Below are 128,934 nucleotides of genomic sequence, written 5' to 3'. Positions count from 1 at the left end.
CTTAGCTACGCCGGCCCTCCGTAATATTCCGTAATAACAAACCAAAAATAACATTTAATAAAAACAATTCAACAATTTTATGACACCTTTTTAGGCATTTTTGTTTTTTTTTTTAAATGGGAATGGTACATTTTTACATTGAAAGCTGACCCGGCGAAATTCATACCGTTTTAGAAATGTGAAATGTGTTCAATAACTAAATATAACCGACAGCAAAAAAATACTCAAAAACATTCTGTACGAAAAAAATTTAATAAATTTAATGCTTTCTGATAAACAATATTTTATATGTGTTTTATGTGTTTAAATATACAACGATGACGATTATCCAATTCGCGAAAATGCGACGTATAAATGTCGCATGTCGCAATGTTTTTTATTATCATTGCAAAAGCCAAACGTACAAGAAATTGTAGATCCTTAAAATCAAATGGTAAGTTCGTTGGAATCATTGGTATAAGCGGGATCAAGACATCCTCTCCTTTGTATTTTCGCTTCATGATCGTTATCACAATGACGACAATATTCATTAACATTTTCACAGTCAATCTCGTTCCGTAGCATACTCGGAGTTGATTAATGTTACGAGCATATGGATAAATCATGCTACTTTTAATTGTAACTTCTGAGGTGGATTTTCACGCAATTTCAATGAATTCAAAAATGCTGTGAAATAGTTTACATTGTGTTGTGCTCGCTGTTGTGTTCGATGTGCGCGAACTTGTTTAATTATAAGTGTATCCAATGATGCCACCGTTTGGAAACAAAAATAAGCCGCACGGAGAATTAGAGAATACGAATGGGCCGTGGATGAGGAGCAGTTCATAGCCCAATTCGACCAATTTGGCTCTTGAGACGGTTACCTGTTAGCCGGTACGTTGTCAATTTTTTTCTTCGACAAACGGAGCCGTCTTTCTGTAATTCGGTTCAATAATTCGGCATAGTAGAGTTCTGTGATCGTTTTGCGGTATCGATGTGGACAACTGCTTAGTCCGTTCTTTAACGGTAAAATATTGCAAAATCTCTAAATTTTAAAGAACCGCTTGGATTGACATGAAATTTGGCATACACATAGCTAACAAGTCAAAGAAAAAAAGTGATATTGATAAAAAGTGACACCCTCTTGGGGGTGAAAAAGTATTCGTCCAAAGAAAGTCAGGAAATGGATAAACTGGCTAATTTGAAATAACTTTTGTTCTATCGAGTTTTTTTCACTAAGTCAATACTTTTCGAGTTATTTGGCAGTGAATATGTTCATTTTAGCAACAAAATAACCACGCTTTTAGACGGCTTTTCGCAAATAACTCAAATAGTAAGTATTTTGTCGAACAAACATTCTTAGCAAAAATATAGCCTGTAAAATTTTAAAAAAATGGTGTATATATCACGTCTCTACACCTAGTAGAAGCAGAGTTATAGCTAATAAAATTAGGTTCATATTCGTCAAATTCCAAATGGAATACTTTAACGTGAAATAACCAAAAATGAAGCACATTTCGGGGAAAACTCATTACAACTTATTTAAAGTGTTTAAAAAAGCTTTATTTTTGTTTTATAAAAAAAATTTCTAGCATCAAAATTAAACAAGTTACGCTCAAAAAAAAGTTAGTCCCTTTTGGTTTTGGTAAAAAAATCGAGAAAATCACCCCCTAATTAGTATCTTAAATGATCTTAATCGTTACGACTTCACAAGTTTCTTGGCTCGTGTATATATTGTTTATATGATCTGTAAGTTTCATCGGTACAAAGTCCTTATTATTAAAACGGCTGTAGTTAAAATGGGTTGAACGAGTCACTGATCACGAATGTATGCAAATTTAGAAACACCAAATCTTAATCAATTTTTGTCCAACAGAAAAACAAAAAAATACATGATATTCAGAAAAGCAAATCTGACTTTTTTTTGTTTTTCGACATTTTTGGTATCTCTAACAATTTTTAAGTTATTTTGAAAAAAAGCATATTTTTCAAAATTTAAATTTTTAAAAATTTTACTTTGAAACCAAATTTTTCCAAAAATAAGCACTTTGAATCGATGAAACTTACAGGTCATATAAACACAACATAAGTAAAATAATTTTTGGAGCGGTAACGAATAATTTCATTTAAGTTGCTAATTAGAGGTTAGTCTTCCCGATTTTTTTTTAAAACAAAAGGGACCAACTTTATTTTGAGCGTAACTTGCTTAACTTTACTGATAGAAACTTTTTGTAATAACAAAAATAAAGATTTTTTTAAACACTATAAAAAAGTTATAATGGGTTTTCCCCAAAAAGTGCTTAATTTTTTTGGATATTTCACGTCGAAATATTCTATTTGAAATTTGGTAAATATGAATCTATTTTTCATTGGCTATAACTCCGGTTCTACGAGATCCAGAGACCTAACGCGTACACCATTTTTTTTTACTTTTTTATAAGCTATATTTTTGCTAAGAACGTTTTTTTCGACAAAATACTTACTTTTTGAGTTATTTGCGAAAAAGCGTCTAAAAATATGGTTATTTTGATGAAAAATGAACATATTCACTCGCAAATAACTCGAAAAGTGTTGACTTGGCGAAAAAGCTCTATAGAACAAAAGTTACTTAAAATTAGTCAGTTTACCCATTTCCGGACTTATTTTGGACATATATTTTTTCACCCCCAATAGGGGGTGAAAGTCACCCCCAGGTCAACAGCACACATCGGCACAATATCACTTCTTTTCTTTGACATGTAAGCTATACGTATGCCAAATTTCATGTCAATCCCAGCGGTTCTTTAAAATTTAGAGCAAAAACCGTGAAAGAATGGACTAGCTTGCGAATCCCAGAAAACGGTTAGGTCTGGATCCCGCGTATGAAAAAAAGTTGATTAATAGCAAGCTGAAAATTTGTTAATAGCTTAAGTGTGTCTAGTCGGATAAACTTTGATATATGGGAACACTGGAACAGGGGCAGTTTTAATTGTGGAACAGGTTAAAAATTTGGAACGGTCAGACCACGAAAACGGCACATTTATTTTGTCCGACAGAACAGACTTAAACTCTCCGAACAGAGATTAAACTCTCATGCAAAAATCAGACTGCTATTTATCACCTGTCATAATTCCTGTCACATGACATATTCTACATGTTCCACTCATTAAAACGCCCATTTGGCGATAAATAGCAGTCTGATTTTTGTATGAGAGTTTAATCTCTGTTCGGAGAGTTTAAGTCTGTTCTGTCGGACAAAATACATGTGCCGTTTTCGTGGTCTGACCGTTCCAAATTTTTAACCTGTTCCACAATTAAAACTTCCCCTGTTCCAGTGTTCCCATATATCAAAGTTTGTCCGACTAGACATCCTTAAGCTATTAACTTTTCAGCTTGCTATTAATCAACTTTTTTTTCATACGCGGGATCCAGACCTAGGGGGCCGTCACCTTTCCGGCCAATAGAACAGTCTTTGCCTTCTTCAGAGCACGTTCGTAAGGTGAAGTCCACTGTTTCGACTGTTGTAGGATACGACCTAAACAGTCTTTTGAGATGCCTACTGTTTCAGCTATCTCGCGCACTTTTAATCAGCGGTCTATCAACCAGAAGTCGTTTTTGTCGCCTGTTCTGTGGCAACCGTTTTGTCACGTTATGTTCCGTGGTAGTCGTTCTACGGTTATCTGGGCGTGGCTCATCAAAAACCGACGCGCGACTACGTCAAAACTCATTAAAATAATTTTTGATGGTAGTTATCGAAGGAAAAAAGCCATCTAAGCGCTTTTTGATTACGCTGCGTGATGTTCTTTCCAAAATTAGGAAGCGAATTGCTGACCGATATTTCTCTTTTTCTTTTTTAAAATCCGCGGACACACCCGCTTCCACACGCGGTCAAAACAAAACTACAAGTCCTATTCGGTTAAAATTTTGATATTTATTAGTAGTTGTTTTCGTCATTATCTTATGTAAATGTAAATAACACGATAGTAAATTTCTCATGCCTTGGTGGCGCCATCGGGCGGCGAGGCTACGTACTTATCGGACTGCCGTCGTATTTTATATACATTGTTGGGAAAGAAAACATATAACTTTGTTTAATTTTTTTTATTAAGACTTTTTCTTACAAAAAATATTCAAACATCAAATTAGGTATAGATGTAAACGTATACAAAAATTCAAGTACCTTAGTCAGAATTTTAACGTCTATGAAATTGAGCTAATATCGGTTTAGCCTATTAAATTTAGGGCCGGTTGTTCGAATGCTAATCAAAAATGATCATTATCAAATATTTAATTACTGTCACAACTGTCAATGTCAACTTTGATTGGGTTGCTAAAAACATAATTATTGCTTACAATTATGAAATTAGTTAATCAATTATGTTAATAATTGTTATGTTAATTGATTAACTAATCTCATAATTATAATCAATTATGTTTTCAGCAACCCAACCAAAATTGACATTGACAGTTGTGACAGTAATTAAATATTTGATAGTGGTGATCATTGTTGATTAGCGTTCGAACAACCGGCCCATTCATAAATAAACATACATATGTCAACATTCATAAATAAAAATTAATTGAGGGGAAAGGCGCAAAATGTCGCCTGTCAAAATTTTCAATGTGTTTTAAATGTACCTATTCATTTTTTCGAAGCCTGAGAAAACTAATAAGTATTTTTAAAACATTTAAACGCAAAATAAAAGATTACGTTATTACCGAGGGCCAAAAGTCCCTTAGAATAGATAAAAAGTTTCTTTTGAACGAAATATTTGCAATTAAAAATCACACTAAATTTTCTCTTTTCTTTTCACCCCTGTATATTATTAAATTAAACATTATAGAAGTTTTCAGGGACTTTCGGCCCTCAGCAATAATGTAATCTTTCATTCTGCGTTTAAATTTTTCAAAAATAATTATTAGTTTTCTCAGGAATCGAAAAAAATGAATACATTTAACACACATTGAAAATTTTGACAGGCGACATTTTGTGCCTTTCCCCTTAAAAATAGGAATCTTTCTTTCCTGAAAATTTGACAGCTGAAACTATTATGCATGAAAGTTATAGACAATTAATTATGTATGTCTACAATTTTATTTAGTTTATCGTTTAGAAGGCTCCTTTACTCTATTTTTTGATTTGCTCTTAAAATCAATAGTCAAAATAATCTAACCAGGAGAAATATGTTTAATAGCCAATCATTAATTATATCTTCTCTTAACGTAATCCTTTATAAAGAATTGTAGGTTTTCACAAGCTGCTGAAAAACTTTACTGGGACCAAAACGCCAGAAATAAAATCTAAGGTCACACATCTGCAGATGCAGAGATTAGAAGAAGTGTTGACAGGGATGTGTTTTATCACCTTTGCTGTTTAATCTTTATTCCGAGTTCCTATTTAAAGAGGCACTGTGTTTATCAGACGACACTGCAATTGCTGCAAAACACATGAACCTAGATATAGCTGTAAGAAATATACAGACGGCATTGGAAACAATAGAAGAATGGAGTATCCAATGGAAAATAGCAATAAATCCAGATAAGATCCAAGCGGTTATCTTCAAAAAGAGAAGAGATAACCCAGAAGAACAGCTAACATTGCAAGACAGACCCATCGAATGGCAAAACGAAGTTAAATATTTAGGAGTCACAATGGACTAAGGTCTTACATTCACATCACATGTCAACGCAACAGTCCAGAAAACAGCAGCGGCCATATCGGCAATAAGAGGACTCACAGGAAGAAGAAGCAAATTAGCTATGAAAACAAAATTAAGACTGATAAATAGCATTATACTGCCAATAATTACATACGCATCTCTTGCATGGGGTCACATAAGTCAAAGTAACAAAAATAAGATACAAGCGGCACACAACAACTGCCTCAGAGAAGCTGCAAACGTGCCCAGATACGTCGCCGAACGGTTCTTATTTAGAGACCTAAAACAAATAAGAGTACTGGATATTATGGAGGAAAAAGCCAGAACAAAATTTGCTGAGCTAGAAGATCACCCAAACCGGATCTTGCAAGAGATATTAAGGTATGATGTGTACCATAGATGGAAACATAGGAGACCCAAACAACAAATATTAGTAAATATATAATAAAGGCTAGATAATCGTAGCTCTATCAAAAGAAGACAACTTGCTCACCTTTGGCATCTCATTATATTTATTAATGTTGATTTTTATAATTTTCAGACATCCCTCAAAAAAAATATACAAACAACTTCAAAACGGCTTCAGCCACTAAACAAATCAATAAAATATTAACAATAGGCGAAAGCCACAAAAAAATATTAGTAACAAAACCCAAAAAACGGGCATGAGGGGCCCACATCCTCGAGCGCCGAGTCGCCGAACTGGACATAGCCCAGAGCGGGGACTCGGCGCCCGAGCAAGCAAAACAGATCGAAGATAAGTCACTAGAGATAGCGGGAATAGAGCGCCTCACGCTGGCCTGCATTGATCGGGGTAGGATTTCATATGGGAGTCCGTGTACCCAAGACTCCCATATTAAGCACTTCGCTGATTGAGAGCCCCTATAGCGCATCAGAGTGCTATCGGGGGGTAAGTGGATGGTCTGGAGCATTGAAGCGGGGTGGAGTGATTCCTGCTTACGGGAGTTAATCCTCCTCGCCCCAATGAATTGTATCACCCGAATGTCATTCTCTAGGGGCGAGCAAGTCTCTCAGGCTGGGTTAAATCACTATGCTTGCTTGCTTGCTTGCACTGTGTTTATTGCGAATTCCGTCTTGTATCTATAACGACTCATAGGCAGCACCTACTTGGTCTGTGAGCAATTCGGTATGAAAATAAATATGAAGAAAACCAAAGTGATGTCAATCCTAAAAAATCAGAATATACTCCAACCTTGCACCATAGACGGACATATTTTAGAATATGTCAACAAGTTCAAGAACCTGAGATATTGGATTGATAGTAGTCTAAATCCTGATCTAGAAATAAGAGCAACAATAGAACAGGCCAGAAAATCTTTCGAAACAATCTTAAACAATCATGTGATTCTCGAATAATCTAAATCCAATCACTTTTAGCAAAATGCTACATTTGGTCGGGTCTCTTGTATGCAGTTGAAACGTGGACCCTGAAAACATTAACTGTAAATAATAAATTAGAGGTGAAAGGAAAGGAATGAGAACTTTTCAACACAGTGAAAGTTAAGAAAACATCATACTTAGGCCACATACTGAGAAATAATAACTACCATAAAGAAGGTAGAAATAGCGGATTAGGAAGGAAAATACTATCGTGACTAAGAAACATTCGATAATGAACAGGTCAAAATTTTGAACAACTAATAAGAACAGCTGAAGACAGAGAGGAGTTTGCAATTGTAGTGCCCAACCTCCATTGAGGAGAAAGCAATTTAAAAAGAAGAAGTAACATTTGGGACCATTAACCTTATTTGTAATAACTTAGTTATCTTCATTGATATAAAAACACCCAGGATAGAACCTATGAGCAAAATTCTGCCGTCCAAAGTAGCTGATAAAAAGTAGCTAATAACTTGACGTAACAATGGCCGACTGTTGGTTTCCGGAATAATTTCTTGATTTACCAACAGGAATGCATTAAATTATTGACTTAATATTTCCTTAATACATAATGTTACCTGTTTTACAATGTATTTTACTTTAAAATATGTCACCAAATAAAATATTTATTATTTATTAACCACAAAAACACCTGTCAACGCCAACTTCACGTCAGAAATTGTAAACAGTATGTGACGTCAGTTCCGTCGCAGATCAGATGCATGCAAAGTTAGACCGCTTGGTTATATTTCAAAGTTCTCTTTCAAAGATGTAGAGACGTAAATTGTGATATATATGTGTGTTTTGTTGATTACCAGAAAGCGTTCGATAGAATAAAACATGACGAACTGATGAAAATATTAAATTCAATTGGTCTAGACAGCAGAGATCGCCGTATAATAAACAATATCTATTACGAACAAACTGCAGCTGTTAGAGTAGGGGATCAGTTAACAGACGACATAAAGATAAAAAGAGGTGTGCGACAGGGATGTATATTGTCCCCATTATTGTTCAATACATATTCAGAGCACAGTATGAACCTAGCGCTAACGGACATAGACGAGGGAATACTTATACACGGAGAACCTTTTTGCAGACAGTCTTGAAGGTCTGCAGACACTTGTCTCCAGGGTGGCAGAAGTAAGTAGCAGGTTTGGGCTTGATTTTAACATAAAAAAAACCAAATATATGGTTATAAGCAAAAATAGGATACCACCTGGTCAATTACTAGTTAACCAACAACCTATAACATAAATCACCAACTTTTGTTATTTGGGCGCAAACTTAAATGAACAGTGGGACCAATCGACGGAAATTAAGATAAGGATCGAGAAGGCAAGATCAGCTTTCGTCAAAATGAAAAAAATCTTTAACAGCCACGATATAAAATTGGAAATAAAAGTTCGTTTACTAAAATGCTACGTATTCTCCGTTCTTTTATATGGCGTGGAGTCATGGACCTTAACTGAAGCATCACTAAAGAGACTCGAAGCATTTGAGATGTGGTGCTATAGACGCATGTTGAGGATTTCCTGGATAGACAGAGTTACCAACGAAGAAGTTCTACATAGAATGGGTAAAGAGCGCGAACTAGTCGTAACCATAAAACGTCGCAAACTGGAATACCTGGGCCATATAATGCGCAATGAACAACGATATGACCTACTTCGGACCATACTTCAAGGTAAAGTGCATGGGAAAAGAGATCCAGGACGAAGAAGAATATCCTGGCTGCATAACCTGCGAAAATGGTTGAACTTAACCACTACCGGACTTTTCAGGGCAGCAGTCAACAAAGTCAGAATAGCCATGTTAGTGTCCAACATCCGTAACGGATAGGCACCATAAGAAGAAGAAGTAATAACTTAATGATTTGTGAAATTTTTGTTTTTTGTTAATTTAAAATAATTTAATAGGCACAATTTAGGTAATTTCATAGATTGTTTATAATAATTCTTCATGTATATACAGAAAATATCGAGAAGTAATAGTAGGTATACAGTAACTTTTTACATTGGTAATTTAAAAATTTTGATTTTTGTCAAAATGTATTCAGTACTCTTTTTTTTTAAAAAAAAACTAATATTAAACTTAAGTACAAAAATAAATCACAGTATATTTGCGTGCATGTCATATAAGGCATTTTAAGAATTATTTTATTAACATATTTAGGGTGTCCCAAAAGTAGCGGAACGGTCGAATATTTCGCGAACTAAACATCGGATCAAAAAACTGAAAAATACTTGTTCAATCATTTTCAAATATCTATCCAATGACACTAAACACCAATCCCCACTACACCCCCTGGAGGTGGGGTAGGAGGTAACTTTAAAATCTCAAATGGAAACCCCCAGTTTTTCTTGCAAATTTGGATTCGTTACGTAAAAGTATGCAACTTTTATTCAAGACATTTTTTCGAACTGTGGATAGATGGCGCTATAATTGGGAAAAACGATTTATCCTGTTACCAAAGGTAAATTATAGAAACGGTCTAATATTTCACGAAATACACTTCCAAATGAGAAACCAAAAAACAGATTTTTAATCTTTTTGAGAACCTATCGAATAACACCAAACATTACCCTCCAACCCACCCCCAGGAGGTGGGGTGGGGGGTAACTTTAAAATCTTAAATAGCAACCCCCACTTTTTATTGCAGATTCGGATTTGCCATAAAAAAATAAGCAACATTTATTCGAAACATTTTTTAAAATTTCTGATAGATGGCGCTAATAAATCGTATTTTTCCAATTAAAGCACCATCTATTAACAATTCTGAAAAATGTTTCGAATAAATGTTGCTTCATTTTTCGTGACGGATCCGAATCTGTAATAAAAAGTGGGGGTTACTATTTAAGATTTTAAAGTTACCCCCACCCCACCCCTAGGGGGTGGGTTGGAGGGTCACGTTTAGTCTTATTCGAAAGGTTTTCGAAAAAGATTAAAAATCTGTTATTTAGTTTCTCATAGTTAAGATCAATGAAACATATTCCCATTCATTTTCAGTGCAACAAGGAGTTCCACAGGTTCACCACTCTCCCCTCTATTGTATAATCTCTATTGCAGTGACATATGCGACAATAGACTAACCAATACCAATTTGCTACAATTTGCTGATGACACTGCAGTGATATCATATGGAAAAAATTTAATAAAGACAATGGACTTATTGCAGAGGCAGGTGGATGACACAATATCTTGGATGAATAAATAGAGATTAACAATAAATCCTTCTAAAACAAAACTAATAATGTTTAACCATAGAATCCAAGATCACTCACCAACTATAAACATATGCGACAATATTATTAAACCCTCCCAAGCTGTTAAGTATTTGGGAATAGAAATAGATAACAAATTGAAGTTCAACCACCACACAGCAGTTATAAAAAGGAAAATTATAACTAGAGCAAAACACTTCAGAAGTTTAACATACAAGAATGAGGGAATTACGATTGAAACGGCAGCCAATATTTATAAAATGATTTGCAGGCCCATGCTGGAGTATGGTTCTGCAATTTTCTATAATTCTAAAGGTCCTGCAAAAAATAATATAAAAGTGGCTGAAACAACTAGCCTTCGACAAATTACTAGAATGCGTCATCCTGATAGTCCACTTCATAATCCATCCAACAGAATGCTGTACGAGAAAACTGGAATTGAACCTATTAATGAGAGACTCAATACGCTGTTTAAATATCTCTTTATTAATGACAATAACAAAAATTTGATTGAGCCCCACATTGTGAAGATACCAGAGGACAGTGCCCGTAGATATCCAGGAAGAACTCTTTTTGAAGAAATCTGCTACACATCAAGACAATAAACAACTCGTATTTAAATCATCATCTGTATATTGTAACTAATTGTCAGTGATATTGTGATTACCGCCACATAAATTTTTTTTTTTAATTATTGTATTGTATTAATATTAACAAAAAACATATACTGTATTAATGTATATTAATAGTGTAAATTGGCTGAAAGACTTCGGTCGATGGCCTTTTGGTACATTGTATCAGTAAAGTATGTCTCTCTCTCTAGTTTCTCATTTAGAAGTGTATTTCGTGAGATATTAGACCGTTTCTATAATTTACCTATGGTATCAGGATAAATCGTTTTTCCCAATTATAGTGCCATCTATCCACAGTTCGAAAAAATGTCTTGAATAAAAGTTGCTTACTTTTACGTAACGAATTAAAATCTGCAAGAGAAACTGGGGGTTTCCATTTAAGATTTTAAAGTTACCACCACCCCACCTCCAGGGGGTGTAGTGGGGGTTGGTGTTTGGTGTCACTGGATAGATTTTTGAAAATGATTGAACACGTATTTTTCAGTTTTTCGATCGGATGTTTAGTTCGCGAAATATTCGACCGTTCCACTACTTTTGGGACACCTTGTATGATTGAATCTGACTTTTTGCTTTTTTCTAATCTCTTATTAACGTGTGAGTAACTGATCTTTAATAAAAGTAAAGCTTAATATTTTCTACGTACAAGAGAAAATAGTCTCAAATAGCTTTAAATTAACCTAAGGATAATTTTAGATTTCGTCAAATCCGAAAAATGTGAAAGTTTTTCCAACATTGTGTTACTAATGATCGTTTGCTTGTAGACCTGGATTCGGCGTAGGTACCAAAAAAAAGTTGATTAATAGCAAGCTGAAAATTTGTTAATAGCTTATCGGTGTCTAGTCGGACAAACTTTGATGTATGATAACACTGGAACAGAGGAAGTTTTAATTGTGGAACAGTTTAAAAATTTGGAACGTCAGGTTACGAAAACGTTCCATGTATTTTGTCGGACAGAACATCCAATTGATTTGTTACCCTTTCATTATACTCTCATGCAAAAATCAGACTGGCTATCACTAACCAACATGATTCTTGTCATTTGATATGTTCTTCGTGTTCCACTCATTAAAATGCTCAGTTGGTGATAAACACCAGTCTGATTTTTGCACGAGAGTTTAATGAAATGGTAACAAATTAATTGGAAGTTCTGTCCGACAAAATACATGGAACGTTTTCGTAATTTGACGTTTCAAATTTTTAAACTGTTCCACAATTAAAGCTTCCCCGGTTCCAGTGTTCCTGTACATTAAAGTTTCTCCGACTAGACACCGGTAAGCTATTAACAAATTTTCAGCTTGCTATTAATCAACTTTTTTTTTGGTATGCGGGATCCAGGTCTATTGGTCATATTAGCCCGGGAGGTAGTGTCAAATTTGACCGGAGCATTTTAGCATGCCTGTTTTCTTTTTATTTAGTTAGGTGTTCCAAAGCTTATTAACAAATGATGCGTCAACTGGCCCAAAACCGGGGATTTTAGGCAGGAAAAGGTAAAATATGAAACTTAATGGAAAAACGCTACAATTTATACATATGTCAAATATTTATCTCCGTGACTTATATCTATTAATGGCGTAGAGTACTTGGCTCCTAGCTTTCACTCAGACGGCCCAGGTTCAATACCTGCCGTTGATAATTTTTTTTGTTTTTAAAATTAACATTTTATTTTGAAAAATAATTATTTTTATAATACCGCGTTTTTATTATTTATACTAGACAATATAAAAAAGTCTGTATGTCTTTTATAGAATCGTAAACTATGCATTTGATCATAGTTATTATGATTGACCTTAATAAGCAAATTTGTTGTACATGAAGCCCTGAAGGTTCCTGAGATGGTACGACCAATCTAAGTGAAAAGGGGGTACTCCCCCCCGACAAAATGTTTTTTCTTAATTTTATATGATTTAGAACCAAAAGATACATACAACCCTAATTTTTCACTTTTCTATCTCCAATCCCCATTTTTTAATAGCAATCTAAATATTTCCTTATTCTCTATAATATATAAAAATGAATGATTGTCTGGATGTATGTCACTTATAGAATCGTAAACTATGCATTTGGCAGAAAAAAGTATATATTATTAGGTAATATTTTTGAGTATTTTGGGCTTTCTGGTAATTTTTAGGTATTTTAGGTAAATTTTAAAGATTATTTAGTTCTAAGGCGGTACGATAAGTTTGCCGGGTCAGCTAGTTAATAATAAAAGAATATTCTTGGACTAGTGTGGCAAAGATTAAATATATTAATATAGTTTACGATTATATAAAAGACATACATACTTCTTATATTGTGTATAAACAATAAAAACGTGGTATTATCAAAAAATAATTATTTTTCAAAATAAAATGTTAATTTTAAAAACAAAAAAATTTTCAACGGCAGGAATTGAACCCGGGCCGCCTGAGTGAAAGCTAGGAGCCAAGTACTCTACGCCATTAATATATATAAGTCACGGAGATAAATATTTGACATATAGGCTATTGATTAAGTACTATAGAAAGGAACTACAACGTTCACGGGGTTTTATTATTTCATATGGTCAATAAATCTCTATATATGGAAAAACCGCGGAGTGCTACCATTTAAAGGGGTGCGTTTTTGAGAAATGGGTGAATTAGTCCCTGGGCACAGGTTACATTAGGGTGAGTTCTATGCACTTTTGGTACAAACACGTCTACATAAAAATTGTTTCGGGTTAAATTTGCTATCTAAATATTACTTTTTAAAGTCAAAGATACTTTTTTTTTACAAAAATATATTCAAAAGAAAAAGCACAAAGAAACCCAAAAGAAAGAAATTTTGTTTTTTGTCCCATAACTTTTGTCCACGGGGATATAGGTATAGACATTGCTTCACAGAAAAAAAACTTACATATTTTGTCTTTAAAATGATGTTTAGTAGAGGTCATTAGGATTTAAGGTTTTCGAAATATGATTTTTCAAAGTTCGCCACTCACAGCAATTTTGGGCAATTTTCCTTGTTATTTCGCAAATATTGTTCTGTAACTTTTTTCTACGCAACCTTAGGCATATGCAATGGTACATGTAAGAGAAATAGAAATTAATTACCTTTAAAATGTTCTACTGTATAATGTTGTACGACCTCTTTTAAAGAGGTTATCTATTTTAAGACTTTATACTTTTAACGAGTTTTTATATTTTTCACGATTATTTTTTAAGTTTTCCCTTATAACTTTTTGTTTCTTCATTTAGGTATATATTATATAATAAAAAAAGAAAGCTTATTCTGTTTACTTTAAAATGGTGTATTATAAAAAATTCTAGGATAATTTTTGAATAAGATATGCTTTTTCAAAATGTAATAAGTACTTGCAACGATTTTTGATTTTAGGATTATTTTTTAAATTCCTCATTATAATTTTTTTATGTGATTGTGTGTTATGATTGAATCTTATTTTTTATAGGTAATATTTTGGATCCACTTGACTCGGCCGGGCAAACTTCAAAATATGGTTTAATTCCAATATTTACTGTCAAAGCTCCTGCACCACAAGCTTTGCTTGAAAAAAATAGCATGTAAATGTACCAAAGGATGTACAAAAAACTGCGGTTGTAGGAAGATAAGAATTAGTTGTTCAATATTCTGCAAAGAGTGCATGTGCATGGGTACTAATTGTGGACACTCTAAGATAACTGAGGTGTCAGAGGAAGATATTGAAACTAATGCTAACGAAGAGATGGACTTTGATTTTGAAAATTTTTTAAATGTCAACGTTTAAATAATTTTAACTAAAGTGATGTTTTCTAAGACTAATGTTTATATAATCTTTGTAAAATCACTCGGTTTCCATTACATATTTAAATATAGATGATACACCATTTTAAAGAACAGAAAGTAAGCCCTCTTCATTGAGCAATATATAGTATAGTCATGCACAAAAAAAAGTATACATAATGAGAAATTTCAAAAATAATCATAATAAATGTAAAAAATAATATTATTTTTATATTAGGTATTATATAATATATAATATATAATATATAATATATAATATATAATATATAATATATAATATATAATATATAATATATACTATATAATATATAATATACTATTAAATATATAATATATTATATAGTAATATTATTTTATTTTTATATTATATTATAAAAAATCGTTAAAATTATAGAAACTTTAAAAAACCATAACCTCTTTAAAAAAAGTCGTACAACGTTATACAGTAGACCATTTTAAAGGTAATTGATTTCTATTCCTATTACGTGTACTATTGCATATACCTAAAGTTACGTAGAAAAAAGTTACAGAACAATATTTGCGAAATAACAAGGAAAATTGGCCAAAATTGCTGTGAGTGGCGAACTTTGAAAAATCATATTTCGAAAACTATAAATCCTAATTACCTCTACTAAACAATATTTTAAAGAAGAAATATGTAGGTTTTTTTTCTGTAAAGCAATGTCTATACCTATATCCTCGTGGACAAAAGTTATAGGACAAAAAACAAAATTTCTTTCTTTTGGGTTTCCTTTGTGCTTTTTCTTTTGAATATATTTTTGTAGAAAAAAGTATCACTGACTTTAAAAAAAGATATTTAGATAGGAAATTTAACCAGGAACAATTTTTATGTAGATATGTTTGTACCAAAAGTGCATAGAACTCACGCTAATGTAACCTGTGCCCAGGGACTAATTTACCCATTTCTCAAAAACGCACCCCTCTAAATGGTAGCACTCCGCGGTTTTTTCATATATAGATGTCCATTGACCATATGAAATAATAAAACCCCGTTAACGTTGTAGTTCCTTTTAGCTATCTTATTTTGAATATAATCAATAGCCTAATATAAGTTGTAGCGTTTTTCCATCAAGTTTCATATTTTACCTTTTCTTGCCTAAGATCCCCGGTTTTGGGCCAGCTGACACATCGTTTGTTAATAAGGATTGGAACACCTAATTAAATAAAAAAAAAACAGCCATGCTAGAATGCTCCGGTCAAATTTGACAATACCTCCCGGGCTATATTGAAACCAAAGTTATTTGGGGATATAAGTGATAGTGAAGCGTTAATTTATAGTCTCTCTTATGCAAACGTCAACCCCACCCTCTATCTTGAATGGACTTGCTCAGGGCCCCGCAAGGCTGATTGGCGCCCGCGTGCAGGACATATTTAAGCGCCCTTTAAATCTACTATAAAAACTAGTAAATATTTTTGAAAAATTGAAACCCAGAATGAAAGACTACATTATTACTGAGGCCGAAAGTCCCTGAAAACTTCTATAATGTTTATTTTAATAAGTTACAGGGGTGAAAATAAAAGAGAACATTTAGTGTGATTTTGAATTATTGCAAATATTTAATTCAAAAGAAACTTTTTATTTATTTTAAAGGACTGTCGTCCCTCAGCGATAACGTTATCTTTCATTCTGCGTTAAAATTAAAAAAAAAAATACTTATTAGTTTTCTCAGGATTAGAAAAAAAAATGAATACATTTGAAACACATTGAAAATTTTGACAGGCGACATTTTGCACCTTTCCCCTTAATTTTTTTGCAACATTTATGAAGCACCCTGCATATTAAATTAAAAATATACATTTAAGTAAATAAACAATAATATTTTGTCGTTTCAAAAGTTTTCAAACAAATTTTATACAGGGGCCCGGATTACGTACACTCGATACGCATCGTATCCGCCATGTTTTACTGTAGCGCCTTATGGGAAAACATGGCGGATACGATGCGTATCGAGTGTACGTAATCGGGGCCAGGGTGTCTACATAACTAGGAATCATATGGGAAAATGTTTTATTATTAATTTTACGAGAAAAAGTTATTCTTCATAAAAAGTTCTGCATTGTCTAGAGTCTAGAACTCAGAATGTAACCATCAAATATCAAATTTTATGAATCTTATACGAGGTATGTAAAAAAATATGAATTTCGGTCAAGAGCAAAGTACGTTTAGTTTTCAAAATAGTGAAAAGTTACTATGAAAAGTTGTTCAGCATTAAAAACTATGTTTCTATATGCAATTACATCCTTATTCTAATTGAAATATATTGTGATCTAGAAAGGCACTTTACTTTTGATCGAAACTCATATTTTTTACAATACCTATATCATATAAAATTTAAAAGATTTGGTAGGATTTGATGGTTGCATCTTAGATTTTAGACCATGCAAAGCTTTTTAGAAACAACTTTTTATCGTACATTAATTGTACTTTTCAACAACCAACGCCCTTTTCATTTATTAGAAATAATGTGATAAGTCTTTTATTATTAATAATTAGCCCTTTTCAGTTATTACAAATAATGTGATCTTTTATTATTATTAATTAATTAATCAATAACAATAAAAGAGTTATCGCATTAGTCATAATAAATGAAAAGAGCGTTGGGTATCTGTAATTTGAGAAAAAAATTCAATTAAAAGGATATAATTGCATAGTTTTTAATTAATTCCAAACAACTTTTCATAATAATAATTTTCGATATTGTGAAATATAAGGTACTCTTGATCTTAATTCATATTTTTGATACTCATAATATTGACACAATTTTATATTTGGTTGAATTTATGAAGAATAAATTTTTTCCGTAAAATTATTAATAAAAAAGTTTCTCATATGGTTCCAAGTTACGCAGACACAATGTCTTAATTATTTTCTTTTTTTTTTTCAAAATAAATTGTAAATTGTGGATTTTATTAGAGGAAACCCGATTATAACTATTTAAAATGATTTATTATTATTCTATGCAATACGATAATTACCATTTTCACAATTAATTTAATTTCCACACCACTTAAATAACAACAAATAGAAAAGATTGTCCAATATTTTTTACTCGAAAACAAAAGTAGGTAATTATTAACACCAATATAAAATAAACTTTTAAACCTTTCACTGCAGGAAACCACCCGTTCACTAGTAACAGTAAATAATGTTTGTGCCTAATAAACGCATAGACGAGAAGGGAAAATATACTCAAATCAACTACATAATCATAATTCATAGAGTATTTGTTTACTTAAGGGTAATTATCATAAATTCGAGTAAAAGATTCACTCTATATGTGTAAAACTGCTTGATCCATCAAGTTGTGTTTTTGTTGGAGTAAAACTGCTAAGATGCGTTTTATGGGTGTTAATTTATGTTTCTGCTCGTCAAGGAGTGTGATTTGATGTTTATTTGACTATTTTGAGTGTCACGTTAGTTTACAGCATAAAATCGATTGGATGGTATGCCAAGCGCAATTCAGTCTACTTCAAAGAAAAAAATTAGGAAGGAACAACAAATTGTAATATATTTTTGACCGAGTAAGTTCAACATTTCAAGACGGGAATAATTATTTTTTCAGTAATAACACAATGTTTGATTTTTGAGATTTCTGTAGCTGTTCATGAAATAATTAAAATTGTATATAAAAAATGATTATCTCATTTAAAATAAATATTCTTCGGTTTGGCGCTCCTTTGGGGTTACGCCCGCGTGCGCCGCACGCGTTGCACGCCCGGTTACGGGGGCCCTGTTGCTGTATCCCGTTCTTACAAAAGGATGACTGACTATGGGTGGGATAACCTAATACGGAAGATATCTAAATGAATGTTATTTTATAAGAACCATGGAAAGTCACGGGAACCTATAATGACGTAATATCTATTATATTCCTCCGCATATTTCATATTGCTGCTGATCTAAGACAAAATCTTGCTTATCGATCTCGCTTATTGGAATAGCCTTCGTTCCAATCAAAAGTATTCTTATAACCGGGATATTCTAATAACCGGTCATAGGTGAGTAGTGGAAAGGTTTTGGGACCTCAAATTTCTATTCCTTAAATCGGGATATTCCAATAAGCGGGTTCGACTGTATTAAAAATGTTACAGATCGGATCGGAAAAACTAGTAAAACAGGTCTATCTTCGAATCAACGAAGACTATAAAAGAAAGTCGATTCAATCGTTGCCCACTCCAGGAATTTTCCGTGTAGAAACGTCTTGAAGGAGATGGCCAATCCTTTCACCATCAGACTCAACAAAAGAGCACAAACGCTGCCAAATAAAGAGGAATGATTCAAAATCCTCCCTGACAATGATTAGCATAAACGTAAAGGCTAAATGCAAAGATAAATAAGAAATAGTGGCACACCTATGGAGAGAATTTAAATGTGATGTAATTTCCTTAAAGAAAACACATAAAACCAAGACGGAACATCGACTCCAGATCCCAGGATTATAATTTTCAGTAGAGATCCTACACTGAAACTACAAAGTGCAACGTATGCTAAACCAAACATAATCGCAAATTCAGTTTTCGAACAAAACTTGCAAATCAACCATATTTTAATAAAAAAAACACATATGTTTAATAAAACATTACAGATACTATCTACGGATATTCATTGAGCATATCAAAATTCAAAACTACCGTATTAACACTGTGGTACTAAGGCAAAACCCGATATGTCAACAATTATCGATTTTTCGTTTTTAATGCTAATATGTACATTGAGCGATGAAGAATATGATGACAAAACCCAACATGGCTAAACGCATCCATGTAACCAATAGATGATAAAATTAAATTCCGATATGTCCACTATTACAACAACACCGCGAACTTTCAAACTCATCTGCTGCAAAATCACGTTTTTTGACATATCGGGTTTAGCCTTAGCACCACAGTATGAAAAGGAAAATCATAAAGACAAGGATCTGTAACTCAACACAGATCGGCTCTTTCGAGATTGATTGGAAATTCCAATATTTGGACCTCGGAGGTAAACTACACTATGTAATTTCGAGCAACTGTGTTTAGCCTGTGTTTGCAACAAAGTTTAGAGCACTTAGGATGTTAATAAAAATCTGATATATCCCATAATTGGTTGAAAGACAATATGACCATATTTTAATGATAATATATAACCAATTTGTATAATCCAACTAATAAAATAAGTGGATTAAAGGAACTTGCTTAAAATAACACCATGTCGACTTATAGTCTGGGCTGATTATCGGAGAATAGGCCATTTTTGGGAAAAGTTATTTACCAGCAATTTTATTGCTGGAATCGAAGCTTATGCGATTATATATATTAATAATATAGGTATGTTTTCCCGTGTGGGATGCGGGCCGCTAAAAAGAATACACCCACAGTATCTCCTACTGGTCGTAAGAGGCGAACGCAGGAGCAGCTGACCGCTGTCCTTACCCAACATTCCATCTCGTCCCATACCCATTTATTTACTAAGAACCTATCTCAGCCACACCCCGAGTGTCGGATGAGTCCTCTTGACCGTGTTTGAGTGGAAGAGGTCCTTTTTGCGCGGGGGGTGTGTGGCATATACATGTCGCGCACCCTACACACAAACTGCGTAACTTGCGCCTCTCCCCATTCACACACTCCTAATTTCCTCAGGGTAGCGGGTAGAGACTCGTCTATAAACCCAATAGGTGATAGTCCTACTTCAGGTATGCGACCCTGCCCACGCGAGCCTTGGTATATCTACTAAGTCCAAACAGTAGATACCATTGTCCTTTCCTACTAACCCTGTTTAAACAAATTTCCTTATTAGCACTCCCAACCAAAGGGGAAGGCAACGGGAAACCACCCCTTTATTTCACCCACGAAAGTTCATGATATGAGCAATAGCTGCGAGGCCTCGGATGATGAGCTTCGCGATCCGGATGGCACCCGGTGCATCTTCTCGTCCGGGGAGGAATGTGTGAAATCAGTTACCGGGCATGTAGACGTGACTCATCAGGCTTTACATGCGAAATGTGCTACTGGTGAAAAACAAAAACTAAAAAACCGCAAACCATACAACATAGCTACATGGAATGTCTGTGGTCTTTTACAACCGGGCAAACAAGCTATTCTGGAGAAGGAACTGGAACGAACCAATATCTCTGTGGCCGGGCTCTCTGAACTTCACTTCCGTAACGAGGGGCACTACATAACTAATTTGGGACATTTCATGTGCTTTTACGGCAACACTAACAAAAGTATCAATGGTGTTGGCTTTTGGGTTTCAAAATCTCTTTCTCCTTATATACTGGGATATCAAGCTATCAGTGATCGTATAATTTCCTTAAAACTAAATGGATCTCCCTCTATTCTCCATTTGATTCAGGTCTATGCGCCTACTAGTATAGTATAGTTGATCCAAAAGATGGCATAACCCAGACATCCAAAGTGAAAGTTATCCTTCAACACCAAATTGTTCTATATGGTCCACACAATGTCCAGAAAAAAGTCACACCATTTTGAGCGTCGGGTTTGGGGGGAGAGGGGGGAGAAATCGGTAAATTCGTAGTTTTTTAAGTTTTTCGCCAATATTTCTAAAACTATGCGGTTTAGCATGAACACCCTTCTATACAAAATTGTTGTACATTAAATTTGAAATAAAAAAGGCCCTATGCATAATCTTTCTAAAATGAATGGTTCCAAAGTTACGGAGGTAGTATAGTATAACTGGTCCAAAAAAGGCCTAACCCAAACATCCAAAGTAAAAGTTTTCCTCCAACACCAAAATGTTCTATATGGTCCACATATTGTTCAGTAAAAAGTTACACCATTTTGAGCGTCCGGTTTGGGAGGGAGATGGAAGAGAAGCCGGTAAATTAGTGTTTTTTTTAAGTTTTTCGTCAATATTTCTAAAACTATGCTTTAGCGTAAACAATGTTATATGCAAAAATGTTCTTCATGATATTTAAAACAAAAAATGTTCCATACATAATTGTTATAAAATCAACGGTTCCAGAGTTACGGAGTGTGAAAAGTCGAGGTTTTCGATACTTTTTTTTATTTGGGCAATATTTATGATATAACTATACCAAAAACCCAGACATCCAAAGTGAAAGTTATCCTCCAACACCAAATTGTTCTATATGGTTCACATAATGTTCAGAAAAAAGTCACACCATTTTGAGTGTCGGGTTTGGGGGGAGAGGGGGGAGAAATCGGTACATATAAAAAGTATCGAATACCTTCACTTTTCACCCTCCGTAACTTTGGAACTTTTGATTTTATAACAATTATGTATAGAACCTTTTTTGTTTTAAATTTTATGTAGAACATTTTTCTATAGAACAATCCTTACGCTAAAGCATAGTTTCAGAAATATTGACGAAAAACTTAAAAAAACTACTAATCTACCGACTTCTCCCCCATCTCCCCCCCAAACCGGACGCTCAAAATGGTGTAACTTTTTAGTGAACAATATGTGGACGATATAGAACAATTTGGTGTTGAAGGAAAACTTTTACTTTGGATGTCTGGGTTAGGCCTTTTTTTGGACCAATTATACTATACTACCTCCGTAACTTTGGAACCGTTCGTTTTAGAAGGGTTATGCTTGGGCCTTTTTTATTCCAAATTTAATGTAGAACAATTTTGTGTAGAAGGTTGTTCATGCTAAACCGCTTAGTTTTAGAAATATTGACGAAAAACGTAAAAAACTACGAATTTGCAGATTTCTCCCCCCTCTCTCTCCCAAACCTGACGCTCAAAATGGTGTGACTTTTTTCTGAACATTATGTGGACCATATAGAACAATTTGGTGTTGAAGGATAACTTTCACTTTGGATGTCTGGGTTTGGGTCTAACTATACTATACTATACCTCAACTGCTGATGATGATACAACTGAATCTTTTTTCAACGAACTGGAATCATATCTGCAAAATATCCCAAATAAAGAAATCGCTATCATCATGGGTGATTTAAACTTAAAAATCGGAGTTACTATGGCTGACGAACATATCGTGGGCGTTCTGGGAAAATCCACTAACTCCATTTTAAAAGCTTGGAACAGTAAGGGCGAACTTACCATGACATTATCATAGTAAGTTCGCCCTTACTCTTCCAAGCTTTTGAAATGGAGTTAGTGGATTTTCCCAGAACGCCCACGATATACGAAATATTGTGGGTAGATATGGAATAGGTGAACGTAATTCAAGGGGAGACCGCCTTATCCAGTTCTGCGTTGACAATGACTTGACAATAATGAACTCTATGTATAAGCACCACCCCAGAAGATTGTACACTTGGATCTCACCTAACGGACGACACCGAAATCAAATCGATTACATAATGATTAAACATCGCTGGAAAACATCTATTAGCCAATGTAAAACACGACCTAGCGCTGACTGCGGCTCTGACCACCAACTTCTTTTTGCAACGCTAAAGCAAAAATTCAAGGCATGTGCTAGGATCCGAAACAAGAGGATATCAAAAATAAAAGATACACAACAATTTAAAAGCCAATGTAATGAAAGATTCGAAAATATTTTACCAACTATCGTCACTCATGATTCCGAAAAGATTTGGTTATCTTTTAAAAATACCTTGATACAGACCTTGACTGACTGCGAGGCACAGTCTAATGCCGTCTCAACCGGACCAAAAAAAGTGTGGATGTCTGCAGATACTTTTGACCTCGTTGAAGAACGTAGAAAACTTAAAATTGCTGGAATCGAGGATCCTCTCAGGAATTCCCAGTACCGACAGCTATATAGAGCTATTCAGGCTGCTTGTAGACGAGACAAAAACAAACATATAGAGAAAATCTGCAGAGAAATTCAACTACATGCAGACACAAATAACACCAAAGAACTCTTTGATAAAGTCAGACTACTCACACGTAAATTCAAGCAAAAATCTTGGTCTATCAAAGATGAAGGTAATGTACAGACGGATTTGTCAAGGTAATGATACAGACAAGGTTATTGATGTTTGGAGGGCGTATTGTAAGTCTTTATACGCCAATACGGACCAGATGCCAGCGGACACCCCGTTTGTACCTGACTGCCAGACCTCCACTTTCCATTCTCCTTCAACAGAGACACACCACACTAGTTTTGAATCTGAACCTGACATACTTTTTTCCGAGGTGGAATTCGCTTTAAAAAGACTTAAGTTAAACAAAGCAGCAGGATATGATCTCATTACTGCAGACGTCTTGAAGCATCTTCCGGAATGTGGAGTGAAAATATTACATCGATTGTGTAATGAAATATGGCACACAGGCGTCTGGCCTGAGGATTGGAGAAAGACCATAATCATACCTCTTCATAAGAAAGGTTCAACAAATAATTGTAACAACTACAGGCTATTAGCTCTAATATCACACGCCAGTAAGGTGATCCTCTACATACTGCAACGGCGTCTAGAAAACTTCATAAGTTGGCAAATAGCACCTGAGCAGGCTGGATTTGTAAAGGGCAGAGGTACTAGAGAACAAATCCTTAATGTAAGAAACATCATAGAAAAAGCCAGAGAATACCAGATCCCGATATTTATATGTTTCGTCGATTATACAAAAGCCTTTGATAATGTTAGATGGGACAAACTATGGAACATATTGACGACAATGGGTGTACCTAAACACTTGACTCACCTTATTAGCAAACTGGACCAAGATAACCTGGCATATATTCGAATGGACGGATACCTGTCTGACAAATGCACTTTGGAGAAGGGAGTACGCCAAGGATGCGTTTTATCTCCCTTATTATTTAACATCTATTCGGAGTTCATAATGCGCAGAGTCTTGGATGGTTGGGAGGGAGGAGTAAACCTAGGTGGTGTTAAGATATCTAACTTGCGTTTCGCAGACGACACTACACTTCTAGCCTCTACTCCAGAAGAAATTACTGAATTATTAAAAAAACTCGAGGTAGAAAGTGCTAAATTTGGACTCATGGTTAACTACAACAAAACCAAAATCATGGTTATTGATCGCCAACAACAGTTTCCTGAAACCCAAACTATTGCGGGCTGCGAGGTAGTCTCATCTATGATATATCTTGGAGCTCTAGTTAACAACACAGGCAGTTGTGAACCCGAAATTAGAAGACGCATTCAACTAGCAAGAGCAGCAATGAGTGAACTAAACGGGGTCTGGCGTGATCGTCACATTACTATGACAAACAAAAAGAGACTCGTTTCAACTCTGGTCTTTTCCATATTTTACTATGCATGCGAGACATGGACAGTCAAAGAATCAGATAGACGACGTATAGACGCCTTTGAAATGTGGACATGGAGACGCCTGCTTCGAATTCCATGGACGGCTCGCCGTACAAATATCTCGGTTCTGGATGAAATTAAACCGGATCAGCGTCTCTCCAGTACCGTTTACTCTAGAATTTTAAAGTTCTTTGGTCATATCCATCGAAGTGATCACAAAATGGAGCGGTTGGTGGTCCAAGGAAGGCCTCAGACTCAACGCCAACGCGGAAGATCTCCACAGCGATGGGCGGACATTACTAAAAAGCTTCTCAACAAACAGTATACTGAGGCAATACATGTAACTGATGACCGCGACCAGTGGAGAAATATTATCAATCAAACTGTCCGAGCTGCTGAAGCCCAATTATGAACTACAACACATCTACTAAGATGTTAATGACTATGATGATGATGCAAAGTCCGCAGATAGTGTGCTACTTTTTTTATAAACAAAATGACGCCCGAAAATCGTATTTTTTTCAATTATTGCTCTATAACTCCTAAGATTTGAACTTTACAACAAAAATACTCAAATAAAAATTCACCGCAATTAAATTCTGCATAGAGATATGTTTTTCCCGATCTGCTCCGACGAAAATTTTCCTAGGAAAATGCGGGTTTTCCCAACAAAATCTTTAATTTTCATAGATAAGTAATTATCTACCAATAATTAAATAATTTGTGACTTAAAAGGCTTCTTGGTTTAGATTATAGTTCCAGAAGCTGGTGAAAATTGAACGAATATTTTAGCAACAATTCAATTGTTAATTAATAATTTACGGTCGCAATAATAACCAAAATAATTATGATACACTGATCAAACTTTGAAATCTTATAAAGATGAGATGCCTAGTTAATATTTTGTCGAATATCAATTTTTTTATTTTTTGCATAATCTTAAAATGTTTAAAAAAAAATAGTTTTAACCAAATTAACGTTTCTCAGAAAATTTTTATTATATTCTAATTTTAAAAAATAGTTAAAATGCGTATTTCAAAGATCTTGAAAATGAATGCTTTAAAACTTATTTGCAAGCATTTGCAAAAAAGTTATGAAACAGCAAAGTAAACATAGGATTACTACGTTGTTTTTAATTTTTTTAAATTATTTCAATGCGTAAAAGTGAGTTTAAAGTACAAGCTAATTATTTACAAAAAATATCGATTAGTTTAATGGTTATATTTTAATTAAAGATTATAAATATATTTTTTTGTAATTTACACGCGCGAAAGTAGACTAATACAGTACTGTAGCTAAAATTTTCACTTGAAGCGACGACCGCCGCGCGACGTTCAGTTAATAAATAAAATTATATTATTATGTATGCTGCGTGTCAGTCGCTTCGAGTGAACATTTTAGCTCTGGCTCTGTATCAAGCCTACTTTCGCGCTAAAAATTACAAAAAAAATATTTTTATTCTTTGATTAAAATATAACCGTTGAACTAATATTTGATATTCTTTGTGAGTAATTAGATTGTACCACAGATTCACTTTTAAGCTTTGAAACAATTAAAACAAATTATAAACAACGGATCAATCGTATATTTACTTTGGTGTTTCATAACTTTTTTGCAAATGGTTGGAAAATTTTTTTAAAGCATTCATTTTCAAGACCTTTGAAATACGCATTTTAAGTATTTTTTAAAATTAGAATATAATAAAGAATTTCTTTGAAATATTTATTTGTTTATAACTATTTTTTTTAAACATTTAAAGATTATGCAAAAAAAGAAAAATTTATATTTTGTCGACAAAATATTAAATAGGCATCTCATCTTTATAATCTTTCTAAGTTTGATCAATATCTCATGATTATTTTGGTTGTTATTGAGACTGTAAATTGTTAATTAACAATTGAATTGTTGCTAAAATATTTGTTTAATTTTCATCGGCTTCTGCAATTATAATCTATACCAAGGAAGCTTTTATTTCACCAAGTTATTTAATTATTGATAAATAATTACTTGCCCAAAAAATTATTTTGAAAATTCGAGAAAATTTCCTTGTACTTTGCTAATTAGACCAGAGTATTGTAACTATTTTTTTTCAAAATTTATAGATTATGCAAAAAAACGAAAAATTTATATTTTGTCAATAAAATATTAAATAAGCATCTCATCTTTATAATCGTTATAAGTTTGATCAATGTATCATGATTATTTTGGTTATTATTGCGATCTTAAATTGTTAATTAACAATTGAATTGTTGCTAAAATATTCGTTTAATTTTCACCGGCTTCTGGAATTACAATCTATACCAAGAAAGCTTTTATGTCACTAAGTTATTTAATTGTTGATAAATAATTACTTACCTAAAACTTTATTTGAAAATTAGAGATTTTGTTGGGAAAACCCGCATTTTCCGAGGAAAATTTTCGTCAGAGCAAATCCGGAAAACATACCTCTATGCAGAATTTAATTGCGGTGAATTTTTATTTGGGTGTTTTTGTTATAAAGTTAAAATCTTCGGAGTTATAGAGCAATCATTGAAAAAAACACGATTTGTCGGCCCCTTTTTGTTTATAAAAAAAGTAGCACACTATCTGCGGACTTTGCATATCTATATTATTAATATATAGGATCTTATAATTCGATTTCAGTAATAAAATTGCTGGTAAATAACTTTTCCATGCATTTGGCTAATTAGCCCAGAGTAATAGTGTAGTTTACCTCCGAGGTCCAGATATAGATTCGGACCAATCGAGCGATCCCGCAGACTTGGCAGCTACAAATAATGCAAATACTCGAGGAAGATCATCAGTTAATAGTGTTGGAAACTAAAAGTAAGGTTGTTAGGTCGCACAAACGCCCCTACCACGACTTTAAGATTACTTACGTAGCCGAGACCGACGGCTTTACGTGCCCTTCAAAACAAGGTGGCGGCTCAGTTAAATTAGAAATTGAAAGATTGGTTAGTGCCGGGATTCGAACCCAAGTTCTTCAGCTTGTTGAGCCAGTAACATAGCCACCGCGTTACGGCCACTTCGTGATGGGAACTATGTATTATATAGGTAGGTACACTTAACGAACACAATTGACTTTATATAATAGAAATATAATTATTATACATACAATAGAAATACAATTACAAACACGTTATATCAACATCACCCACGGAGATTATACACATGGCGCAGCCCAGATGGGCGAACAAGAAATCAAATAGACTACATCCTAATAAGATCAAGATGGAAGTCGTCGGCCATCAACTGTAAAACATATCCTGGCGCAGATTGTGAAAGCGATCATCAACTCCTGGTATTGAACGTTCGCCTTCGTTTTAAAGTCCCCAAAAGAAGACCCCAGAGAAAAGTCATGTCTCTAAATCCATCAAAAATCAGTGACTTCCAACAAAACCTCGAAGAAGCTCTTTCTTTAGACCAAGTAGATAGTGACTCTGAGAACACTTGGATCTATCTCAAAGATAAGGTACTCGAGGCTGCAAAAGACTGTGAGGCAGCGGTTTCCACTGGCCGTAAGCCATGGATGTCCGATAATACGTGGACTGTGATTCAACGCAGAAAAGAACATAAAACTAGATACGCAACAAACGGTGAATACAGAGCGTTATCGAAAGAAATCAGAAAACAGTGCCGCAAAGACAAAGCTGATTACATATCTCAAATATGCAGAGAGATAGAGGAACATGGCTGTCGAAATGAACCGAGGGATTTATTCCAGAAGATCAAACTCCTTACCAGAGAATTTAAACCTCAAACGTGGTCTGTAATAGATAAGGAAGGTAATCTAAAGACCGATACTGACGAAATGACCGATACTGTTTGGGGCGAAATGTGGCGAGCTATATAAAAATAATGAGGTATCAGCAGGAAATCAGTGGCCCTCTGACTACCCTAGAGAACCTACGGTCTTACTCGCTGAAGTCAAAGATGCAATTAAATCACTAAAGAGAAATAAATCCGCAGCATTGATTCAATACCATGTGAAATACTACAGTTACTAGGTGACAAAGGATTACATATCATCCATTCTATCTGTGTCGCTGTTTGGAATTCAGGAAAATGGCTATCTGATTGGTGTACCTCAATTTATATCCCGCTACACAAAAAAGGAACTACTACCAGATGTGAAAACTACCGCACACTGTCACTAATAACACATGCTAGTAAAATCTTATTACACATCATCAAAAACAGATTAAAAACCTATTTACATTACCAAATACCTCAGGAACAAGCGGGGTTTGTAAAGGGTAAAGGTACAAGGGAACAAATCCTGAACCTGAGACAACTCATTGAAAAGTCTAGAGAATTTCGTTTCCTATGATTATATGCTTCGTTGACTACCAAAAGGCATTTGATTGTGTCAGCTGGATAAATCTGTGGTCAATTTTAATAGAAATGGGCGCACCAATGCACCTGGTGACACTTATTAAAATTCTGTACCTACCAGTCTAATATAGCGACAGTACGACTAGATCATAAGTTCTCAAACCAATTCAAGACCGAGAGAGATGTTAGACAAGGATGCGTGTTGTCACCTGACTTATTTAACATTTATGGTGAACATGTTATGAGAACGGTTTTAGAAGGATGGGCCGGTGGAGTAACAGTAGCTGGTAGGAAAAACTCCAATTTAAGATTTGCTGATGACACTACACTTATAGCAGCAAACGAGCAAGAAATGTCTGATCTCCTGCGAAGAGTTGAGTACGAAAGCAATAAAGTTGGTCTAAAAATCAATAAAGCTAAGACAAAAATAATGGTGGTCGACAGATTCGACACTATTCAACTGACTAACAGGTTATAAGAATACCAGATAGTAAACACCTTTGTCTATCTCGGGTCTAGTATAACTACAGATGGTAACTGTGAAGCAGAAGTGCGGAGACGTATTGGTATAGCAAAAAATGCGATGAGTCGCCTAACTAAAGTTTGGAAAGACAGATCTATCTCTCAAAATATCAAGATGAGACTGGTGAATGCCCTTATATTCTTAATATTTCTATACGGATCAGAGAGTTGGACTCTTCGCGCATGCGAGCGCCAAAAAATTGATGCCTTTGAGATGTGGTGCTGGAAAAGAACGCTGCGCATACCTTGGACAGCTCATAGGACAAACGTTTCCATTCTAAACCAACTCAAGATAAAAAGGCTGTCCACAATATGTCTGCAACGAATACTGCAATTCTTTGGTCACGTGGTTCGCAGAGGTGACGGCAGTTTGGAGAGATTAAATGTTTCTGGAAACGTTCCGGGGAGAAGATCAAGAAGACGATCACCAACTAGATGGTCTGACCAAATAATGAATTCAGCTGGAAACTCATTCTGCGAAGCTCTCAGAGCAGCTGAAAATAGAGACCAATGGAGAAACATTGTTAGGAATATTGGAAGAAATCACGATCCTCAGTAATAGGGAAACGACAAGAGAGAGAGAGAGAGAGAGAGAGAGAGAGAAATAGAAATATAATTATTTTATAAATCAAATTTTATTAGACTTATGTGTTGTTGGGTGTATCTACTTAATCTACTATATAAAGATTTTTAATAATGCCGAACACTTTACGTTTTATACAGTAGAGCGATAAAATATTTTGAGTTAAATGGGACATCTCTGAATTGTTCAGAATATGTGAATAAACCCGTGTTATTTCTTTTTTACTACTCTCATATAAAAAAATAGAATAAAAAGTAATTTACTGCAATAACTCTTAAAAAACTAGCTCGAAAAATATTTGTTGGTGTATTCGTCCGTATCTTAAAAAATCGTAAAGTATATCTTTCTAAAAGTTCAACGTCAGCTATTTAATAAAACAGCTTTTATATTACGCTACAAAAAGACAAAAAAAGATTTAATAAAACAAAAGATTAATTATACATGTACCTAATTCAGAAAAAATTATAAGAGAGAACAATTAAAGTGGTTTTGAAAAAATAATAGATTGGTGGATTACACTAACAACTTCTATTTCTTATTCTCTTAAATTTGAGATAATATGGATTTTAAATAAATTGGTATTTACATCTTCGTTGACGGTTATCAAACATTTTCAGTTCCATCATATCATAAATTTGTTACTTTCATTTAAAATACCTTCTATGACATTAAAAATTTTTTTTAATACAAGGCAATATGCAGAATGTACTATCTTTGTATTATATACAATTTTCTTAATATTGTACACACAGAGTGATTGTTGTGAAATATCGGCAGTATTTTTAATATTTTTTGATCAGCGTTAAATTCAATTTTAGTATTTAATTAAACAAGTAACAATGGACCACTCAGAGCTAGTAGAATTGTTGAGTCAATAATAAGTTATAAGTGAGTTAAGATGGCAAGAACAAGATAACAACACAGAGAAAAAACGCTCTACTACTCTGGCATTGGATATATCAACACCCGAGAAGGGGTGATACTCATCCCCAGGGCAAAAGCAAACATCGGCACATTATCACTATTTTTATTTGACATGTTAGACACGTGTATGCCAAATTTCTTGTCAATCAAAGTGGTTCTTTAAAATCCGGAGCAAAAACTGTTAGTAAATGAACTAATTATAGATTGAATATACCTCAAATTTTAATATTAAAAAATGAAAAACTTTGTGTCTTAGCCATGTTATAAGAAACAATAAAGCAAAGCTTTTGAAATAAATTTTTTAATTTACCAGATAAAAAGAGGAGATTCCTCTTCTTGGTGTACCTATCCGTGACGAATGTTGGCGATCATCATGGCAATCTTTATCTTGTCTGCAGCAGCGTGAAAAAGCTGCACAGATGTTGTGTTGAATCAAGTTCTGAGGTTGTTTAACCAGGATATTCCTTTTCTTCCTCTACCTCGCTATAGCTGTAGCTTTCGAGATTTGATGGTGGTCAATACCTCTCGGTTCTTCTTCATTCTTCCGAGGACCTCCTTATTTGTGACTTAGTTAGTCCACTGACTGTTAAGTATTCTCTGATATAACCACATCTCAAATGGTTCCCATTTATTTCCTATACACATATCTTCTTTCAAGGTCTACGAACACTATAAAAAAGAACAGAAGAAGTAGCATTGCAGCATTATTATTTTAAAAGAGATAAGTTTTAGCTCTTGAAGAAAGATCTCATCCGGTTGAAGGTGGATCTACCTTTTCCGATGCGCGTTCTTATTTCCTGGTTGTTGGTTGGTCCATTCTCCATTTATTATTGTGCCGAGGTAGTTGTATTGCGTCATTATTTTTATTGGGGGTTTCTTGCTAATTATCGTGAGCTCTGTCTTCTTCACATTTATATTAAGTTCATATTTTTGACTGTAATACGTTTTGTTCATAAGGACTTATTATAGGCCTTCTAGGCTGTCTCATCTGTATATCTGATGTTGTTTAACCGGTACCCGTTTAGTAGAACGCTTCTTTCAATTTCGTGCAAAGCTTCGCTAAATATTCTTTCAGAGTATATCTTCTTCTGCCATCTATCTTTCCTTGCATTATGAGTCACAGGATGCCATACTTTTCGCCCCGCATCACATGTCCGAGATACTGTAGTTTTCTTTCTTTAATTGTAAGTTCAACTTCCTTAGTTCTTCTTTATTTAAACTAATTTAAAAATTTCACTTTTAAAAATAAAAAAAATTATTCATAGACATTAATGGAACAGTTAAAAGATAAGAATTTATAATTTCCCCGGTGTCTTCGACTTCAGTGGAATTGGTAACATCGTAGGATACAGAAACATTTGACTTCTTGCTGTGCTTACCACATTCATACTTCTGGCATTTTGAACAAACTATGGTTGTTTTGCCCACTTATTGGTCTTTTTTCTTTTAGATTTTGCTAATTTGCAACATGAATGGTATCGTCCCTTTCCATTTTGGGATAATGTTGAACGTATTGAAGGGGGATTATTTATAGTCCACTCTCAAGTTTTTATGAAAGTATGAGGAAATGAATTAAATTATAGACATGCTAATTTTGGCGTCTAAGAGGGAAGTAGTATGCCGACAACGTCTAATTATTTGAGATTTTTAGGAACAAAGGTATTTAAAAAATTGGATGTAATGCAATGTTGTGGATACTTTTTACCCTCCTTGGTCTTTCTAGGGTTACTCCGACCCCAAGTAAATAACGCTCGCCTAGCTGTACAGAGATTCTACAGCCGCGTAGATGTCTTCGGAACAATTCTATAATTCCAAATAAGATCTTGGAAATTTCTGGTGGAGTCGAGAAAGCAGGGCCGGAGTATTTAAATAGGGAATTCTTATTGTACGAGACAGTCAGAATAATAAAACGGATATTGTTTGTGTGGTTTTTAAGTCGGGAATATAAATTGTAATAAAGGTACTATATAAATTATGTTTTAGTGTAAATATTGTAAGTATAATTACATTACCATAAGAGTGAATAAAAACTAAATAAAATAAGTGTTAAAAGACTCTTAATAAATTCATTTGTAAAAACTTTACAATATTATTGGTCAAAGCAACAATCACTCTGTATTAGTTATTTTTCCACTTATTCGAACTATTCTTAGAAATATTGGACAAAAGTAAACTGCGTTAACACAGTCTGAATTCTAATAATGTTTGTTATCCTACAAAAGTACCCAATTAAAAGTTAGTTTCCATTTTTACAGAATAAATATTCATTTATACACTTCACTACGTTGTAAAAAATTTTATTATTTATTTACGAACTGTAAACTAAAATGACAAAATGGTTTTTAATAAATAGGTAGATTTCTTTTCGAGAAAACGATAAAGCTGTCATAATCACTGAGACTAGTGAGATTTTTTCAAGTTTTCTTTAATTTGAGAAATACGACCTATAGTCAAAAATTAATTAACTGTTTTATTTAAAACTTCTTTGAAGCCTATTATGTAATAGTATTTGGGAAAATTTTAGGGATATTTATTTCTTATACACATTACATAACATTATAACATTATGTCTGATTATCTGATTTCTTTAAAGCACAATTTTAAAGAAAATAAAATATAACTAAACCTCATTTAAACCGTTTTGTGTAATTTTGTAATATATATAATAATAATATTTGGAGGGCTATTTGTCAGTGATGCAATAAAATTCATAAACACGGTCATTCAAAGTCAATTTAGTCAATTTATTAGGTAATGGCACGCCATAGGGCTTTTCATCGATTGTCATTTGTTTCGAGCTTCTGTCATGTGTCACATAATATTAATATATCTACGTCATACGTCTTTGGTTTGTATCATTGGTATATACCAATAACGTATGACGTAGATATATTAATATTATGTGACACATGACAGAAGCTCTAAACAAATGACTGTGAATGAAAAGCCCTATTCGGCATGGTGACCAGGGCCCGGATTACGTACACTCGATACGCATCGTATCCGCCATGTTTTACTGTAGCGCCTTATGGGAAAACATGGCGGATACGATGCGTATCGAGTGCACGTAATCCGGGCCCTGACTACTACCACATACTATTGACTGTAATACATACCTACAACTCTTGACATTTCTCATTAATTTTGAGGAAGCAAAAAATTAGCGCCATCTAGCGGTATGAGTAGGATAACCAGAGCAATCTAACCTTACATTTATAAAATTGCTTTATTATTGTTTTTGTATAAGTGTTTGAACTATTTTTATTTTAATTTAATTTAGCAAAATTAGCTCGTTATTCAAAAATTTATAAAATTAAATTTGAATGTTTACGTCAAATTTTACGTTGTCAAAACGTAGTTCAACTCAAGCCGACAGTGGCGCTAGTGGCAACGTGCTTCCAGATTTCTGTGGGAGTTGGATGTATTACAGTCAATCTACTACTGAGTTGTACATTTATGTCATTTCATGGCCTATCTCAACTACCATATTTTTTGAGGACTCATATCATTAATTATCTCTTAAAAAAAGAGTAGGTACTTGACTAAAATATTTCGAAATTCTACCTACATATTTAAAAATACCTGTTGCATTTACATATTATACATCGAAAAGTATTAATAATAAAATTTTTACATGTTCATAATATATTTTTCTCCAAACTGTCATAAACATAAACCATACAAATTATTTTTTGGAAATGTATAAAAGTCTCTAAAGTATAAAAGTCGATAAAGTATTTTTATTAAAGTGTCTTCAATGTTTTACAAAGCATATATTATTAAAGTAAGTTTACATAAACAACATTTAACATAAATTAACAAACATATTATAGGTAAAACGATTCATATTATAAAGTAGTTTTATCCATTTATCTGTACCTATTTTTTAAATAGGTAGGGGAGAGTTGGACAAAACCGGGTAGGTTGATAAAACCGGGTACCCCTTAATTCTTCTAACTGTCTGCTGCTATCTATTAGACAATGTTAAAATTAGTGTCCCTTTAGCACCAAAAGTCGTGTGTATTCATTTCTACCTCATTTGAGTAATCTGTGCCGGAGCAGTAAGACCTCACCTGTTTTTTGATGCAGGAAACTCGATTTTTAAGGTAAGTTGATAGCTGTTTTCTCCTCTAATGAATAACTAATGGCCATTTCAATATTTAATACATGTAACCTAGTATATTACCTTTAATTTGGCCCAAAATTTTGAATATTATATCATAATTTAAAAATTTAAATAACATTTAATGTCTTGTTTACGAGTTTGACAAAACCGGGTAGTTCGAAAATCGACAAAACCGGGTACCCGATTTTATCAGACCTCTTGTTACTTTCAGTTCTTGCAGTGGTTTTTTGCTTTTAGTTAACTACAACGTGTGGCTTCTTCTGTTGAAGAAGCTAGTAAGAAAGCTAGTAGGAAAAATTAAAAAAATCTCCAGTCGTAAAAAAATTAAAACTAAATGAACTGAACAAAAAAAAAGGAAAAACGTGGTAAAAAGGGCTACACCAAAAACAAAATTTTAGAGAGTTTGGAGGAAAAAGATAATAATGACGATGCGTGTCTATATTACAATTAACTATTTTCAAATTATAATGCGAAGGAAGGCTGGATAAAATGTGTGTCTTGCACCAAATGGGCTTATGACGCCTGTAGTGCCTATGATCATGTAAATGAAGTTTTTATTTGTGACTTCTGTTCATATATTTTCGATTTTTGTTCACATACTTTTAATAAATATTTTATTTTCTGCCCATTAGTATTTTTTACATGGTAATTAAGTTACTACGCGGTTTTATCATATCGGTTGGACAAAACCGGGTATTTTGCAATATTTTCATAAAAATAAAAAAAATCAAAAATCTAAGAATATTCTTAAAAATTGGTATTGGCATATCAAACTTAAGTCATTTGAGAATATTTCAATCTGCAGCAAACATTTGCTACTCTCACATAGCAAAAGATACAGACGGTTTTTGGAGTGGTACCCGGTTTTGTCCAACTCTCCCCTACTTGAAACATGTTTGACTAGATAAAATTTGGTATAACGTCTAGTATAATGGAATAATTAAAACTGCACCAGTTAAAGCTGTATCATCAACTGCAAAAATCCGAATGCCACCTATCAGATCCAAAAATAGACGTTTTTTCACAAATCCGCCGTGGTCTATAAGCAAACGTACATATTATGAGGGCGGTTTGCCAGCGCAGCGGTTACGTCGCGTTTTACCTGTTTTACCTGATCACACCGACTTTACTTAGTAACAAGCCAATTACTCAGCACACACTACAATATACACAATATACCTACAAAAACTGCAGTAAGTACGACAAAAAACACCTTTTTTTATCAAGAAATCTTCTGCAAATATTTTCAAAAGAAACAGAACTGAACAATGAAATTAAGTTATGAAAAATGCAATACCTTGTCAGTGCCATGAGAGGGACAAACTACGGATATCTGCAAGTTATAATGTGGGTCAAGATTCTAGGATAACGTACGAGAGAGACAAAAATCCTAACTCAGCAATATTATGAGAGTTATCAGAAAAGTATTAGTTAACAGAAAAAAATAATGATGATCAGCAATTTTCGAAAAATCGTGTCGATATGAGACTGAGAGTCCTCCAGTAGGTCCTACTCTGCGTAGGACAGACAACTGGAAAGCTTCTTATTACAATTTTTCCCTGGAGTATGTTTCGACAAATTTGACATTTATATATTATTTATGTCCAAAATACTGAAGTAGTTGACTGTTGATGGTCAACAGTAATTCTTTTTATTTCTTCATTCTTCTGAGTACCTCTGCATTTATATTTTATCAGTCCAGGGTATTTTCAATATTCTTCTACAGCCTGTCTACTTAAGTTGGAAACATATGGGAAACCTGCATGCTCTACAACCTAGGATTCAATCATCAGATATCAAATTTTATCAATATTGTACGAGGTATGGCAAAAAAGATGAATTTCTTTTAAGGGTAAAGTACCTTTATTTCTCTGAAAATCAAAAATTCTTATTATGAAAAGTTGTTTGAAATTGAAAGATAAGATCAAATATGCAATTACATGCTTCTAATAAAAAAAATATTTTACAAATTTTTCTTAAATTTATGAATACCCAACATCGTTTTTATTTATTACAAATATGATAACTCTTTTATTATTCATTTTACGAAAAAAAAATTTATTCATAGAAAGCTCAGCATGGTCTAAATCTTAGATACAACCATGATATATCAATTTTTATTAATTTTATACGAGGTTTGTCAAAAAATATGAATTTCGCTCACGAGTAGGTATCTATAGTACCTTTATATTTCACAATATCCCAATTAGAAGAATGTAATTGCATATTGAAACATAGTTTTTAATTCTAAACAATTTTCAACAAACAAAAACAAATTCACTTTTTGTAATAACAGTTTTCAATATTGTGAAAAATAAAGGTATTTTAATCCTGAGTGAAATTCATATTTTTTGACGTACCTCGTATAAAATTAATAAAATCTGATATCTGATGGTTGCATCTTGGGTCTTAGGATATACAGATGTTTTTATAAAGAATACCTTTTTTTCGTAAAAGTAATAATAAAACAGTTGTCATATGTGTAATAAATAAAAACGGTATCCATAAATTTGAGAAAAATTTGGAAAATATTTTTTTTTTCAATTAGAAGCATGTAATTGCATATTTGATCTTAGTTTTTAATTCCAAATAGCTTTTCATAATAAGAATTTTCGATATTTAGATAAACAAAGGTACTTTACTCTTGAACGAAATTCACATTTTTTGACATACCTCGTATAATATTGATAAAATTTGATATCTGATGACTGAATCATAGGTTCTAGAGTATGCAGAACTTTTTATGAAAAATAACTTTTTTTCGTAAAATTAATAATAACAAAGTTTCCCATATGTTTCCAACTTAAGTTGGAAAATATGTAGTCCATACAGTCGCTGTAAGTCCATAGTTCGAATACCCAATACACTTCTTATTCATGGTCCACGTGTCCACACCTTATACAAATATACAAGGATATAATGAATGTAACAGTTTACTGAACGTATTTTTATTTCTAAGCAAACGTCTCTATTGGTTAGAATTATTATTTTTATTCATAAAGGCGCTTCTCGCTTTGTCAATTCTTATTGTGATTTTCTTTGTGTAATCGTTCTTCGTTATTTCCATCCACATAAAATGTTATCAGATATTTTACTACCCCGTTTTATGTTTAATTCTTCTGTTGATTTTTCTTCAATTTGCATTGTATCCCTTTGGTTATAGTAGAGGTAGGTGATTAGTCGTATGTCTTTGGAACCTATGCTCATGTCTCACTTTGCCGAATGATGTGTCTTACGATTTAATTATTCTCTTCTAACAATTACGTGGTTTCTTTGGTTTTTGTATTTCTTGTTAGTTCCTTCTCTCTCACTTATAAATTAGAATTCTTGTGGTTTTCTTGTAGTTTTTATATTTTTACGCACGTATTTGTAAACCAATTTTCTTTTGCATGTCCAATTTCATGTCTAATTTATTTTGGATTTCTTTGTATTTTTTGGTGATATTTTCATATTTTCTTCGAGTATCCATCAACACTAAGATTACCTCTGTTATCTAGTCTTTTCTCACGTTTCGTTTTAAAAGATGTTTCAATGATGGGTTCCTGCAGCTTCTTTGATAGATGTCCACGGTTGATTTTTACTTTTTACGTTACTTTCAGGTACATAATAGACTCTCTATTTTTTCATTCATTTATATTTTTCTTGTGTTTCTTTTATAGAGATTGTTGTTTATTTTCTCGTAGGTCTGATTTTTTATAATTTCTTCAATTTTCAATTTTTTATTTAATCTATTTAGTTTCACAATTTTTTCTTTAGTATTTTGAGGTGATGTCCAGGTATAAAGTTTAAAGTTCGAGAGTCAATTTGAGATGATCTAGTTATTTTCAGCATTTTATTTTTATATTACCAATCTAAAGATGTGGTTATTCCTGCCGTTGAACTATCTTTACATATTATTTTAACCCTCATGACGTGAATTTTCGACTTGCCCATTGATCTTCAAATTATCTTAGGTGAAAAAATGAATTAAAATACAGAAAAGCAAATTATAAGAACATCAGGAGTTAGCTGAACTAAAATCAATAAATCACAAAACTGCAACTTCAATTCGGAAGGATAGGTATAAAATAGAGAATTTCAAAACAAAACATACTCATTATTTAGGAATACATTTTAATATCACTCAGGATATTATTTTAATTTAACAATAACGCTTTCAGCGAAATGAGTTTGAATTGTTTATTAACCATATTTGATTCTGCTGCTTAAATTAGTCATGATATTTTAGGTAATAGCTCCCAGGTAATTGAAACTGGGTTATCATAAATAGCTGTGGCAGGATGAAATGGATAAAACTCCTTTATAGTGCAGTCAGTGAAGGTTTTCACCTCTGATTTGGTTGAACCTCTATAGATTTTCATGAAAATTGATGAGTAGTTAGAAGATATCACAAGACAGAAAAGCGACATGGTGCCAACTTGCGCTTTTACCCTGGGGGTGATTGTCACCCCTTCTCGGGGGTGAAAACTATTTTATTAAAAATAATCCAATAAATTAATAGATAGACAAATTCTAAGCAAAATTTGTTATATAAAGTTATTAAAATAAATCAATATTTTTAGAGTTAAAAATGAATAACCATTTTCAATTTCGTTGCAAAACGAAAACACAGCCGAACCATATTCTAGTCCAATCAGAGAGTGCTGCAAGCACCCCTACCGGTTTCGAAACTTATTAGTCTCTCATCAGGAGGCACATATGCTTCTCTCCCTGATCCAACCAAAACAAACCCCAGCGTGCAGTCCCGGATTGCAACGAACGAAATGGCATAGATGCCCTAGCGGCAACTGCTAGCAAAAAGACTAAGTTCTCACTCTAATGGCATATAAAACAACATAATGCTATTCTACACCCCACCAGAATGAAAACAATGGGAACCTTCTCTGGTTACACCTCCGAGGCTTCTACAATTTGCAAGCCATACGGATGCTGAGACTAAGGAAGATGAGGGAATTCTACAATTTACAATTCACGTCCCATCTGCTCAGCGCGGTAAAGTTCCAACGACAATGGTTCCCTTCATACTCCACACAGAGTAAATGTAAATCAAAAATGAATAACCATTTCGAAACCGGTAGGAGTGCTTGCGGCACTCTCTGATTGGACTAGAATATGGTTCGGCTGTGTTTTCGTTTTGCAACGAAATTGAAAATGGTTATTCATTTTTGATTTATATTTACTCTGTGTGGAGTATGAAGGGAACCATTCTCGTTGGAACTTTACCGCGCTGAGCTAATGGGACGTGAATTGTAAATTGTAGAATTCCCTCATCTTCCTTAGTCTCAGCATCCGTATGGCTTGCAAATTGGAGAAGCCTCGGAGGTGTAACCAGAGAAGGTTCCCATTGTTTTCATTCTGGTGGGGTGTAGAATAGCATTATGTTGTTTTATATGCCATTATAGTGAGAACTTAGTCTTTTTATTTTTAGAGTTATTAAAGATCAAAGATTTTAATTTTTTTGTGAAATAAGTGCATGATTTAAAGGGGTTTTTCATAAATAACTAACTCAAAAACTGTTTTACAAAAAAGTTATAATTTGGTACCAAAATTAAAATATAATAAAAAATTGAATAAATTTCTTACTTGAAAACCATTTGATATTAATTCAAAGTAGATTATAGGTAATTGAATGTGTATTTTTTTCAGTGAGTAACCAAATCTAAGTATTCAGGCTCAAATAACGGGAAAACAATGCATTTTATAAAATATACTTACTAATCACTTGTGAAAGTACTCAGGAATACCTATCAAGTGAGATCGAGAAGTAGTTGATACCACCAAAATTAAGCAAGTTATGATGAAAATAAGAAAACCCTTTCGAATTTTTTAGGAAAAAGTGAAAAATAAATAAAAACATACGCCATTTCCACAAAAATTAAAATTTATGGTAATCCCTATTAGAAGTTTTTTATTTAAGCATTTTAAAATAGTAGTAATAACCACTTTAAAATTCATATTTTTGAAAAAAAGCAGAATCTTTCAAATTTTCTTTTTATAATAAAAAAGCATAACTTTCTTTTGATAATAACTCCAAAAATTCTCGATCTACGTAAAACGTGACACATATCCTAATTTTAGTTTTTTCTTTAACAAATATTTTACTTTTGTATATTGATTTTGTATGATAAAAAATAATCGAGATATAAAATGTAGGCTTTAATAGTTTAAAGCCTACATTTTACTGCGATAACCATGTAACCGGGGCGTTTGAACTTTAAAAAATAAGGGATTTAAAAAATTAAATTTAATACGATTTTATAGCCCTTGAAATTACCTTTCAAATGGTTTTTAAGTGAACCTGATATGAAAATTAACAGAATTAATAAAAAAATACTACTATTTTTTTGTAAAAATTTTTGGAGTATAAATTTTAAAAATCGTTTGGAGCATAAATTTTGAAAATTTTTTTGAGCATACATTTTAATCCTATCAACTTCTTCGGAAGCTTATTTGATAGAGATTCCTAAGTACTCGGACAGGTTTTTAGTAAGTATACCTATGCATCGTTTTCCAATTTAAACTTGAATACTTAGATTTGAGTACTTGCCGAAAAAATTATACATTCAATTATCTATAACTCACTTTGAATTAAGGGCGTAGGGGCAAAATTTCGGTTCCAACGCTTTTTAAATGCATTCATTTTTTTCGAATCCTGAGAAAACTAATAAATATTTTTGAAACATTCAAACGCAGAATGAAAGATTACATTATTACCGAGGGCAGAAAGTCCCTTAGAATAAACCAAAAGTTTCTTTGGAATGAGTAATTTGAAATAAAATTCACACTAAATTTTCTCTTTTTTTCGCCCCTGTAACTTATTAAAATAAACATTATAAAAGTTTTCAGGGATTTTCGACCCTAGTAATAACGTAATATTTCTATACACTAAGCATCAAAATTACCGCACCACCTTAAAAATGAGACATTTTTGATGTCTTGTATTTCCTAAACCTGTTGTCCGATTTTAGTGATTTTTTTAATATGTTATAGCTTTATTCTTCAAGAATATCGATGTAATAATATTGTTGCTAAACAGATTGTCATTGTATACCGGGTGTAACAATGATAGTGTGTTTTTTCCTCAAAGTTTGGAACACACTGTGGAATACTCTGGAGTGTATAAAATATCGAAATTAAAACTCAACTGTAGCCTTAGGCTTTCTTAACATTATGCTTTTTGATTCATTCGCTTATGTTGGATAATAAAAAAGTTAGGTACTTTAACAACTAGCAACGTTCTTCATCAATACAGGGTGTTTCTAAATAAGTGCGACACACTTTAAGGAGTAATTCTGCATGAAAAAATAATGACCATTTGCTTTATAAACATATGTCCGCAAATGCTTTCTTTCCGAGATACGGGATGTTGAATTTTTTCTTACAAACTGACGATTTATTTATTGCTCTAAAACCGGTTCAGATATGCAAATGAAATTTGGTAGGTTTTAAAAGGTAGTTATTGCGCATTTTTTGGCATACAATTAAGAATTTTATATTCACCATTGGCGTGCATACGGGTAATATGACCCTAGAAAAAATTTAACATCCCGTATCTCGGAAACGAAGCATGTGCGGACAAATTATGTTAATAAAGCAAATGGTCATTATTTTTTCATGCAGAATTACCCCTAAAACTTTGTCGCACTTATTTAGAAACACCCTGTATTGATGAATAACATAATCAGTTGTTAAAGTACCTAACTTTTTTATTACACCACATAAGCGAATGAATCAAAAAGCAAAATGTTAAGAAAGCCTAAGGCTACAGTTGAGTTTTAATTTCAATATTTTATATACGCTAGAATATTCCACAGGGTGTTCCAAACTTTGAGGAAAAAACACTCTTCATCATTGACATATACAATGACACTTACCTATTTAGCAACAATATTATTACATCGATATTCTTGAAGACTAAACCTATAATATACTAAAAAAATCACTCAAATCGGACAACAGGTTTAGGAAATACGAGACATCAAAAATGTCCCATTTTTAAGGTGGTGCGTTAATTTTGATGTTTAGTGTATCTTTCAAAAATAATTATTAGTTTTATCAGGATTCGAAAAAAAATAATGCATTTAAAAAGCATTAGAGCCGAAATTTTGTGCCTATCCCCTTAATATGAAAAGGTTTTTCAATTAAGGAATTTTTTTGATTTTTTATTATCTTCAATTTTGGTAAGAATAACGTATTTGTAAAAACTTATAGTTTTTGAGTTATAAGTGAAAAACAGCTTTAAAACATGTATTTGTTTCACGAAAAATTAAAATCTTTGACATTTAATAATTCAAAAACTATTAATTTATTTGAATTACTTGATGTAACAAATTTTGCCTAGAATTTGTTTTCCTATTGATTTATGGGGTTACTTTTAACAAAATAATTTTCACTCCCGAGAAGGGGTGGCATCCACCCCAGGGTAAAAGCGCAAGTTGGCATCATGTGAATTTTGTTTCTTGAGCTATTATGATTAATTATTTATATGGGAAATAAGCCACAATTAAAATGAAAAAAATAATTTTATTAACGTTTCGACGCCCAAATCGGGTGCCGTTGTCAAAATACAAAATATTACTGTATTTATAAAAAACGGCACCCGATTTGGGCGTCGAAACGTTAATAAAATTATTTTTTTCATTTTAATTGTGGCTTATTTCCCATATAAATAATTAATCATAAAAATGCCACAAGGAAATAGCTTCAGAACAACATCTTGAGCTATTCTCTAACCACTCACTAATTTTCATAAAATTCGATTGAGGTTCAACGAAATTGGAGGTAACATCTCATATCCACCTTCAGTAACTGCACTATTAATTTTATTTTACATTTGGACAGCTTATACACAATCGAATCCAATAAAAAAATAATCCGTAAACTTTCCAATCCCACTTCACGCTCTAAGTACATTTACAATCCAAATAACCGCCATCACAATAAAATAGTTCACCGATTGTTTCCTAGTCTCATCACAACCACTCTGAACGATGAACCTACCCCTTGGAGAAGTCGACCATTGGTGAAGATCGGAGAGTTCCCCGAAGCCGTGCTGGTTCTTCGTTTGAACCAAACATTCGTAAACAGAATCGGGGAAAAGGTTCGTTAGTTGGTATCGCTGGCTTCTTTCACTGGTTGTAGGGTTGTAGTTTTGAGCTGGCTTCACAAGGAGATCGTGCCAATGACCAGGATGGTGGTAGGATGCATTGGACTATAAATAAACAAAAATATGAATTTAAAATATGCTGTTTGTTAATAACTTCTATATTAATAAGTAAAATTTAATAAAAAATGTTCGTCTTGGTAAAAGGTATATTAGTTTGAAAAGCCCCTATAGGGGTAAAAACATAGTAACAAAACGTTTTCGCTCTGTAACAAGAGCATCATCAGTGTTACAAGAACATGGTGAGCCAACCAAAAAAATACAAAGGTCAAAACCTTTCAACAACAGACTAAAAGTCTCATATAAATGCAAACATGACAAAATCCAAAGGATGGATATAATTCCTATGGATACGGCCCTAGGGCAACATATGACTCCCACACGTGGTAAGTGGGTCAATAGGTAACAATTAGGTCATTATGTTACAAGAGGCCTGTCACCTCTTAGAGGCCTTATTATAAACAAATTAGCTGTGAATTAAAAAAAACATATGGCTAACTTTGTCCCAAATGAATCCAGGCTAAATTTTTTTATTTGAAAATGTGTGTTAAAATACTATCTTTTCGAATGTATAAAAATATTGTTTCTAAGGACAACGTTTTTAAAGTTATTCTAAATGTTTATAAACTACAAAATTTCAAAAATTTGACAGTAGGATTTTTGACTATATTAATTAATTTTTTATCTTTTTTTAATTAACTTTGATATTATCACTCTTCTACTTTCATTTCGCATACTGAGAATTGCCATATCTTCATTATTTTCTGTCTTATCTTATTGCAAAATAGCAAAATAAAGGTCTCTGGGATAAAAAAATAGAATAGCTCTTAAACTAATTAATGGACCGGTCTCAAATTTTGAAGGTTCGTTAAGTACCCCAATACCCAACTTTGGGTGAAACACTAAAGTTCTAAGGTAGTTTTAGTAAAAGTTATTAACAAATAACGATTTTCACTTATTTTGCAGTTTGGGTAGCAACAAATTAACTTTTTAACTTTCAAAAATCGTCATTTTGAAGGTTTCTCAATGTTCTAAAAAACTGAATTTTGTAATTTTATGTCAACTATTTAGCTTTTGAATGGAGTGCAAAAAATCGAAAAAATCGCGATTTTTGCACTAAATTGTTAATAATTAAAAAACGGACGCGAACTCTAGGCACGAACCAGGTAGGTTTTCTTCCTATAGGTCTACAATAACTAAAAAAGTAGTCAGCTACCTGGATCTTTGAGTGTCCCGAGAAAATCCTTATTACTCTGGACTATAACGCCTGGTGGTCTTGCTGCCTACATAGAAATTATTGCTTTTATACGCTCATTTTGTAGATGCAGTTCTGTGACATGTCGTGTGTGTTGTTGGGTTTGGTTTTGGACAGGATATATCCGATTGAGCTGGTTGTTTTAAATGCTGTTCTGATGTTTGTACAGTTGAGTCCAGGGTTCTTTACCCGTGAGTCATCATTTAAAGCATACGAAATAAATCGGAAATTTACTAAACGCAACAGCAAGTGACAGAAAGTGGGTACTGCTCCGATCACGGGTTATAGTATAAAATTTGACAGTGTCAAATAAAGAGAATGTGAAATATAAGTTTTGCTTTAAAATTTTGGTGGATAATTACAGCTACATTTGAAGTAGCTTAATAAATTCTTTTAATATCATTGATTAATAAATAAATAAACAATTTATAAAAAAATTCAATATCATATTTTCTTTTTGTTATTTTATTCACTTTGGCGGAAACTTATAGACAAACATTCCTTAACTGTGTCAATGAGGTTAGCTTTGTACGTTGTAAACATTAATCGCAAAACAAAATAGACTTACCATAAAATTTCAAACTCCAATATAAAACTCGTTGTGAAAACAACTGTTTGTGTACTATAAATAACTTCAAAATGCAAAAATTCGACAAAATAACAGCAAAAAAACTCAACAGACTGACAGCCACAAAAGTAAACAAACCAGAAATGTCACAAATTAAAATGTGAAAACATCCCCAATCGTCTTTTTTTGTACCTATCTCTTTTCAATGTACTGAGTCTAGAGCGTTCATAAAAATAATATCTATTTTTACTTAATAACAGGCGGTAACTGGTTTGTCGTAAGTTTCATGCGTGGAAGAGAATGATGCTAGATAAAAAGTATGAGTTTTATCTCGCCAGGTATGACTGACGCACGGGTAAAGAATCGTGGACTCAAGTGTACTTGTTTCCTATATTTTTTAATTTTTCTGATAAGCCCTTTACATATGGTATTGTTGTCCCTTTTTGTGGGTGTTCCTGGATTACTTGTGGTGTTATATTCTTTTCTTTCTTCTATCTTATGGAAATCCTTGTTTATAAATGACAATTAATAGACATTTTTTGTTAAAACCTTTGTTAGCAGGATTTTTCTTCTTGAAATGCCTTTTAAATGGAGCAGGTGTTTTGGTCTTTATCATATGATATTGGGTTCTATCTATATAAAGAAATGTATGCACAATAGCTTAGATTAAGCTGTACAACAGAGAAGAACAAGAGGAGCTCCATACTTAGATGAAAGGAACTCGATTGTCAATAAGGCAAAACCTGACTAGAATTTATACTTGGATGAACTCGGGAGTCTCAATGGGATCACCTGAGATAGACTTGGATTTACAACGTGAGATATATTTTGTGAAGGAGTAAATGAGACATGGGCAAAAATAGAATATAATATATTACAAGCCGCAAAGGAAAGCATTGGGGCCAGAAAAATTAACCTGAATTCAACAAAAATATCAAAGCCCTGGTTCAATACTGAAATGAGAGATCAAGCGTATGAGAAGAGAAAAGCATACCTACAATACTGCACTAACAAAACACCAAACAATTACCAACAATACAGAGACACAAGAAATTACATCAATTCTAAGATAAGAAATAGAAAAAGGGAATATTGGACACGCTTTACCAAAGAAATGGAACACGATTTGTATGGGGCGCAAAGAAAAGTTTGGAAAATACTAAAAAATAGGAAAAAACCTATTAACGAATATGGATGTTTAAATAAAATAGAAGCAGAACAATGGACCGCCTATATAGAAGAACTATATAAGGAAGATACTATAATACCTGAAGAAGAGGAAGAAACAGGAAATGAAGATGAATCCAACATAGACACAGAACTAGAAATCACAAAAGAAGAAATAAGGAATAACATACGTAAATTAAAAAACAGAAAAGCACCAGGACCAGATGTGATACCAAATGAACTCCTGAAATACGGAGGAGAAACCTTAATCGAAAACATAGAGATCCTTTTTCAAGAAATAATATGTAGCCAGCGAGCGTGTACCAGACCAGTGGAGGACGAGTATAGAAATAGAAATAGAAATATTTATTCATCCTTTTAAGACATTTTTACAAATGTATAGGACAGGTCATATACAGTAATATAACTGTTACAAGCTAACATTGTTTAGCTACACAATTTTTTATAGGTACCTAACACCTAACACATATTATAAAATAACATATTTAGACTAACATTTTTAGACATTTTAGACTTTGTATACACAAAACAATTTATACATAAAAAATAAAATAGTGTAAAATAGTTTATAGGCTATCGTCAAGGAATTCTTTGACGGAATAGTAGCATTTGGCTAATAATAAATTTTTGATTTTATTTTTGTAACTGTTAAAACTAGCAATCTCCTGCATTTCATCGGGAAGTTTATTGTACAATTTCATTCCCATAAATTTAAAACTATTTTCTAATCTTGATGTTTTAAACTGGGGTATTCGGAGCTTATTACAATTTCTTGTATGGTAATCATGTCGATGAGCATTAGTTTCAAATTGATTGAAATTTTCTTTGACAAACAGAAGAGTGTGGTAAATGTACAGACTATAGAATGACATGATTTTGTATTTTATAAACGTTGGTTTACAAGTTTCCCGAAATTTTAGCCCGAATATTTTTCGAATAATTTTTTTCTGAGTTACAAAAATTTTAGGGCTGTCAATAGAATTTCCCCATAGTAGTATGTTGTAACTCATATGACTGTAAACAAGGCCGTAATAGATATTGATCAGTGCTGATATCGGCATAGTATCTTTTATTCTAGAAATAGCATAAAACGATTTATTTAATTTTGTATTTATTGTATTGACTTGTTCAGTCCATCTCAAACGGCAATCTATATTTAAACCTAAAAATTTTGTTGTTGTAACTGACGAAATAAGTATATTGTCAAATTTAAATGATAATGAACATTATCATTACAAACATTTTGGGAATGAAAATATAAAAATTGAGTTTTATCAACGTTTACTATTAATCCATTTGCTTTGGACTAATCTACAAATGACCCAAAAACACCGTTGGATAATAATATAAGTTCCTCTTTACTAGGCGCAGAGATCGCTAGTGCAGTATCATCTGCGTAAATAGTAATAACTCGAGATTTAATGTAATCAGGAAGATCATTCATAAAAAGAATAAATATAAGCGGTCCTAAAACAGATCCTTGAGGGACTCCTTTATCAATATTGAAAACTGTCGAAGCAGAATTCTGATATGAAACTAACATTTTTCTATTGCTCAAATAGTCTACTATCCAGTCCAAGAAATCTCCTCTGAAACCTAGGTTGTAAAATTTATTTTTAATAAAGTTAAAATCCAGACAATCAAAGGCACGGGACAAATCAAAAAAGAGACCTGCCACATGCCTTCCCCTGTCAAGATCTGTATATATATAATTAAAAAAATGACATGCAGCAGTCAACGTTGACTTCTTTGACCTAAACCCATGTTGATGCGGGGATATAATATCGAATTTGTCGAGAAAACAAACCATTTTATTATATACAACCTTTTCAAAAATTTTTGATAAAACGCTCAGCACTGCTACCGGTCTATAATTCGAAATCAATCCTGGATCATTTTTTTTGTGTATAGGAATAACTCTTGCGCTTTTAAGTGCGTCAGGAAATTTGCCATTAGTAACCGATAAATTAATTAAGTAGATCAAAGGAGCAGATAGAGAAAATATTCCCGATCTTACGACTTTTGTGGATATGTTGTCCAAACCAGTACTGGACTTGTTTTTAAGATTTATAATTGCGTCTTCAACGTCTTGATATGTAACGGGTGTAAAGAAAAAAGTTTTGTCCGAAATTTTAGAACAAGTACATTTTGTAGATCTAGACAAGCCAAAATATGATTCAAGATTATTTTCAGTTACAGTTGCAAAATATTCAGCAAAAACATTAGCGATATCCTCAGAAGATGTAATATCGCCACCGTCAGAGCTGAGAGTTATATTACATTTTTTTTGTTTTCTACCTGTTGCTTTATTTACCAAATTCCATGTTGTTTTAGATGTGTTATCTGATTGTATGATAAGCTGTTCATTAAATTGATTTTTTGCATTTTTAATAAGTTTATTATAATTTCTTTTGGCTTCTTTATATGCCTTTTGAGAATTATTATTTTGAAGTTTTTTAGATAACCAATATACATTTTTTATATGACGACCGGCTTTCTTTACTTCTGCGGTTACCCATTTATTTTTACGGTTTTTAGTACTACTTCTCTGTGTTTTTACAGGACAATAAACATTCATGTTAAAAGAAATTATATCTACAAACTTGTTCATGGCCAAATTAATGTCATTTTGACTATACACTTCATCAAAATTAAGTAAAGATAATGCATTTTGAAACTGAAATAAGCAATGATCTGATAAATCGCGATAACAATGTATCCTTCTTTCTGTTTTATGAAAATTTACATTATTGGATTCAATTGTAAGTGTAAAAATTTTATGATCGCTGAAATGACCCTCGTATACATTAGATTTACAAAAATCAATATTAACATTTGTTAACATGTAGTCAATTTTAGTGGATGATGTATGTCCTAATTTATTTGTGAAAATCCTCGTAGGGTCCACAGAAGTAATTTTCAAGTTATAACTAACTATAACATCATGTAAGATTTGTTTCTGCACAGAATTTGACAAATAATCAACATTTAAATCTCCGCATACGAAAAGGTCTTGATAAGAACTGCTACAAAATTCCAAAATATGTTGTAATTTAATAAAAAATTGATCAACGTTACCTCCTGCAGGCCTATAAATGCTTATCACACACACTTTGCGATTTGAACTCACAAAAGTTATGGCACAACACTCACAAATCATTTCTTCACTAAAACGAGATATATCTACCGATTGATATTTAAGACCACTTTTCACATAAATACAGCTTCCTCCATGAATATAGGTTGTCCGACAATAATATGAAGCGTTTACGTAGTCATCAAGAACCATATATTGCATATTATCTTCTGAACACCAGTGTTCGGCTATACTTAAAATATCAGGTGATTCCTTCAATACCAATAGTTCCAAATTTATCATTTTGTTTGTAAGACATTGTGCATTAAGCTGCACTATCTTTAAGAAAGTTTGATTGTTATTGGAAAGAGTCTCTCGTGGATTTAAACTTCCAAAAAAGAATTAGGTTGTCCCTGTTGCACATATGTTTTGTCAATCTGATCCCCTAGAAACCGTTTACCTAATCTAAAATTAAATCGTTCAAACGAAACGTTTTTTGGCCAAAAGGCAACGTCATATATTTGTTCTTTTAGCTCTGGTTCAACTCCTATCATGAACGATTTATTGTCTTTTCTATTACTAAGTGTGGGAAGTGATTTTATTTGCGGATCAGTGGAGTTTGCATGTTTCTGAAGAAATATCTTAACGTCTTCTGCAGTTATAGAGTCAGGAATATTGGATATGTATAACCATATTTTACGGTTTTTATTTTCTTCTTTGCCATATACATTTCGTCCCCGTCTCCAGTACCAAATTTTCTTTTGTGCTTCCTGATAACTTTGCGGAAACCATCGCTGTCCACACTGCTGTTGCCTGGAACACCGGGAATAGATCTTAAATTATTATCTTCAGAATTTGTCGGATTTTGTCCTAAATTCTGATAGAATTCAAGCACACATTTTGTCTCGGCTTCTTCCACCGCTCGCGCTAATTTTTGATGAGAAACTGTTAAGTTCTTCCCCCCTTCCCTTGATGAGTTAGATCTCTTTGCAACATTGCTGTACGTTTCAACATTGTCGAATCGTTGGTCAGGTTTGGAAACGATATTATTATCAGTTCTAATTGTTTTGGAATTCCCTGCTTTTTGTTTGTTGTTAGTAGATACACTCATTAAATTGTGATTAGCTTCTTTCGTGTTTGTGTTTTTGTTGACCAACCTATCTTTACTTGAAAAAGATTGAAATATCGGAATCCACTTTCTTCATTAATTCAATTTGTTTATTTAAAATAATAATTTTATCTCTCAGTTCATGTATTAGGCAGTATTTTTGTTTAATTATGTAGATAAAAATTTTTGGATCAATCTTACCGCCAGCAGTCTCCTCCATTGCGTCGAAGAATACAGCTTCCGGTATATCACATTGGTCACATTTAAAATCACTGACTGGATGATTTTCGTCAACGTTAGCACATTTAAAATGCATAAATGTATTACATCCAATACATTTAATACCATTCACACATTTTCTGTTACACTTATAACATTTTAGATTCGTATTCGCTGTAAGCTCACTAAATACGTTTGAACTGCTTGCCATGCTGCCGACTACTCCTATAACAATACCTATATACAAGAGAGGAAACAGCAAAGACCCTAGCAACTACCGTACCATCACTTTGCTGAGCACAACTCTTAAACTCAACACAACTTAAACAAAAATACTTGCCAATAAAATAAATGAAGAATACACAATTAGTGAGGAACAAGGTTTTCGGAAAAATAGTCCACAATAGACGCCATATTCATAGCCAGACAAATTGCTGAGAAAGCACTGGAATATAATACACCTGCATTTATGTGCTTTATAGATCTGACTAAGGCCTTCGATTGTGTAAGATTGGAAGATGTGCTAAGATTGCTAAAGGAGAAAAATCAGCCCAAAAAGATAATAAGGATAATTAAAGACATTAATACGAAGAACAAAACCAGAATAGAAGTCTAGAATGAACTAACATCGGAAGTAGAAATCAACTCGGGAATCAGACAAGGGGATAGCTTGAGCCCATTGCTTTTTAATTTAGTCATGGACAAAATCATATAAAACATTAAAAGTACTGGAAAAGGATATAAGATGGCGGAAAAACAAATAAAAATCCTCTGGTATGCTAAAGACGCAATCTTAATCTCCGATAATTAGAATAACCTACATACAGCGCATGGCACAAACTTTCAATACAGTGGCGAAGAACTACAACATGAAAATATCAACAGCCCAGACAAAATCCCTGGTAGTGTCAAGGGAACCCATAAGATGCAAATTAGTAATTAACAACAAACTAATTGAACAAGTCTCGAGATTCCAATATCTGGGAATCGAAATATATAGTTATGGAGATGTTAAAAAGAGCGTCCGAAAGCAAGCAAATAAAACCAATTACGTGTCAGGATGTCTGAGGGATATCCTCTGGAGAAACAAAGATATGAGGCTGGAAGGGAAAGTACGCATATACAAATCATGTGTAAGACCGATCATGACGTACGCGATAGAAACAAGATGTGACACTGCAGAAACCACGAGGATACTGAGAACATCAGAAATGAGAACGTTTAGGTCAATAACTGGGAAAACACTGAGAGACAGAATACCGAACGACAGAATAAGAGATCTCTGTAACATACAAGATATAGTACGGTGGGGAAGACAGAGACGACGAGAGTGGAATCAGCATGTGGCGAGAATGGACAGCGAGAGAATAGCCCGTATAGCCAGGGATTCAAAGCCAACAGGCAAGAGACCAATAGGAAGGCCCTTTAAAAGATGGCAGTCAACATCACAGCTACGAATACAAGCTCAAAATCGGCAAGGAACAGGCCAAGAGGCCTATTATAAGAAGAAGAAGAAGAATATATATATTTTGTACTGACTTAAGACAATCTGGGACTACAGGAGATTAACTTTGACCCAAATTAGATGGAGAAAATACAAATTCAAATAAGCAAAGGAACAGAAGATACAATTATAAAGAATACAAAAAGGTACCAAAAATATCTCACCCTTTAACAGGGCTCTCAAAATACACTTCTAACTTCATTTACATCTTTTATGTCATTCTCCACACACTCGCGTTTAAGTAGTATCTTCTACACATCCGTCATTCTAGTGTTATAATATAACAAGCCACGTAGAAAGGAAAGGCACGTCTTGATTGAATTTACAAAACTTTTTTTATAAAATGGAGAAATTTACATAGAACTGAATAAACAGAAGAAGAAATAAAGAGGAATAACATTTTCCAATAATTTTGACAAAGAATGTGCCAAAAGCTGTCTTCTTGTGGAACTTTTTTAATTATTATATTTTTGAGAGTTAATCCCAAATGCTATTAAAAAATTTTTATTGAACGTTTACTCAAATTACTATACAGGGTGAGGCAGATAAAGGGCCTATTAGAAATATCTCGAGAACTAGAGTAAAGAAAACTATGAAAATTGGAATATAGGGGTTTTGAGGTGTGAACTATTTAATGAAAATATTTTGGTCTCTTTGCTACTTCCGGTTATACCGGAAGTTGGTTGTAACTTCGTTTTTTTAAATGGGACACCCTGTATATTTTTACATTTTTGGATTCTCCTTGATTTCTTCTTTCTTAAAATATAAGTTTTTGTAATATTATACAGGGAAGGTTAAAAGATAATTACGTTTTTTTAATAATTTCGTAGCAAAATTCACACCCTGTAGAATTGTAGTAGTTTGACATAGGAAACTCTGTTTATGTTCAAATGATTTTTAATATAGTCTACTATGTTAAAAATTATTGGTATAGTTAAATTTTTCGTTTTTTGTATACAGGGTTGGTCGAAACTCAGAATGAGTATTTTCTGAGTTTTCTTAAATGGAACACCCTGTGTTTTAGTATTGTAATGAAATGTTATTTTAGGATACTTTTTAATTTCTTAAGCAATCCCTATACCTAACTGCTTCATTTTGTGAGTTATTGGTGATTCAAGCCAAACATTAATTGCAACACAAAATACCTGAAATTTTATTAGGTTGGCAGTAAAAATATTCAATCACAAATAATTTTTCGGAAATTAATACATACTAATCGAGACTGATACTTATAATTGCCAATAATGGTTGAGATATCAAAATATCTACGTAGCTAAGATTGTTGGTGCGATTAACAATTAAGCACAAATTAAAGCAGTTGGGTATAGGGAATGCTTAAGAAATTAAAAAGTACCATAAAATACCATTTCATTACAATACTAAAATATAGTGTGTTCCATTTAAGAAAACTCAGAAAATACACATTCCGAGTTTCGACCCACCCTGTATACTAAAATTCAAAATTTAGCTATACTAATAATTGGTAACAATAGTAGACAATATTAAAAATCATTTGAACATACAAAGAGATTTTGATGTAAAACTACTACAATTCTACAGGGTGTGAATTTTGCTACGAAATTAATAAAAAAACGTAATTATCTTTTAATCTACACTGTATAATATTACAAAACCTTATATTTTAAGAAAGAAGAAATCGAGGAGAATCCAAAGACGTAAAAATATATAGGGTGTCCCATTTAAAAAAACGAAGTTACAATCAACTTCCGGTATAACCGGAAGTAGCAAAGAGACCAAAATATTTTCATTAAATAGTTCACACCTCAAAACCCCTATATTCCAATTTTCATAATTTTCTTTACTTTAGTTCTCGAGATATTTCTAATAGGCCCTTTATCTGCCTCACCCTATATAATAAAATTTTTCCAAAAATAAACAATCTTGGCCTATGTTATGGAACTAATAGACGGAGAGGCAGCGCTGAAAAATCTCTTTGAAATTACTAACGCTAGATTTTTAACAGTTGCTTACTGTGAGTGTGTAGAGAAACATACTGCGGTCGGTCAAGCGAAACGTAGAACAGGGGTTACTGAGAGGGTATCAAAGTTGCTTTCCTACGAAGGTAATTAAATCCATTTACTAAGGCTGAAAATCAGTACACACATTCTAAATTAAATATAAATAAAAGTTATTATAGTCGGTCAGCTATTAGTCATATGTGTAGTCGCCATTTTGAATGCCCTCCATTTTTGTAAAAGGAACAAAAACGAGATGGTCTCATATCTAAATTTGAACCTTTATATGTGTAGTATATGTGGTCCAAATTATATGCTTCTACCATTAAATGCACAATAATTATTATAATATGCACGAATCTGCCGCACATAGGTACATGTAAAGATACGTTATGCATTTATTAAATGGTAATTAACATAACTAAGAAGTTCAAAATATTTCCTAAAAAATATTTTTACGCTTCAACTGTATGACGGGACAGAGCCGGCCGGTCGGCCCCAATAGTCGATTGAGGAAATGAAGCATTTTGGCTCGCAATTTTTTCGTCCGGCATGGATTTACTTGAAATTTTCACAGGAGGTAGGGAATAGTCCAAGGATCATTTTATATATCATGCCGCTATCATACGCTAAAACCTTGGGGTGGTTGCCACCCCATCTCGGGAGTGGGAATTTTTTATTACATTTTAACCATGTAATTCGATGAAAAAAGTGATTCTAAGAAAAAAAGTTTTTTACATTTTCTTCGTTAAACTAATATTTTTCGAGTTATTCGCGCTTGAAAATAACAGTTTTTCGACGAAAAAATCGACTTTTTTAGAGGGTTTTTTGAGAATACCTCGAAAATATTCTATATATTTTTGGCGATAAAAAGTTTCTTCAAAAATGATTTTGTAGGATTTTTAAAGAGCTATAAGACTGTGTAAATTAAATTCCGTAAGATACCTTAGTTTTTAATTGGGACGGGTTTAAAGGGCTCGAATAAGGGGGTGTTTGCTGGTAAATAGAGGTTTTAAACAGCTATATCTAGCTAACTATTCACTAATGAAAATCTATGCACAGGGTAATTTTAGTCATTAAAAAAGAACTAATTTTTTTCGTATCTTCAGTATTTTCGGAGATATTTTGAAGTAAAAGGTGAAAAATACCAAATTGCAAAAAATCAATTTTTCTTTAAACTCCAATTTTTACAAAAATTAGGCATTTTAAATAGGACAAACTCCTTGAGTGTATTGATAATATAAATATAAAACGAACTACAGAAAGGTGAAGACTAATTTTGAATTAGCAAGGAAGTTAGGGGGTTGTTTTCACTGATTTTTTCGTAGAGAAAAGCAGGTACCGACATTTTTTTTGATTATAAGTCGCTTAATTTTCATGCTAGAAACTTTTTATTATTATTTCTGAAAGGTCTAAAGGTATACTTAAAAAAGATTATTTAAGTTTTCCTCGAAAAATGCAAATTTTCCCATTATTTCGCTTTGAATATTTCAGATTATGCATTTGACGAAAAAAGCTAACCTTTAACATGCCGTATCTCGGTTTGTATTGGTCTTAAAGATATTATTGGAAAAGAATTTGGTTTGTGTGACTAAAAGATACAATTTTGATATCTACAGTTTTTTTGATTATTCATATGATATTCATATGATATTTTTCGAGGTATTCTCAAAAACCCTCTAAAATAGTCGATTTTTTCGTCGAAAAACTGTTATTTTCAAGCGCGAATAACTCGAAAAATATTAGTTTTACGAAGAAAATGTAAAAAACATTTTTTTCTTAGAATCACTTTTTCCATCGAATTACATGGTTAAAATGTAATAAAAAATTCCCACCCCCCGAGATGGGGTGGCAACCACCCCCCAGGTTTTAGCGTATGATAGCGGCATGATATAGAAAATGATCCTTGGACTATTCTCTACCTTCCTTGAAAATTTTAAGTAAATCTATGCTGGACGAAAAAATTGCGAGCCAAAATGCTTCATTTCCTCAATCGACTATTGGGGCCGACCGACCGGCTCTGTCCCGTCATACAGCTGACCGACTATAATAACTTTTATTTATATTTAATTTAGAATGTGTGTACTGATTTTCAGCCTTAGTAAATGGATTTAATTACCTTCGTAGGAAAGCAACTTTGATACCCTATCAGTAACCCCTGTTCTACGTTTCGCAGTATGTTTCTCTACACACTCACAGTAATCAACTGTGAAAAATCTAGCTTTAGTAAATTCAAAGAGATTTTTCAGCGCTGCCTCTTAATAATGTATATAAATATAATAATGTATTTCAAATATACTATTATAGAATATTTACACTTAGTTACACTGATCAGAGTATTACTTCCATTGTGTACCTACTGGCTCAAATTATATTTGTAGTAACTCTACTCTAATTCCAAATCGGTTCTTCTCGGCTATTTGCAGTTATATAACTAGACTTACTATTATCCTCCTATAGAGTATCCTGACCTCAATAATGGGGAAAACAGACTGCACCACCCACTTCAAATCATACTCGTGGGGATTTGAATACGGTCCGCTGATAATTTTAGCTGGTCCGGGCTTTCCAGACAATTCCATATATCTCTTGTCTCTTCCTATCGAATTAGATACCATACAACTGTAATTACCGAAGTCCGATGGTTGAATATTTCGAATGGTTAACGTATGCGTGTTTCCATTTTTTGACATTTGACGACGGTCGGTGGGCTGTAGAATGAAGGAATCTTGATACCACATCACCTAAAAGAAAAGTCATTTTTAGTAAAAGTCTAATCTCTGACTGAAAAATGAATGCTGTGAACGTAATGTAATATTAAAATCATACGAAACAGTTGTGAGAATGGAATATAAAAATGTACAAAGTTTTAAATAACATAACATCTAAATTAGACCAGGGCGCATCTGTAAAAATATTAGTACATTTGGATGTTGAGAGGTGACTCATATTTTTTTGCAGAAATTGCTTGAAAATAACTCATATAATAATATTAGAGTTATCCCCCCCACTAAAAAGATCCGGAACATTGTTTAAATAATCAAAATGCCAAAAAATGAAGGAAAAATTCGATTTTTTTCTTCGTTTTTTGATTATAACTTTAAATGTATTCACTTCAGAGAAGAGTTGCACTGACATAAAAGTTGCGTAATTAAATTTTCTACAATACATGATTAGTTAAATTTTTTAAAAATTGTCACCCTTGCTGCAAAATAGCAATTATTGTGAAAAAACCATAAAAAAACAGGTATTTGCATTTTACTTTTTTCAACCATTTATGCTACACTTAGGTCCTTCATATTTCACCCAGTAAAACTATATTATACAGGGTGTCCCGAAAAGATTGGTCATAAATTATACCACAGATTCTGGGGTCAAAAATAGGTTGATTGAACCTCACTTACCTATATACAATAGTGCACACAAAAAAAGTTACAGCCCTTTGAAGTTACAAAATGAAAATCGATTTTTTTTCATATATCGAAAACTCTCAGAGATTTTTTATTGAAAATTGACATGTGGCATTTTTACGACAGCAATATCTTAAAAAAAAAATTAAGTAAAATTTGTGCACCCCATACAAATTTTATGGGGGTTTTGTTCCCTTAAACCCCCCCAAACTTTTGTGTACGTTCCAATTAAATTATTATTGTGGCACTATTAGTTAAACACATTATTTTTAAGACTTTTTGGCCTCTTAGTACTTTTTCGATAAGCCAGTGTTTATCGAGATATTTTGAATATTTGTCGAATCCACCACATATTTGTATAATGGTTAAGTACGGTTATAGAGACTTGTTAATAATCTGAAAATTTATTTATAATTTACATTTTTAGGTATATTTTGAAAAAGAAGCTACATCTCGATAAAAGGTGACTTATGAACAAAAGACTAAGAGACAAAAGATTTAAAAACACTGTGTTTAACTAATGGTACCACAATAATAGTTTAATTAGAACGTACACAAACATTAGGGGGGTTTAAAGAACAAAACCCCCATAAAATTTTTACGTAAATATATTGAAAAAGAAGCCGCATCTCAATAAAAACAGGCTTATCGAAAAAATACTAAGAGGCAAAAAAGTTTTAAAAACGTTGTGTTTAACTAATGGTACCACAATAATGAATTAATTGGAACGTACACAAAAGTTTGGGGGGGGGGTTTAAGGGAACAAAATCCCCATAAATTTTTTATGGGGTGGACAAATTTCACTATAATTTTGTTTTAAGATGTTCCTGACATAAGAATTATACATGTCCATTTTCAATAAAAAATCTCTAATAGTTTTCGATATATTGAAAAACATCGATTTTCATTTTGTAACTTCAAAGGGCTGTAACTTTTTTTGTGAGAACATTTGTACTAAGGTAAGTTAGGTTTAATCGAACTATTTTTGACCCCAGAATGTGTGGTATAATTTATGACCATTCTTTTCGGGACACCCTGTATAGTAAAACAATATTGTAAATTTCATTAAGATCGGTTTAATAGATTTTGCAAAATAAATACTTTACCTTTCATTTGCAATTTGCAAAATTAAAATCCGTTAACTACCACAGCGTCAGGAATTTTTTTAAATTAACATTAATTTTTGGTGCTACGCGCAGGACAGCGGATACGTTTGCTCTGCTTGGGCATTCCAATGACCTTTAATAATGATTGATAAATTTTAATTTTTAGTACATTTCGATATAAATAAATAAATTTGTTTATTGCAAAATAAAAACACTTACTCTGTGCTTTAAAATTTCACTTTTTTAGCAAAAATGTTTTTACAGAAAAGTTTTTTTTAGAGAATAAAATATTTCATAAACAATAATCAAATTAGTTTGATGTTTGTGGAATTAAAATATTAAAATACAACAAAATATAGAGTAAGAAAATAATACATTACATAAAATATATTACATATTCACAACTTGTGTGAATCGAACACCGCTGTCCTGACATAATTGTACTGACATAAAAGTAGCGTAATTAAATTTTCTACAATATAGGATTAGTTAAAAATTTTAAAAATTGTCATACTTGGTGCAAAATAGCAATAATTGCGAAAAAAAAAACATAAAAAACAAGTATTCGCATTTTACGTTTTTCAACCATTGATGTTACACTTAGGACCTTCATATTTTACCCAGAAAAACGCTATGATATAATAAAACAATACTGTAAATTTCATTAAGATCGGTTTCATAAATTTTGCAAAATAAATTTTCAATCCAGCTTTCGCAAAAAAACATCATTTTTTCAAAATGTTGCAGGACTGAAAATAAAGCAGAAAACAAGTTGAATTTTCTTTTACATATAGAAGAATACTGTAAATTTCATTTGCAATTTGCAAAATTAAAATCGGTTAACTACCACGGCGTCAGGAATTTTTTTATATAAACATTAATTTCTGGTGCTACGCGCAATTCAATGTCCTTAAATGTTGTAACAATATCCTTCCGCTTAGCATTCAACAGCTCGTCAGAAGACAACCGTACGCGCTTCGGTACTAGCGCAACCCCACTATGTGCCTCCTCTCCGACGGAACCAAGCAGTGATGGCTACCGAGAGTGTACTTAAGAAGAGAAAGGAAAATGATGAAATCAGCTCCACTCGGTGTACTGAATTGGGAAGTAACTCAAACGGCAGTTATGCAATGAAGTGAGTTGGAACTCTGCCGTGGCAAAGGTACTTTCAGGGCCCCCGTAAGGCTGAGCGGCGCCCGCGTGCGGTACATATTTTAGCGCCCATTAAATCTACTATATCCAGTTATGAAATAAATCTATAATTTTTTATTTTTTACTTGTAATAAAACAACAGAAATTGCAATAACTCAAAGTTTATTTTTCTTGTAACTGATTTGCTGATGATGGCACAAACAAAACAAATAAAACATTAATATATTAGTTAAATCTGGAAATCGATACCTTAAATCTAAATTGAATTAAATGGTATAAATGGGTGTTTTTCTAGATTTTACTGTTAGGGGAGTCAATGGAGAACGAAAACATGCATTGTTTCGGAAAAATTCAAACAAACTTATATTTTTAAAACTTTTGTTTAATCCATTAGTTAAATAATTCTATTAAAATAACTCAACCATACGCTTCGCCGAACGCTAGTATACAGTGCGTCAACGTTTGTGAGAAGGGTGACTTTAGCGTTAAAAATAAAACATTATAGAAGCTATCGATTTAATTTTAGAATAATCTTTACATAAGTTTTTTGAATTTTTCAATGGTCAAGTCATTTTTTCTAAGATTTATATTTTCGTAGTTAAAAAAAAACTACTAATTGCGCAGCTCATTTGTTTAATAAAAAGTAGTGTTCTGGAGTAGTGGGTGCTTCATTAACATTTCTTAATCAAATTACAAAAAGTTCTATGTTGTTTGATTTTTCCGAAGTCAAAATCTCTATTGACTCCCCTATGTAGCAAATTCTTTTATAATATCTTCAAAGTCCATTTTATTGATTAGCTCTTGCTATAAATATAGCTAATATTTCCAAACCAGATAAATAATATTTCCTCTGCCATAGTAGACCTCAAATAATATTTAATTAATAATTTTAAATGATCTCTCACCAGAAACAACAGACACAGGTAAAGTGAGGAGGATTCTTAATGAAATAGTGATATTTGGTAGAGATGAAGTTAGATATTTTTAAATATCTATAAAAAGGTTATGAAGAGGATTTGATGAGCCAGCCAGGTAATGAATCAATATCCGCCTCCCTTTTACTTGAACAATTAGCATTTTGTTAGGCTTATTTGGTTTGTATGACTTGAATCTGTGGCACAGTCCATAATATTACTGAATAATATTTGGAACTATGCGCCATACCCAAAATATTATTTTTTACTTTAGAAGACAGTATTTATATTAAAATTTAAGGATGCTACAAAATTGGTATTTATATAATATTATCTAGGTATATTGTTTTGAAACACTATTTGATTTTTGAAATTTCTCAAGGTGTTCGTGAAAAAATTAAAATTGTAAAAAAAGTGATTATCTCATTTAAAATAAATATATCTTATTTACCAAATCTTTGGTTTGACGCCTTTTTGGGGTTGCGCCCGCGTGCGTCGCACGCGTTGCACGCTCGGTTACGGGGCCTTGGGTACTTTGGACTGAAAAGATGCTTTGCCGGAACTGTAACCGAAATGAGCGGTAGCTGTCATCTCTGACCCGGAGCTGGCGAATGGGTAGCTGTGTGTCGATGTTTGATTGTGATTACACTGGATTGAAGTGTGATGGGTTACGAGTCTGTGTGTGTAATTATGTAGATAGTGATCCCGTGATTCTAATATTGTTATTATGTTTTTGATAATAGTAATAAATACAATTTTCTTTTTCTTTTGCAGACGTCCGCCAAGGAAGCTTTATCCTTGTTATTTTTAATTTTGAACTGTATATAAATATCCTCACTACATTTATTTTGTTTTAATGTGTGATTTACTGAGTCTGTTGTCTTGAAAGAACTACCAGTCCCATTGTTTCCAAATATCAATTTCCGTGGCAATTACTGCTAACTGTTACGTTTAAATCCCGCTCCTCTCACAAACCTCCATACTTTGTTCATAACATCAGGAGACAATCTGGCGCAAATAAAAAGCCGATGGTGAACAGCGAAAAACAAAACGTAATCCAAAGTGAGTGACACCGGGAGGAGGATGCATGACTACACGATACATGATCTCAAATGGTTCCTTACGGATACCAGACGATTCCAGATACAAGACCTTCGGTTGTAAGAAGTTTTAGGTACTTGCTCAAGCGGGGATCAGAGCAAGTAGACATTTATTTTCTAGCTATTCATGGGAACACCATGGAACCAACAATAAAAATGAAAGAAAAATTGGATGTTCAAGAGGCCGGTAAAAGTACACCTGAAAAGACATGTCTAAAGTAGAAGAACGGATCTTGGATTGCCTTCAAGATATACTTGAAGAAAAAAGGAAGACACTAAGTGAAGCGGCACGAAAGCAGTCTGAAGCGGCGTCTGAAATCAGGAACATCCTATAAAAAAGCTCTAAAAGAGGTAATACAAATAAAAAAGCTCAGAAAGAGAAAGAAAAAGGAGGGAATAAACCCTCTTCTACCACAATGTAGGAAAATGGATTCCCATGGTGGAGCGGCCGTTTTTTCTAATAAAAAGTTTGATTTTAGTCCAGTTGTTAATTTAGAAACTGTTTCAGTAGATAACAAAATTGAATTTACCGTTGTAAACAATCATAATTTAAAATTAGTAATTTCTTGTATTTATAGACCCCCCTCGGGAGATTTGCAAATATTTTTTAATGTGTTGTGCGATTTGTTAAGTGAACTGTATTTAAAATACAGAAATTACAATTATATAATTTGCGACGATTTTAATATAGACTTAGATTGTAAGAATAGGAATGTTTTTGATTTTGAAAACATATTGACAATGAATAATTTAATACCAACTATTTTAGAACCTACTAGAGTAACAATAACGTCTGCTACACGAATAGATAATATTTGTGTTAATTTGAATCCTAAACTATTATTTGAGGGGTCTACATTTGAAGTAGGAGTGTCTGATCACAAAGCTCAAATTTTAACCATAAGTGTCGATAAAGCTGATGCTAATAATCAATATCATCTGGTTAGATCCTTTTGTCAAACTAATAAATTAAAATTTCTTGAGTATCTTCGTCAGTGCGACTTTAATGATGTATATGAAATATCAGATGTGGAAGTAGCTTATAATGTTTTTAATGAAAAAATTGGTTCGGGCTTCGAATACGCGTTCCCGACTAAACGTAAAAAATACATAACAAAAGAAATTTTAAAGGTTGGTTAACTCCCGGAATAAAAGTATCGTCAAAAAACAAAAGATTCTTATTACAACTAAAAAAATATACAAATAATATTACCATAAAAAACTACATTAAAACGTATTGTCGATGGTTACAACAAATAATTAAAGAGGCAAAAAATAAGTACTTCCACGGTATAATCAACTCCTCAAATAATAAATCTAAAGCGACATGGGATTTAATTTCACATTTTAACAAAAAAAAAACATAACAGCTAAGAAAGATATATTTATTAAAAAAGATGATATTGATATCACAAATCCAACTGAAGCTGCAGAAGAATTTAAATCTTATTTTCAACAAATTGCATCAAGTATTATTCCTAATATCAAAAGTAAAAAATCTAGTGATAACTATTTGCAGAGTTTACCGGCAAATAATGTAAGTTCATTGTTTTTTGGACCTTTAATAGAAACTGATGTCAGGGAGTGCATTTTGTCACAAAAACCAAAGAAATCCGCGGGGCTTGACAAAATTCCAATTACCCTTGTAAAAGAAAATATTGATACCCTTTGTAGGCCTTTAGTTTTTCTTTTTAATTTGTCTCTTGAAAACGGAATATTTCCTAAATGTTTTAAAAAATCGGTAGTTATTCCTGTACATAAAAAAGGTGATAGGTGTAATATAGAGAACTATCGCGGAGTGTCTCTATTACCGTCCCTTTCAAAACTATTAGAATGGTGCGTAAATAAACAATTACTTCTTTTTTTAAATAAACATAAAATTCTAACAACTTCTCAATATAGCTTTAGATCTGATATGAGTACTACAGATGCAGCATTTTCTCTAATCGAAAATGTGCATAAAATCTTGGAAGCAAAACACCATCCTCTTGGTATTTTCTGTGATTTATCGAAAGCATTCGATTGCGTAGACCATCAAATACTACTGGACAAGATCTACTACTACGGAATTAGAGGTACACCACATAAATGGTTTCAGACATACCTATCACACAGAAAAATGTGTGTTAGAATAAATAATTCTGATAGTAGCTGTGAAGCATCCTATTCAAATTTCGCGGAAGTTCAGTGTGGAGTTCCACAAGGGTCTGTTTTAGGACCAACACTGTTTCTTATCTATATCAATGACTTGGTAGCTAGTTTCCCTAATACCACATTTTCACTTTTTGCAGATGATACGAGTATAGTAATTAAAGGCGATAGTTCTGATACATTAACATCCTGTGCCGCTACTACAGTTGAAGAGATATCAGACTGGTTTCTCGCCAATAAATTGGTTCTGAATATTAGTAAAACACAAAGTATCCGTTTTAATTTGTATCAAAATGTGGAAGATGTTGTTATTAAAGTAGATCAAGAAAGCATTACTTCTTGTCATACAATTAAATTTTTAGGCATAAACATAGACAGCAAACTTGATTGGAGTTATCACATAACTGAACTTAATAAAACCCTCAGCAGAGCTACATATGCCATAAGAGCAATTAGACAAAATAGAAATTTTTGTGTGGCAAAAATAGTTTATTTTGCTCAATTTCAAAGTATTATGCAATATGGTGTGGAATTTTGGGGCGCGGCTAGCACAGCAGAATCCACATTTGTGGCTCAAAAACGAGCAATTCGAGCACTATTCAACTTAACAAATAGAACTTCATGTAGACCTCTCTTCAAAGATCATGGAATAATGACGCTCATTAATATTTATATTTATAAGATGTTTCTACTTATACATAGAAAACGACATGAACTGTTAAAACCTTCTGATATACACAGTCACAATACACGCAGGCAAGATATAATTCTTCCCAATTATAATTATAGACGTACTCGAAATGGTCCATTGTACTCCGGTATTAAAGTATACAACCATTTGCCCACTGGGATTAAAGCACTTTCAATATGTAAGTTTAAAAAAAAAATTAAAAAATTGTTAGGTCAATATGTTTTTTATAGTCTGGATGAACTCTTTTTAATAAATTTTAATGATCTAGACGGTTCCAACGCTTAGGCTAAAATCACATATTGTTCTTGTACAAATATTTTTGTTAAAATTATATTTATTGTAAATTTGTGATTTTTTGGAATAAAGATAACTAACTAACTAACAAGTCTTGGGAAAAGAATCAGATCAGATAAAAGTACCTTTGAGGGTGTGTAGATAATACGATTCCGAGAAGATGAATTACAAGACTGCAACTAGTGGAGTACTGCATACCTACGTACGGAAGAAAAATATAGGTACCTCAATGTTTCCTAAAAACAATTCTCAACAGACTAAGAAAGACGAATATGGACCTGAAAACGCTTTACTGGAGCTGAAGACTGGAAAGTACTTCACTGCTAGAAATCTGGTCCAGGAAATACCTGGATTTCGATCTATCTTGGAGAAATTACACTTCAGACCCTTCTTCGGATTTGGTCTGACGATAATCTGATTATAATCTAAGGATTCCAGGAAAAAGGAAATATATTCTTCTGAGCAATCAAGGCCGAAGAAAATGGAAGAAAGAGAAAAACGGCCAAACTCCTTGGAAAGCTTAAACGGACCGACCAAAGAGAAGTGGGAAATATCCTTTTTTCACAAGACCAGCAGCCGCGAAAACGAAGGCAGAGGAAAATAATAACATCTATAAAGGTGAAACCTTCTAGAGACAATGGCAAAAGTAGAACCAATAAAGATGGCTCTACCAAAGACTTTGGGAGGAAAGACCCATCAAGAAGAAACAATGACTAAGTTCATACAGGAGAATTTTCAACATGCCAAGGCTGTTTCATATATCCGCAAATCCGTTTCGTAAATGAAGCCACATTGAAGCTTGGGTTATTGGTGTAGGCCGAATTTGCGACCTATGATCCGTCCCAACTAAGGTACTGTATTGTATGGCTCAAACGGGATAAGAGCCAGAACTTGTATTGTACATTAGGAAGCGGGCAGATGGGATATAGTCGTATGCTCTTCATACTTACAAGGTGATAGAGAAGAAACAGATCTCTCCTATGACGATTCGAAAACTAATCGAACAATATAGAAGGAATGGACTACAAGTCTTTATCAGCTGTGATGCCAATTATATTTTACCTATATTCTAGGAGAAGGACTCATATTGAATAATAAAGGGAATCACCTATCTTGATAAAAAATATAATATTGTAGAATTATTTAATACATTATAATGGTAGGGGAGCCTAAGCGGGGATTTTTGCAGTTACTCGAGCGCGTCAGATTATTATATGGGAAGAAACCTGGTAAAAACCTGGAAAAAAATCTATCCATAGAAAAACTCGAAATCGTCAGATTAAGATAAGGTAAGTTAAGTACATGCAAAACAGCGTATATTTCAAAAATCGGACGATTTGAGCGGGGCGTAAGGAAATGGGGAGTCTAAAAGTTTCACAAAAAAAAGCGAATATTTCGCGAAATGAATACAGATCGAAAAACTAAAAAATACGTATTGTACCCTCGGAGATCTGTGGAAAAAATTTACACCCAAAATAACAAAATTCAGTTTGACAACACTGTGTGAATGTTGATAGTAACAAGATAAACAGAACTGTAATTTAGTCCAGACAAATTAATATATTTTTGTGCCAACAAAAATGAGATTTTTCAACCAAATAATGTTTCACATATGATGTGCAAAATAATTTTGAATTGGTTTCTGCAAATGAGCTTGCTTTTTTTATCATTAAAGTAGAGAAAACTTTAAAATTTATTCTCTATAATAATTATCGTCCAGTTCTCGTCTTATTATCTTCACTGTACTAATATCCATCGACTAATTTACAATGATGAATGCGATGTTAAAACATTTTATCGTTAGCGGCTTCTGGAGTGTCTGAGACATATCTTATTTCATTGATAAAATGCACAGTCCCACCGATTTCCACTTGAACCATACTCAATATTTTTCAAAAATCTATCGAATGATACCAAACACTACTTCCCACGGAGAGGGCTGGGGGGTAAATTTAATATTTTTAATAGGAATCCCGCGATATTTCACGAAATGAACATCAGATCGAAACACTGAAAAATACACTTATTTATTATTTTTGAAAACTCTATCGAATGGCACCAAACACTACTCCCACGGAGGTGGGGTGGGGGGTTACTTTAAAATCTTAAATGGGAGCCCCCATTTTTTATTGCAGATTTGGATTCCTTACGTAAAAATAAGTAACTTTTATTCGAGACATTTTTTCGAATTATGGATAGATGGCGCTATAATCTTAAAAAGACGATTGTTGGAAATGGAAAATTAAATTAAAAAATGGAAAGTCTCCACTAAAATGGAAAACTTTACTTAACTTTTTTTGGTTTTAGGACCTACTCTTCACAACCCAATAGGTCCCCAAAGCGCTCGAGTGACTGCACATTTAGCATGCTTTGCTCCCCTACCATAATAAAAAATACCCTGTTTATAAACAAGAAAAAAAAAATAGAAAGAAGCCGAGTTATTCCATTACAAAGAAAATAAAAAAATTGGTTGTCAATGTTAATGGAATGAAAACAAAATATGTCATTAAATGATCCCTTTGTTAAATAAATTAAACCTTTATATTTTCCAATATTTGAATATTTACCTTTTTTACTTTCGATAAAAAAATTCAACAATTGAGGACGGATTTAGAGAGCTACAGCGAAAACTCTTTAAATGAACGATGTCATAAATACCAAATAAGGCAAAAAATATTGCCGGTATTATTAAATATAATTTTTATTTGAACCATGAATTTTTTTCAAGCCAATCCTCTTAGATTCGGACGCTTCACCTGTTCCAATCAATAAACTAATCCCAACTTCAGGGGAATAATTATAATATACCCGAAATGGAATGGAAATTGCCGCTTAGCAATAAGACGTTAAGCTCCACATCTTCCTCCATTCCTTCCAACATTTCTAGGCAATTACAACTTCAATCTTCTTAGATGTTTAATCTTGCAGACTCATAATTGCATAACTCTTCCATTTTCCTTTTAGTAATATCGCTTACTGTCTATATCTCCTTTATGCTAATTGAAATACCTACCAGAAACATTTTAAAATTATATCAGAGTTAAGGCGGGTCTTGTTTTCAATCTCCAGTTTCCCTGTAGGGATTTTGGAATTTCAAGCAGGCGAATAATTTGAACTTTATGTTTTAAATTTAGACGTGAGCATATTATATGAGCTGACAGAAAATATTAACATTTTAACTTTTATTTGCAAAGTTGAAATTGACAGCAGATGATAGAGAGAGAACAAAAATTATGAATATAAAGTGTAAATATATGAGCTAAAAATTAGATAATATATTAATCAATTTGGCGAGTATATAAACAGTATTATTTTATTATCAATAATATGGTAATTAATTAACAAACGTATTCATACATCAATTCAGATTATGTAATAAGCCCAACAGAAAAAAGAAAGTCTTCTTCTTCTTCTTCTTGTTCTTCTTTTTATATAGACATTACTCTGTCTGTTTTTCAATGTGCCTCCAGTAAGTTGTCATTCCATCTTTTTCGTGGTCTTCCCACTGATCGTCTTCCTATTGGGGAACCGTCTCTCGCCGTCCTTACTACTCTATTTGTTGTCATTCGGCTTATGTGGTCCTTCCATTCTACTCTTCTGCTTTTCACCCAGTTATTAATGTTGTCCACCTTGCATCTCCTTCGTATATCTGCACTTCTAGCTCTATCCCACATCGTCTTACCATCGATTTTTCGCAATGTTTTCATCTCTGATGTTTCTAGCATTCTTTTGTCCTTTCTGTATCAGGTCGTGTTTCTGCCGATTATGTCATTATTGGTCTGATGACTGTTTTGTAAATTCTGCCTTTCACTTCTTTTCCGATGTTTTTATTTCTCCATATTGTTTCATTCAGGCAACCTGCGGCTCTGTTTGCTTTATTCACCTGATCTTCCACTTCTGTTTCGAGCTTTACGTAGCTGCATAGTGTGATGCCTAGATATTTAAACTCCATGACTTGTTCTATTATTTGACCCTCCAGCTCTAAATTATAGATACTCAGCTCAATGTCGCCATGCGTCTCATATCTGGAACGATCAAGTCTACACCTGTGGAGTGGCTTCCACTACTGAGCCACATACCTCCACCTAACCTTCGTCGTCAGCATGCTCTGCTTAGAGAATTCCAAAAGCTGCTTAACAACCCGCAGTTACCTATACACACATATGTCGCCGACGCTAACTCACATCGATTGCGCTCCAGAAAACCTCCGACTAGAGATGCAATAAACTTGAGTTCCAACAATTTCCAAATGAACTCCCAGTGGAAGAACATGCAGAGCGACAGACCGAACCTAATAATGAGAAACACTCCATGCATCACAGAAACTCCACCAGGTTTTGACCTCCCCCGAAAATCATGGTCAACTCTTAACAGGATAAGAACGGGTCATGGAGTCTGCGCAGATTCCCTTTATAAATGGAAAATGAGAACCTCTGCTGAGTGCGACTGCGGCGCCGAGAAACAAACCATCCAGCATATGATTGCCGAATGCCCTCGGAGAAAGTATGATGGAGATCCTCTGGACTTCGCCTCTGCAACACCAGCGTCGATTGAATATTTTAATACATTAGATGTTAGACTATAACATATGTGTGATAATGTTGTGTATCAAATTGCCATACGCTAAATAAATAAAATAAATAAATAAATAACTCTCCAGCTCTAATTTACACCTTATTAGATCTGCTGTTATAAACATGCATTTAGTCTTTTTTGGGGAAATTAACATGTTAAATTTTCTAGCCGTTATATTAAATTCGTGCAGCATACGTTGCAAATCATCTTCACTTTGAGAGATTAGTATTGCGTCGTCTGCATAGCAGATTATTTTAAGTTGTTTTTCTCCCATTTGGTATCCTTTTTTTGTTCTTACTTTTTTTATTATTTCGTCCATGATCAGGTTGAACAACAGAGGACTCAGGGAATCTCCCTGTCTTATCCCATTGCCAGCTTCAATTGGGTCAGTTAGTTCATCATCTACTTTTACTTTTATTGTGTTGTTCTGGTAGATATTTTCGATCGTTTTAATTATTCCTAGAGGTACCTCTCTTGCGTACAATAAATGGATAACGTCCAAAAAAGAAAGTCAATAAGTGCAATATATCATGGTTACTTCATTCATGGCAAATTCATTTATTTGGAACATAACAATAACTTGGTGTAGAAACAATGGAAACGAAAATACAGGATATAGCAAAACGGTAGGTTTAAATCACACCACATATTTTGGAGCCAAACAAAGCTCGATAAATGTGCACCGAACCATCATAACGCGCTAATCTGGGCGACAGAATACCCCAACGCATTAAATCTCTGGTATTTAAAGCACTTTTATATTCAAGTCAACTCTTTTTTTTTGAAAAATGGCTTTGGCAGAGCCAATTAGCCAGACTTGTTTGTGATTAATTGCAGATTCATAGTCATAAATTTCTTATAAACATAAGTACATTCTACAATATTATTTTTATAGATACATTGCTACATTGTGTAGCTTTTTTTTATTTTGTTTTTTTTTAATTATTTTACTGTTTTTTTAATATATATTTTAATTTGTGCGAAACAACACTTTTTTACTTCTTTTTTTTATTCTTTTTTTATTTTTGTTTCTATTTTTTTTTCTTTTTTTTTATTTATTATTTTTTTGTTATTATTTGATTATGTGTTTTTTTATATATTATTTTTTTTTTTAATTTTTTCAAACCACATTAACAAATTATGCCTATTATATTACGTTTACAACTTGTATTTACATAATTTAACATGTTTATAAATGAGATGAAGAATTTCCATATCAGTTGTAAATATTAAAGTATTAAGGTTTATTGGGAAAAAACATTTTAAATCTTTTAATTCCTTATAAAGGTCGTTTATGTTATTTATGTTTAAATGACATTCTAATATGACATGTGTTAGATCTCCGATTTTGCCACAAGTACAATTGGGAGTATCTGACAAGCCGATTCTATGCATGTAATATGGCGTAAGAGCATGATTGGCTCTCAGCCGATTAATGGTCTTTAGAAAATGTCTGTTATATTCTGTGTAAAACCATCTTTTTGAGAATATCCTAGGGTTACAATGAGCAAAATTTGAGCCAGTATTACATTCTCTGTAATGCAATTGCCAATTATTTTTAAGTTTTTGTCTGCTAAAAGTATCAATATCTGAAGGTGGAATTAAATTTTTGTTTATTTTTTCTCCGATCACATAAGCTGATTTAGCAAAATTGTCAACTATTTCATTGCCTTTTATTCCCGAATGACCCTTAATCCAAGCAATTGTTACATTTACTCCTAATTGTGTAATTTCGAACAGAGTTTTAAGTATATTCAATTCAATGTGGTTTATGTGTTTGACTGTTTGAATGTTACTTAATCTGCCCACCACGCTTTTACTGTCAGTAAATATAACATAATTGCTAGTTGGATTCAGTAGTACATACTGAACAGCAAACATTACTGCTATCATTTCTGCTGTGTATATTGAGCATTCAATAGGTAGGCTATATTGATGATGGTAATTTTTATTTTCGTGGAATACTGCACAGCCCGTTCCATTTGCGTCTTTTGACCCATCGGTAAATATGTACTGAAAATTTGACCATTTTTCTCTAATAAGTATATCAAACATATCTGGCGGTAAATGTGAGTTTAAATAACATGTTTTAACCTTGTTAGAAAATAATGTTTTTGTCATTGCACTGTAGTAAGGCGGAATTTGCCTTTTATAGATAACTTCACTGTACTTTACCGTACTTAGATAACTTTCTACCAAAGGTATAGATTTTTTAGTTCTCCAGTACCTATGAGTGAGGTCTAAAACTGATAGCTCATGTAGATCTTGAAGGTATTTACATTTTTTGGACAGAATTCGAGTTGTAAATTTATCACTAAGAAATTGGCGGCGTAAATGCAATGGAGGTTCCACTGCTTCATTTTCCATTATTTGGACTGGAGTTGATTTTAAATAACCTAGGCATAATCTTAAGCACTTATTTTTTTGAATTTCAATTTTATTTAGAAGTGTATTGGTCGCTGATCCAAATAAATGACAGCTATAGTCGAGAATGGGTCTGATCATGTTGCGGTAAAACATCAAAGCAATATTTGGGTCTGCTCCCCAATTTTTTTTACAGAAAGCTCTTAAAATATTTATTGAGTTTTCTGATTTTTTAACAATATGATGAATGTGATCTTTCCAAGACAATTTCCTGTCTAGATAGGTACCAAGATACTTAACACAGCTTTTAATTGGAAAATTAAATTTTCCAACGTTAAGATTGCCTTGTGGAACTCTACGCTTTTTTGTAAACTAACACACCTCAGTTTTTGTGTCAGAAATTGATAATCCTACTTCTTCGTAGCACTGATTTACGATTTCTAATGCGACTTTTAAATTATCCTCACATCTACTTAACAATTTTCCTTCTGTATATAAAACAACATCATCAGCATATTGAAGAATTTTTGTATTATTGGGTATACTAACTTCAAGATCTATGTTGTACAGGATGTATAAAATCGGACTTAAAATACTCCCCTGTGGCAATCCAATATTAGTTAGTCGAGGATATGAAAATTCATCATTATTAATTTTTAAATAAGTTAATCTGTTGGAATATAAAGATTTTAAAAAGAGAGCAAATGAATTAGGGATTCCAATATACAACATTTTTTTGTAAAGAATGTCTAAATTAACATTATCAAAAGCTGCTGTAGACTTATTTCTTGTAAAGTTAAGTTGAATTGACGTAACTAGAGCTGCAGTTGCATCTTGAGTAGACCTCAAAATCTAGACTTGCAAAAACCATATTGGGATCTTGGAATTTAATTATAAACCTCATTTATACTCTAGAATTCTGGGAGAATATAGTCTTGGAACCGTATGGTCGCACTGCCCAGTTAACCTGTCACTGAAGGCCTTTAGTTAGTCCTAGGTTAATGAACCTAATAGAGTTGCAGTATTAGGACACGTTCAACCAGACTCTATGTTAAGTACGAGGCAAGTAGCAGCTGTAACTAGAATCAACCGAAATAGCGTCGACAACATTTTAAAGAACAGCTTTACTCATTACTCAATATAACCGTTTATATAGGTACCTCATTATATCGTTTTTTGAGAAATAATCAGTGAGCGATCGGTCAGCAATCCCCAGTTTTTATTTAATATTTTTTTTTCTCGGTGCATATGCTACCGGCCAAACCCGATTTCAGGACAAACTAGTTTGGTCTAGGCCAAACTAGTTTGTCCTAAGTGCGTTAGGATAAACTAGTATGGCCTAGGCCAAACTAGTTTGTCCTATCGCGTGTAGGCCAAACTAGTTTTTCCTAGGCCAAACTAATTTATCCCGATATAAATACACACACTTCAGGCCAAACTAGTTTATCCTGATATAAAGACGCACACTTCAGGCCAAACTAGTTTATCCTGAAGTGTATGTTTTTATATATCAGGATAAACTAGTTTAGTCTAGTGTAAACCAATTTAATTTAGTCGAAAATAGTTGATTACAGAAGGTTGCTGATTTAAACGTAAGTTTCTTCTTCTTTGAGTGCCTCTCCTATCGGAGATTGGATATCATTAGGGCGATTCTAATTTTATTTACTGCTGTTTTGAACAATTCGTTAGTGGTACAGCCAAACCACTCTCTCAAATTTCTCATCCAGGACATTCTTCTACGGCCTGGATTTCTTCGTCCTTGGATTTTTCCTTGCATTATATTTTGTAGGAATGTGTACTTTTGTCCTCTCATCAGGTGGCCTAGGTATTCAAGTTTTCTCTTTTTTATACTCCGTAGAACTTCTGGCTCGTTATTTATTCTGCGTATTACTTCTTCATTTGTAATTTTATCCACCCAACTTATTCGTACTATACGGCGGTAGCACCACATCTCAAAGCTTTCAAGATTTTTAATATTCCTCTGTTTAAGAGTCCATGACTCAACACCGTAGAGCAAAGTACTGAATACATAGCATTTTAACATTCTAGTTCGTAGATGAATACTAATATCACGATTACAAAATACGTAAAGTAAGTAAGTTTAGAAGACACTATTAAGAGTTGTAAGACTTTTAAGTATTTAGGGTAAATGATAAACCGAGATGGCACTTGCATGAAAATATAGAAATGAAAATAGTACGGGGAAAACAAGCCACGAAAGCACTTCATGAAGTAATATGGAAGAAAACTCTAACTAAAGAAAACAAAAAAGGATTTTTCAGGGCATAGTGCTGAATATTACCCTACAAGAGCGGAAGAATGGCCAGTGACAACAATAATACGAAATACAATACGAACAGTTGAATTGGAGTTTATAAGAAGGTGTCTACAAATTACCAGGTAGGAGAGAATAAGAACAGAGGAAATATGAAACAGAATAGAAGTAGAATGCTCAATTACAAAAAAGTTGTGGTAGTAAAAGTACAGCCCTGAAATGGTACGGGCATGTACAAAGAATGCCGTAGCACAGGTGGCCGAAAAGATTACTGAGCTGGGTTCCGCGGGGAGGAAGACGGAGAGGAAGACCTGCTGTGAGATGGAAAACTCACATAGGAAATGCTATGATAGGTAGAGACCTCAGAGATGGCGACTGGGAGAATAGAGTGCTATGGAAGACGAAAACGGCAAACTCACTATGGGAAAAAGCCAAGAAGAAGAAAGTAATTCAGCAAACCATAGTACGGCTTAATATAAATAATAAATTGAATAAAATACTTTGTTCTTGGAAAAATAATCATTTTTATTAAAATTATAATTATTCGTAACAGACAAACAATAATATTGAGTTATATTCGCGGTCGGACGGACAGATAGCCTAGGTCAAATTTCTCACCTTTAGTACTAGTGTTGCCCAAATGCAAGACCAAGACGAGACTTGGACAGTCTTGGTCTTGGTCTTGCACCAGTACACCTGGTCTTGGTATCGGTCTTGGTATTGCACTCCCAGTCTTGGTCTTGGTCTTGGTCTTGCAGCAAGAGTCTTGCAAGTCTCGCAGTTACCCACTAGCATATTGCTATTTATTAATAAACGACTCACATTAGGTGGGTTTGAACCCACGATCTAAACTATCCCTGCCTAGGTCCATGCCTAGTACCATGTCCCACGGGAGTCAGTCTGTTTCTTAATAAACGTTTGCATATTTAATAACCTGACATGTGCTAAAACATGGTGAAAACACAAAAAATCAAACAAATGACATAAACTTATCTAGACTGTATTTTAAAGAACATTATCTGTCTAGAAAGGGATTGATGGACTCTCACATTAGGTATATGAAATGAAATGGAATAAAAGAGTTCGACAATTTGCCATTTATTCAAATAAAAAATAAAAAAAATACAAATTAAATTACAGCACAGTACGCAATAGCTTTGACACTATTATTAGTTGAAAATTTTTGTTTGCTATTAGTTGAAAATTTTAAGATTGACTTTTTTTTTAACAAGAATTCATACAAAGTAATACACGCAGTTTAATTATATAACATTTATACAGAGTGAGTTTTATGTATGGAACGCCTCAAATATCTCGGAAACGACTTGAACGATTTTTATAGAATTTGGTGAGTAAAGGTCTTCTAATGCGGCCGATATTATAGTGGTAATTACAGATTGTTACCAGGTCTTGCGTTTTTTTGAAAATATAATGAACTTTAGTATTTCGAATAGAACACCCTGTATATTTTTGCATTTTGAACCATAATAACTACTAATTAATTTTCATGTAATATTTCCTATACCGAAATGCCGTAATTTCTGAGTTATTTCTATATTTATTAAAAAAAAAAAAATAAACAAATTATAAAAATCAATTGTTTCAACCCTGGCAGACTTATTTTAGGTTCTTTGAATCATATGGAACAAAAAAGGTCTTTTGTAGTTTTTGTCTAAAGTTATTCGTTTCCGAGTTATAAACAATTTAAAACTGAAAAAAATCGAAAAATGACGATGTTCAAGGCTCAAAAACACAAGTAATAGCTATTTGTATAACAAGGGAGGAAAGTGCTACTTTTCCTCCCGAGAATGAAATTTACTGCCCGACGCGTAGCGGAGGGTAGTAATCATTCAAGGGAGGAAAAGGCACTTTACTCCCATGTTATACATATGATTTTTCCACCTTCCTCAAATAACAAGTAATTTTTTCATTTTTACTTAATTTATTTTATGTAACTAACCAATAAAATTTATTAGAACTAAATCTAACAAGTAGGTACAATATAACTGTCAAATATAAGTCAAATTATGAATGTAAACATTGTTAAATCAAAATAACAATTTACTGTTTTTTACCATTCTGCAAAATACAGAGTGTTTTATAAATAAATGTTAAAATGTATAGATACTTACGTAATAGAAAATAGATATTATACAGGGCGTCAATAAGTTATATTTCATGAATGACATACCATGACGTTACTTTTACTTTTCCTCCCTAGGGAGGAAAAGTACAACTTTGCTCCCTACAATCAAGTCCGGAAAAGTATACTTTCGGTAGAGGTAGATGGAAAAAAATATTATTTTTGAAATCTCGAAGTGCCTAAACTGAAGTTTAAACTTTATTTATCAGTTGTCGATAAGTAATTTGTTTATTTCATTTTAAAAAACATTGTTTTTTAGTTTTTAATGCAGCCCGATCACCCATCCTCTCATAAGTTCTTCATTAACAATAAAAAAACAATGGCAAAATCACACATCGGCCAATATCTCTTTTTATATAATAATAAATATCTCTTTTTTTGAAATTTGAAGGTTTTGTAGCATTTTACCGTGCGCGAATGGACTATACATGGTAGTCAGGCATCATCTTATCTACTGCTTTTTCAGCAAAAAATTTTGTTTGGCCGATTGATCTAATATCTAATTGCACACCCTGCAAAAAGTAGGACGTTTAGTCTTTACGATATGGATAAGTAAAAACAATTGAGTGGTTGTCCGTAACAGTGAATATGGTATTCGTATTACATTTTTATTACCTTATAGGCGACATACTTCTTTAAAAGTTTCAGTGCGATATTGTTATACACACAACACAAGAAGATTATTTTATGAAAGGTTGCTATTCTCAAAATCTAGACAATTGCTCAATTGTAATTAATTTCGGAGCGAAGGCGTCGTCTGATATTAGGAAAAAATGAAATATTTTATTTTTACATTGTATAATAATTTATTATGACCTCTGAGTACGTATCCAATAAATAAGTGTTCATATTTTTATCCCTTAATAACCCTTTGAAGTTACAAAATGAAAATCGATTTTTTCCAATATATCGAAAACTATTATAGATTTTTTATTGAAAATGGACATGTGGCATTTTTATGGCAGGAATATCTTAAAGAAAAATTATAGTGAAATTTGTGCACCCCATAAAAATGTTATGGGGGTTTTATTCCCTTAAACCCACCCAAACTTTTGTGTACGTTCCAATTAAATTATTATTGTGATACTATTAGTTAAATTCAATATTTTTAAAACTTTTTTGGTTCTTAGTATTTTTTCGACAAGGCAGTTTTTATCGAGTTGCGGCTTCTTTTCTAATATGTATGTTTACGTAGAGATTTTATGGGGGTTTTGTTCTTTTAAACCTCCCAAATGGTTGTGTACGTTCCAATTAAACTATTACTGCGATACCATTAGTTAAACAGAGTGTTTTTAAAACTTTTCTGCTTCTGTGTATTTTTTCGATAAGGCACATTTTATCGAGATGTGACTTCTTTTTTAATATGGTTTAAAATATACCTAAATATGTAAATCATAATAAATTTTCCTATTATTATCAAGTCTCCATAATCGTACTTAGCCATATCACAGATGTACATAATATTAACATATATGTGGCCATATACAAATATGTGGTGGATTTGACAAATAATATGCAAAATATTTCGACAAATACTGACTTTTCGAAAAAGTACCGAGAGGCAAAGAAATTTTTAAAGCATTGTGTTTAACTAATGGTACTACAATTATAATCAAATTGAAACGTACACAAAAGTTTGGGGGGGTTTAAAGGAACCAAAACCCCATAAAATTTTTATGGGGTGTCTAAATTTCACTATAATTTTTTCTTAAGATACTACTGTCTTAAGAATGCCACATGTTCATGTTCAATAAAAAATCTCCAATAGTTTTCGATATATTGGAAAAAATCGATTTTCATTTTGTAACTTCAAAGGGCTGTAACTTTTTTTATGTGCACATTTGTACTAAGGTAAGTTAGGTTCAATCGAACTATTTTTGATCCCAAAATATGTGATTAAATTTATGACCTGTATTTTTGTTACACCCTGTATTATTCCATAAAACGACACTCAAACTGCAAGACGCAAGAGTCTCGCAGGCTTGGTCTTGTTCTTGCTCAAGTCTTGCACGGTCAGTCTTGGTCTTGGTCTTGCTAAAATACGGCGGTCTTGGTCTTGGTCTTGGTCTTGCTAAAACGCAAGAACAAGACCAAGACTGCAAGACCAAGACCGATTTTGGGCAACACTATTTAGTACCATCCTTGGATTATAAGCTTTTATTTGACACCTCATTAGTCATTTTACCTAGTATAATGACGGACATACAGACGGAAGGACAGACGGAAGTGGACAATTCAACGTTTTCACATTTTTCAAACTTGCTAAAAACAATATTAATTCGTACTCGATTTTATTCGTAAGTGTATCTTTTCTTTTAATTTTTGGAGAAAACCTCATACTTTTATTTATTATTTTTTTTATTATTTAATTATACAAGAATATTTTGATTTATAGCATGTATCAATATCTTCATTAGATGTATCATATTATGATACAGTATATCGATGTATAATTTTTTTTGCCATCCCTGTTGGGACGTGATTTGGGAATTCCCCGCATGTAAAAGTCCCTACATGTTCGCTAAATTACTTTCGACTCGGCTAAATTGGTTCAGATTAGGCCATACTAGTTTATCCTGAAGTGTGAGTCTTTATTATATCAGGATAAACTAGTTTGGCCTGAAGTGTGTGTATTTATATCAGGATAAACCAGTTTGGCCTAGGACAAACTAGTTTGGCACACATGGCCTACGCACAATAGGACAAACTAGTTTGGCCTAGGCCATGCTAGTTTATCCTAACGCGCTTAGGACAAACTAGTATGACCTAGGCCAAACTAGTTTGTCCTGAAATCGGGTTTGGCCGGTAACACATACATAGCAACCGTAAAAATTAAAAGTTATGGGTGTTATTTTTGGTGGGACTGGTTTATCGACTCGTGGGACCATTTTTTATCTGTCAATCCTGACTTGACTGGTATTATTGAACATGATTAATAATGTGATGAAAATCATTTGACTTTTCAACATGACGGTGCTCTTCCGCATTCTGGCTTACTTGTTCGCTATATTCAGACCAAAGTTTTCCACGGCATTGGATTGGTTCAAATCGGCTACCAGATTTGTCTACCCTGGATATTTGTAGGGATACCAAAAAAGTAAAATCTGTAGAACATCATCCGTATCTTTAGAAGATCTACGTCAATAAATTGTCAACAAATGTCTACAAATAACTCCGCAAGTGCTTCGGAATATGGAAGAATGTTAGAATAAACCTTTATCATTGTATGGACATGGACGCCGAAAGTCATCAGTCTCACAATTTGTTCAACTAAGAAATTAGCTAAAAATATTAACCTTAGAATGTATTTTCTTTGTACCTACTAAATCAAATAAAGTATTGGACCGAATTTAAAAATTTAAACATTAATAGATATTGAATGGCAAGTGCTTTTAAACGCTGTCTTATTTGACCCACATTGCCAATAAAAAATGGTAAGATTATTCTTAGCCTGGCTATGGGTCAAAGGAACAAAAATTGCTCTGTCTCTGGGAATTTCGAAAATGTTGTAATTCTTGATAATGCCGGTGTTTCGTTTTCATTCGGCCATTCTCTATAAATGTATACAGGTTGTGGTAAAGTATGAAACCAGGTAAATAGTTTTGAAACAACAAAGATGATATTCAAAAAATTTGCATGCAAGAACAATGTATCAATGCATCTAATTCCCTGTTTCTTCCTACTACTATATTTCAGATATCGAAAATAGGGCTTTTCATTCACAGTCATTTGTTTCGAGCTTCTGTCATGTGTCACATAATATTAATATATCTACGTCATACGTTATTGGTAATAACAATAATAGAAACCAAAGACGTATGGCGTAGATATATTAATATTATGTGATACATGACAGAAGCTCTAAACAAATGACAATCGATGAAAAGCCCTATATCCTTAACTTATCTAATTAAAATAGGACATTTTTGAAGATTTCAAAAAACTTTTATATATTATGTTCATAATATCTATTATGAATATCTAATTCTAATAATTCATAGATATATACCAAGTTTAGTAGACAAAATTTGTTAAAACGAGAAATAAATCACTTTAGAATTGACGGATAGGTAAATTTATTAAGAATAAAGAGAATATTAAAAATCACTTCAAATATTCAAAACGCTCCTAGTTCATATCGACAATGTATAAAACTATTAATTTATTGAGTAGTCTAATGAGAATAAAACAGTATACTAGGTGCCGATTGTTTTTCGTATTTAAACAATTCAATTAAGTGTTTTTGGTGGGAATAGGCCACAATTTTACTTCAAAATTAAGTTTATTTCACGTTTCAATTTCCACTTCGAAAATCGTTAAACGAATTCCGAGGTGAAAATCTAAACAACAAATAAACTTGCAAGGGCACAAGATGGTTTGAAAATGTTAATGTCGCTTTTGTGAGGGGTTAGACGACCTTTAAGAGAGCGGCTGGTCTGACCAATATAGCAGGAGTTGCACTCTGCACAGGGTATAATATGATAAACAAACATTTGTATGTTTTAAAGTGGTTAATGGATTTTTTGAATTAGAAAACACTATGTTTTCTAACATAATAACATAACAACACGTCATTTCTACTAAACATCACATCGACTTCACAAAAGCCAAAATATTAGCCAAACAACAAAATTATCAAAAAAGATCCTTCCTTGAAATATGTTATTTTCTTATCGGCCCTAAATAAAAGAACTGTCATCGGTAAAGCCAGACTTACCACTCTCTCGTCTTACACAATAAACGAGGTCACATCATACCCCATAGTCCGAGATAAATTAACCTTCAAATAGTTCCACCTTATACATCCTCCCGTCGAACAAATTATTCAATATTCAAGTCAATATTCACACACTGTGACCCACCGTGGTCACCTCTGTGACCCTTATAACTATGGCCCACTGGTTGAAAATCATACTCTCATAGGCTCGGGTCGGAGGCAATTTTTCACCCGTGTTGAGCTGCCCCCCCCCCACTTGAAAAAATCAAAAAACAAATAGCCCTGATTTATGAGCTATTTATGAGCTTTTATATTCCGCAAACTAAAAATTTTGAGCTCGTTCCACTGAGCAGGAATTTAATACTTTAATGGGGGGGGGGGCTGAGTCAGCCCCCCCCCACTACTTAAAAATAGGAATATTGAATCGGTTTTTGCGGCAGAATTACGAGCTATTTATGAGCTCTTAAAATTATATAGTTTCGATTTTTGAGCTCATCCCCTTCACCCCCAAACAACCCTTTAATTGATTTAACTTAAGAGAAAAATGCTGAGAAAACTTAAAATATATCGTATTGCGGATATAATTCCTATAGCTTATATACTCTAAGGGCCAATTTCTCATATCGAGTTCAACTCCAGTTTAACCTGAACTTCTAGTAAACGTCAGTTTAAAGTCAAAATCGTCTTTCTCAATTCACGATCAACCGATGGCAGTTTAAACTTGAACGATGCTTGAACGGTGGAATTCGGCCGTTCAAAGATTTCAGAACTCAGTTCAGATGATTCCATGGACTACGCATGCGTTGTATTAACACGAAACGCTGTCATAATATAAATATATCCTATTTTATTATATTAAGCCCAACGATAAACGATAACATTATTTTTGTTTTTATAATATTTATTTATAATTATTAAAATGACTATTTGACTATAAATACTTAAATTTAACTTTATTCAAAAACAGCATAAAAATGGTAGTTCAAAATGGCGACAGTTTTTTACCTTTTGCCATCTATTGGCATTTCTCGAAAACTGTAGAACGAGCGCTGACATGAACGCGCAATGAGAAATGCATTTCAAACAAAACCACAGATCACGGGTGAACCTGGTTCAACTGAACCATAGATTAACGCAGGTATGAGAAATCGACCCTAAGAGTAAACTATTAAATCACGTGCATTTCGATTATTGAGCTACAACCCCTTCGCAAGAAAACCACCCTAACTTCCCGGCTTAAGAGAAAGTTATACTTAAATGCATTAAATTAATTATTTGGCGACTACATATCATTTAATAATTTATAAGCTTCCAAATTACGCGCATTTAGATCAGTAAATTGCAATTTATTTTGTATAGTGCAGTCACTGAAGGTAAAAATCAACGATTACCTTCAATTTCGGTGAACCTTCGTCGATTTTCACGAAAATTGGTCAGTGGTTAGAGGATACGTCAAGAAACAAAGGTGACATGGTACCACCTTACGCCTTTACCCTGAGGGTGGATACCGCCCCTTCTCGGGGGTGAAAATTATTTTATAAAAAATAACTGCACAAATCACTAAAAGAACAAATTAAAAGCAAAATTTATTACATGAAGTTATTAAAATAAGTCAATACTTTTTAAGTTATTAAAGATCAAAGATTTTAATTATTCGTGACAAAAAATGCATGTTTTGAAGCGGTTTTTCGTAAATCACTGAAAAACTGTAAGTTTTTACAAAAAAGTTAATAGTAGTTTAATTCGTATAGCTTATATTCTAAGAAAAACCTCTTAAATCACGCGCCTTTCGATTATAGAGCTACAACCCCTTCGCAAGAAAACCATCCCATATTCCCGGCTTAAGAGAGAGTTGTACTTAAAATAATTTAAATTAATTATTTGGCGACTACATATCGTTTAATAATTTATGAGCTCGCAAAATATACGCATTTCAATTATTGAATTGCCATTTTCTTTCTATAGTGCAGTCACTGAAGGTAAAAATCAACTATGACCTTCGATTTCGGTAAATCTCCATTCATTTTCACGAATTGACAATAACAACTTGCGGTTTTAGCCTGGGGTATATGTCACCCCTTCTCGGGGGTGAAAATTACTTTATTAAAAATAACCCCACAAATCAAGAGAGGGACAAATTGTAAGCAAAATTTGTTATATAATGTTATTAATAAATCAATACTTTTTGAGTTATTAAAGATTTTAATTTTTGTGAAAGAAAATGCATGCTTTAAAGCGATTTTTCATAAATAACTCAAAAACTGTAAGTTTTTACAAAAAAGTTTTCATCACTAAAATTGAAGCTAATAAAAAATATAATAAATTGCTTACTTGAAAAACCCTTTAATGTTAATTTAAAGTAAGTTATTGGTAATTAAATGTATATTTTTTCTGCGACTGTTCAAATCTAAGGATTCAAGCTTAAATAACGGGAAAGAGATGCATTTTATAACACTTAGGTACTAAATACTTGTCAAAGTACTTAGAAATACCTATCAAAAATGAGCTCCAGAAAAAGTTGATAGTATCAAAATCCGCTTACCAATTTTCGTGAAAATGAATGGAGATTTACCGAAATTGAAGGTCATAGTTGATTCAGTGACTGCACTATAGAAAGAAACTGGCAATTCAATAATTGAGATGCGTATATTTTGCGAGCTCATAAATTATTAAACGATATCTAGTCGCCAAATAATTAATTTAAATTATTTTAAGTACAACTCTCTCTTAAGCCGGGAATATGGGGTGGTTTTCTTGTGAAGGGGTTGTAGCTCAATAATCGAAAGGCGCGTGATTTAAGAGTTTATTCTTAGAATATAAGCTATACGAATTAAACTACTATTAACTTTTTTGTAAAAACTTACAGTTTTTCAGTGATTTACGAAAAACCGCTTCAAAACATGCATTTTTTTCACGAATAATTAAAAATTTTGGTCTTTAATAACTTAAAAAGTATTGACTTATTTTAATAACATTATATAATAAATTTTGCTTATAATTTGTTCTTTTATAGATTTGTGCAGTTATTTTTTATAAAATAATTTTCACCCCCGAGAAGGGGCGGTATCCACCCTCAGGGTAAAGGCGCAAGGTCACCTTTGTTTCTTAAGGTATCCTCTAACCACTGACCAATTTTCGTGAAAATCGATGAAGGTTCACCGAAATTGAAGGTAATCGTTGATTTTTACCTTCAGTGACTGCACTATACAAAATAAATTGCATTTTACTGATCTAAATGCGCGTAATTTGGAAGCTTATAAATTATTAAATGATATGTAGTCGCCAAATAATTAATTTAATGCATTTAAGTACAACTTTCTCTTAAGCCGGGAAGATAGGGTAGTTTTCTTGCGAAGGGGTTGCAGCTCAATAATCGAAATACACGTGATTTAATAGTTTATTCTTAGAGTATATAAGCTATAGGAATTATATCCGCAATACGATATATTTTAAGTTTTCTCAGCATTTTTCTCTTAAGTTAAATCAATTAAAGGGTTGTTTGGGGGTGAAGGGGATGAGCTCAAAAATGGAAACTATATAATTTTAAGAGCTAATCAATAGCTCGTAATTCTGCCGCAAAAACCGATTCAATATTCCTATTTTTAAGTAGTGGGGGGGGGGCTGACTCAGCCCCCCCCACTAAAGTATTAAATTCCTGCTCAGTGGAACGAGCTCAAAATTTTTAGTTTGCGGAATATGAAAGCTCATAAATAGCTCATAAATCAGGGCTATTTGGTTTTTAATTTTTGCAAGTGGGGGGGGGGGGGTCGCAGCTCAACACGGGTTAATTTTTCAGTGTCTTGTCGTCTTACTTGGTGTAGTAACATAACCAAATGAAGCCATCGGTTAAATTCAAATCACCGTATTATCCAATAAACGAACATTAGCGCACGGTGGTAGCTGTTTATTGTTTTTCGTTAAGACAGTTGTTCTATATGTTGTGTAACTGTACAGTTTTTGTAACACCTAAAAAAACTACAAATTGCTTTGTAAATATGTGTCACACCATTGTAGATGTTGTACTTATAGACTTATGCAGCCAATGTAATAGCAGTCCTGATACATTGGCTAGACCAGGTCGTCTAACCTCTCACAAAAGTTACCTTACGATTATCAAACCCTCTTGTGCCCTTGCAAAACACGCTATTTCCACTAAACATCAGATCGACTTCACTAAAGTCAAAATATATATATATCAATCGGTTTTAAAACGTCTTACGACGTTGTCCGATGCCTAATTTCCATGACACTCTATCATCCCATTGGCCCTCTCTAAGATCTCTTGCGCTCATCGCCTTCGTTACTCCCTCTCTCCAAGATTTCTTGGGTCTTCCTCTCTTTCTGCGGTTTGGTGGTACCCATTGCATAATTATTTTAGGGAGTCTTGAGTTATCCATCCTCTGGACGTGTCCGTATCATATCAGCTGTTTTCTTTCTATGTCTGTTGTTAGAGAGCCGTCAACCCCCATTCGCTGTCTTATCTCATCATTACGTATTCTCTCTCTGCGTGACACTCCTACTGATCTTCTAAAAGCGTCCATTTCTACTGCCTCCAGTTTTCTTCTGTTGTTTTCGGTTATCCGCCAAGTTTCTGCTCCGTACAATAGACTGCTTTTAATAAGAGATTCGTAGATATTGTGTTTTCTTCTTTTTCCTATTTCATGATTCCACAGTACGCTGTTTAGAAAACCTATTGTTTTTCTGGATTGTGTTATTCTTCTCTTTATTTCTTCATCATCTTTCCCCGTTGTGTCAAAAACGATTCCTAGATATGTGTAATGGTCGCAGGGCATGATGATTTCATTATTTTCTAATGTGATGTTCGATAGTTCGGTACCTATTGGCAGGTATTTTGTTTTTTCTGTATTAATTTCTAGTCCCCACTTTCTATATTCTTCTTGTAATTTCCTTGCCATGTACTCTAAATCATCTTTATCGTTTGCTATAACAACCTGGTCATCAGCAAACTGCAATGTATATAAGCAAATCTCTCCAAGGTCTACGCCCATGCCTCTGCATTTTCGTTTCCACTCTTTCAATGCTTTTGCAACATATATTTTAAATAAGGTCGGTGATACACAACACCCCTGACGTAGACCTTTATTAACCAGGAAGCTTTGCGATAATCTGTTTCCAGTTTTTATTTGTGATGTTGACCCTTCATAAAAATTTCTTAAGGCTTTTATTAAGGTGACACTAATATTCGTCTGTCGTAACACGTTCCAGAGTTTGTTTACAGGAACTGTATCGTACGCCCTCTGCAAGTCAATAAACATGAGGTGGGTTTCTTGATTTGTGCTTAACTTCTTTTCTATTAGTTGTTTGAGGCAGAAGATATTATCAGTACAGCTTCTTCCTGTTCGAAAACCGGATTGTTATTCTTCCTCTTGGTCTTTGTACTCCTTCTCAATGCGGTCTCTAATTATTCGTCCATACAAACGGCTGAATGTACTAGTCACTGATATCCCTCTATAGTTTTCACATTTAAGCTTATCTCCTTTCTTATGGATCGACGAAATATAAGCAATTTTCCACTCGTCGGGTACGGGAGAACCATTTATACATTGATTTATGCACCAAGTGACGGTTTCAAACAATTTTTGTGATCCACATTTTATTAGTTCGGCTGGGATATCCCCTGGTCCTGGAGACCTACCGTTTTTCAGTTCTTTTATAGCTTTTCTAATTTCTGTCACTTGTATTGTTATATCTTCTCCTTCAATGTTAACCTCTGTTGGTGATTGAGTTAAGTATTCGTCCCTATTTTCTGTCAGTAGTTCCCCATAGTACTTTTCCCATTTTTGTGTGGATATTAATTGAATGTTTGTGCTCTTCCTTTCGTTAGTTCTTATTTTATTGAGGAACTTCCATGTTTCTGTACATTTTCTGCCTCCCAGGTAGGTATTAATTTCCTGGCACTTCTTATCCCACATTTCTCTTTTTGCTTTTACTGTTGTTCTTCTTTTGACTAAAGTCAAAATACAGGTCAAAAAACAAAATTACCAAAAAAGATCCTTCTTTGAAACGTGCCATATTCCTAAACATACATATGCCGTAAAATTAATAATTTGAGCCAGGTTTACCACTCGATCATCTTACATAATAAATAAGATAACATCATACCCCATGTTCTGAACATTCCATAAGTATCCAATAATCATAACCCCCCCCCTAATAACATGAGCCCAACTCGGACCGTAGAAAATTTCTCAGTATCTAGGTCGTCTTACTTTATGTAGGGTCAAACCAAATGAACCCATCTGTAAAATTTAAATCACCAGATCCACAAATAAATTTGATTTTTTTTTTAAATATAGTTGAACAATAAATAGATTTGATTTATTGTTTTTAGTTATGATAATTGCTCTCTATGTTATAACTTTACAGTTTCTATAACGCCTAAATAGTGTAGGAAACAGAGGTTGAACCTTGCAAAATGGACACAAGTTCGGTTTTATTTTTTTTCTCTTATATCAAGGGGTGCTTATTATAAGACTAACTTTTTCTGAAAAAGTTTCACCCTGGAACCCCCTTTTCACCCCTTTAAAGGGGGTAATTTGTGGTTTTTGCGGAACGTAGCCCTTTCTGTACCTTTTACAAAATTTTTTTTTATAGAAATATGAAGAGGACTATATTTTCTACGATATATTTCCCGACAGCATATGTCCATCATCCACCGTTTAGCGGGGGTGGCGCCCCAAAATTTACAAGTTTTTAAAAAAGATGTTTTGAAAAAAAAATATATTTTTCCCTAACTGTAACGGAAATTAAAAAGAAATCCTGCGGCAATTATTCACAAATAAGTGACTGATTTTTTGGTATAATATGTTTCACTTAAGGATAATTGCCCTTTTTTTAATTACAGGGTGTTACATTTTAAAAAACCCCTTTTTATACCATCTGAACTGTTTATGCTAGAGTAAAAAGACTTTCAGCGATTACCCATGTACTGGTGCTATTTACAAATTTGTATAATGCACCCCAATTTTTACCCGGAACCACCCAAAAAAAAGAAGAAATAATAAATAAAGTGATTTTCTTGAAATCCTTCACACACAATGCCCTTTATTAATATGCTTCATATATCATTTTATTCACGTTATTATTACCCATGCATGGACACCAAAAGTGGTTTCCTATTGCAACCCCTGTAGCAAAAAAAAAATAAATAAAATGGGGGGTTGAAATTTTTTTTTGTTTTTTGCTTTTTGATCCATATGGGCATATGCTTCATTAATAGTGCTTTTCAAAAATATATATGGCTATTGCAACATCCCTGCGGAAACCACCCCTATCCTTGAAAATATACTGCAGAGTCTACCCCTATCCCTTGGCGAGGATGTTTTTACGATTTTCTCATTACCTATGCATTCTTTTTAAACAAAACTTGCTTAATGTTAAAGACCACTATTTAATCTAAAAATTAGGTCCTATTCATTTTTTTCGTAGAAGCAACCGTTACGGCACAGTGGCGCCGTAAACCTCATATATGCTTTGGCGGGCTCCAGCTTTTGTTTTTTTTTTCGTCATCTGTTCGTTTTATTGATAAAATACTTCTGTAAAATAAAATAACACAGTGTCACCTACAAATTATGACCTATGCACATTTTACAATCTTTGCGCCCCAAAGCCACAGTGGTGGCCCAAAATCCATTTTTGCATATTTTTGTCACCTACACGCATTTTACTGCATTAATGCTACCTTAATAGCACAATATTTACCCTTAAGTGGTCGCTAAGCAGTGGTGGATCCAGGGAGGGGTGATGGGGGTGATCACCTCCCCCCTCTCAAACCAAATGATATTATATTCAAAGATTATAAAAATATTCATTTATTTTTATGGAAATATTTATATTATATTATTATTATTTTTATAAGAATGGCGTACTTTTTATGCTTTAGCGACAGTGGAGGATCCAGCATCGTTAAGAGGGGGGTGCCAATTGGCTAAATTTCTATAAAAATAAAAGAATATTTTTATAATCTTTGAATATAATATCACTTGGTTTGAGAGGGGGGGAGGTGATCACCCCTCCCTGGATCCGCCACTGCTTAGCGACCACCTAAGGGTAAATATTGTGCTATTAAGGTAGCATTAATGCAATAAAATTGCTTGTAGGTGGCGAAAATATGCAAAAATTGATTTTGGGCCACCACTGTGGCTTTGGGGCGCAAAGATTGTAAAATGTGCATAAGTCATAATTTGTAGGTTACACTGTGTTGTTTTATTTTATATAAGTCCTTTATCAATAAAACAAACAGATGACGAAAAAAAAAACAAAAACTGGAGCCCGCCAAAGCATATATGAGGTTTACGGCGCCACTGTGTCGTAACGGTTGCTTATACGAAAAAAATGAATAGGACCTAATTTTTAGAGTAAATAGTGGTCTTTAACCTTGTGTAAGCTTTGTTTAAAAAGGCAATGAGGAAATCGTATAAACATGCTCGCCAAGGGATAGGGGTAGTTTCTGCAGTATTTTTTCAAGGATAGGGGTGGTTTCCGCAGGGATGTTGCAATAACCATATATATTTTTGAAAAGCACTATTGATGAAGCATATGCCGATATGGATCAAAAAGCAAAAACAAAAAAAATTTTCAACCCCCATTTTATTTATTTTTTTTTTGGCTACAGGGGTTGCACTAGGAAATCGTTTTTGGTGTCCATGCATGGGTAATAATAACGAGCACAAAATGATATATGAAGCATATTAATAAAGGGCATTGTGTGTGAAGGATTCCAAGAAAATCACTTTATTTATTAATTCTTTTTTTGGGTGGTTCCGGGGAAAAGTGGGGGTGCATTATACAAATTTGTAAATAGCACCAGTACATGGGTAATCGCTGAAAGTCTTTTTACTCTAGCATAAATGGTTCAGACGGTATATAAAAAGGGTTTTTTTAAAATGTAACACCCTGTAATTAAAAAAGGGCAATTTCCCTTAAGAAAAACCTATACCAAAAAATCAATAAATTATTTCTGAATAACTGCCGCAGGATTTCTTCTTAATTTCCGTTACAGTTAGGGAAAAATATATATTTTTTAAAAACATCTTTTTTAAAAACTTGTCAACTTTAAGGCGCCACCCCCGCTAAACGGTGGATGATAGACAGATTCTGTCGGGAAATAAATCGTAGAAAATATAGGCCTCTTCATATTTCTATAAAAGAAATTTTTTGTAAAAGGTACAGGAAGGGCTAGGTTCCACAAAAACCACAGATTACCCCCTTTAAAGGGGTGAAAAGGGGGTTCCGGGGCGAAGTTTTTTCAGAAAAAGTTAGTCTTATAATAAGCACCCCTTGATATACCAGAAAAAAAAAATAAAACCGGACTTGTGTCCATTTTGCAAGGTTCAACCTTTTTTTCCTACACTAAAAACAAACTACAAACATCATTGTTGATGTTATACTTAGGTATTATGGACTTTATCTATTTTTAGTAAACTGATGAAGCTTTTAAAATTTAAATGCGAAGCTTTTTCAATAAATCAATGAAGTAGCTGACTTCTTTATACGGGGTGTCCAGAAAAGATTGGTCATAAATTATACCATAGATTCTGGGGTCAAAAATAGGTTGATTGAACCCCTCTTATCTATATACAATCGTGCATACAAAAACAGTTACAGCCCTTTGAAGTTACAAAATGAAAATCGATTTTTTTTCATATATCGAACACTCTTAGATATTTTTTATTTAAAACGGACATGTGGCATTCTTATGGCAGGGACATCTTAAAAACAACAGTGAAATTTGTACACCCCATTAAAACTTTTATGGGGTTTTGTTCCCTTAAACCCCCAAACTTTTGTTTACGTTCCAATTAAATTATTATTGTGTTACCATTAGTTAACCACAATATTTTTAAAACTTTTTTGCCTCTTAGTATCTTTTGGATAAGCCAGTTCTTACTGACATGTGGCTTCCTTTTTAATATGTTTACATAACAATTTTATGGGGCTTCGTTCCTTTAAACCCCCCAAATGTTTGTGTACGTTAAAATTAAACTATTATTGCAGTACCATTAGTTAAACACAGTGTTTTTAAAAATTTTTTGCCTTATTATTTTTTCGATAAGGCACCTTTTATCGAGATGTGGCTTCTTGTTTAGTATGGTTCAAAATATACCTAAAAATGTAAATTATAAATAAATTTTCATATTATTACCAGGTATCTATTGTAGTTAACCACAAACAAATATGTGGTGGATTTCACAAATATTCAAAATATCTCGATAAAAACTGGCTTTTCGAGAAAGTACTAAGAGGCAAAAAAGTTTTAAAAACACTTTGTTTAACTAATAGTACTATAATAATAATTTAATAGGAACATACAAAAAAGTTTAGGGGGGTTTAAGGGAACCAATTTTTATGGGGTGCCCAAATTTCACTATAATTTTGTTTTAATATTTTCTTGCCATAAGAATGCCACATGCCCATTTTCAATAAATAATCTCTAATAGTTTTCGATATATTGGAAAAAATTTATTTTCATTTTGTAATTTCAAAGGGCTGTAACTTTTTTATGTGCACATTTTTACTAAGGTAATTTAGGTTCAATCAACCTATTTTTGACCCCAGAATATGTGGTATAATTTATGACCAATCTTTTCGGGACACCCTGTATATAAACACCTCGTAGGTATAAAATATTTGTACATTATGTTTTACCGTACATTACTCTTAAATTTCATGAAGTCAATTTGTCTTCTTGTAGAAAATAATTTATCACACCCCACTGTGAAATTGGATACTCTGATATATAACTCACACGAATCTTGCTTTCGGCCGAGAATTACATACCAAAAAAAAAATATAAATTACTTTTAGTCGCCTTCGGTGGTGAGAGTTTTTTCCTCAGAAAATTTTTGGGATTCTGTAGTTTACTAATTTTATTTCTAATTCGATAATTTTATTTTTTTTTCGGAAAAAATGGAAAACATTAAGTTGTGAAATAAACTGAAATGAAATGAAACTGAAATGTAGAGGTGGAACATTTAGCGATAAAAACTTATAAGTCTATATTCTATTTATTGTTTCCCACCTTTAGACATATCGGACGAGTTTGGCAACTTTCGCTGTGAGAGTGACAGTTTTAGTTGACATACTCCTCTGACACGTCTACAGATGGGAAACAATAAATAGAATGTAAATTTGTAGGTTTCCCGCTCAATCGCTAATTTTCACACCTCCACTGGTTTCAGTTCTTTTTATCTCACAACTTAACACGTTTTCCATCTTTTGCGTACTGCTTATCACGCACTGAAATCTATACTAAAAACATATAATTTATATCTAATTATTTTGTACAATTTATTTTACATTTAAAACGCGCATCCAAATTATGACTGAGTCCGTTCAACACAAGTTCTCTTATATATAGTAGTCCTATCCTGTTCCGGAAAACGGTAGAATGACTCTCGGACAACTAAACTCCTTCCGAATTCAGGTAAGAAACACCTTCTAGAAGGAACTCGACGTTTTTACATTTACAGCTACGGTGACGAACTGTTTGATGGGAGCGACCGGCGTAAAAATATGATAGTTAAATCAACAGCATTTGACCCTAAAAAAAAATACTTAAACCCAAAATCAAATCGACCATATAATAGTGGATACAAAACATGGAGATAATATTTTACACGTGCGAAACCTGCAAGAACCAGATGAAACCTGTGTCAAAGCGAGCCAGAATTTGACTAAGAACATCCAACTAAAAAATACAGAGAAATTAACAAGGTGGAACACTGAAAGATTGAAATAGCCGCAAATCACATATTTTCAAACCAAAATCCAAAATTCATTATACAGCAACTGGATAGGCACAAAAAGGGAAAGAAAGTAGAAGCTCAATGGGATATTGAAAGCCATAACGTGATGAAAGAGCTGTAGCAAAGCCAGCTGAGGAGTGACTAGGACAGAAAAAAAAAATAAGAAAAAGTTAAAATATTGGTTTGACGAAGAAAACGAAAATCTATAAAACAAATGGAATTGGTGTAAATTAAAAGAATTTAGATCGAGAACAGGAAATATAGTAAAAAGGAAAGATGATACCTTAATAACAAATGAAACGGAGATTGTATGTAGATACTTGGAGGAAATATTTTGAAAAATTACAACAGACGTACAGTGGGAAATTTTTAGAGATCTTAATAAGCATGTTTGTGGAGAGCGTAAAATATCTGCAAAATATTCAAAATTTATTATTAAACACCCTTTCTCCATTCCATATGGCCAGCATACCTATCTCTAAATAAAAAATAGAGTATGTAATATAAATAATGATTAAAAGTTTTTGTGGTAACTTTTGTCTTGACCTAATTTTATGTTACCTAACTAAATGGTCCAGTATTATTTGTCACAAATAAATATCTTGATTGACCCTGAAGAGAAAGCTAACGACCCTTTTGTCTTCCTTAGTTTTGCATTTCCGCACTCTTTTATAATTTTGTAGGAAATATTTTTATGCACACATTTCTGTTACTCTTGATTAACCTGATGTGACTGGCTGAATGTCTAGCGCCCAAACAAAAAACAAGACAAAAGAAGATAGAGTGATTCAGAGTATAGTGTAGACATTATCGTAGTAGATTTATGTTAGAAATAAATTATTCATTGTTCTACTTTGAACAGACTGTAATAATAATCTAATATGCAATAAAACATCACACAGGGCTTTACTAATATGATTTTCTGACTACTTTCTCTACTATCGATTTTTGTTAATGATCACTAGGGCGCGGATTATATGTAAGTTAAGAGCCGCTATAGGTGAAATTTCTTAATCATTTTAGGCACGATGGGACCCTATAACTTAAATAGTAGAACCTAAAAGAAAACGTTTGAACACTGTGCCGTCACTTTTCAGTGGCACATGCGTCGACAATGGCGCATCAAACTGTCCACTTATGGACGGGATAAATAAATTAAAAGTTAACAGAACTTACTAACAGAATTAATTTTTTTTATTTTTTTTTTAAGTTCTATGTGATTAACACATAGGATTCATCGTGATTTTAACCCACCACCCCCTTCCCCCTGCCCCCACCATCAAAAACTTCATTTTTCGTTTTTATTTTTTTTGGTGGGATGCAATCAATTTTAAAATTTCAAAAAATTCACACGCATAGTTGAGGTTTTTATAAAACATGCCTATTTTTTATAGACCCATAGGTAGAGTGTACATAACCTCAAAAAATTAAAAGAAATTTTTTTTTCAAAAAAAGCGTATAACTTTTTTTGAGGAATAGCTGCAGGTCTAATTTTTTCTTAATCTTGTGTGTTTTATGAAACACTATATTTTTAATTTTTTTTAGATTTTTCCTTAAGTCTCCCCACCTTCAAAAATCCGAAAAACTAGTTTTTGGGGGGTTGTGGGGGATTTTCCCTATTTTATAGACTTCATAATATATCAAATCAATTTTGTTTTTATAGGATATATGTAACTTGAAGTAACTGAGTCCTTTAGAATATTTAAAAATCAGAAAAACACGTTCAAACCCCCCAAAACCCTCTTAAAACACAGTTTTTTGGATTTTTGAAGGTGACCAAAGTTACAGAAAAATCTGAAAAAAATTAGGAATATAGTGTTTGATAAAATACACAAGACTAAGAAAAAATTAGATCTGCAGCTATCCCCAAAAAAAAGTTATATACTTTTTTTCAAAAAAAAAAATTTTAAATTTTTTTTGAGGTTATGTACACTCAAACTACATGTCTATAAAAAATAGACGTGTTTTATAAAAGACTTAACTATGCGTGTAAATTTTTTGAAATTTTAAAATTGATTGCATCCCACCAAAAAAAAAAAATAAAATCGAAAAATAAAGTTTTTGATGGTGGAGGCAGGGAGAAGGGGGTGGTGGGTTAAAATTACGATGAATCTTATGTCTTAATCACATAAAATTAAAAAAAAAATGAAAAAATTAAATTCTGGTAATTAGGGAGGATATTTTTTAATTTATGCATCCCGTCCATAAGTGGAATGTTTGATGCGCCACTGTAGACGAATGTGCCACTGAAAAGTGACGGACAGTGCGCAAACGTTTTCTTTTAGGTTCTACTATTTAAGTTATAGGGTCCTGTCGTGCCTAAAATGATTAAGAATTTTCACCTATAGCGGCTCTTAGTCTATTACATATTTTTACATATATTATATGTTTATAAATTTTATGTTTATAAATGTTTTGAAAAAAGTACTTCTTTTTGTCAGATGCCATTCCATTAAATAAATTTGTGATTTTATCGGGTGCTGCTCCATATGCAGGGTGTTTGGTAAAGAATGGGCCATAGCTTAACCTTAGATTCCTTAGCTTATAATAGGTCGATTAAAGCTAATTTACCTTAGTACGAAAGTTGATAATAACCGAAATACAGGGTGTCGAAGTTAAACTTCTATTTTATTTATTTAAGAGTATTTCCCGACAGATATGGGATAACAACACGAAATTTGGTAAGCGGGGATTTTTTGGGACGAGAAATCTAAAGTCGCCACCAAAAAATATGTGTTACCCAGAGGGCGCCACATACGTCTTTCAGAGCTGATTTAATACGTTCAATTTTTTTATCCCCCACTCTACATAATTTTTGAATAAAAACTTTATTCTCTAAACATTTTTACTTAAAAAAGGTATACCAGATTCATCTCGCTGAACTAAACTATTTTTGAGATAAACGTGTTTTAAATCTGCGAGGCAACATAATTTTTTGCACAATATTTTTGTAGTTACACCCGAAAAGTAAACTTGAAATCATAATAATTGTGCAAGTTCTCATATTTATGTTATTGCATCGCAAAAAAACATTTGAAGGAATTTGCGATACATTTTTGGATATTATTATGGTTTTAAGTTTATTTTTCGGTTGTAACTACAATGATATTATGCAAAAAATTATGTTGCATGGCAGATTTAAAATGCGTTTATCTCTAAAACAGTTGAGTTTAGCGAGATGAATGTAGTACACCTCTTTTAAGTAAAAATATTAAAAGAACAATAGTTTTGATTCAAAAAGTATGTAGAGTGGGGGATAAAAAAATTAACGTAGATATGAAATCAGCGCTGAAAGGCGTATGTGGCGCCCTCTGAGTAATACATCGTTTTTGGTAGCGAATTTAGATTTCTCGGCCAAAAAAACCCTGCCTACCAAATTTCGTGTTGTTCCCCCATGCCTGCCAGGAAATATTCAAGAATAAATAAAATAAAAGTTTAACTTTGACACCCTTTATTTCGGTTATTATCAACTTTCCTACTAAGGTAAGTTAGCTTAAATCTACTTACTTTAAGCTCAGGAATCTAAGGTTAAGCTATGGCCCATTCTTTACCAAACACCCTGTATGGTTAAGGTGGAGCAAAATTTAAAATATTTAGCGAACGAGTTAATTAGCAACGTAAAGAAGGTGTTCTTTAAGGCTCCTTTGCGAGTTCAATTAAGTATACAAAGAGGGGCTTCGCGACGCTGACGTACCGCGACCTTCCCATCCTGTATTAACTCGATAGGGAACTTGGCTAAGTGCAGCTATTTTTTACGCTGAAAATTATGATAGAATAAAGGAAGTAATAAACGACATATAAGACTCTTCGCAGGCTGTCATATCATCAAAAGCAGTTTTTGATAATAAGAAGGTGCATAAAAGTCGTTACGTTACTAGAAAAGAAGTCGCAATTTTTAGTTTATTTTGTGGAACTAATTGAAAACTTTTAGAAGGAATGCCAAAAAGTAAAAGGCGACATTGGTACGAAAGTTTTGGGGAAGCTTAAGCAGGTTTTGGAAAATAATGAAGGCTTCAAAGCTATTCAGAATAGGTCATACATTTTAGAGGCCATTTTGACGTAGTAGTCGGAGAGATAGAAGCGGATTTTGTGCGTGATAAGTAATATGGAAAAACTATACGGGGATAGGTTGAATTAGTTGTGTACATGACTTTCACCAACGGCCGGTAACCAGAGTGGGGGCCGAGGGTAGTTATAAGGGGTCAAAGCCGCGGTTTTTATTATTTTTTTTGTGACGCTCATGATCGAGATAGTGCACCAAAATTTGGGAATAAGTAGGTCATGACGTAACTAAGTAAAATCCCCAGGGGTGGCACGCTGCGTGGCCGACAAAGGGGTGGGAGTAGGTGTGAATATAAAAAATATAAGGGGTTTTTTGAGAAACGTGCTAGATTGAGATAGTGCACCAAAATGTGGGAATAAGTAAACCATGACTTAGCTAAGTAAAATCCCTAGAGCCGGAAACCAGAGTTGGGGATGAGGGTAGTTTTAAGGGGTCAAAGTCGCAGTATGTATTATTTATTTTGTGACCCGTCACAACATTTGTCCCCCACGCAGCGTTCCGCCCCTGGAGATTTTACTTAGTAATGTCATGATCTACTTATTCCCAAATTTTAGTGCACTATCTCGATCACGAACGGCAAAAAACCCCCATATATTTTTATACTCACCCCTGCCTACCACCCCTTTGTATCCCAAGCAGCGTTCCGCCCCTAGAGATTTTACTTAGTTATCTCATGACCTACTTACTCCCAAATTTTGGTGCACTATCTCCATCATGAGCGTCATAAAAAAATAATAAAAACGGGACTTTGACCCTTATAACTACCCTCGTCCGCCACTCTGGTTTCCGCCTCTGGGGATATTACTTAGTTATGTCATGGTCTACTTATTCCCAAATTTTGGTGCACTATCTCAATCACGAACGTCGCAAAAAACCCCTTACATTTTTTTATATTCACCCCTGCCCCACCCCTTTGTCGGCCACGCAGCGTTCCACTCCTGGAGATTTTACTTAGTTACGTCATGACCTACTTATTCCCAAATTTTGGTACACTATCTCGATAATGAGCGTCACAAAAAAAATAATAAAAAACGGGACATTGACCCCTTATAACTTACCTTCCTCCCCCACTCTGGTTTCCGGCTCCGGGGATTTTACTTACTTATGTCATGTTCTACTTATACCGAAATTTTGGTGCACCATCTCAATCACGAACGTCGCAAAAAACCCCTTATATTTTTTATATTGACCCCTACCCCCACTCCTTTGTCGGCCACGCAGCGTTGCGCTCCTAGAGATTTTATTTAGGTACGTCATGACCTAGTTATTCCCAAACTTTTGTGCACTATCTCGATCATGAGCGTCACAAAAAAAATAATAAAAACCGCGACTTTGGCCCCTTATAACTACCCTCGGCCCCACTCTGATTTCCGGCCGTTGGTGAAAGTCATGTACAAATCTAGTTCAACATATCCCTGTATAGTTTTTCCATATTACTTATCACGCACAAAATCCGCTCCCAGCTCTTAGACTATAGAAACGTGTATTGATGGAAATCTGTTGCCAAAATTAAAATATGCCCCTATTACCTCAGTAGATGTGGAGCGAAGCTTCTTTTTATATAAACACATGTTTTCTGATAAAAGACAAACCTTTACCCTAGAAAATTACATTTTTTAGAAATTTATTTATTACATATTTTCGACGAATGTTTACATATATTTTAAAAGATTTTTACATATTTATATATGTACATATTTTCATACATATAATCCGCCCTTTAATGATCACATTCAGCGTATTAAAAGGACTTTTAATCATACAGAATTAAATACTTACTTCTGCGGGGGGATCAGCATGGACTACGCAATCCAGTTTAGCCTCTCCTCCTTCTCCTGCATTTACCCACGACCGAATAACGCTCACTTCGGGAGGATCTAAATTAGAAAACAATCAAATTAATACCAATAAATTTTATTCTAATATAATAAGATAATTACGTTATTATGGGCTTTATATCGTTAAATGTAAAGCCTCGGTATATTAGATGTAAAAATATTCTTATTCATTTTAAAAAGATATAGTACGGGATCCGAATATAGGTCGATCTGTACCCATCCGCTTGCCGGACGAAACATTTTTTTTTAAATTCATACAAAGACAAATATTTCTAGCATGGGTTGCCTCTCAAAATCGTGTCATAGCTATCCTTAAGGGGGGGGGGGGCGTAGGGGTTGAAATCAATATTTCAAGAAATTTTTTTTGATAGTATGGTAGAATTATTTTATTTTTAAATTAATTAGGCATATTCAGTCCAATTCATAGATTATTCAAGGAAAAATTCAAAGAAAAATATTGAAAAATAAGTCAACGGTGACAAATGTTTAAAGACACCTCAAGAAACAATGAATTTTGTGGTGGACATCAGAACTCATGGTTGGATCATGGTAAACAAAACATTCAAAAATATTTTATTAGCTTATGAGTTTCTCGAGCTAACACTGTCGAGTTTTTTAGTTTTATCGAATTTTGACTGTTTGCTATCACTTAGAAGTCAAAACAACGAATTTTTTTTGCAAAAAGGGTGAAAATCAACATATTTATTATTGTATACACTAAAGCATAAAACAAAAAATATCTCGACAGTGTCTAAAGAAAATATATACAAAATTACAGGTGAGTTGGTCAATTAGTTTTTGAGTTACAATGTCCACAGGCTTTGAAAAAAGCAGTTTTGAGAAAAACGCGTTTAAAGTATAGTGGTACCTCGACATACGAAGGTAATTCGTTCCGTAACCTTGCTCGTATGTCAAATTGCTCGTATGTCAAAGCAATTTTCCCCATTGAAATTAATTGAAATGTCATTAATCCGTTCCAGTCCCAAAAAAATCACTTTAGTTGTTTTTGTTAAGTGTTTTTAAATAAGAAAAATGTTTTTACAGGAAAAAACATTTATTTATAATATAACAAAAAATACATACATATTCTGTAAAAACATAAGAAAAAGTGAGGTGCTTACGGAAGCGCTTAATTATTATCGTCTGTGGTCTTCGCTTTTTTTCGTCACACTTTACTCATTTTCATCTACAGCTCGTTTAAAAAAACTGTCCAAAGAGGTTTGTTTCTTCCTCCCTTTCATAAATCGCTCGTGCCTTCTCACATATGATGCTTTGTGTTAAGGTTCCTCCTTGATGCTGCTTCTCTGTCACCCACACCATCATTAGTTTCTCCATCTTTTCATGGAAAGAGGTCCGGAATGGAGGTCCTTGGAAATTATTGTAACGCCCTTAGCTGGCATTATACCCTTTATCACCTCCTTCAAGTTAGAAGCAGGTAGTGAAAAAGAGGCATGAATTTTAATAAAAAGCGGTTGCTCGTATCTCAAATTTTGCTCTCATCTCAAAGCAAAACATCGCTCGCTCGGCGGCTCGTATCTCAAAACACTCGTATATTAGGGCGCTCGTATATCGAGGTACCACTGTATTGTTAACTTTTATTTTCAATCTTTTTTGTCTGTCAAATCGTAAAGTGATGTACACCGGAATATGTTTTTGAATCGCGTGGTAATTTACAAAAAAAAATTAGAACAGCTCTTGACCGTTTCTCACTACGCTCAAGCTCGCTGGCGCGAAGATGCTGCAAAGCGAGTCGAAGGTAGGGAGGTAGGGAAATAGTGTTAAATATCTCTATCTTCGACTCGCTTTGCAACAGGTTCGCGTCAGCATGTTGAACGTAATAAACAACGGTCAACAACTGTTCTCATTTTCTTTTGTAAATTACTCGGCGATTCAAAAATATATTCCGGTGTGCATCATTTTACGATTTGACAGGCACAAAAGAAATTGAAAATAAAAGTTGACAATACTTTAAATGCTTTTTCCTCAAAACTGCTTTTTTTCAAAGGCTGTAGACATTGTAACTCAAAAACTACTTGACCGAACCTTTCCTGGAATTTTGTATGTATTTTCTTTAGACAATCCTTGAGGTAACGCTGTCGAGATGTTTTTTGTTTTATGCTTAATTTTTGTTTAACAATAATAAATACACTTGTTGTAGATATACAGAATAACTTAACTAAAAAAAAAATTTAAGGCACTCATGGGAGTGCCGACAGAAGTGAAAACTTCTTATAGTATATAAGTTACGATCTCAATGTTTTCCCCATCCAAAAAGAAGTGGCAAACCTATATTATACAATATGCGTTGCGTAAGTTCCATGCTATTTATGTATACATACACATTATATGTATACGTACGAAATTTAGTTCGGCAAAGTGGTGACGGTCCCAAACTCAATACATTTTCCCCATCAAAAAAGGGCACACGGCCTTAAAGAAGTTTTCACTTAAAAAAATTTTTTGTCGAAGCAATGACGGTCGCTAATTTAATACTTTTTCCCCATCTAAAAAGTACACAACGGAAGCGATGACGGTCGCTAATTCAACACTTTTTCCCCATCTAAATCCCCGTCTAGAGTGTAAAACGTCTCTACAAAAGTTTTCGCTTCAAAAATTTATTTCGTCGAAGCATTGACGGTCGTGATGACGGTCGCTAATTCAATACTTTTTCTCCATCTAAAAAGGGCACAACGTCCCTAAAGAAGTTTTCACTTTAAAAATGTATTTCGTCGAACATTGAGGGTCGCTAATTTAATAATTTTTCCCCATCTAAAAAGGGCACGAAGTCCCTAAAGAAGTTTTCACTTCAAAAATTATTTCGTCGAAGCAATGACGGTCGTGATGACGGTCGCTAATTTAATATTTTTCCCCATCTAAAAAGGGCACAAAGTTCCTAAAGAAGTTTTCACTTCAAAAATTATTTCGTCGAAGCAATGACGGTCGCGATGACGGTCGCTAATTCAATACTTTTAGCCCATCTAAAAAGGGCACAACGCCCCTAAAGAAGTTTTCACTTTAAAAATGTATTTCGTCGAACATTGAGGGTCGCTAATTTAATACTTTTTCCCCATATAAAAAGGGCACAAAGTCCCTAATGAAGTTTTCACTTAAAAAATTATTTCGTCGAAGCAATGACGGTCGCTAATTCAATACTTTTTCCCAATTTAAATGGACACAACGTCCCTAAAGAAGTTTTCACTTCAAAAATTATTTCGTCGAAGCAATGACGGTCGCTAATTCAATACTTTTTCTCCATCTAAAAAGGGCACAACGTCCCTAAAGAAGTTTTCACTTTAAAAATTTATTTCGACGAACATTGAGGGTCACGATGACGGTCGCTAATCCATCTAAAAAGTGCACAACGTCCCTAAAGAAGTTTTCACTTCAAAAATTATTTCGTCGAAGCAATGACGGTCGCTAATTCAATACTTTTTTCCCATTTAAATGGACACAACGTCCCTAAAGAAGTTTTCACTTCCAAAATTATTTCGTCGAAGCAATGACGGTCGCTAATTCAATACTTTTTCTCCATCTAAAAAGGGCACAAGGTCCCTAAAGAAGTTTTCACTTTAAAAATTTATTTCGTCGAACATTGAGGGTCACGATGACGGTCGCTAATCCATCTAAAAAGTGCACAACGTCCCTAAAGAAGTTTTCACTTCAAAAATTATTTCGTCGAAGCAATGACGGTCGCTAATTCAATACTTTTTCCCCATTTAAATGGACACAACGTCCCTAAAGAAGTTTTCACTTCCAAAATTATTTCGTCGAAGCAATGACGGTCGCTAATTCAATACTTTTTCTCCATCTAAAAAGGGCACAAGGTCCCTAAAGAAGTTTTCACTTTAAAAATTTATTTCGTCGAACATTGAGGGTCACGATGACGGTCGCTAATCCATCTAAAAAGTGCACAACGTTCCTAAAGAAGTTTTCACTTAAAAAATTATTTCGTCGAAGCAATGACGGTCGCTAATTCAATACTTTTTCCCCATTTAAATGGACACAACGTCCCTAAAGAAGTTTTCACTTCAAAAATTATTTCGTCGAAGCAATGACGGTCGCTAATTCAATACTTTTTCTCAATCTAAAAAGGGCACAACGTCCCTAAAGAAGTTTTCACTTTAAAAATTTATTTCGTCGAACATTGAGGGTCACGATGACGGTCGCTAATCCATCTAAAAAGTGCACAACGTCCCTAAAGAAGTTTTCACTTCAAAAATTTATTTCGTCGAAGCAATGACGGTCGCAATGACGGTCTCTAATTCAATACTTTTTACGCATCTAAAAAGAGCACAAAAGTACAAAATTTATTTCGTCGGAGCGATGACGGTCGCGAAATCAATCCTTTTTGCCATCCCAAAATAGATTTTACATTTATTTTAAATTTAAATACTTCTACACAATTTATATATACATACACATATTAAATATACGTACAAAATTTATTTCGCCGAAAAGATGACGGTCGCAATGACGGTCGCGAAATAAATCGTTTTTCCCACCCAAAATTAGGTTTTACATTTATTTCAAATTTAAATACTTGTACAAAATGTATATATACATACACATAAAATATATATATGTACGTACAAAATTTATTTCTCCGAAGCCGAAGAGATGAAGGTCGCGATGACGGTCGCGAAATAAATCGTTTTTTCCCATCCAAAAGAGGTTTTACATTTATTTTAAATTTAATACTTCTATACAATTTATATAAACATACACATAATATATATTATTTATACGTACAAAATTTATTTCGCCGAAGAGATGACGGTAAAGAGATGACTATACAAATTATATATACATACATACATATACTATATATACGTGCAAAATTTATTTCGCCGAAGAGATGACGGTCGCGATGACGGTCGCTAAATAAATCTTTTTCCTCATACTAAAATAGGTTTTACATTTATTTTAAATTTTAATAATTCTGTACATTTTATATATACATACACATAATATATATATATATTCGTGGAAAATTTATTTCGCCAAAGCGATGACGGTCGCGATGACGGTCGCCAAATCAATCCTTTTTCCCCATCCAAAAATAGGTTTAACATTTATTTTAAATTTAAGTACTTCTGCACAATTTATACACACACACACACATTATAATATATATATTATAATATATGTATATAGGTACAATATTTATTTCGCCAAAGCGATGACGGTCGCCAAATCAATCCTTTTTCCCCATCCAAAAATAGGTTTTAGATTTATTTTAAATTTAAATACTTCTACACAATTTATATATAATATACATACATATTTATAATATATACGTACAATATTTATTTCGCCGAAGCGATGACGGTCGCGATGGCGGTCGCGATGACGGTCGCAATGACGGTCTCCAATTCAACGCTTTTACCCCATCCAAAAAATGCGATGACGGTCGCAATGACGGTCGCGAATTCAACGCTTTTACCCCATCCAAAAAGTGCGATGACGGTCGCAATGACGGTCGCAAATTCAATGCTTTTTCCCCTATCCAAAAATTGCACAACGTCCCTAAAGAAGTTTTCACTTCAATAACTACTTAGCAGCAATATTCTTAGATATTGAATAGCATATAACTCAGTTTGTTTATCAACCTTAAAACATAAAATGGTAAATTTTTTTCATATGCCAATTGCTTTCGTTAAAACAATAATCGGCTTCTATACAGATAGGGTAATTTATATCAGAGATCATGATCATAATGACAAACTAATAGGACCTCGACATAATTATCACGGTATACCACAAGGCTTAGTATTATCACCAATTTTATTCAATCTGTACACCTCTGACATACATAAGATGCAAATAAACAACATCCTATTTAAAATCATACAATATGCAGACGACTTTTGTGTCTATACGGAAAGCAAGAAATATGAAAACGGTATGCAAAACCTAAATACAGTTTGTAGTTCCCTCTTTCCATGGTTCTTAGAGAACGGCTTAAATTTATCAATTAACAAATCAGCAGTATCTGTCTTTACAAGACACAACATTTTACATTTAAAAATAATGTCAAATATCTGGGCCTCATTCTGGACAAAAAACCTTGGAAACAACACATACAATATATGCTGGATAGATGTAATAAAGGTAGTAATTTCCTTAGAATGACAACTAGAGTGTGGTGGGGTTGCGATGTTGAAACATCTTTATTGTTTTATAGAGCTTATTTACGAGCCATTATAGATTATGGTGCTACTCTCTACGGTTCTGCTTCCTGAAACCTTTTAAGAAAAATTGACGTTTTCCAAAATTCTGCCTTAAGAATCTGTTTAGGTGTTATGAGAACTATTCCTATACAACCAATACATGTTGAAGCTTCTGAGCCTCCTTTCGAGATTAGAAGAAATTTACTAAGCGAAAAATGGGTACTCAAAGCACACTCTACAAATTTCGAATTATTTCCAGTATGTGTCATCTTAACGAATCACATCTTACTCACAAGTATTGGATTAAAAAACCATCTCCGCCTTTATGCACTGCATTACAGAACAATCTTATTTTTTCAAAGGAATTGAACACAGTAGACAAAAACTTAGACTACTTCGCTCTCTTCCATAAAACTGATGTAATAATACCCACATACAACGAAAACAACATAATCAGCAACAATATCCTGAAATCTATTTTGAACTGCTACAGTGATACCACAGTTATATCACAATGCATCTAAATCAAGAGAAGGGACTGGCTGTGCTTATTTTTTACCCTAAGGAGGTTTCGAATTCAAGTACAAACTTCCCAATGAGTTTTCAATTTTCTCTGCGGAATCATTGGCCATACTCGAAGCGTTGAAATATATTAAAAACTCTTATACTAAAAAAACGTTAATTCTTTCAGACTGCCTATCAGTTTTACAGAATATCAAAAATACTTTTTTGCCCAAAACATTTAGTAATCCTTACATATTTTTAATAAAGGATATATTAAAACATTTAGAAGCTTCTGGCTTCAATATAAAATTTATTTGGGTTAAGGCACATATTATTAGACTCAAAGATAATGAATATGTAGACTACTTAGCTAAATCCAGTATAACATCAGGCACTTTATTGTCATATTCTTTATGTGTATCAGATGTTATTACCATTTTTAAAAGAAACCAACTATTGATATGGAAAGATCAATGGAATCTTTACTGCCCAGTGATTCCACAAATTACTTGGTTTAAGAGTTTTAAAGCTCCACGTAAATATATAACAACTATAAATCGACTACGTTTTGGGCATGCTTGCTATCCAAGACATTTATATAAAATAAATGTGGTTGAAGATGATAATTGCAAACATTGCGGAAAACAGGGTGATCTTGATCATATCTTTTTGAATGTACTCAGTTTCAACAGCATTCAAACTCTCTTTATAAAAATTTAATTAAACTTAATATTCACGCACCTCAATATTCAGTCTCTATTGGCTACAGGCTCACAACAAATATACAATATCATTATAGATTTCTTGTCAGATACACGCACGGTCCTATAAGATTTGTACGCGGGCATGAAATTTTTTATGATATAAGTTCAGATTTGCATCCTTTTTTATTACAAATATTATATCACTTTATCAGAGATCCATCATTGTTTTTATTGTATTATTATTGTATTGTATTATTTATTGTTTTACTATATTGATTCTGTTTAATTTTGGATTAGGGAGAGGATTGTATTTCTTTATTGCAACTGGCTGAATGACTAATGTCTATGCCATTAAATAAAAAAAATTCTTTAATTTTAATATTAATTCTTGTAATAATATTGATTTTAAGTTTACCGTACAAAATTAAAGTACGTATCGAAAATTTTATTTCGGTTTAAAAATGTTAAATTTGATTTGCCATTGATATCTATGTAACATTACTTAATTAATTATGTATTTGAACTAATAATCCAAAGTTATATTTTAGTATGTCCAATTTAATTACTTACATAATACATGCAGCTTTATTTCTCCAGTAACTGGTTGCCCTATTCCATTAGAGGCTGTACACTGATATACTCCCGCATCTTGTCTCTGAACATCATTCAGATTGAGAAGATAACCAGTTTCGACCTGATGTCCCGAAGGTAATAAACCATCCTGAAAATATCAGAAAAGAAGACATCAATATAGTTAGTTTTTGATAACTACAATAATTTTAATAAAATAAGGAAGGGGGAGGGGGTATGGTTTGAAATTTTAGATTTTTTAAATCAATTTAAATGAAAGAACAAAGCTTCAGGAATATTCTCTGAAAATTTGACATTGATCTGATCAAAATTACCGGAAATACGGGATGTGTAATATACAGCAGCTTCGCACCCGCGAGCTTGAGCGTAGTGAGAAACGTTTAACAGCTGTTCCCCTTCTCTTTTGTAAATTACTCTGCGATTTAAAAACATTCCGGTGTGCATCACTTTACGATTTGACAGACAAAAAAGAAATTGAATTTAATAGTTATTTATGATATAAGTGTTAAAAGTACACGTTTAAGGCACGCATGTGAAAATTTGCAGAATGAGCGATAGCGAGTTCTGCAATTCACATGAGTGCCTTAAAAATGTACTTTTTAACACGCATATCATACAATATTTTTTCTACAAACGTAATTACAGGACAATATCTAGAAAAACTTTTACTTGAACTTGACTGACATTCCAATTTTATATTTTTTTGACATTACATCAAAATTGCATATACGGTCAATACGAACTGCAGTGCCTTAAAATTTTTTTAAAGCACTAGTGCCTTAAAGTAGCAATTTTAACGCTCGTATGGAGTGCTAAAAATTGCATTTCTAATGCGGTTGTAGAAAAACAAGTTTTTTTTAACAAGTTTTTTTCGAATTTTAAAAATTGCGATTTTTCTTCAATTATTTTCACCATTTAAAGGATATAATAAGTGGAAACCGAAAAAATATGAGATACTGAAATTAACTTATATTTTTGTTAAGTTTTAAAATAAGTTTTACAAAGTCTGAATGTAAATACATTTTTGAAAATAAATGCTTTCAGTCTATGGGCTTTAAAAGAATTGATGAAACATCTCATCATAATCATCATCATTTTGCTAGCGCCCTTAGAGTACCTCCACATTCTCAAGAGTATTTTAATTCAGATGCTGTTGCCAATAACTTGGTCTAAGTAGAACTTTTAATAAAAAGGTATGGAACTGAATAAACAGATGCTCACATCTTGGTTAACACCATAAAAAACAGGAAAATGTCAACAAAATTCAAAAATATTAAGTTTTTTTTAAACACTTTACTTAACAATCAGAATATTATACATACTATATAGTCCAGTCGGGTTAGATGAATAACAGGCCTAACCTTGCATTAGGAGCTGCCCCAAATTTTATTTTTCTCATCTTTAGGGAGGGTAAATAGTAGTGTAAATTTAAAATCTCGACTAAATTGCGCCGTTGCGTTAGCCGCCATCTTGATTTTAAACTAGAACCGTTTTTGATCAATATCTACGCCATTTTCAACTTTTCGACAAAAATCGTAGGAGAGAAAATTGTTGGAAATGCAATTTCCTACAATTTCTTTTGTACAATTTTTTTATGCGATCAATATTCTCCGAGTTAAGGGGGAAAACAGTGAAAGCGGAGGGGAAGCACAATTACTGAATTTTCTCATTTATTATTAACTTTACGACATAATTATACATAAAAAAAAAAAAATAGAATTATATTTTATACAATTTTTGAAACTTCCAATTTAACATCAACCAAACTAAGTATATAAAAGACATAAATAATAACTTACCTATATGCATTAAATTCATTTAATTTTATTAACTAGCGGGATTTATTGGTTGAATTTTTCTGTCGATATTTTAAGTTTCATGTTAGATAATATATTTTAACATTTCAACAATTTTTTTTAAATTTTGGTCCCTGGGAATTATCCCATTCCTCTCCCTTGTAGACCCGCCACTGGCTCTCTCGAAAAATTGTAGTAAATCGTAATTGCAACAATTTCAGTTTTTACACTTTTTGTCGAAAAGTTGAAAATTGCAGAGATATTGAACAAAAACAATTGCAATAAAATCAATCAGGTCTTACGCTCGCACCATTACCGCAAACGTAATACTTTAAATATTGATTTTTTCAAAAAAATGAACGATACCAAAATTGTACAAAATTTAATTCTCTTCGTTTTTGTATAGGTACATATTTGTGGCAAAATTAATAATAAACGAGATAATTCAATTATTCCATAATTATGCTCCAACTGTCACTATTTTCCCCTCATAACTCGGAAAATATCGACCGCACGAAAAAAATTATAATAATGAAATTATTATAAAAAATTGCATTTTCAAAAATTTCAGTTCTACACTTTTGTACTCAAAATTGAGAATGGTGGAGATATTAAGCAAAAACGGTTCTCGTTTAAAATCAAGATGGCGGCTAACGCAACTGTGGAATTCAGTCGAGATTTTAAATTTATACTAATATTGACCCTCCCTAAAGATTAAAAAAATAAAACTTGGGGCAGCTCGTAATGCAAGGTCAAATGCTATCCCGACTGGGCTAATAAGTTATAGTATTGATTTGGGAGCTGAGCTACTCATTGGCGTGAGATGATTCTTTCCAGTGGAGGAGTCCTAGGTTCTCTTCATCCGTCAGCTGAACATAGTCCCTTTAACCTTCAGGCAATTGTTGGTTGTACTAGCGGCTGTAAGACTGCGTTGGGGTGTGTTTCCATTTTCTTGTGGTGTTTGCTGACCTACCTATCTTTAATGACATCTGTGATGAATGGAACCATCAGATCTTCATGTAATGTTAAATCCACACGAACCAAGGTGCATTTGTAATCATGCGTAGTATTTTTGATTGGCTCGTTTGGATGATAGCAATATTAGATTTGCTTGCACATCCATACTTCAATACCATACATCCATATTATCCATATTGGTTTGATTATGGTGTTGTATATCAGTAGTTTATTTTCCAAGCTTAGTTTTGATTTTCTACCTATTAACCAGTAGAGTTCTTTGACTTTCATGTCGATTTGATTTCTCTTCTTTATTATGTGCACTTTCAAAGTAAGTTTAGAGTCTAGATGTATGCCAGGGTATTTGGAAGAGTTGTTTTTACTAATAATTTTGTTATTTATGTATATTGATCTACATCGATCTTTTCTTGTAGCAAATTTGACGTGGATGGCTTTACCCTCATTTATTTTAATTTTCCATTTTTTGACCCAATTTTCTAGCTTTGCTAAGTCATTTTGTAGGATGTTGGAAGCTTCTACTAGATCTTGGTGAATTGCTAAGATATCGGTGTCATCCGCAAAGGTACCTATGTCAGTGTGGGTAGACGTAGGAATATCTGATGTGAATAATACATATAGAATGGGACTCAAAACACTGCCTTGCGTGATTCCGGCCTTAATTGGGAATTTTTGCGAATATTCATCATTCACTTTTACAATAAACTGTCTGTCATGAAGATATGATTCGAGCAGTCGATAGAAGGAGAGTCGAAAGATTTTAGATATTTTGTATAATAGTCCATCATGTCAAACCTTGTCTTGGCTAACATCCAAGAATACTGAGGGACAGTATTGATTTTGAAAAACTTTAGGTAATATTAGAAATTCAGTTCTAAGGAAAGAGGGGCATGAGAAGCAGGACAATGCATAATTGGCTGCATACCATAGGAGATTGGTCTCACACTATAGGACACAGCATAATTTCTCAAGCTCAAAATAGACAAAAATTAGCAATACTGGTCCTTAAAAGTGGCGTAGCTAGGGTGGGGCTGAGGGGGCGGTCCGCCCCGGGTGTCACGCACTCGGGGGTGACACCCGAGAGACCCGATCACAAAAAATTATATCGTTAATTTGTAACTTTATCCACTTTACAATCAAAATACAATTCGATATTATTTTGTGAACACACGAAGCAGAGAAAAGTCGAGGTTAAAGAGGCATTTCTTGGATTTTTACCCGTTAAAAGGAAAAATGCACTTGATCTAAGTAACGAAATTCTCAAGAATATTGAAATTGATGATTTAGATTATTATGAAGCGCCTTTCACAGGGATACGATAATGCAGCTCTTATAAGCGGCATACATAGAGGAATACAAGCTAGTATTAAAGCGTAGGAGCAAAAGTTCACGTCAATTTTTTGCGCCAAAAACTCCTGAGAAAACTAATAAGTATTTTTGGAAAATTTACACGCAGAATGAAAGATTGTATTATTACCGAGGGCCGAAAGTCCGTGAAATCTTCTATATGTTTATTTGAATAAATTACAGGGGTGAAAAAAAGAGAAAAAGTGTGATTTTTAATTTTAAATATCTCATTCAAAAGAAACTTTTTGGTTAGTCTGAGGGAGTTTCGACCCTCGGTAATAAAGTAGTATTTCATTCTGCGTTTAAATTTATCAAAAATACCTATTAGTTTTCTCAGGATTAAAAAAAAAATAAATGCATTTAAAACACATTGGCGTGACAATTTGCGCCTAGGCCCTTAAAGCAAAAAACAAAAAGGCCATTTTCATTGGATGTATTGATCATTTAACTAATTTATGTGGCCAGCACTCTTTTACACACAATACATATTGAGTAGGTAACCTTTTTCAGAACTGTAGAGGCAATTTTTTTTCTGCTTCCACTAGCCTGCTGGGAAGTGATATTAAACACAGAAGCATCTGTTAAACGACTGTTCACAACGCGTTGGAGTGCTCACTATGTTGCAGTTAAACTATTGGCAGAATAAGTATAGTTTTGTTGCTGCAATTGAGGAATTATGTCATCAACATGAAAATTTAGACACCAGAGGTGTCCACATAACCTTTTGCCCACTGTGTGTAATTTGACATTTCTTTGTTATCTTTTCTTTGGGAATGATGTTCTAAGAGAAATAAATTTTTGTCAGATTGAATTGGAAACTTAAAGGCATACCGTTGATCAATCAGGGATCAAAATAGCTGCACTTTATATTGAAGAAAAACGTGGTCATATTATATGAAATAACAGAGTTTTCAATAATTGTAGTAGCCAACCTGCATTGAGGAGAGGACACTTTAAGAAGAAGGACTGTTTTGACCAATTCAATTTTGAACCCGAAACCAAATCAAGGTCCTTCATGATGTGGCTGCATTCAGTGAACAGTTGAAATTAGCTGTTTCAACATTTTGTGACTTTACCATGAAGAGGTATCAAAAGCAGACCTCTTGCTAGAAATACCAAGGCTCAGAAGACATTTACAAGCGGCCAATATTACAGCCTATATAATATGGTTAGCTGTAGACTTTAAAATTCATTGTGGAATGGAATTTCATCGAATCTCTCCCAAACTTAATGCTCGTATTAAAATTATATACTTATAAACTTATAACCATTTGCTTATCGGTTGCTTCATGTGAGAGAAGTTTTATGCCTGGTTGCACCAACAGATCTTAAGCTCCAACTTAGCTAAGCTCTACTTATAGATAGGGCCTCTTTGAGTATCACTTACGTTGCACCATAATTTTAGATTCTTACCTTATTATCAATTATATCTATTAATATATTATGGTATTCTTATTGTAATATATTATAATTATATTATATTAATTCTTATGACATTTTCGACTTAAGCGTAAGATCTGTTGGTGCAACCGGGCATTAGTAAGCTAAAATTAATCAAGAATTACTTTCGAGCAACAATGGCGCAAACAAGGCTAAATCCCCTCGGTTTATTATCTATACTTAATTCTTATTTTTTTTCATTATTCAAAACATACATGTGATTTTCGTTGATTTTAACAATCTTTATTTTTAGGATTTGGGGTGACACCATAGATTACCGTGCCGGGTGTTACCCATGCTAGCTACGCCACTGCCTTAATCACAATGGATAAGATCTCTAGAAGGAGCAAAAATCCATAATTAATATTCTATATAAAAAGGTACAGCTTATTAGAAAATAAAAATACTCGTTATAATGTTTTTCAACATGTGTAAATGTGATGGAAAAATGGAATAGGCTAAAAAATTACATACTCATATTTACAGTGCTCGTTAATTTTCAAACATCTGTGTACTTAAGCGGTGTTAGTCAGAGGTGTAACCAGGATGATCCTAAGGGGGGGGGGGTTACAACTACTAGATGGTCTCTGGGTGTATGGAATAGTAATGGTTTTAAGTGTAATAGAGCTCAAAGTACAACCAAATGGGGGGGATTACAACCCCCAAAACCCCCCTGGTTACGCCTCTGGTGTTAGTATGCATGTTTAAATATATTTGCTATTTTGGATAATAACTGCATTAAAAAAATATTAAATGCAAAGAAATTTCGTATCAAGCCAATAATGTCCTAATAATTTGGGTTCAAAAATGGAATACAAGAATTTTGTTAATAATAAGAAAAAATTTACCTTTTTGGACCATTGAACTGTAGGTGTAGGATTTCCATTAGCTTTGCACTCAAAAGAAACTGGACCACCTTTCCTTGTTACTACTTGACCATTGGGAGGAAGAATTTGTATACTTGGTGGCACTGAAAAAAAAACATTGCATTAGGTTTGAAGAAAGTGTTATTGGTACCTATATCAAAGGGCCTAGCCGGGTAAGATGATGAAAAGTGCCCCCAACTCGATTCGAATTCGATATAGGTCACCGTTTAGCATATGTAGTGAAATTCACTTTCTGAAATTTTTAGCCCCCTAGGTGGTCATGTGACCCACTTAGAGCCTAATTAGGGTTTTTATGTTTTAATTTTTTATCTCAGCCGCATCGAGAACTAGCGAAAAACTTTAAATAAAAAAGTTGTTAGATTTAAAAAGTTATGCCAGAAAAAATTTTTCTTTTAAAATTTTGGCGGGAAATTTAAATTTTAGAACGATTTTAAAATTTTAAATGAGTTTAAAAAAATAACTAAGACATTCGTTTTCACGAAAAAAATATATAACGTGTATTTTTGCATAATATTTCACTCTGAATTTTTTAAAAATTTTAAAATTGGTGAAACGCACCTTTAAAAATAAAAAATCGCATTTTTTCGTTTTTTTTTTGGTTTTTTGATACAATTTTATACATATTTTCCAAAAAAGGTAATACTGTCACTAGAATAGGTAAAAAACTGAAAAATAATTGGGGTTTGTTTAATAAAAATTTTTTGTAGTGCTATCTATTTTCAATATACAGGGCGTTGAAGAAAACAAAATTTTACACATTTTTTACGATTTTGCCGAAAATACTGGCAACTTTGTAATAAAATTTGGCGAGTATTAAGAGGTAGTTGTTGTGCAATTTTTGACATACAATTAAGAATTTTATATTTGTTATTGGCGCGCATAGGGATAATGGTCTGAACTTTTTAAAGAAAAAAGATAGTACGCCACTGACATATTTCAAATTAAGAATCGTTTTTCAATTCTTCGTTCAATTCGTGACAAGAAATCTATCTTCCTATTTTTTCATACGACGCGCCATTTTTATTCAAAAAATAAAACATCTTAACCCTTACAAAGTATTCGAACTTCTAGCAGTTTCTACATACATAATAGGTCTGGATCCCGCGTATGAAAAAAAAGTTGATTAATAGCAAGCTGAAAATTTGTTAATAGCTTAAGGGTGTCTAGTCAGATAAACTTTGATATATGGGAACGCTGGAACAGGGGCAGTTTTAATTGTGGAACAGGTTAAAAATTTGGAACGGTCACACCACGAAAACGGCACATTTATTTTGTCCGACAGAACAGACTAAAACTCTCCGAACAGACATTAAACTCTCATGCAAAAATCAGACTGCTATTTATTACCTGTCATAATTCCTGTCATTTGACATATTCTACATGTTCCACTCATTAAAACGCCCATTTGGTGATAAGTAGCAGTCTGATTTTTGCATGAGAGTTTAATCTCTGTTCGAAGACTTTAAGTCTGTTCTATCGGACAAAATACATGTGCCGTTTTCGTGGTCTGACCGTTCCAAATTTTTAACCTGTTCCACAATTAAAACTTCCCCTGTTCCAGTGTTCCCATATATCAAAGTTTGTCCGACTAGACACCCTTAAGCTATTAACAAATTTTCAGCTTGCTGTTAATCAACTTTTTTTTCATACGCGGGATCCAGATCTATAAACTACTCATACATCCATTATAAAAACTAATTCGAATACTTTGGAAGCGTTAAGATATTTTATTTTTTACAGCAAAACGGCGCGTCGTATGAAAAAATGAGAACAAAGTTTTTTATCGCAAATTGAACGAGGATTTCAAAAATGATTGTTAATTTGAAATATGTCAGTGGCGTACTATCTTTTTTCTTTGAAAAGTTCAGACCATTACCCCTATGCGCGCCAATGGTGAATATCAAATCCTTAATTGTATGTCAAAACATGCACAATAACTACCACTTAAAACCCTTAAGTTTTATTACAATGTTGCCAGTAGTTTCGGCAAAATCGTAAAAAATGTGTAAAATTTTGTTTTCTTCAACGCCATGTATCTTGAAAATGGATGGCGTTACAAAAATTTTTTATTAAACAAACCCCAATTTTTATTCAGTTTTTTACCTATTTTAGTGACGGTGTTACCTTTTTTGAAAAATATGTATAAAATTGTATCAAAAAACGAAAAAGAAAACCGAAAAAATGCGGTTTTTTATTTTTAAAGGTGCGTTTCACCAATTTTAAAAAATTTTAAAAAATTCAGGGTGAAATATTATGCAAAAATACACGTTATATATTTTTTTCGTGAAAACGAATGTCTTAGTTATTTTTTTATACACATTTAAAATATTAAAATCTTTCTAAAATTTAAATTTCCCGCCAAAAATTTAAAAGAAAAATTTTTTCGGGCATAATTTTTTAAATCTTACAACTTTTTTATTTAAAGTTTTTCGTTAGTTTTTGATGCGGCTGAGATAAAAAATAAAAACATAAAAACCCTAATTAGGCTCTAGGTGGGTCACATAACCACCTAGGGGGCTAAAAATTTCAGAAAGTGAATTTCACTACATATGTTAAACGGTGACCTATATGGAATTCGAATTGAGTTGGGGGCACTTTTCATCATCTTACCCGGCTAGGCCCTTTTTACATTTATAATGTAATACTTTTTTTGGTGAACTTTTGAAAAAATTACTTTCGGTAAATAAAATTTTCAGCATTTTAGTACGCGAATGCTAAGGTATTTCAAAAATATCGATATTTGTCAAAAATTCTCAGTGGGCTACAATTTATTTTTATCTGTATAAAAAACATAAGTAGTTGTATTAATAACAAATTTTCCGGCAAACTAATTTTAAATCTTGCATTGTTGACCAGTGGCGAAGCTAGCCCCACATCAAAGTTTGTCGAGGGGCACTTTTCCACGACTGATATGGGGTAATGCTAAAAAAATGTTAAACAAAAGCAGCAAAAACGCTTGCATAGAATAGAATAAAAATATACTTTTTTGTCGTTGAAAATTTTACAATTTTATGGACAAAGCTTACAAAGAGTAGGAAAAAACAACAACAAATACAGTTTACTGATATTACATAAATCGTCAAAATTAAAAAATAAAAGCTAATAAAATAAAACAAAAACAATCTATTGCAAAATTTAAGTAAATTGCAAATTTCATAAATCAGCCTTAGGAACTACTAAGTTCTCCGTATCACACCCAAATATAGATAAAAAAAGAATGTGTGTGTACTTTGTACGCACGTAAGAAGTTATACTTCTATTATATGATTTAAACGAAATTAATATACTTTTTATTTATATTTTGTTTAAATATTAAACTAATTTATACTTACTACTTCTCAAACATTTTTATTAGAACAGTGCCAAAAATTAAATTAATAAAAGAATAAAACACACACAAACACATTAAACAAGCCACAAATGATGTCTGAACATTAATTGTCGAAAATTTTTTTAACTAAATACGTATTTTCTGAAAATACAATTATATAATAAATATACTTACAATCATAAAATGTATTAAAAAAAAACAAAAAAGAAAGTTTCTATTGGGACTCGAACCAGCGCTGATAAGCGCGGTTGGTATTCGAATTCATTCGCCTTCACGCTTAGCCACGGACACTATGTGTCATTATTTACGAAGATCGACTAACTAAACGGATTAAACTTGTGATATTTTGATATTTTGAAAATTGATCAAATTATTTTAATTTTGAATTGAAATGATTTAGAATTGAAAAAATACAACAAAACATAGAGTAAGAAAACAATATATTAGGTGAATATTGATAGAAATTTTGATGGTAATCACATACTATGTATTTTGGCAGATCAAATAGGTAGGTTTATACCCATGATACATTAACAATTATTACGTACCTGTTGCTTTTAAAAACTATTTAAAAGTCACTACAATATTATAAACTTTTTTGTTTCTGTCCTCACAACAATAAAACTAATATATTATACATTTGTTTACCTTTACCTTTACCTCCAAACCACAGCTGTCCTACAGCTGCCATATCGGATAATTTTTGACATGTCATTTGAACATCCAATCAGAACAAAGTTATAATGCGCATGCGCCGGGCTAATTTCACCCTCTATCGCCGGTAAAGAAGTATTACTTCAAAAATACTTTGTTACTTGTACATACATAAGGATAATTGTACTTTCTTATTTATTCCTTAAGAAACTCTTATACCGAATAATATGGTCTTTCTGGGGTTTGTAATTTTACGGAACTTAAGGAAAGATGTTGCAGATTTAAGTTGTAAAGGGAGATGGTTGTATGGTTTTTTTGCAGAATATATAGATTTCTTTACTAACTCAGTGGACGGGATCGGTAATTACAGATCAAAGGTTGAAATTCTGGTCTAGTAGTCATGATAGGTCTTGCTGAAAAGACATGTAGGTAGGTGTTTAAAATTAAGCAAACAGTTGCTTCTATAATATAGAATATAGAAGGAAGTGTAAAAATTCCGTGATCTTTGAAGTAGTATCTGCAATGTGTTGTTCTTTTGAGCAAAATAGATATTTTATTGCTCTTTTTTTTATTTAAAAATAACATCGGATTGGGCAGCTGTACTAGGACCCCAAAAAAGGACGACCACATCGAAGATAAGACTCGAACGAAGAAAAATATGTTATTTCGGAAGATGCTAAATTCTTACTTAATAAACCGATAAGAAAGGACCATTTCAGTTTGTTGTCTAAAAAAATACCAAGAAATTTTACAGAATCAACGGCACTAATCTGGCGCTTATTATGAATCAAGGGTTGAATAATGCTACTGCTGTCTTATCCACCTTAAAAGAGAGTAAATTAGAGTTGGACCAGGTTATTGTAAGTAGATCAGAAACTACAGTTGCATGAAGAGTTGCAATATTTGAGTTGCTCCAAGTGATACCCGTATCATGAGCAAAAAGAAAAATGTTTCCATCGATTTTTAAATTAGTGATGTCATTTATAAAGATAAGAAAAAATAGAGGACCCAAAACTGAACCCTGTGGTACCCCACATACAACGTATGTTAGACTAAAGTCAGTATCATTTGCTCTAACCAGTTGTTTCCCCGAAGAATAAATACCTAGAATCCCGTAAAAATGTATATAAATAAATACAATTTATAGATAGAGAATAGATTACAGGAAAATATACCCAAACAATACACACTGATTCAAATATTTGAAGGTATAGCGATTACAAAAATTGCAATTTAGCATTATACATTACACAGTGTCTCACACACAGTCAACGGTGAATGTACAATGGACAATGAAAAGTAGCTTGAAAACAAAAAAGCTTATTTGTTATGGAATAACGGCGAGCAGCGGCAAATACATAGGTATGTATGCATAGGTACCTACATACAATTTATAATAAGATAGATAAAAAATCCATTACACGAAAATGTCGATATCCAAAAATACACACTGTTTCAAAGGGTTTCAATAGTGAAATTGTAGAATATTTTGTTTTTTTAAATGGAACTTATGTTTCGACATGCCGCGCCAGGACCCCTAAATGTCGGGGGCTTCGTATAATTGATACGTCTGATACGGCGGTAGCTACACCTCTGTTGTTGACGTTCAATTATTGTTTCCACCCAATTTTGAAAAAAATGTGAAAACCTTGAATTATCCACGTCCGTCTGTCCGTCTGTCTGCGAACACAACTCATCCTTTATTATACCAGGTAAAATGACAAATAAGGTGTCAAATGAAAGCTAATAATCGAAGGATGGTACTAAAGGTGAGAAGTTTGACCTAGGCTGTCTCTCCGTCTACCCGCCCGTCCGCGAATATAATTTCTCCGTCATTATACCAGGTAGAATGACAACTGAGGTGTCAAATGAAAGCTTATAATCCAAGGATGGTATTAAAGGTGAGAAATTTGACCTAGGATGTCTGTCCGTCTGTCCGTCCGACCGCGAATATAACTTCTCCATCATTATACCAGGTAGAATGACAAATGAGGTGGCAAATGAAAGCTTATAATCCAAGGATGGTACTATAGATAGGAAATTTGACCTAGGCTGTCTGTCCGTCTGTCCGTCCGACCGCGAATATAACTCCTCCATCATTATACCAGGTATAATGACATATGAGGTGTCAAATGAAAGCTTATAATCCAAGGATGGTACTAAAGGTGAGAAATTTGACCTAGGCTGTCTGTCCGTCTGTCCGACCGACTACGAATATAAATCCTTCGTCAATATACCAGGTACAATAACAAATGAGGTGTCGAATGAAAGCTTATAATCCAAGGATGGTACTAAATGTGAGAAATTTGACCTAAGTCTTCCGGTTGTAGAAATGCGATCAGAAGTACTGTTTTAAAGTCACCGGAATAGTACAAGTGATATATTATTCGACGCGCCTTCGCAAAATGAGAACAAATAATATACTTCCGATTTCACGACTGTTTGTCCGTCCGCGAATACAACTCCTCCGTTATTAATGCACATAAAATGACAAATGAGGTGTTGAATGAAAGTTTATAACCCAAGGATGGTATTAAAGATGAGAAATTTGATATCGGACTTCCGGTTTTGGAGTTGCAACCGTAAGTACTGTTTTAAAGTCACCGAAATAGTATAAGCGATATATCATTCGACGTGCCTTAGCAAGATGAAAATACATGTAAAATTTTGGTTCTTACACACACCGGCAAAATTAACCGAACACCTTAAAAATGGGACATGTTTGATGTCTTGAATTTCCTAAACCACTAGTCCGATTTGAGTGATTCTTTTATTATGTTATAGCCTTATTATTTGAGAACATCTTTGTAATAATACTGTTGCTAGACAGGTAAATATCATTTTATACCGGGTGTACCAAGCATACTGTGTTTTTTTTAAGTTTGGAACACCCTGTGGAATATTCTAGCACATGTAAAATATTAAAATCAATATTCTGTTGTAGACTTAGGCTTTCTTAACATTTTCCTTTTTGATTCATTTACTTATGTAGGATAATAAAAAAGTTATGTGCGTTAACAACTATCCATGTTTTTAATCAATAAATCCTCATAGTAGGGGAGGAAAGTATACTAAATTTGCAGTTACTCGAGCGTTATGGCGACCTATTGGATTGTGAAGAGTATGTGCTAAAATCAGAAAAAGGTTAAGTTAAGTTTTCCATAAAGTGGGGGACTTTTCATTTTTCAATTTAATTTTCCATTTGAAACAATCATTTTTCTCCGATTATAGCGCTATCTATCCATAATTCGAAAAAATGTGTCGAATAAAAGTTGCTTATTTTTACGTAAAGAATCCAAATCTGAAATAAAAATTGGGGGCTCCTATTTAAGATTTTAAATTAAGTCCCCCACCCCACCTCCGTGGGGACTCGTAACATCCCACGGAGAGGGGTGGGGTGTAAATTAAAAATTTTAAATACGAACCCTGCGATATTTCGCGAACTGAACATCAGATCGTAAAACTGCAAAATACACCTATTCAATATTTTTCAAAAATCTACCGAATGGCACCAAACACGACCCTCCACGGAGTTGGGGTGGGGGGTTACTTTAAAATCTTAAATAGGAGCCCCTAATTTTTATTGCAGATTTGGATCCTTGACGTAAAAATAAGCAACTTTTATTCGCAACATTTTTTCCAATTGTGGATAGATATAGATTATTTCCTATAATCGGAAAAAACGATTGGTGGAAATGGAAAATTAAATTAAAAATGGAGAGTCCCACACTTTATAGAAAACTTAACTTAACTTTTTTGGTTTTAGCACCCACTCTTCACAATCCAATAGGTCCCCATAACGCTCGAGTAACTGAAAATTTAGCATACTTTCCTCCCCTACTATGAGGATTTATTGATAAAAAGCATGGCTAGTTGTTAAAGCACATAACTTTTTTATTTTCCAACATAAGCAAATGAATAAAAAAAGAAAATGTTAAGAAATTCTAAGTCTACAATCGAGTTTTAATTTTAATATTTTATATATTCTAGAATATTCCACAGGGTGTTCCGAACTTTAAGAAAAAACACAGTATGCTTGTAACATCCGGTATAAAATGACATTTACCTGTCTAGCAACAATATTATTACACCGATATTCTTAACTAATAAGGCTATAATATACTAAAAGAATCACTCAAATCGGACAACAGGATTAGGAGATTCGAGACATCAAACATGTCCCATTATTAAGGTGTTCGTCTAATTTTGCCGGTGTGTGTATATAATTTCCGGTTAAAAAGTTCTAACCAGAAGTGCCAATATAGGCGCAGAAATAGTACATGTAACCCATGAATCGCAGTGTATTGAAAAGTTGAGTTTGAATCTTTGGTTTCGGTTTTGAAGTCATTTCTGTTTAAACAATGATGACCCAAAGTTTAGTAAAAATGACTCAAAATTAGTAAAATCGTATAACAATGGACGCAAAGTTACACGAAGAGCTCAAATATCGACTTCCAGTTCTACTTTCGATTATTTTGGGTGAAAACCTAGGAGTTACGAAGTCCAATTACTCGTTTTATAATACTTATGTTACACTTCATTATCAAAGTATTTTTGTTTATTATGAAACATAAATCAAATCATCAGAATATATGTATAACTTGTTTCAACAAAATGATTACTTTTATAAAAAAAACCCACAGCTACCGTTAATCTAATTTTTTAAAGGACACGCAACCAAAACACAAAATGAAATTCGACGCGAGCGACGTTGTAAAATTCGGTCATCGTCTGATTTTGTCATTGGGGATTTATACGAGAAAAAAATTGTGAAATTACTGTCACCCTGTATTACGCAGTTCTCTTCTGGGACTAAGATTTGAATAATAGAAAAAGGATGATGATACAGTCACGGAGCAGATACAGGCATGTTCATGGAACATAAAAAATACATGTACATACATACAGAAGGCACTTTTTGGGCTTCCGTTTATATTACCCTGATATTATGTTTAAGCATGTTTCGGAAGGTTTTATGGTAAAAAGATGTGAATACATTTTCTCCGCATAGAAATCATAGAAACAAAATTATGTAGGAAATGTATTACGTTCTTTTTAAATGTAAATTTATTATTGTATTTAGTTATTGAAAACAAAGTTTTCTTTGTACAGTTATTGTCAATTATAATATACAAAATTATAATATCGCCTTTTGGTGTTGATATTTTTGGGTTGAAGATGTGGACCTAGATAGAGATTGTATTTTTTTTTATTTCGATATAATATTTAAAGAACAATACAAGGGTTACCACAAATAAACAGCTTTCGAAATAGTCCAAGAGCTGGGAGCGGATTTTGCTCGTGATAAGTAATATGGACAAATTATACGGGGATATGTTGAATTAGTTGTGTATATGACTTTCCCCTACGGGCGGAAACCAGAGTGGGGGACGAGGGTAAGGGAGACGTTATAAGGGGTCAAAGTCGCGGTTTTTATTATTTTTTTTGTGACGCTCATGATCGAGATAGTGCACCAGAATTTGGGAATAAGTAGGTCATGACGTAACTAATCAAAGTCTCCAGGGACGGACTGCTCCATGGGGGACAAAGGGGTGGCGGGCAGGGGTGACTATAGAAATTATAAGGGTTTTTTTGTAACGTTCGTGAGCTAGATAGTGCACCAAAATTTGGGTGTAAGTAGATCATGATGTAACTAAGTAAAATCTCCAGGGGCGGAACGCTGCGTGGGGGACAAAGGGGTGGTGGGCAGGAGTGAATATAAACATTATAAGGACAAACGTCACAAAAAATCCCATATAGTTTTTATATTCACCCCTGCCCACCACCCCTTTGTCCCCCACACAGCATTACGCCCCTGGAGATTTTGCTTAGTTACGTCATGATCTACTTAGTCCCAAATTTTGGTGCACTATCTCGATCATGAGCGTCACAGAAAACCCTTTTAATGGTTATGTTCACCACTGCCCACCACTCCTTTGTCCCACACGCAACGTTCCGCCCTGGAGATTTTGCTTAGTTAAGTCATGATCTACTTATATTCTCAAATTTTGTGCACCAGCTCGATCACGAACGTCACAAAAAAACCTTATAATTGTTATATTCACCCCTGTCTACCGACCCTTTGTTTTTTACGGTTCCGCCCCTGGAGATTTTGCTTAGTTACGTGCGTATCTACATATTCCCAAATTTTGGTGCATTATCTCGATTATGAGCGTCACAAAAAACCCCTTATAATTTTTATATTCACCCCTGCCTGCCACCCCTTTGTCCACCACGCAGCCTTCCTCCCCTGGGGATTTTGCTTAGTTACGTCATGATCTACGTATTCCCAAATTTTGGTGCACTATCTCTATCATGGGTGTCACAAAAAAATAATAAAAATCGCGACTTTGATCCCTTATAACTACCCTCGTCCCCCACTCTGGTTTCTCTCTCCCCAAGATTTCTTGGGTCTTCCTCTCTTTTTGCGGTTTGGTGGTACCCATTGCATAATTATTTTAGGGAGTCTTGAGTTATCCATCCTCTGGACGTGTCCGTACCATATCAGCTGTTTTCTTTCTATGTCTGTTGTTAGAGAGCCGTCAACCCCCATTTGCTGTCTTATCTCATCATTACGTATTCTCTCTCTGCGTGACACTCCTACTGATCTTCTAAAAGCGTCCATTTCTACTGCCTCCAGTTTTCTTCTGTTGTTTTCGGTTATCCGCCAAGTTTCTGCTCCGTACAATAGACTGCTTTTAATAAGAGATTCGTAGATATTGTGTTTTCTTCTTTTTCCTATTTCATGACTCCACAGTACGCTGTTTAGACAACCTATTGTTTTTCTGGATTGTGGTATTCTTCTCTTTATTTCTTCATCATCTTTCCCCGTTGTGTCAAAAACGATTCCTAGGTATGTGTAATGGTCGCAGGGCATGATGATTTCATTATTTTCTAATGTGATGTTCGATAGTTCGGTACCTATTGGCAGGTATTTTGTTTTTTCTGTATTAATTTCTAATCCCCACTTTCTATATTCTTCTTGTAATTTCTCTTGTAATCTCTTGTAATAAGCAAATCTCTCCAAGGTCTACGTCCATGCCTCTGCATTTTCGTTTCCACTCTTTCAATGCTTTTGCAACATATATTTTAAATAAGGTCGGTGATACACAACACCCCTGACGTAGACCTCTATTAACCAGGAAGCTTTGCGATAATCTGTTTCCAGTTTTTATTTGTGATGTTGACCCTTCATACAAATTTCTTAAGGCTTTTATTAAGGTGACACTAATATTCGTCTGTCGTAACACGTTCCAAAGTTTGTTTACAGGAACTGTATCGTACGCCTTCTGCAAGTCAATAAACATGAGGTGGGTTTCTTGATTTGTGCTTAATTTTTTTTCTATTAGTTGTTTGAGGCAGAAGATATTATCAGTACAGCTTCTTCCTGTTCGAAAACCGGATTGTTCTTCTTCCTCTTGGTCTTTGTACTCCTTCTCAATGCGGTCTCTAATTATTCGTCCATACAAACGGCTGAATGTACTAGTGACTGATATCAGTCACCATATTACTTATCATGAGCAAAATCCGCTTTTATCTCTCCGGCTAAAAAGTTATTAACATAATATGAAAAGTGAGAGGTGGAAAATTCCATGAATACAAGTGACTAGCATTTAATCCCCATAAGCTCATGGGGAGGCCTTTGTCCAGGAGTAGATGCAAACAGGCTGAAGAAGAAGAAGAAGAAGAACATTTAATCAATGAGTTTCAGAAAAAAACCATATGTATTATAGTGCCCCCTTAGTTTACGTATCCTTTAGCCCCTACGTACAGTTTATTTGTTTATCACTTTCGTTGTTAATTAAAATGTATTTAATAGTTAAAATATCTAATTTGTCCTTTTGAAGAGAGGTACTAGGATGCTTTCTCTCCACTTTTGTGGTATTTATTTTTGTTCTTTTATTTTTGAATTAGTTCTCATTGTTGTTTGGTGAGACCTGGTCCTACTTAATTTAGGGTTACGTACGGTATTCTTTTCCTTCCTGGTTATTTTCTATTGTTAATTTCTTTTAATGCTTCCTTAACACCTCCCTCCTCGATATTTATTTCTTCGTTTGTCGTCACTTCTGGTATTGGTAGTTACTCACCTACACCTATAGCAAACAGGGATCGTATGTAGTCTGCCTGTTTCCATTTGATTAGTGGATTAAAAAAGCTCATGTACATGCGTAATATTATCAAGAAACATAAGTGCGATATACCTTCATGGCTGTATATTAACCACAGATATAAGAAAGGTTTTTGTTAAAGACAAGTTCTATCTGAAGAGGTAGAAATAGCGAAATATGTGTCACAGATTGACGAGTTAGACGAGGTGCGAATATTGGTTTTCGTATTACCAGAGAACGGCAGTTCTCACTAGTGGCGCACAACCCCTACACGCTAAACTATATACAGTAGGAAAAATGAAAGAATACCCATGAACGAACATATAAAACACGCTGTATTTTCCTGTCACCGTGTCACACAAAAAATTGGCCAGCGCAAGTACATGTAATAATTATTGTTACATGTACTTGCACTGGACAATTTTGTTTGTGACACGGTGACAGGAAAATACAGCGTGTTTTATATGTTCGTTCATGGGTATTCTTTCATTTTTCCGACTGTATATAGGGTGAGGCAGATAACTGGCCTATTAGAAATATCTCGAGAACTAAAGGCAACAGAATCATGGAAGTTGGAATAAAGGGGTTTTGAGGGATGATCTATTAAATGAAAATATTTTCATCTCTTTGCAACTTCCGGTTATACCGGAAGTTGCTTATAACTCGTTTTTTAATGGGACACCCTGTATATTTTTACATTTTTGGATTCTCCTCAATACATTATTTCTTAAAATATGAGATTTTGTAATATTATACAGGGTATTTTAAAAGATATTTACGTTTTTTTATTAATTTCGTAGTAACATTCACACCCTGTAGAATCGTAATAGTTTAACATTGAAAACTCTGCTTATATTCAGGTGATTTTTAATATAGTCTATTATTGTTAAGAATTATTAGTATAGCTAATTTTGAAATTTTAGTATACAGGGTTGGTCGAAACTCAAAATGAATATTTTCTGAGTTTTCTTAAATAGAACACCCTGTATTTTAGTATTGTAATGAAATAATATTTCATAGTACTTTTTTATTTTATAAGTATTCCCTATACCTAACTGCTTTATTTTTTGAGTTATTGGTGATTCAAGCTAAACATTAATTGCAACAAAAAATACGTAAAATTTTATTAGGTTGGCCTTGAAAATATTCAATCACAAATAATTTTTCAGAAATAAATACATATTAATCCAGACTGATCCTTAAAATTACCAATAATGGTTTAGCTATCAAAATACCTACGTAGTTAAGATTGTTGGTGCGACTAACAATTAAGCACAATTTAAAGCATTTAGGTATAGGGAATGCTTATGAAATAAAAAAGTACCATAAAATATCATTTCATTACAATACTAAAATACAGGGTGTTCCATTTAAGAAAACTCAGAAAATACTCATTCCGAGTTTCGACCAACCCTGTATACTAAAATTAAAAATTTAGCTATACTAATGATTCTTAACAATAGTAGACTATATTAAAAATCATTTGAACGTAAGTAGAGTTTTAGTTGTCAAACTGCTACAATTCTACAGTGTGTGAATATTGCTACGAAATTAATAAGAAAACGTAATTATCTTTTAAAATACCCTGTATAACATTACAAATCCTCATATTTTAAGAAAGAAGACATCGAAGAAAATCCAAAAATGTAAAAATATACAGGGTGTCCAATTTAAAAAAACGAAGTTATTGAAAATATTTTCATTTAATAGATCATCCTTCAAAACCCCTGTATTCCAATTTTCATGATTCTGTTGCCTTTAGTTCTCGAGTTATTTCTAATAGGCCAGTTATGTGCCTCACCCTGTATACGAAATTTTCGATTTTCTAGACCTGACTGAATTGAAAATTGGGCCAACTCCCATCTTAAAGTTCAGGAAAAGACTCACCCATCCATTTGTCAACGATCTATTTTGGTCCAAGGCTGTGGATTTTAAGGCCCTTCCTATTTAGGGTCTGTTTTTCGTTCTCGTCCCCAAAACTCCCAAAAATTTCAAAAATTTAAGCCCGACCTTTGCGGCTTCTGATAGTACTGATCATTACCTTTCCAACGCATGTCTAATTTTGAAAATCGGTTATACCATTCAAAAGTTACCGAGCTCAGAAATATAACTCAATTTCTAATTAAAAAAGGGAAAATGTTTGTGGATTTGTATGTATATGTATAGTATGTATGTATGTATGTATGTATGTATGTATGTATGTATGTATGTATGTATGTATGTATGTATGTATGTATGTATGTATGTATGTATGTATGTATGTATGTATGTATGTATGTATGTATGTATGTATGTATGTATGTATGTATGTATGTATATATGTATGTATGTATGTGGAAAAGTTAAACCGATATGAATTTCTTTTATGTGTTTAAAGAGGGGGTCAGGGCCGATTCAGAACCGGTGTAGTTTGTGACTTTTGACCACCCATAAGCCAGCTATAGGGCTTTGTAGGTACAAAACGGCATATTTTTTGGGGGTAGGTACAT

The 128,934-nt window shown here is 33.2% G+C and overlaps 1 protein-coding gene across 1 annotated transcript; it reads right to left on the bottom strand.

Moving 5' to 3' along the window:
• Positions 1–43,983: 43,983 nt before the first annotated feature.
• Positions 43,984–118,629, bottom strand: LOC126886278 (opioid-binding protein/cell adhesion molecule-like; the record flags this gene model as incomplete). Its single annotated transcript, XM_050653148.1, has 6 exons — positions 43,984–44,531; positions 57,822–58,121; positions 99,880–99,977; positions 107,887–108,037; positions 114,314–114,435; positions 118,557–118,629. Coding segments are annotated over 6 exons (1,059 nt in total), but the record flags the coding sequence as incomplete, so codon positions are not given.
• Positions 118,630–128,934: the final 10,305 nt, after the last annotated feature.

This window comes from Diabrotica virgifera, chromosome 6 (genome assembly GCF_917563875.1).
Source record: "Diabrotica virgifera virgifera chromosome 6, PGI_DIABVI_V3a".
NCBI classification, from domain to species: domain Eukaryota; kingdom Metazoa; phylum Arthropoda; class Insecta; order Coleoptera; family Chrysomelidae; genus Diabrotica; species Diabrotica virgifera.
This window is presented reverse-complemented; position numbering and strand designations above follow the sequence as displayed.